The sequence below is a fragment of the Prionailurus bengalensis genome, chromosome B4 (assembly GCF_016509475.1).
Source record: "Prionailurus bengalensis isolate Pbe53 chromosome B4, Fcat_Pben_1.1_paternal_pri, whole genome shotgun sequence".
Taxonomy (NCBI): domain Eukaryota; kingdom Metazoa; phylum Chordata; class Mammalia; order Carnivora; family Felidae; genus Prionailurus; species Prionailurus bengalensis.
Genome location: NC_057358.1, coordinates 141,290,478 through 141,415,636, shown reverse-complemented (window position 1 = coordinate 141,415,636; position 125,159 = coordinate 141,290,478). Strand labels below are relative to the sequence as shown.

Genomic DNA, 125,159 nt, shown 5'->3' with positions numbered 1-125,159 from the left:
GGCTCAGTCGGTTTAGCATCTGACTCTCATTTTGGCTCAGGTGATGATCTCAGGGTCATGAGATCAAGCCCTGTGTTGGGTTCCACATTGCAGGTGAAGCCTGGTTGGAATTTTCTCTCTCTCTCTCTCTCTCTCTCTCTCTCTCTCTCTCTCTCCTCCCCCACTCACACTCTCTCTCTCAAGACAAATAAACTTAAAAAAGAAGACTACAGGGGCGCCTGGGTGGCTCAGTCGGTTAAGCATCTGACTTCAGCCTAGGTCACGATCTCGTGGTCCGTGAGTTCGAGCCCTGCGTCGGGCTCTGGGCTGATGGCTCGGAGCCTGGAGCCTACTTCCGATTCTGTGTCTCCCTCTCTCTCTGCCCCTCTCCCATTCATGCTCTGTCTCTCTCTGTCTCAAAAATAAATAAAAACATTAAAAAAATTAAAAAAAAGAAAACTACAGTTCAATACCCTTGTGAGTATAGGTGTCGAAATCCTCAACAAAATACCAGTAAACTGAATTCAGAAGCATCTTGAAAGGATTACACACCATGACCAATTGGGATTTACTCCTGGAACACAAGGGTGATTCAATATCCAGAAATCAATCAATGTAATACACCACATTTACAGAATGAAGGGGAAAAGAACACACACGATCATCTCAATTGGTGCAGAAAAAGCATCCTTCTTTCGTGATAAAAACTCTCAATGAACTAGGAATAGAAGGAACTTCCTTGACATGATAAAGGTCACCTATGACAAGTTCACAGCTAACATCACACTCAATGGTGAAGGGCTGGAAACTTTACTCTGGAACAAGACGAAGACACTCACTCTCAACATTCAACTCGGCACCAAGAGTGCTAGCCAGAGCAATTAAGCAAGAAATAGATATAAAAGTCATGGAAATTGGAGAATTAAATTATCTCTATTTGCAGATGACATGATCTGATATGTAGAAAACCCTAAAGATTCCCCCCAGAACACTTCTAGGACTGACAAATGAATTCAGCAAAATCGGACACAAAACCAACACACTAAAGTCAGTTGCAGCTTGGGACCTGGGTGGCTCAGTCGTTTGAGCATCCGACTTCGGCTCAGGTCATGATCTCATGGTTCATGAGTTCAAACCCCACGAAGGGCTCTCTGCTGTCTGCACTGAGCCTGCTTCAGATCCTCTGTCCCCCTCTTTCTCTCTGCCCCTCCCCCCCTCTCAAAAATAACTAAACACTTTTTAAAAAACTCAGTTGGATCTATATGCATTCGCAAAGAACACTGGCAAAAGGAAATTAAGGAAACAGTTCCATCTACGATAGCATCAGAAAAGAATACTTAGAAATAACTTCAACCAGGGAGGATGACGACTCCTACGATGTAAACTACAAGTGTGTTTCAGCCTCTGTGGAAAGGCATCTGTGGTCATGGATTGGAAGGTTTAATACTGTTACGATGTCAGTACTACCCTAAGTGATCTACAGATTCGAAGCAATGTCTTCCATGGTGTTTTTGAAGAAACAGAAAAATCTATCTTAAAATTCATATGGAGGGGCACCTGGCTGGTTCAGTTGGGAAAGCACGTGACTCTCGATCTCAGGGTTGCGAGTTCAAGCCCCATGCTGGGTGTAGAGACTACTTAAATAAAACAAATCTTTTATTTTTAATTTTTAATTTTTATTTTTTTTTCAACGTTTATTTATTTTTGGGACAGAGAGAGACAGAGCATGAATGGGGGAGGGGCAGAGAGAGAGGGAGACACAGAATCGGAAACAGGCTCCAGGCTCTGAGCCATCAGCCCAGAGCCTGACGCGGGGCTCGAACTCACGGACCGAGAGATTGTGACCTGGCTGAAGTCGGACGCTTAACCGACTGCGCCACCCAGGCGGCCCAAAAACAAATCTTTTAAAAATAATAATAATAATAAGAGGCGCCTGGGTGGCTCAGTTGGTTAGGCGTCCGACTAAGGCTCGGGTCATGATCTCCCGGTTCATGAGTTCGAGCCCCATGTCGATCTCTGTGCTGACGGCTCAGAGCCAGGAGCCTGCTTCGGGTTCTGCGTCTCGCTCTCTCTCTCTCTGCCCTCCCCTCACTTGAGCTTTGTCTCTCTCTGCCTCTCAAAAATAAATAAATATTTTAAGATAATAATAATAGATAAAATTCATATGGAATCACAAGGGAACTGAATAGACATATACTGAAAAAGAACAAAGTTGGTCTCACACGTCCTGATTTCAAAACTTACTACGAAGCTACAGCAATCAGGAGTGTGGTATTGGCTCAAGGACAGACACACAGACCACTGGGATAGAATCGAGTGTCCAGAAATAAACTCTCGTATATGTGGTCAACTGATTTTCAACAGGTGAAAAGACCATTTCAATGGAGAAAGGGTGTCTTTTGAACAAACGGTGCTGGGAAAACTGGATCTCCACATGCAAAGTAGTGAAGTCGTAAAGTTGTACCCTCCCCGTGTGCCCATCGACGGATGAACCAAATGTTGCGTATCCACAGTGGAATATTAGCATTGGAAGGAACGAGGTCCTGACACCTGCCTACAACTACAACAGGATGAGCCTCGAAAACACTACCCTCAGCGAAACAAACCAGACACAAACGGCCACAGGCTGTGATTCCACTCATAACAGCTGTACAGATAGGCACGTGAAGACCACAGGTCACCGTGGCCTGAGGGACGAGGGGTGGGGAGTTTCATAGGTACAGAGTTTTTGGGATGATTAAAAAGTTCTGGAAATAGGGGCGCCTGGGTGGCTCAGTCGGTTAAGTGTCCGACTCTTGATTTCAGCTCAGGTCATGATCCCGGGGTCGTGGGATAGAGCATCACGTTGGCTCTGCACTGAGCGGGCGCTCTGCTTGTGATTCTCTCTCTCCCCCCCCCCGCCCCTCCCCCACTCGGGCACACTCTCAAAACACAAATGGTGGTAATGGGTGCACAACAACGTGGGCGTACCTGGTGCTGCTGGATTGTACCACTTAAACATTGTTCAAATGGAAAACCTTTCCTTAGGTATATTTTACCCCAATAAGACTTTTTCCCCCCAAGGCTTGTTTTTTTAAGTGTTCTCTAAACCCAGCGTGGGCCTCCACCTTCCAACCCAGAGATCAAGAGTTGCGCGCTCTCCTGACCGAGAGCCATAAAGCCTTTCTTCAAAGGACTTGTCAGCGCCCTGTGCGGCACGGTTCACTGTAAGTTTACCCGGTGATTGGGCGGTCATTGCGGCGGCTGTCCCCTTTCATTCCAAGCAAATTTTAAATGACCCTATTTCTGTGACAGCTAGTATCCACTTGGGGCCAGGCTTCTAAGTCCCAAGGGGTAGGGGTATCTGCCCTGTTGTTTCCATTTCAAAGAGATCGCTCTGAGACTATCAAGAAAAACGTTCCTGGAAGGCAAAACTGGCCCGAGGCTTGTTTATAGCTTTTCAAAAAGTTGCATCCATCTCAAAGGGACAGACAGAACTTACTAGTTTTCTATAGGAAATGCTCTAAGAGAAGGGAGTGGGAAGTCTTTTTCCGTGTTAACAGCAAGGAAAATTCAAGTTTGATTTGTAATTCTGCTTACAACACGTAGAGGAAAAAGGTTAGGGGAGAGGGAAGAGTCAGTGCAAAGGCCCGGGGGTGGACACGGAAAGAGTCACAGGAACCGAAGGGAGGGAGGAGGAGGGGCAGAGCGGGCTTCCCACTGAGAAGCAGTGGGCTTTCTTCCCCCGTGAAGGGTGTGGGAGGGGCCTCGGACTCCGTGAGCAGGGGTGCGGGGCACGCAGAAGCGTGGAGAGCAGAGCCTACTCGAGCCGCTGCAACACCCAGAGCGAGAGGCCAGGCAGGGGGTCGCCCTGCAGGTGGGGAGGCACAAGGGGTTGGGGGCGGGGTCGAGGCAGGGGCGGGGCGTGTCCTCGGATCCGGGTCCGGGGGGCGGGGCGGACCCGGGGGAAGGGGGTGGGGGTGGGGCGGGGCGGGGGCGCGGCGTGTCCTCGGATCCGGGTCCGAGGGCGGGGCGGACCCGGGGGAGGGGGTAGGGGTGGGAGGGGGTGGGGTGGGAAGGGGCGGGGCGGGGGCGGGGCGTGTCCTGGATCCGGGTCCGGGGGGCGGGGCGGACCCGGGGAAGGGGGTGGGGGTGGGAAGGGGCGGGGGCGGGGCGTGTCCTCGGATCCGGGTCCGGGGGGCGGGGCGGACCCGGGGGAAGGGGGTGGGGGTGGGAGGGGGCGGGGGCGGGGCGTGTCCTCGGATCCGGGTCCGGGGGGCGGGGCGGACCCGGGGGAAGGGGGTGGGGGTGGGAAGGGGCGGGGGCGGGGCGTGTCCTCGGATCCGGGTCCGGGGGGCGGGGCGGACCCGGGGGAAGGGGGTGGGGGTGGGAAGGGGCGGGGGCGGGGCGTGTCCTCGGATCCGGGTCCGGGGGCGGGCGGACCCGGGGGAGGGGGTGGGGTGGGAGGGGGCGGGGGCGGGGCGTGTCCTCGGATCCGGGTCCGGGGGGCGGGGCGGACCCGGGGGAAGGGGGTGGGGGTGGGAAGGGGCGGGGGCGGGGCGTGTCCTCGGATCCAGGGCGGGGGGCAGGGCGGACCCGGGGGAGGGGGTGGAAGGGGGTGGAAGGGGGTGGGGGGGGGAGGGGGTGGGAAGGAGCGGGGCAGGGGCGGGGCGTGTCCTCGGATCCGGGTCCGGGACGAACCCGGGGGAGGGGGTGGGGTGGGAAGGGGCGGGGCGGGGGCGGGGCGTGTCCTAGGATCCAGGGCGGGGGGGCAGGGCGGACCCGGGGGAGGGGGGGGTGGGAAGGGGCGGGGCGGGGGCGGGGCGTGTCCTCGGATCCGGGTCCGGGGCGGGGCGGACCCGGGGGAGGGGGTGGGGGTGGGAAGGGGCGGGGGCGGGGCGTGTCCTCGGATCCGGGTCCGGGGGGCGGGGCGGACTTGGGGGTGGGGGTGGGAAGGGGCGGGGCGGGGGCGGGGCGTGTCCTCGGATGGGGGGCGGGGGCGGGGCGTGTGCTTGGAGCCGGAGGGCGGGGATGGGGTGGGGGAGGGGCGGGTAGCCTCAGATCCGGGGAAGGGGGTGGGGCGCGGGCTAGGGTCCCGGGGTCGGGGAAGTGGACGGAGCCAGGCGACCTCGTGGTCATCCCCCTCCCCCAACCCCCCCATCCCCCAAGGCGATTCCGAGGTCCGGTTTGAGCACGGGTCTCGGGGGCAGGCTGGGGTCTCGGGGGCAGGCTGGGGAGGGTCGGCAGCCGGCGCGGGCAGGGCGGGGCGGGGCGAGGGAGCAGCTGCGGGGTTGGGCCCGGCGACCTCGGACGCCCCCCGAGCGGCTCGGGGCGGGGAGGGAGCTGTCCCGGGGGAGGGGGCTGGGGCTCGGCTTCCGGCCCCGGAGGGCGAGAGTCCTGCGCCACGTCTGTCGCGGGGAGGGGGCGGCCCTGTGAGCCCTCCCGAGTCCTGTGGGGGCGGGCCTCGGGGGCCAGGGAGGTGGCTCCAGGTCCCCCCTGCTCCCCCAGCCCTGCTTTGGCCTTTCCCGGGGGAAACGTCTTTGAGGACGTCTCGCTTTTCTCGGCCCCTGCAAGTGGCTCTCTCGGCGCCCCGCCCCTCGCAGCGCCGGCCCTGACCCGCGAAGGGCACCCCCCCCCCAGGTACGGGCGCGCCCCGGAGCAGCTGCGGGGCGCAGGCGCACGGCTGCGCCCTGGTGGGATCCCCAGGAGGAGGGGCTCCCCGAGGAGGTGACCGCCCGTCCCCCTCTGGGAGAACTCGCTCCAAAGAGAAAGCCCGGCGCACGCAAACGAGGCCTGAAATGTATCTTTTAAAAATCTTTTGTGCGGCTGATTTTTAATTATCATACTGAAAAATTGCCACTTTTATTTGCGTGGACGGTTTCGTGGACTGTTTGGAGAGTCGTCGCTCGACCGGGTTCGGAGCAGTTCCGTCACCCCAAGGACCGCCTCCTGCTGTGGCTGGTAGACCCCCCCACCCCCCCACCGCCCCCACCCCCCCTCCACCCCCCTCACCCCCCCATCACCCCTCATCCCCCTTCACCTCCGCCTCACCCCCTTCACCCCCTCACCCCCTTCACACCCCTCTCTACCACCCTTCACCCCTTCTTCACTCCCCCTTCACCCCTCACCCCCTCATCCCTCCTTCACCTCTCCCTCACCCCTTTCACCCCCCTCACCCCCCACCCCCTTCGCCCTGAAGCCCTGCTCTGGTCCCCCCCCCCCTCCCGGCGGCGGCTTGGTCTGCCCTGGGCCCTGGCCCCGCCCTCCAAGCAGCGGCCGCAGCAGCAGGCCTCTCGGTGCCTCGGTGTCCCGCGGTGTAGACGGGTGGCCGTTCACGCACTGAAGAACGTTCGGTTGTTGCCTCCTATTGCACACAAAGCTTCCTACCACGTTCGTACCCGGTTGTTGGGTGAACGTGCATCCCGTGTCCGGGTGACCGGCCAGGGCTGGGATTGCCACATCCCGTGTCGGGTGGGAAGCGGGAGCCGGGACCGTCGTCCGGGGGCCGCTGCCCGCCTGCTCCCTCCACAGCTGCTCCCTGGCCTCCCGTAGGCCGTGGGGGCGCCTCGTCGGGGCTGGGGGATGGGGGGGCTCCCCGGCGTCTAATGACACCTAGGTCTTCTCGTGGCCTCTTGGTCGTCCCCGCATCCGCTTTGGATCAAGACCTTTCCTACGTGCAGGTAGTGCTGTCTCAGTGTGGACACTCTGCGTCCCTCCTCCCACACGGGGTTCGCGGCACCTGTTTCCTGTCGTTCTCTTGACAGTGTCTCTGGGGGAGCAAAAGTCTGCGTTGGGATGAAGTCCAGTTTATCAGTTTCTTCTCCGATGGCGTCTCTCCAAACTCCGAGCAAGCCCATGTGGTGAAGATCGCGTCCCGTGACCTTCTGCGTAAGTTGTGTATGCTGTGCACTTAAACCCGGGACTCCCTTTGAGCTTACCTTCGCCGAGGTGTGGACTGGAGGTACAGGCTCCCCCCTCGCGCGTGGGGGACACTGGCCCAGTTCCATTTGCTGAAATAGCTGCTTGTCCTATGCTGAGCCGCACTCACACGGCTGCCAGAGTTTTCCGTGGCTCTGTTTCTGGACCACCCGTCTGGTCGGCGCCCGGGCCCCTCTAACACCGGTCCCACCCTGTGTTGCTCACGCAGCTGTGTGGTCAGTGTTCCAATCAGGTGGCTTCCAGCAGTTTTGTTCTCTTTCCACTTGTTTTTCTTCTAGTTCCATTGCTGTTACATGTGCATTTTAGAATTTGCCCATCTCTGTCTACAAAAAAAATCTTGCTGGAATTTCGCCTCGTGATGTGTGAAGTCTATAGACCACTTTGAGGAGAACTGACATCTTCGCTACGCCGAGCCTTCACATTCGTGAACATGGTAAGCCTTTCTATTTATGTAGATCGTATCTGATTTCTTTCAACAGCATTTTGTCGTTTTCAGTACTCAGAACCTTTTCGTGCTTTGCTAGATTTGCACCTAGACGTTTTGGGAAGCTTTTGTAAAAAGCGATAGTCTTAAAATTTTGGTCTCCGATTATTCATTGCTTGTATCTATCTGGGCATACAGTTGATTTTCATGTGTCAATCTCTATCCTACAACCTTGCTTAAACTCACTTACTGGTTCTAAGAGTTTGGTTCTGTCTAAAAAACAGATTCCCTGGGATTTTCTACACAGATCGCTGCATTGGCTGCAAACTTCCCAAGCAACATGCCTTTTATTTCCTTTTCTTGCCCCATTGCACTGGCTGGAGTTTCTAGCACCGTGTGAGATAAGAGTGCTGAGGGAGGGCACCCTGGCCGTGACCCTAATCTCACGTGGAAGCATTCAGGCTTTCGCATGAAGTACGATTTAGCTGCAGGACTTTTATCGATGCCCTTCGTCAGGTTAAGGAAGTTTGCTGGATATAGAACTCTGAACAATGATTCTTTTCTTTCAGCACCAAAAGGATACTGTATTACCGATAAGAAACTCTGGCATTCAAGTCATCGTTCTTCTATAGGTTACACATCATTTTTCTCTGGCTGCTTTTAAGATTTGTTTTCTCTGTTTTTAGCAATTTGATTGTTTCAATTGTTTTCAGCAACTTGATTATAAAGTGTCTTCGTGTGGGGGCACCTGGGTGGCTCAATCAGGTAAGCGTCCGACTTCGGCTCAGGTCGTGATCTCACGGTTCGTGAGTTCGAGCCCCGCATCAGGCTCTGCGCTGACAGCTCGGAGTCCGGAGCCTGCTTCGGATTCTGTGTCTCCCTCTCTCTCTGCCCCTTCCTTGCTTGTTCTTTGATCCTCTCTCAAAAGTAAATAAACATAAAAAAATTTTTTTAAGTGACTTGGTGTGGATTTTTTTCAGTTTTTCCTGGGTGGGATTTGTTCTGTTTTTTTTTGTTTGTTTTTTTGTTTTTTTAATTTTTTTTTCAACGTTTTTTATTTATGTTTGGGACAGAGAGAGACAGAGCATGAACGGGGGAGGGGCAGAGAGAGAGGGAGACACAGGATCAGAAACAGGCTCCAGGCTCCGAGCCATCAGCCCAGAGCCCGACGCGGGGCTCGAACTCCCGGACCGCAAGATCGTGACCTGGCTGAAGTCGGACGCTTAACCGACTGCGCCACCCAGGCGCCCCTGTTCTGTTTTTTTAAATTATAAGTTTATGTCTTTCACCAAACTTGTGAAGCTTTCAGCCATAATCTCCTTAAATATTTTTTCGGTCTCACGGTCTTTCTCCTCTCTTTCTGGGACTCTAACGAAACAAACATTAGCTCTGTCGTCCCGTGGGTCCCTGAGACGGTTCATTTTTTTAAATCTCTCTTGCTCAGATGAATTTCTGTTGCTGTGTCTTCAAAGTTCGTCGACTCTCTCGTCGTCTCACTTCTGGTATTCGATCCCTCCGTGAGGGTCTTCTTACCTTTCGGTTATTCTACTTTTCAGTTCCAAAATTTCCATTTGCCTCTTTTTTTTTAATGTCTTTCCCTTTGCTGAGCCGTTCTATTTCAATTTGTGTCAAGACTTTTTGCAGTTTCTGGTTAAAGCATTCTAATAGCGCTTGAAAGTCCCTGTCAGATCATTCAGACATCGGTGGTATCACATCATCCGTGTCTGTGGTCTTTACCCACGTGAATTGAGATTTTCGTGTTTTTCCAAAACTTAATCTCATGGGCTAATTTCCCTAAGTTTCTTTCTCTCCATTGTTTTCCTGGTACTTTCCAGTTACCTGAGGTTCCTTTTTCCTCCACCAGAAACTGTCCACTTCTGCATTTGTGACGCACTTGGGGCCAAGTGGCAGGACTTAGAGGAAAAACTTCTGCTAATTATCAGGTTCAGCACGGTTCCAGGATCCAAGATCAATATACAAAAACCAGCCACACTTCTTGATGTTAGCAATGAGCAATCCAGCGATAAAACTGAGAAAAAATTCCATTCACAACAGCATTGAAAAGAAAGTAACTAGGAGTCAGTGTAACAAACGGAGTGTGAGACTTGAACACTATGCAGCATTTTTTTGTGTGTGTAATAATGATCTCTTTTTGAGAGACAGAGCGAGAGGAGAGGAGGGGCAGAGAGAGAGGGGGACCCAGAATCCGAAGCAGGCTCCAGGCTCCGAGCTGTCAGCACAGAGCCCGACGTGGAGCTCGAACCCACGAACCAGGAGATCATGACCTGATCCAAAGTCGGACGGTTGGCCGAGCCACTCAAGTGTCTCTCTTTTTTTGTTGCTTATTTTTGAGAGAGAGAGAGAGAGAGAGAGAGAAAGAGCACAATCGAGGGAGGGGCAACAAGAGGGAGGGAGACCCAGAATCCGCGGCAGCCTCCAGGCCCCAAGCTATCAGCATAGAGCCTGATGCAGGGCTCGAACGCACAGACCGTGAGATCACCACCTGAGCCGAAGTCGGACGGTTAACTGAGCCACCTAGGCGTCTCCACAGCATTTCTAAGTGATATTAAAGAAGATCTAGATAAATACGGAGACACCCACTGTTAATGGGCTGGAGAACTCAATATTGTTCAAGTGGCAATATTCCCCAAATTGATTAATAGATTGAATGCAATCCTTCTCAAAATGAGAGTATTTTGGGGTTTGGGGAGCAAAATTAGCAATCTGATCGTAAAACTTGCATGGACACGCAGAGGACACAGGACAGCCAAACAATTCTGAAAGGAAACAAAGTTGGAGAATTTATGCATTCCAATTTGAAAACTTACCACACAGTAAGTAACAGCAATAAACACAGCGTCTTCTGACATAAGGATTGACATATGGATCAATGGAACCGCACTGAGGGTCCAGAAATAGATTGACAGATTTATCGTCAATTGATTTTTGACAAAAGTGCCACGGCTTTCCAGGGGGGAACATGCTCTTTTCAGCAAGTGGCGCTATGACAATTGGAAACCCATGAAAAAACAGAATTTGGACCCCTCCCTACGCCGCACAAAAATTAACTCGAAGTCAACCATAAACCCGAGTGTAAGATCTAAAGCTGTAAGATTTTTGAAAGGACACATACGAGAAAATCTCTGTGACCTTGAGACAGGCAGTGTTCTTGGGTGCCACGCCAAAAGCGGGAATCCACGAAAGATGAATCCGAGTTGATCAATAGTGCAGATTCTGTGCTTCGAGTGACGATAAGATAACGAAACTGGGATAAAATGTTTGCAGGTCAGATGTAATAAGGGGTTTGTCTTTAGGACACTTGCAGCTCAAATACAAGACAAACGTACGCTTGAGATTATTAGGTGTATTTTACAACAATTAAAACCAGATATAAAATGTAAAACAGTAATCATAAGACAACCAAGCAAGTAAAAAAAATAGGCAAAAAAAAAGTTAGCCATTTCATCAAGGAAGGGGGAGGAACGCCGGGTATCTTCTTTGGCGAAACGTCTAATCCGATTTGCAAAGATGCTCGGCACCAGTAGTGACTAGGAAAATCCAAACTGAAAGCGAACGCGTCACCACCTCGCACACACCAGGGTGGCTGTACCACGAGGAAGGCCCGGCGCAAGTGTTGACCAAGGTACCGAAACACCGGAACCCTCCTACGTCGCGGGCGGGAAAGTAAAACGTGCAGCCAGTTTCTTCCAAAGTTGACCTAAACCTACCACGCGACCCAGGGGTCCACTCCCGGGTGTTTACCCAAGAGGAACAACAACGTGTGCGCCCAAGAGCTCGTACACGAAGGTGCACAGCAGCTACGTTCGTGATAGTCACACTGCGGAGACAGCCCGAATACCCGTCGACTGGTGAACAAACCACGTGTGCTGTGTCCGCACCACGAAGCATCATGACGGGAACCAACACGGGCGAACTTCGGGACGACTATGCTCGCTGAGAGCAGCCGGACAGCAAACACTCCACGGGGCGCAAGTCCGTGTGCGGGGAGCGTGTGCAAGAGGCAAGTCTGTGAGGACAGAGAGGGGGTGGCTGTGGATGGTCCGGGAGACCTTGGAGGTGAGGGCAGCGTTCTAAAGTTGGACTGTGGTGGTGGTTGCACAACTGGGTGAATTTACTAAAATCATTGGACGGTGGGTGGATCACTGAAACTGTTGAAAGTGGGTGGATTTTATGGTATGTAAATTACACCTCAACAAAGCTGTTTTAAAAATACTTCTCAGGGTTTTTCTTTTTTAGATTTCCATTTAATTCTCTGAGCAATCTTTAAAGTGGCTCAGAGCATGCGTTTAAGAAGTTTTTCATTAAAAATTTAGCTGAAAGCAAGAGCCTGACCTGGACCCTGCCCCTGGGGCCGTGCCCTGGTGGAGGTCTGCGCCACGACCGTCCCTCCCACCTTCCCCCCGCCCCCCGGCAGGGCGGCCACCCCAGCACCCCGTCCACCCCCCTGTGCACCGCGGGGCCACCAAGCGCTGAGCACTCCCCACCCGCCTTTCCCAGGACTGCGGGCCCTCCTGCCCCTCCCCACCCGCTTCAGGACCACCACCTCCTCCTCCGGGAGGCCCTCCTGGATCACAGCTCCAACACCACCTCTTCCCACTCCCCGTCCCGCCCCGCCCCGCCACACACACCACACTCACCGCACACCAGACACTGTACACACACACACACATGCACCCACATGGTGTGTCTACCGTCTTGCACACTGGGCCTCCTTCTGTAGGGACCTCGCAGAGCTTGGCCAGTTTGGAGGCTGCTGGGGGGGTGGGGGGAGAGGGGCGGAGGATGGGGCCCGGGCCGGCCTAGCTGGAGGGAGCAGAAGGCCCCAGGCCCAGGACGTGCCCGCCTTCAGAGACGTGGAGACCTGGACCGATGCTCCCTGCCTGCCTCCCCGTGTGGGACCAGAGGGGCGAGAGAGGTTGGGGGGCCCCCAGGTCGCAGCCGGTGGGCAGGGCCCGTGTGTCGTCACCTGGGCTCTGATGGCAGAGGAGGTCGGGGGCGTCTGACCGGGTCCTGCCGGCAGCTGCCCACCCGGACGGGCACAGCTGAGTGGCGGGCGTGAGGGGAGCAGAAACCGAGGGCCCGCGGGGAGTGGGGAGCAGGGCCCAGGGGGTGTGGCCCCAGGGAGGCGCCAGGCACATCGTCCACGGTGGGGCTGGGTGAGCAGCACAGGCCGCGGTGGACGGGGCCCCGAGGCCTGGGCCACAAGTGCCCCCACCCCCCCAGCTGCCTTGGGCTCTGCCCTCCCAGGACACCTGCCTCCAGGCCGGGGCTCACCCGCTCCCGCCCCGTGGCCTCCAGAGACGGGACTGCTGCGGTGGGCCGGGGAGCGAGGCGACAGACGCCCCGGCCACGTGGCCACGCGAACCTACTGTGCGCCGGCCCCTGCCTTCCTGGAACCTGGCGGGCCCCACCGGCCCCGGGGTTCCCCATCTCCAGCCCCTTTCTGCCCAGGCGGGAGTCAGGCGGGGGAACCCAGTGCACCCAGAACCAGGCTTTCTGTGGGTCGCGGGGCCAGGGAGGCCCTCGCGGGGGCTGGGTTCGTGGTCCCGGAGACGGTGTGCCAGCTGGTCCTCCTCCGACACCTGGCCTGCTTCCCCCCTCCCCCCACACCGGGGTGGTGGCCGGACCTCGGTTTCCCTGGGCTGCCGCTGTTGGTTCCAGCGCCCCGGCCGGCTCGGGGCGCCCACGACTAATCCGCCCATCAGCTCTTGATAGCTGCGGGCCGCAGCCAGGCATGGGGGTCAGGTGCTGGGCGGGGTGGCCGTGTGAGGTGAGAACGGGGACAGAATGTCCCAGAGACGAACTAGCACGGGGGTGGGGAGGTCAGTGGGGCATAGCTCTGAGTCCCCGATTGCCCCTGGGCCTCGAGTCCCTGCTCACCACGGGCAAGAGGCCCCCTCGGGCCGGGCCGGGTCTCTTGCACTGGCCTGAACCAGAGCGGGCCTTTGTGGGCTGGCGGGGGCTGCCTGGGTGCGCCGACGGGGTCCTCTCAGGCCTCCGTCCCTCCTTGGGTGTCACCGACCTTGTACCTTCCAAAGCACCCGAACCCACCCCATCTTGGTCTCCGAGGACACGCGGCCCGGCCGCTGAAGATCCCCCCCCCCCCCACCTCCGAGGGGACTTGGCCCGGTCTGCCCCATCCCCAAAGTCTGCACTTCCCACCTCCTCACCCTGCAGCTCCCCTCGGCCCCTAGACCCCACCTCCTCCTCAGATCTCAGCCCTCTGGGAACCCCTGCTTCCTATGACCCCAGTGCCCTCACGGTGGCTCCCTGGCCGTGAACTCTGTGAGAACCAGCAGGGGCCCAGGGATGTTCTTGAACACACTTCAGGGCTCCGGGAGGTCGATGAGCCTGGTTCACAGGTGACAGCACTGCCACCCAGAGCTGGGAGGGGGGGGAGGGCTGGGGGGCAAGGCCTGGCCCCTTGCTCTGTCTCCTCCCTTCCCCCGCCGCGTCCCCACCCCCACGTGCTGCCGCGCCTCTGAGGGGTGTGTGGGTCACTAGGGGTGGAGAGCGCCCCAAGTCTCGGCAGCAGGCTCCGCCTGGGTGCACACGCACGTGGACACACGTGTGCACAAACCGTGCCACATCACACACACGTGCACGTACAGACACACGGGCGCCCCCTCTCCACACCCACGCGCACACACACTTGGAACGTGCACGGGCACACACACCTATGAGCGCACTCACAGGTGCACACGGTAGGCACGTCGCACGCACCTCGTGGGCATACACGTACCCTTTTTGTGGCCCGATGGTTCTCCCGGCCCTTTCTAGAGGGGAGACTGAGGGGGCTGCCCCGAACTGGACTCGGGGACCCCGCAGCAGCCCCTGACCTGCTTCCGCATTAGCCCAGGTCAGCGGGCTAGCCGAGGGGCCTCCTCTGGGCCCCGGGTGTGGGATGCCCTCTCTGCCGTTCTGGGCCCTGGTGCCGGGGTCCTCGGCACCCCACGTGCGGGATTGCCACCCCTGCTCTGTGCCGGCGCCCGCCTCTCCGCGGGAGGAGTGAGGGGGGCAGAGCTGCGGCCGGAGGGCCAGCCGGCCCCGGACTCTGGTCCGGAGCTGGCCCCGCTGTAGCGGGTTGTTGGGGGGATGCAGGCTGCTGAGCAGGCGTGGGAAGGAGCCCTGAGCCGCGTGCGCCCCGAGGAAACTCTGCAGCCCCTCCCATGCCTGCCCTTCTGCTCCTTCGTGGAGCAAAACGGGTCTGGGCTCCTCTCTCTGCCTTTGGGCCTTTGCACCTGCTGTACCCGCTCCCAGAGCCCCTCTCCCTGATCTCTGCAGGGAAGCTGATGGTGACCCCTGAGAAACTCACTGCCCTGTCTGTCACATCCTAAACCTATCATGCCAACGTGCCTGGGTCACTGCCCCTCTGGCAGAGGTGAGCCCCCAGGAATCTGGACTGTCTGGTTCTCTCTGGAGTGAAAATGTCCCTTTGAGCTCATGTGGTGAGCAGAAACCAGACGACACGGGGAGGCCGGGAGCCCTGGGGTAGACCACACCTCTGGAGCGCACCTCGAGGTGAGGGTGTGGACCCTAGCACACGCGCTCCCTAGGATGTGGGGTGTCTGCTGGGCAGGCCGCGCCGTGGCCTAAGTGCTGATGTGTGCCTCCCGGGCTCCTGGCCCCCAGACAGTGGAGGATCACCCCCCCCCCCTGCCGGAGCAGCACCCAGGGACCCGGGATCCCTGACTCCTGGCTGGCCTGGCCCAGCAGGTGGGGCTTCCCAGCCCTTCCTGGACTCTGGGTCCCAGGACCAGGGGCATCTGCGACCCAGAGAGACCCTGCCACCTGCAAGACAGGCACCTTCTCATCCTCAAGGTCCAGCCCTGGGCCAGCAGCCCAGGCCCTGGCAGAGGCCCCAGGGGCCCCAGGAGCAGGAGAGCCAGGCCACTGGGCTGGGCCTGGCCGTGGGCACCGGCCCCTCTGCTTTCCACCCCTCCCCCCTGCCGAGGTGGCCAGTGGGGTGGGGGTCACTGAGCACAGCGTTTCTGGGTGAGGAGCTCAGGGCAGCATGGGTGGGCAAGGCAGGGAAACCTGAGGGTGCTTCCCGCCAGGTGGCCGGGGCCCCTGACATTGGCCTGAGCCTCAGATCAGGGCTGGCGGCTTCCTAGCAGGACAGCTGACAGGGCCAGAGGCCAGATCAGAGGGCGCTCGCCTCCGAGTCCCGTGCTGGGAAGACGAGGTTGTGCCCCAGGGTGACCTCTTCCTCCTTCCTGGACGAAATGGGTCCACTCGGCTGCTTGTGGCCTTTGGGGGGTTCCTGACCCCCCTGAGCCCCGGTTTCCTCCACCTGGCTCATTCGGTGTTGGGTACGGGTGACCCACCCCACAAGGAGGCCCCCCTTCATCGATCCAGGACTGGACCTCCCGTCCCTGCCCACCTTCTCCTGGCCACTATCTGGGGCCCAGCCTCCAGGGAAGAGATTTCCTGCAGGGAGCAGGCCAGGAGGAGGGCAGTGACCAGTGCTGGAGGGGCAGGCCCTGCCCCCACCCTGCCCGGCAGGCCTGACTGCCAGGAACTCCAGGGGTCAGTTGTGTAACCGAAGCCCGGGGTTTTGCCAAGGTTGCCTGGAAAGCCGGCCGGCCTGGAAGTCATGTGCCAGAGGCTAAGGCAGAGCCCCCCGGCCCCCCTAATCGGAGGCCTCCGGGGGGGAGAAGGGCCCACCGAGAAACCCCAGGGCTAGCACTTCCCCGTGCGTCCTGCACCCCCTCACCCACAGCCAGGCGTCAGGAAATGAATGGGGGCCCATCCCTTAGCTCCATGGAGAGGAGCCAGGCCTGGCCGACACCCTCCCTGCGGCTTGCCCAGGACCTCAGGCCTGCCCATGCCCAGCGCTGGGCCCCTCCAGAGGCCTTCTCCAGAGCGGCCAGGGCGCCTGCAGAGGGGGCGCGCGGCCCTGCCCCCTCCTCCGGGGCCCCGTGTGGTGCGGGCATCCCCTGATCTGGGTGTCCCTCCTGGCCACCGGGCCCCACGGCCCCTGGCCGTCCGGGCCTCCACCGCCGGCCCCAGGCCCAACTGCCCCCTTCACGTTTCCTCCTGGCACGGCTTCCGTTAGCATGGGGACTCCCACGTTAGCATGCCAGCTGGGGTCTGCATGCCCAGAAGGGGCAGGTGGGGCTCCGGGGCCCCTGCCAGGAATCACTTCCTTTTCTGTGAAGCTTTGGCACCAAAGCCACGCCAAGGTTTCGTTTTGGGGGGCTGCACCGGAGAAAAGAAACTTAACACGGCTCCGACCCGGGTCTGCGTCCCAGCCGCTCTCGTCCGGTCTCAGGCCAGTGGGTGAGGGGCCGGGAGGGGTGGCCTCCGACGCCTCCCCCCGACCCTGTGGGCACGGCCAGCACCCACCCAGCCGCCCTCAGAGGGCCTGGCCATGAGCAAACCAATCAAAGCCGCCCACAAATAGAGCACAGGGAGCACTCCAGGAGGGAAGGCCCGGAGGAGCGGACGGCAGAACCTGGTGGGCGGCCGCTCGGGGTTTCTGTTCCTTCCGTGAGGACTTCTGGGTTCCACGCCACCCCTAGCGGAGTCCCCGAAGGATGGAACCTGGGAACTCAACCAAGTGGCTCTAAAGAACCCTCCACGTTAAATGGACCCAAGATATGAAAAGACGGCGAGATGGGCACCAGCCCAGTACAGGACAGCCAAGCCCCTGGGCAGAGGGAACTGGCATTTCAGTTCACAGGGAACTGGCCACGCTTCCCTCTGCAGGGAGAGGCCAGGAGTGCAGGGCCCGGGGGGTGGAGGGGCAGGGGGCAGGCCGGCCCCTCGGGTCCTGACGAGCTCCAGGCTTGTGTCTAGGAGCAGGGAGGAGGGTGAGGGGCCCACACAGAGAGAGAGGTGGCAGGGTTGGGGCAGGGCAGGGCCTGCCTCAGCCGCAGCTCTGAGCTTCTGCCTGAGCCTCAGACCCGGAGCTCTGCCCGCGGCGGATTCTCGGAAATTTCGGGAAGGGGCTGGGAAAGCCCCTCAGACAGTGCTGCACCCTCCGCCTCTCCGGGGTCCTGGGGGCCCAGATGCAGCCAGGCCCACCATCCCCCTCCCCCACCCAGCCTCCAGCCTGGCTCTCAGCGGCGACTACGTGCAGGGACACGACAGTGGGGCCAGCTACTCCAGCACCTACAGGAGGTCCCTGCCACTCGGGCCTCAGTTTCTCCAGGCATCACCTGGCTGAGCCCTTGCCTGCTGGAGCTGGACACTGGGAGTACAGATAGCATCTAGCCCTGGACTGGGCGGGCCAGGTAGGGGGGAGGGTGCTTTAGGGGTGCCCGGGCTTGTTCAGTCAGCACTGAGGCAGAGGGGTGCAGGGCTGGGCCGAGGAAGTGGGGGTGGCCCCGCATGGGCGGCGTCAGCCCCCCAACTTCTGCCCACCCTCGGGCCCCAGACCGAGGCCACGTTCCCTATTGGCCTTGACGCACGCAGGCCAGCACCCTCTCCCTGCCTGCTCTCCCCTCCATCAGAGGGGCCTCCCCGCCACAGGCAGGGGGCCGCGTCCCATGTGGCCACACCCATGAACCCATCGATGGCCACCCTCCGGGCCGTCTGCCCAGCGCCAGCCTGAGCCTGCCACACCTTCAGAGGTGTCACTGGGCACACAGGCCGAAGGGCTGAGGAGCCTCGGGTGAGGCTGGCAGAGCCCCTGACCGCCAGGGACCCCAAGGAGGGCAGCGTTGCCCAAACTCGGCATGGCGCTGTGCCCTCTGTCCCAGGGGCAAACTCAGGGACACACTGTCCCCCAGGCCCCTCCTGAATGTCCTGGAGACTTGGGACGTTCAGGCCTTACAGATAAGTGGGCGGCGGCCTTGGGCCAGCGGCACGGCCTCACCACGTGGGATCGGGGACGTAGAACAGTGTGTCCCCCTGGCACGGGCCCGGCCTGCGGGGGCTTCCGCGCTCACCAAGCAGGGCGAGCCTCCCCCACTCACCTCCGGACTTTGCCCGTGCACGTGCCTCTGACCCCGTGCCCCTGAGCATCCTCACAAGGTGCCTCCTGTGGGCAGGATACCTGCTGTACCGGGGACCGGCCTTCCTCGGGCCGTCCAGACCTTACGCCTTCCCCACAGGCTGCACTCAGCGCCCCGGCCCTCTGCAAGCGCTCGACTCGGGGCCCCCCACAAGGATGAGCTCAGTGAAGGATTACTGGAGCTTTAGGTGGGTGGCCGGATGGACAGAGGAGGATGGGTGGACGAGGGGCGATGCCCCAGAGCGGCCCAGCATCCTCAGCTGGCAAGTGGGGGGCTGGGATCACAGGGACGCATGAGTCACCGTCACCAGAGTAGAGGGCGGAGGCCCAAATGCCGCAGAGACACCACGCTCAACTCTCCGAGTGTTCCCCCAACAAGCTCCAGCCCACACGGGCAAGGCTGTCTGAGGGGCCCTGTCCTCGCAGAGGGTGGGGGAAGCACGGAGAGCCCCAGCGAGTCAGGGGGTTGCCAGGGCCAGGGAACAGGTGCACTGTCTCCCCACGCAGCCCCACTGCCTCATGCAGCTGCTCGGGGGTCCCTGGGGACCCCTGAGCCTTAATGATTCCTCAGGAAAGGCCGGCCAGGCCCCAGCAGGCCCCAAGCACCCACTGAATCCCTGCAGGGCCCCACCACAGCCCCTTCCCCCCCCCACCCCACCCCACCCCCCCCCCCCCCCGCTTCACTTTCTCTAGCTCTGCTTTCTAAAACTTCCTGTCTGCTCTTGTCTGTGGTCTCAAGATGCTCCCTTTATCTCACTCTGTGCTCCCAGGGACGCACTGGCAGGCACACAACGGAGTGCGTGCTCTGAGCACAGGCACACGGCTGGCACCTGGGCTGTGGGACACAGGGACAGGCCTCCAGCTGTGTGCGGGGACCCGGGACACAAGACGGTCACCCAGCAGGTGCCCCGCTGTCCCATCACCAGGGGCTGCTGAGCAGATGGCCCCACAGAGGGCCCACAGAGGGGCGGGACGTGACCAGACCCCCGCTCAGCTTGCCCTGCGTGGGGTCTCGCCCGTGTTTCCGCATCTGAATCTGGCCGCGGCTTCTACCCTAACCGTTCAACCGTCAGGCCAAGGCCCGACCAGCCAGCACTTGCCCCCTGACCCCACCCACCCCTGCTCTCTGGGCTTGGAATGTCTTCTTACACCCTCCACCCAACAAACTTCTACTTGTCCTTCAGAACCCCTTCCCTCCACGTATGGAACAGCACGGACGCCTCTCCCTGGACGCTTCTGCCCACGTGGCCTGAGCAAGGGCCGTTTCCTCCTCCCACGGCTGACTAGGCATCCCCGGGAACAGAAACCGGAGGTCCCCTTGTGGCCACCCCCAGACACAGCCTCCAGACTAGCGGTGGCAACGTCATCCCAGGCCGGGGCTCCCTGCCCCCTCCCAGAAGACCCTGATAGCACAGCCTCCTGCCCTTGGGGAGTGGGGGGCGAGAACGGGGTGGCAAGGAGGCCAAGGAAAGAGCCTAGGTCCCCACCATGTGCTACCTCCCCACAGAACGAGGAGGGGGCTGCCCAGAGACCCCAGGCCCCTTCCTCCAAACCTCCCCGCAGCCTCCCTGCCTCATAAACACGGAGTAACTGTTATATACAAAAACGATTTAATTGAAATACCTGTATAAAAAATAGGATCTCCAGACATCTCACTTTTGAACCGAAAGAAACCCCATCCACGGTGCGCATGCACCTGGACTACAGAGACAGCTGCTACAATAAATTAAAGGCTTGAGACTCTGTCCCCCCACCCCCCCAGCCTCCAGAGCCAACAAGCGGACTGTACAAGGTCAATAATTTAAACCCCACCCCACCCCCCCCACGCCCAGGCGCAGAGCCACGAGGTGGGGGAGGCACCCTCTCCCCCCAAATTAGCCACTGTACAAGTCCACCTTCCGACAGACACAGGTAGGACCGGGACCTGGGGTCCACACACACACACGGCCACCACCCCCACCCCGGGGCCTGCAGAAGGTGGGGGCGCCGGGAGGAGGGAACGCCCGCAAATAAATTAAACAATAAATAGCCCTCCTCAGGGTCAGACCATAAATAGACGTGCGCGCGCACAGGCGGCGGAGGCCCCAACGTTGCATTGCTAGTGCACAGACGTGCCCGGACGAACACTGACAGACAGGCGGGCGCGGGAAGGGGAGGGTGGGGAGCGGGCACCAGAGGCCCGTGCCCCCCCCCCCCCCCCCCACCGTGAGCTGAGGCCACAGGACATGCTCCTGGTCCGACACAGTCCAACAGGCCTGCCTCCCGGAGCAGCACAAGAGAGGGACGGTCTCGGGGCCCCGCACCTGCCCAGGCCAGGCCGGACGGGACCCCGCCTGGACCGGAGCGTCTTTGGACAGACAGAGCTTGAAAAGACCAAGTCCCGCGAGAGCAGCGTTCGAAAAGGCACTCAAAGCGAAGGAAACAGCCCGGTGCCGAAGGCAAAGGTCACCAGGAGTCAGAGGTCACTGCCTGTGCAGGAAGCAGACAGCCCGGGTGGGGTGGGTCCCTCTGGCTCCACAAGCCAGGCCCGGGCCCCTCCTCACAAGCTCTCGCTGCTGGAGGTGGTGCTGGCCCCGTCGTCCACGTCCAGTGTGCGCAGCCGCAGGTCACAGCTCTCTGCGGGGCCACCCTCCGCCCCCAGCATCCAGGGGTGTGCGGAGATCTGGTCCAGCGACGGCCGCTCCGAGGGCCGCAGGGACAGACACCACTGAATGAGCTGTTGGCACTCTGCGGAGAGGAGGGGGGACGGTCAGGAGGGGGGGGGGCTCCTCGGGCTCCGGTGCTCCCCGCGCTCCCCGCAGCCGGCACGCACCTGGGGAGACCCTCCTCCGGAAGAAGAGGCGGCCCCGCAGGATCTCCTCGTCCTGCTCGAAGGGAATGTCCCCACACACCATGTCGTAGAGCAGCACGCCCAGGGACCACACCGTGGCCGAGCGCCCGTGGTAACGGTGGTAGCGGATCCACTCCGGGGGGCTGTACACCCGGGTGCCTGGGGGGACGCACGCGGGTTAGGACGTCCGCCCGGGGGTGGGGGGTAGGGGGGCCGGCGCCCCACCAAACGAGCACCGAGACCCTGCGCTCGACGCTCTACCGAGTCACCTCCGAGGCCCGGGCTGCGGGAGGCAGGGAGGCAGCCGGCCTCGAACGAAATCCTGCCCGTCATCACCCTGGAAAAACCCGGCGCGCGGCCTCCCCAGCCACCCCGCCCGGCCGGGGGAGGAGCGGGTCACATGAGCGAGGGCTCGGGTTTCACAACAAACAGATGCGAGCCGAGGCTCGGGAGGCGGGCGGGGCGGGCGGCCCCGGCTTCCCCGCGCTCCGCAATGCGGGGATTTCTGCGGCGCCGCCCCCGCCCCCGCGCGGCACGCACGCGGCCCCCGCCCCCGCGCAGGGGGAGGCCCCGGCACTCCCGCCGCACACCCGCGCGCGCCCCGCCCCCGCCCGCCCGCCCGCCGCGAGCCCGCTCCCGGCGCGCGCGGCCTCCAACAGTCACCGGCCCCTCCGGGCGCCCCCGCCCGCCGCCGGCGCGCTCACCGTCGAAGTCGGTGTAGACCGTGTCCTTGAGCAGCGCGCCCGAGCCGAAGTCGATGAGCTTCAGCTCGCCGGAGCGCAGGTCCACCAGCAGGTTCTCGTCCTTGATGTCGCGGTGCACGACCCCGCAGCCGTGGCAGTGGCGCACGGCGGCCAGCACCTGAGCGAAGAAGCGGCGCGCCAGGGGCTCGTCCAGGGCGCCGCGCTCCGTGATGAAGTCGAAGAGGTCCTGGGCCGGCTCGGGCCGCTCGAGCACCAGCAGGAAGCCGTCGGGCCGTTCGAACCAGTCCAGCAGGCGGATGACGCCGCGCGCGCCGCCCGCCGCGCCCACCTTGCGCAGCAGCACCACCTCGAGGGGCACGGCCGCGCCGCCCTGCGGGACACGGTGGTCAGCGCGCGCCGCGCCGCAGCGGCCCCGACCCCGGCCCGCCCCACGGCGCCCGCACTTACGATGGTGCCCCACTCGGTCACCCGCTCCTTCACCACGTGCTTCACGGCCACCTGGGGACGGGGGTGGGGGGAGGACGCGAGTGGTCAGGCCCGAAGACACGCGACGACGCGCGCGGTGGGCGAGAAACCCGGGTCCGCCCGGCGGCCCGACTCACCGGGAGTCCGTCGGCGATGCGGCTGCCCGCGTAGACTGTTCCGAAGCCTCCGCTGCCCAACACGGCGCCCACCTGGTACACCTTCTCGAAGCTCTCCTTGTCCGCCTTAACTGTGGGGACCGCGCGCGGGTGGGGTTGGTGGGGCCCGGCGCGTGCCGGTCCCCCTCCCCCGGCCCGGGCGCCCCGGCTCCTCCGCCCCCGGCGCCCCCCAGCCCCGCGCGCACCTGGCTGCAGGATCTTCACCGGAAGGTGGTCCACGCCGCCTGGCCCGCAGAGGTGCGCCAGGGAACCGAACTTGGAGAGCAGCATCGCGGGCGGCAGCGGGGCGCGGGCCCGCGGCCCCCGGGCTCTCCGCCGCCTCTCACCCGGCCCGGCTCCCCGCGCGGCAGCAGACGCGAGAGGGCGGCCTCCCGGCGCCGCGCGGAGCCCCGAGCCTCGGACGGAGGCGGCCGCGGCGGCGAGGCGGGAAGCGCGGGGACCCGCTCGGGCGAGGCAGTCCGCGCGGCGCAGGGGCCCCGGGCCGAGCCGCGCGTGGACCGCGTGCGCGCGCAGCAGCGACCGGCTCACACGCCCCGGCCGCCTCGCCCCGGGGTTTTGGGCCGCGGCGACCGTATCCCTCCGCGGGGGCGGGGCGATAGGAACCCCGCCCCCTTCCGCGGGGTCTGAGCACCGGGGGGCGCTCCCGGGGGCGCGCGCGGGCGGCCGAGACGACGGCCTGGCCGGGCCGGGCGCCTCCACCTGGGGTTGGCGAGGTCTGGTGGGCCAGGGGTGCGCGGAGAGACGCCCGGAACTAGCTCGCTATAGTGGAGCCGCGGAGGCGCACAGAGTGGCGTGGCGGTACACGTCACCCCCCTCCCGCGCGCGCGCGCTCGCTCGCACACACACCGCGCACGCGCAGCTCCTGCGCGGGCGGCGGCCAAGACGTGTGGGGCGGGGCCGCGGGAGCCAATAGAAGTCGGGGTTTTCAAAGGGCCCCGAAGCCCCGGCCAATGGTGGTGTGTGGGCGGAGCAGGGACTCACCAGCCCCGCCCCAGGCCTTGCCCGGGAAGGTCACCCGCAAAACGCGCGCCCCCCTCCGCCGCGTCCCCAGCGGACAGCTAGACCACGCGGGCTGCTGTAGGTTCAGGGTTCCGAGCAGAGGCGGGAGTCCTGGAGGCGACCCCCGTGGGCCCCGGACCGTGCGAATAGGTGTCCGGCATTCCGCGCCCAGCCCGAGGAGGCAGTGCCGCCCTCTCGGGGACCCCCGCTCAGCGGCTGCGCTCGGGAGATCGCAGCCCGTGCCGCGGGCGAAGCGCTGACCCTGTCTCCGGCGTCCCCGGTTCACCCCCCCCCCCCCGTCCCCGGTTCACCCCGGGGCCGTTGTTCTGACCGGGACTTGACCTCGAGCCCGCAGCCTGAGGTCCCTGACCACGCATCCCCTCCTTGGAACCTTTGCTCTGCTGTCCCCATGCCTAGAGCACCCTTTTCTGCCCTCCGCCCACCTGGCTGTTCTCCAGGTCCAGCTGCTGACCACCTTTCCGAGGGACTCCACCTTGACCACTACACATGGCTGTAGTCTGGACCCGAGCCTGTTCCCTGACCTCAGTACCACACAGAATCACTTGTGTGGAGTGGTCAAACCTTGAAGGTTGCTGACCTCGGCCCAAGGTCACCAGCCTGAGCTGCTCAGGACTCGAATGTGAGCCGCGGTCTGCCAGTTACAGTAGCAGTAGCGCAGTCTCCCCCCACCCCCACCCCCTCCCACCCCCCCACCCCGCTGTCTCCAAGGGGGTTGAGGGTTGGGGGAGCCAAGGGGCCGAGGCACTGGCATTGCAGGTGCTCTCTGTGGACCCTGCCGTCCAGCCTGGGGTCTAATCATTGCAGGCACATCCCTGGGCCCATTTGGGGTCCCCTTCAGGTGTGCCCCCCCAAGGATGCACACTCAAGGGCCTCAGGGGTCTGGGCTGGCCCGCTGGCTCCTGCAGCACACCCAACCTCCCCCAAGCCACCCCCCTTCACTGCCATTCGCTGCCACTGTTACTGCCCCAGGGCAGAAAGTAGGCCCTTCACTGATCCAGCTCTCAGATTCTTGCTACAGGAACTCTGTCCACAGTCCTCCTGCAGCATGGGCCTGTGAGGGCAGGGGGCCCCACAGGGTCAGATCCAAGGTAGAGGGCAGGAGCCCACCCCTTCAGCCAAATCCACACAGCACCTGTTGTGGGGCTATCGTCCACTTGTGGGTCCTCCCGAGGACCAGCAGAGGGGTCCAGGACCCGTCCGCCAGAGAGTAGTAAACCTCAGGTCAGGCTGTAATGGGTTCCTGGACCCGGCCTCCGCCTGCACTGGGCTGGGGAGGGTGGGAATGATGGAGGGTGTCCTGGGTGTAGGTGATAACCACGGCAAGGTGTGGTTCTGAGATGGGCCTGGTTCCACCGACAGGAGCTGATGTCTCCAGTGGCCTCTCTGGTGTGCCCCCAGTCCATCGTGTGAATCTCCAGGCCAGTCCTCCTCACGTGCCCTGGACCCGTGTGCCCTGTGGGTCCCTCATCTTGGGAGTTAGCCTTGGGAGGCCAGCATCCCAGGGGCGGAGCACCCCCCCACCCCCAGCTCCCGGGTCTTGGTCTGAAAACCTCGAGTCTCCCCAAACTCAGAGCAGGGTTCACTCATACTTCTTCAGAAAGCGGTGGAATGAATATGTGTCCTGTCTACAGTCCCTCAAGCTCTGAGGGTGGTCTGGGCCATCTGTGGAAGCCTCTGGAAGGCTCCAGGAGTGGGGAAGGGGTTGCTGGCCTCGTCTGGGAGGTAGCGGACGGGGCAGGAGGCAGCCTTTTTTCTGGCGTGGGGATTTTCTCAGAGCCCTTATCCGTTGTAGACACCGCCCTGTGTGTTGCCCGTGTGCCGTCGTGCGAGCCTGTGTGTGTGTGCACGTGTGGGCCAGTGTGTGCGTAGCCTTCCCCGACTGGGAGCTCTGCGAGGGATCGTGCTGGACCCGGACCCTCCACCAGGGCCTGTCCATGGCTGTCAAGGTCTCTTTCAGCCTCCCTCTGGCCTGAGGAGTGGGCAGGGGGCCGGTATTTCTGCCTGTGCAGCCACCCAGGGCCCCAGGTCCACTCTGGCAGGGTGCCGGGGACCTCTCCCCGCCCCTCCCTGCAGTGGGGCACCACCCACCCCTTTCTCAGCTTGGCAGACGGAGGCTCCGAGGGATTCCCCCAGTTGTGGAGTCTCTGTCCTCCTTGGTAGGGGTGGTGCAAAGCCGGATCAGAGTCAAGGAGCTTTTGCCCTTTGCCCTGGGTGTGGCTCTTGGAGATGACCCCAGGCCATCCCATCCCTGCAGGTCTGGTTGCCACCACACCACCAGCAATGTGGAATGCCAGTCCCCGCCGGTTTTTTTCTCCTGGTTTCTTGAAGGCCTACCCGGTGGGCCTTAAAAATAGCTCTGGAACCCACAGGCAGGGGTGGCCCAGGCGAGGACCTCCATGAGCAGCAGAGCTGGGGACAACTCTGCTCACAGACAGGAGAGGCCACCAGATGGTGGGCTCGACTGGGGTTGAGGTGCCGGGTCCTCAGCCTGCTGCCCCACCGACCACGGAGAGCCAGGCCCTGTCCCTTGGCCTCCCGTGGCCCTTGAAGGCGTCGGAGGTCAGGCCAGCGTGCTAAGGGTGTCTCCATCCCGGGACCATCCTGCCGAGAGTGGCAGCCGCAGCCGGCTTCCGTAGGGCAGACCCTGCGAGAGGGTCCCTGCCCCTGGTGCTGGAAACAGCCGGCCCGTGGGTCACCCTATCCTGCTGGCAGGAGGGCTGCACTGTTGCTATGGTGACTGGAGCCAGGCTCGTCTCCGGGACAACGAAGGGAGAGGGAAGTGGACAGAAGATGGCCTGGGTCACTCACACTCTGTGTCTCCTGCACACACACAAACCCCGCACAGACACATTTGTGCAAACATACATTCGCTCACACGCTTCTGAACATGCCCACAGAGCTGGAGAAGGGGGCGCGGGGAGGGAGGGCACACACAGGGGGCTGCCCTCCAAGCCTCCAGGCCCCCTCAGGCCTCCCCCGGGCCCTCTTCCCTGCTCTCTGGTGGTCTTGTCCACCCCAGTCCCCGTACCAACAACTAAGTCCTCCTCAATCTGCCCCTTTCCAGCTGTCCCTGACACCCCACAGGTTTGCTCGGCCCTGCCCTGGCCTCGAGATACCCCTCAACCTAGGCCATGCCTCTGTCCCATCTCCCTAGCCGCCCCCCACCAGCCCACCCGTGCTCCCCCTGGACCCCCTCCCTGCTTCCAGCCTCCAACAGCCCAGTCTCTACTTCCTCTGCAACCCGTCTTTCCAGCTCCTGCCTTTTGCCAGCATGCTGCCACCAGGACTGCCCTGGCCGGCAGGGTTACCCCCGGTGACTTGGCCCACGGTCACAGCCACCACCCTAAGCCACCTCTGGCCTCTGCTCTGACTGCAGGAACCCCTGGCCTTCCCGGGTCTGTCCTCTCCCGGGCCCACACACCTGGCTTGTTGGCTCCCAGACAACACCCAGCTCTGTACCAGCACCCGCTCCCACCCCAGCCCCCAGCTGGGCCCTGAGAACTCGGTGACACAGCCCGGCGCCCCCGCCCCTCCTCCAGCGCCTGCACGAGCCGCAGCAGGGGCGTCTGGGTGAGGCGGAAGGGCCTTCCCTCCGGCCTCCACTCGCCTCACCTCCGTTGTGGCCTCTCACCCGCTAGGGAGGGGAGCCAGCAGGACTGGGCCAGGGTTTTGTAACATTTCCCAAAGGCAACCGGGGCTAGGGCCTGGGCTGGGGTGGGGTGAAAATGCGTGGGAGCCAGTGGGCGGCAGTGGCCTGCGTGAACTCTGGCCTCTCTGCCCAGGGGGCCCCGGTCTGGCCTGACCCCCGGCCAAGGCCGGCCTGCGTTCGAGAACTGTCGCCGCCTCTTGATGGCACACCCACGCCACCGTGGACCCTTTAGCCAGCGAGCCCCCTCAGGCCTGGCAACGGCTGCCCCTGCTTCTGGTGGGCAGGGCCTGAAAGACCGAAGAAGCCGGGGGAGGGTCCAGGCCTAACCTGGGGAGGGGCCAGGTCCCCAGTAGAGCTGACCCGAGCACAGCTGGACTGGACACCCCAAGCCCAGCCTTGAGGGTGGCGGTGATGGGAACGGTGACCATCTGCCCACAGAAACCCTCTCCCCACAGAGACCCTCAGGCCAGCGACGGGGACCAGGCTGGCCCCGGACGGTGGGCATCAGCTCCCCGGCCACTTAGCTAGGGCCTATCTCCTCCCTCCCTTGGGACCGCCCTCTGACCCAAGCTGAGTAGCCTCAGCTGGTCCCCACCCACCCCTCAGGCCAAGTCCCTGCTCTGCCACCAGCCCATGCCAGGACCATGGGCACATCCCCAACCTCTCCTCACCTGGGCCTCCCCGTCTGCGGGGACTCTGATCACCCTCGTGTGGGTCCGGAAGGAGGACCCAGTGAGGTGCCTGTGAGGTGTTTCCCACGGCACGCAGGAGGCCTCTGATGGGCATGACTGCGGGGTCTCCGTCTGTTGTCCTGGGCACAGGCCCTGGATTTCATCGATAGAGTCAGGGGTTTCCCCGGGACCGGGAGACGTGGGACCGGGCCCAGTTCACCCGGGCAGCTCCACCCCCACCATGCTGAGAACCTCAAGGCGAAGGAGCCCTGGCTGGATTAGGGGAGGGCTGTCCCACATCCCTCCTGCTTGGCCTGGGGCCCCAGGGGCTAGGGTGGCCGTGTCACCTTCTGCAGGGACCCCACGCCCTGTCCCCCCAGGACCGGGTGCAGCCTCTGAGAACCTAGCCAGGGAAAGTCCTGCAGCCTCTGTGGATGACGTCCAGGCTGGACGGGACCGTCGCCCCACTGCACTCCAACCTCCAGCATGCAGACAAGGGTGAGGTGTGGCAGGGGCTATGAGGGTGATCCCCAAGGAGCCAGAAGCTGGCTCTGCCTGGGTTTGCCTCTGATTTGCATGAAGTTCCCACTGGCCAGGGTTCAGGATCCACGCAGGCAGTGGGTCCTATGTGGGATCTTCCTGGAGGAGGAGGCCCAACTCAGCCGGGTCTCCAAGGCTGACAGAGAACAGAGGGAGGGCGTGGGGGGCTCTCAGCACCTGTGACCTCCAGGGCCCAGGCTGGGGCAACAGCGGGGCCAAAGGTGTGGGGACCAGACTTGTGCCATTTGGAGCCAGTCAGGGAGTCTCTCTAGAGCGGACGGGGCTGGTGTCCTGAGTCCCAGAGGGATTCAGGGACCTTGGGGCCCCGGGGCCCAAGCAGTGATGACGTAGTCTTGGGCCAGTCCCGGGACTGGCCCAGGCCACTCAGACCACACTCGGGTCGTGGAGGAACTGTCCCCTGCAAATGGACCCCCAGAGTGTCCGGAGCACAGACCCCCTGAGGGCCTGGTCACAGCAAACATGAGCTCGGGACACAGTATGGCCTTGGATATGTGCGTTTAGTGAGCGCTTCCTGCATACCTGCTGTGCTCCGTCACTCACATACCCCCGCTGCAGCCCTTGTGGGGATATTGTTTTTATACTACAGCAGAGACAGCAGTGGTCTTCAGGGACACTGAGGGGGAAGCCTCAGGAAGGATGAGCCCACGGGTGGCCACTGGCCCAGCCGAGCGCACAGGAGAGTGTCACTGCGAGGGCAGGAGCTCCACCCAAGAACAGGTGAGGCTTGGGGAGAACTTCAGGTCAGGCCTCAGCCGGCCCCTCCCTGCCGGCCCCAGGCAGCACCCACACGGCTCTGAGCCGGTAAGCCGGGGAGCACTGTGGGTCTTCTCCTTTAATGGTTCGGAACTAGCCAGCCTGGAGCGAGTCCCCCGATGCCCAGGCGTGTCAGTGGTTCCAAGGAAGGTCCAGTGTGGCCCAAAGTTCTGCTCCTGGCTGAAGGACAAGACGGGCACCGGCCGAGGCCCGTGAGGTGCTCAGCACCCTGGAGGCCTGAGGTGGCGCACAAGCATCCGTGGACCCGAGATTCAGCCGGCCCCTGCTTTCCGTGCCCGCTGGGGGTGGACCCGGGCCGTGCGCAGGGGCCGGACCCCGGGGGGCGCAGGCTGGAGCAGGGCTGGGCAGGGCAGAGCACATCTGCCAGGTGAGCCCCAGGAGGCCCCATCTAGCCTTCCAGACCCTCCTCACTGCGGGTTTTGCCAGAGGGACCAGGTCTGGCTCCTAGAAGCGTCCCCAGTGCCGGCCGGGGTTGGGCACTGAGAGGCACGAGGACATTCGGATCCCAAGGTACGGCAGGAGTGTGGAGGCTCAGGATGTGGGCCCGCCGCGGGAGGTCAGTATTCAGGGGCTGCTGGCTACACCCGTGAGGGAGGAAGAGGACCGTCTGGTCACCCTGAGCCCCAAGCCTGGGCTAGAGGACTTTCCCGGCTTATCATGTTGTTCTGTGGGGAGGGGGAATGGAGAGCAGGTAAAGGAGAAAGGGTTTGGGGCTGCTGTGGCTCTGCCCCCCACCCTGAGTCTAAGCTCCAACCCAGACTGGGGGCGGCCAGAGAGCCCACCGAGGCCCTGTCTCTGTCCCCAGGCAGGAGGTGACCTGGACAGAGCATCTGGTTCAAAAGAAGTAGCTGGGCTGGCTTCCACCTCAAGGCCACTCCCCTGTTCCTGAAAGTGACAGTGGAAGGGGGGGCAGGGCCAGGGAGGACCCCAGCCAGCGCAGAAGCTGAACAGGCCTCTGGTGGGGAGATGCCCCCATCCCGCGTCCCCCTGCTCACTCCTGCTGACCCCCAAGTGGGACTGGGCCACCGCGGGGCTCCCCAGGTATTCTGGGGCCCGGGAGCTTAGAGGGACCCAGTCTGACTGGGAGGACAGCACAGAGCTCCCCAGCGGCTGGTCAGCCTGCACCAGGGTTCAGACGATAGGTAAAGCACTGTGAACAGGTGAGCACACGGGTCTGTGTGCGTGAGGCCAGCCAGCCCGTGTGGACCAGGCAGGTGGTGACCAGATGTCCGCGGTGGGCACTCCAGCACGGGGGCTCTTCATCACGTGTGCTCCCTGTCTTCCCAAGCCCCTTCCCAGCCAGCTCAGGCACCCTGGCAGGTGGAGCAGCCCCCTGGCTTGAAGCAGGACAACTGAGTCACGGTGGGGTTGCGGGCAGGGCCTCGCAGACCCTGTGTGGACCCTCCCCCCCCCCCCCCGCCGGCACTGGCACCCACGCTGGGATCCAGGGCCCAGCACCCTATAAAAGCCTGGAGGCTGGAGTCCAGGCTGGGTTGGAGATGGGTGTGGCCAGGGTGGGGGACCAGGACGGGGAGAGCAGCGCAGGGTGGAGGGTGGGGGCTGAGCTGGGCCAGGCCACACCTGACTGGGAAGAGAAGTTGGGCTGCAGCACAGCGGGGGGGGGGGGGGGGGGGGGGCGCTCACCCCACGCTAGAGGTCAGGCGCCTTCCGGGGGCTGACGCAGGCACCCGGGGTGGGGGGCGGTGGGGGGGGGGAGCAGCTACTGAGTCACCACAGAGAAATGGAAAGAATTCTGTGCTTTTACTCTCTGGCTAAGCTCCCCAACGCCCAAGAAATTCCCCATCCCAAGCCACCAGCGCCTCCCTGCCCAGACCCCCTTCCTGCTTCCTGTGGGCCTGACTCCCCCCCACTGCCCTGGGGGGGCAGTTTCCTCAGGGCACGGTGGGGGGGGCGGGGGGCAGCCCTGCGCAGGGGGCCGGAGGTGGGGGGGAACCAAGAGGTGCCTAAGAGCCAACCTGGCCCAGAGTGGACCCTGTGCCAGCCCCCTCTACCTCCTTTTGGGGCCCCCCCAGGGCCTGGCTGGGCTCCAGACGGGGGCCTTGTCTCTCCTTCATCAACAGCACAGCAGCGTCAGCCCCTTGGGGGTCTGGGCCCCCGGGGCTTCCGCGCTGAGCCTGTCATCACCCAGCACTGCCCGGGAGACCGATGGGGGCGTTGCAGGTGCCCCCCACTCGCAGCCAGGCCAGGCTCCTCCCTTCCGGCCCAGGCCCCACCCTGGGGACTCGGTCCTTCCCCTGAGGGCCCCAGGCAATATCCGACACTGACCCTCTGCCCTCTCACCCCCGTCTCTGTGCCGCACCCGGGGCGTTCCCAGAGTGGCTTTCCAGGCAGCGTCAGCGGGAGGGGAGCCGCTGACTTGTGGTTTCTGGGACGCGCTGCCAGTCCGGGGTTTCGACCCGGCCCTGGAGTCCCTCCCAGGCCGGCGAGGCAGCTCCTCTGGGACCCAGGGCCGAGCCCCCCCCCCCAACTACAGTGGCCCCGGTGTCCACCCCACCCCACCCCAGCCCTCCCCCAGCCCCAGCGCCCAGGCTCTGCTGCTCTCGACCCCCGCTGGCCCTCCTTCTCGGGACACCTCTGGAGCCTGCTTCCGAACACCACTCCCTGGCTGGAAACCTTCAGTGGCTCCCTCTCACCTGTGGAGGAAAGACAGAGCCACCGGGCCTCAGTTCTCTGAGCTGCAAGACGGGTCTCTTGGGAGCGCCGTCTGCCCCCACAGAGCCGCTAGGGGAAGGTGTGGGTGGGGAGGCGCCTGACGGGCTGGGTGGGTAGGGTGCCCATAGTGTCCTGCAGCCCGGTGTGACCCGCTTCTGTGTCTCCCGCCCCTTCCTAGCAGCCAGACCCTCTGCCGATGCCCCCTGACCTCTAGGCACTAAAACACACCATTCCCATCCCCCCATCCAGGCTTCACCTGGGCTTTGCCTCTTCCCAAGGCCCGGAGCCCCGGACCAGGGCAGGGCCGGCTGGGCAGGCTCGGGGTGCATGTCGGCCTGAAGTGGGGCGGGGGGGGGGCAGCTGCGGGAACTAGCTCAGGCCTGGGGGGCGTCCTTCGGGTCCTGGATTCCAGGTACCGGCATCCTTCCTGGGGCCGAAGCGTATCTGTTGGTGAGCAGGGGCAGGACAGGGAGGGGAGGCAGAGAGCCACTGCCACACCTCTGCGCAGGACCCGCCCATCACCCCTCTCCTCACGTGGGGCTCTCAGGGCAGAGATGGGGCACGCTGTCCTCCTCTTGCTCCCCATTTACATATTGGGAAACTGAGGCTCAGGAGCGCAAACAGCCAGCCAGGCCGCGGTTGCCACCCCATCACAGGCTAGACGCCTGAGGCTGGGGCTCACTGGGCCAGGAGCCAGGGGAGGGGAGGTACGGGAGCTGGGGCGGGTGGCCAGGCCTGGGCTCCGTGCGAGTCCCAGAGGCCGGGTAGGAGGGGCTGGCTGCGCCCCCGGCTGGCGTTCCCCATGTCCAGCACCACCAGGGCGCAGGTGGGGGGCGTCTCCCGTGGGGACGATCTAGGGTCCAGGAGGCCGGGAGAGGAGGTGGGGGCAGAGGGACGCCAGCCAGGCCAAGGGGAGATGTCTTAGCGAGGCCTGCGGGGACAGGGTGGCGGGAAGGAGCCCAGGATTGGGGCAGGAGGGGCGGGCTGGGCCGCGCCGGGCAGAGGGCCTCTGTGGACGGTCTGCGGTCCTGAAGTCTCCCTTCCAGGATTTGGTGACTCCAGCGCAGGCCGGGCTGTGGCGCTCTCAGGGAGGCGGGCGGGGGCCGGCGTCCGGGCAGCCTGGGCACCGTGGCCGCAGGCGTGCCGACGCAGGGCAGCGCGTCGACACTGACGCCGGCCTTCTCTCAGCGAGCACGGGGGTCTGGAGGGCACGGGCCGGGCTGACCTAGGACTGAGGGTGGGGTGGGCAGAGCCAGGGCAGGGCCGCAGAGGGCGTCTTGGCAACTACCCGGTGGCCAGGCCCCGGGCCACATGTGGCCTCCCGTGCGCCTGTCTCTGTGTCTCTGACCTGTGGAGGGGAGCAAAGCGGCTGCCTCCCAGCCCCTCCCCCACCCCCTCCCTTGGCCCGGCCTTCGGGGCTCTGCTGCCTGGTACCAGCCCTGCCATCTGCCGCTGGGCGGGGGCCCTGGGGTGCTGCCCGTGACGCACGCTGCGGCCTCTGTTCCGCCTGCCTCCTGGCAGGATCCCAGCGCACGTGCGCATGTGGACATGACCCCCCCACCACACACACACGGTCAGACCGGTTCTACATGGCTGGCTGTTGGCCTGTGTCGGACAAGCCTGCCCCACGGATGTCCGCCCCCTCCTTCACCTCTAGCCTTGGTTTCCCCACCTGAGACCTCACTGGGCCGGGCCCAGGAGGAGCCTCACAGCTGCAGGGGGAGGGGAGCAGGAAGAGGGCAGACCCGGGTCAGTGGGGGACCTTGGAGACCCCCAAATGCGGCTGAGTGGCGGGGGGGGTGTGATCATACACGTGTGCCCGCCCCCCTGAGTGGGTGGGTGCACCAGCTGGGTCCTCCCCTGGTGGGGCTGACCCACTGACCCCAAGTCGCTCCAGCAGGGTGCCCGCATCAGTTCATCCCTGTCGCTTAGGTAGCTGCTCCGATGACTCATTAACAACACACCTGCCCCATGGCTCACCCTGTCCCCTGGGCTCCCCTGTGGTGGATGGTGACACCTTTCCCCACCTGTCACTGGGACCATTTAGGTCATCCTGGCTTGTGGGTGCCCCCCTCAACCGCTTCTGGCCCCTGCACCGGAGGGGTGCAGGTGGCCCCCCCACGAGCCCCCCCGTCCACTGAGAAGCCCCGAGGCCCCGACGCCTGAGCCGCTGCAGCCCTCACAGCTCATGACCAGGCCTCACCACAGGCTTCCTCTCTGGGCCAGCGTAGCCAGCCCCGCCCCCCTCGCTGGGCAGCAGTGTGGCTCTCCCATGAAGGGACCCCAGCCCCGAGCCTGACAGAGGGCACCGAGGGCCTACACTTGTCCCCTGCCACCCCCAGGACCCTTGGACCCACCCAAGCAATTGCCACCTCTCGGGCCCCCTCCAGTGGGAAGCCCCTGCGGCCCGAGGGGCTCTGCTCTGCTCTTGCCCTGCCTGGGACAGTCGGTTAAGAGGGTCTCCCGCCCTGGGTGGGGCAGAGGGGAGGAGAGGGGGGCGGCCCCGGGGCACTTGGATGCACCACCAGGTGGTGTCTAGGCAGGGAGCGGCACCAGAGATCAGGATCCAGGAGGCCTGGGCCCAGCGGGCAGGCAGGGTGTGGGCTGTCAGGGGCGTCGGGGACTGGGATGAGGGACAGGCTAGGGGCATAGGCCAGGGCGTGCAGCGGGGAGACCGTGGGTGGTGCGGTCAGGAGGTGGGGGCGGAGTCGGGGGGGGATGGGGGACCCGGTGGGAGCCTTGTGGCCTGTGGCTGTGGGACAGGGGCAGCTGGGGACACAATGGGCCCTTGTCCGGCCTGCTGAGGCTCCTGGGTGCCGAGCAGGGACCCGTGGGGCGCCCTGAGCAAACACACGCCCTGTTCCGGCTGCACACGGTGTCCTGGGACAGGCGGCCGTGGCGCGGGGCCAGCAGAGAGGGTGAAGGCAGGGCCAGGGCACAGCCACCAGCCGGAGCTGCCCCTGCCAGACGCCCGGAGTCTCCCCCTCTGAGCGCGGCCTCGACCCCTGCCAGGCCCGGATGCTTCTGCAGCCACACGGACCCTGGCAGAAGCCCTCGCCTGGTGGCGGTGGGCCCTGTCACTTAGCGGGTCTCCCCAGGCCTGGCCACGCTGGACCCTCGTGGCGACTGGACCCGGAGGCTGCCCATCTCTGGCACCGGCTCACCTGGGTGGCCCAGTCTGTGCCCTGGACGGGCAGAGGACAGGGTGCGGCTAAGAGAAGACGCACCTTGTGGGGAGACACGCCCTGGCAGGCTCGGCTCTCAGGCCAGGCCGGGCACGAGGCTGCGGCGGGGCTGAGTCCCAGGCCAGCGTGGGTGTCCCACGGAGGCCCCGCTGCTTTGGGTGTCTGAGCTGTGCCGCCCGCCGTGGGGTGGGGGGGTGGGGGGAGGTGCGCAAGACCCAACGGATCCAGCAGGGGGCCTATCTCAAGCCCAGGACGCACCCCGGATGGGGGACATCTTTCCAACACTCTGGGGTGGCTGGTGGGGCCCCAAGAGGGGGCGGGGCGTCTACAAGACAGATGAGCTCCCTGGAAGGCTGCCCCGCTCAGGAGGCCCCAGCGTGTGCGTGTGAGTGTGTGCACGTGTCCGTGAGCGTGTGTGCGCGTGCCCGGGGGCACTGCAAGGGCAGACGGCACCCCACCTGCGTTCGGCCAGGCAGCCAGCCCCAGATCCTGAACTCGCAGCCAGCCCGAGCCCGGCCAGCCCCTCGCACACCCGGGTCCCTCGGGCCTGTGTCGCGGCGGAAGGTACCGGCTGCTCTCGGGAAAAGCCCCGCTCTGGGCCACGAAGCCGGAGTCATAGCCCAGCCGGCCTCAGAACATATCCTCGTCTGCTAGGATAAACCTCACTCAGGCCTAGAGCTGCTCGGTGCCCCCAGGGGCCTCCCCCTGGGTGGCGGTTTTCAGGCCAGGGGCACCCAAGTGTCTGCCATCTGGGACTGGGCCTCCTCTGTCTCCCCTGCCCCCGCGAGGCTTTGCCCCAGCCCAGATCCGAGGAACACGCGGGAGGGGTTCTGAGAGACCCCCAAGGCCTCCTCCCAGGTTCCCGGTCCCCAGCTTCTGGGGGAAGAGCTGGCCGGGTCGGGGGAGGGGAGCGGGAAGGTGGGGAGGACACTGCCTGGTTGGGGGGGTCGGGGGGGCCATCAGGGCTCGTCAGATGGGGCTGGGGGCCTGGCGCACCCCCCTCCCAAAGGCCCCTCTGGAGACATCAGGCGGAAAAAAGGAGCTGACCTACTTCACCGGTGGCAGAGGGTGGCCCTCTAGACTGGTGCCACCAGATGAAAAGTGAATGTGGGCCACTCGGGTAATTAAAAGTAGCGAGAAACGGGTGAAATTAATTTCAATCATTACTCTTGTTTAACCCGGTATCCACAGTCATTTCAACATGCAGCGCACACAGCCATGCGGTAACGAGAGCGCCCGCTCACAGCTGTTTCTCTGCGGAGGCCTCACCCCTGCACCCTGCGCACCACAGGCAGCTCTGGGTCCTTGCCGGGGCCCGGGGCCCGGGGCCTGAGAGAAACCCAGAACATTCCCTGATGGTCCCCGGGCACCCGGGTTCCCAAGTCCGGGAGGTAGGGGGGAGACCGGCCCAGGGAATGCCTTTTTTTTAAATATGCATATTGCAATATCCAAATTACTAAATGCAGCAGAAACGAACACAAGCGTTTGTGCCGTTTGGACGACAGAAATGGCAAGAAGGCTGTGCACCGGCCCGGGGTCACCCGGCGGGAGCTCGTGGGACCTCTGCCAGCCCTCCAGCCCCTCCGGCAGAAGTCTGCACGTGAGTCACCCCCAGACCGTCCTTATATTGACCACCTGTGCTGACGTGGCTCTCGCGTCAACGCGGTTCTGCGGGAGCCCCTCCCAGACCCCTTCCCGGCCTCTCTGCCCACAGGCAAGAGCAGCCTGGCAGCCTGGGGAGGCTTCTGGTGGGCGCCCCGCTCTCCCCCGGGCAGGCACCCCACCCCGGGAGGCACCCCGCTCCCCCCCTGCAGTGCCCGTAGAAGGGACACTGAAGGACCTAGAAAGGAAAACGTTTTCCTTTTTTCCGTGGTCTCTTTCTCAACTAGCCGTGGTTGTTTGTTATTTGTTATTTCACGTTCGGAGTAAAGCGACATTGAATTGTCAAATCGGTATCGTCAATGTTCTCCTTTTTACGTTGTGCCGGGCAGGTGTTTGGCCGTGAGCTGGTCGCAGACGTGGAAATCCCCGAGGTTTGCGTTTCGGGGCTGCTGCCCGCCGCTAACTCAGCAGCTTTTTCACCGGGTAAAATCTACACCACAGACGATTCGCCAGGTCAGCTAACAGTGTGTAAGTGCCTGGTTCAGGGGCACCAAGTACATTCACGTTGTTGTGCACCCACCCCACTACCCGTCTCCAGAACTTCTCCATCTTCCCAAACTGGAACTCCCTCCCCATCAGACGCTCACCACCCCCACCAGCACCATCCCCAGCACCACCGTCTCTACTCTCTGCTTCTGTGAATCTGACCACTCCAGATTCTGGTACCTCCTATAGACGTGAAACCACACAGGATTTGTCTTTCTGTGATGGCTTCTTTCACCGAACACAGTGCCCTCAGGGTTCACCCGCGGTGCAGCAGGGGTGAAGCGCCCTTTCTAGGGATGATCGCCTACACGGATGGACCGCGTCTTGCTCGTCCCTTCGTCCATCAGTGGACACTCAGGTCGCTTCCCCTTTGTGTGCACGGGGATAACGGCGTGTACGGGTGTGTGTGCAGGTGTGTGTGAGGCCCCGCCTTCCGCTCCTGTGGGCACGCGCCCGGGACGGAAGCCAGTGTCCCTGGCGGCTCCACGAGGGGCCTTCGGGCTGTCTCCCCAGTGGCTGCTCCCGTCAGCAGTGCGCAGCTAGTGGCCATCCTAGGGGGTGGTTTCGATTTGCAGCTCCCCCAGGGTTCGCTGCCCTCGCTGTCCTCTGCCCCTGCTGAGATCCCCAGCCACCACGGACCTGTCTCCCCTCAGCCCCTCTCGTGGCCACTCGCCCCTGACCGGGCAGCAGGGTGCAGCTGGGGACACCCATCCAGTGGCCTGCTCCGTCTGCTCTGTGTCCCTTCCTGTGCTCTCCACCCTCCCTCCTGCCCGCCCTGTCACACCTGTCCCCTTCCGGCCCCTCCTGCTCAGGGACCCCTCAGAGCTCCCCCGCCCCGTCATCGGTTTTCCCTGTGACCACGTCCAGCGGGCACATTCGGGGCATCGTCTCATCCTTACAAGACTCTCTGGACTCCCCACCCCCTGCCGCCGTGAGACTTTACCGCTGACCTCCTGCAAGGGGGGCCCCCCTCGCTGCCCCTCTCCCCTCCTGAGCTCAGGCCCACAGCTGGCTCTACCTTTGGGGGGGGGCTTTGACAGTGGGAGCAAATACCCCAAGCTTCACTGGCTCCCTCCAAGCCCGGCTGTGTGGCCTCGCGGTTTCCGGGGTCCGGCGTCCAGGTAGGGTGGGGCCGCGGTCTCATCCGAAGCTCACTCCTGGGGGCGCGGATTCGGGTCCTCGCCGATGGGACTTCCCGCGGCTGTGCAGCGCGTGGGCCTCTCCGTGCGGCGGCTTCCGGCACAGCCTTTCCGAGTCAGCCGCCGGGCCCGCGCTGGAGGGGAGGCCGCGACACAATACGCGAAACCAGGAGGCGGGATGCGGAATCCGCCCAGCGCTCACCACCCACCCTCGCCGCGATGACCCCGGTGCCCCTCCTCCCTGACCTCCCTCCTCCCCCCCTGCAGAGTGGCCAGAGGGCCTGGGACGACCTAGGTCCTGCCCCGCCACTGCTCTGTCCTCAGTCCTCCCAATGGCCTTCTCGCTGTCGTGGACACTGCCTCCAGCTGGGACCCCCAGCAGCTCCCGGCCAGTGACCGAGCAGAACGGCGGCGGACAGCCTGGCCGGCCAGCTGGGGAAGGGAGGACAGCCCTGCAGCACTGCTCACCCCATGATTCCCCGGCTGCTCTTACAGAGGCCCACGGCTTCACTCGGCAGCCGTCCCCCGGGGAGACGCCGTCTGCACCGGCGCGGGTGCCTGCAGAGCTGGGGCGCATGGGCCCGGATCATAAACCGGGTCCTGGGTAAGCTGAGCCGGTCCGCGGACCACAGTGCTCAGGACTCCAGTCCCCAAATGAGTAAGTGCGGTTGATGCACCCCGCCCAGGGGCGGGGCTCTGTTGGTGGGGACAGTCCAGCAGAAACTTCAGGAACTGCCCCCACCCGGCCAAGATGGTAAACAGCAGACTACCTTCCCGGGGTGGTGTGGCACAGGTGATACACTCTCACCACCCTGAGGGTGCAGGCCACGGCCTCGCCTCGCGCGTCAGCACCGCCTAACTCCCCGGGGCGGCCCCTGCAGAGCGCGGGCACCCTGGGGACAACGCAGGCCCCGGGCTCTGGTGCGCAGCCAGCCAAACGCAACGGGACGCGGGTGGTGCGGTGCCCGCGGACGGGGATGGGCGCAGCGGTGATCGTTGCCGTGACTGTGTGGGGACTCTGTGCTCCTGTCCCCGAAGCTCTGGGCTCCACGGTCAGCGGCCCCGGTGCCCATGAGACCCGGTTCCCCCAGGGAGCCCTGCAAGGAGCACAGGGTGAGCCGAGTAACATGCTGGGGGGGTAGTGGCTGGCCCGGCCAGCGGGAGGCCGCCGCTCGCAGCCACGCCCCGGCATGGCCACGGACGGACACGACCGCCAAGTCCGGGCCCGTCCAAGATGAGAGCTTGCATCAGGGAGGGCTCGCCAGCGGGGGACCCCAGGGGCAGGGGTCCTCATTAACGGAGGGACCCTCCCTTTTCGACATGACCGTAGGTCCCTTCCTGAAGACCCGAGGCCCTGGGGACCTGAGAGTCACAGACAGGAACACCCTCGAGAGCCAGGGTGGCTGTGGGCCACGTACCCCTCCAGCCACACGGCCCCCACCACCCACCAGCTCCCCCGCGGGTAGCTGCTGCTTCACGGGGTCCGCTCTGGGTGCGGAGGCTTGGGGACAAATACCTGAGGCGATCTGGGGGGAAAGTGACTTTCGGGTGCAGTGTTAAAAACTCCTGAGGTTGTTCACGGAGCTTCCCCTGCCCTGCACCCGCCCAGGCCTGAGGCACTAGCCTCCTAGTCCCCCGGGGCCGCCCCTTGACCTGCGCCTGGGCAGGCAGCAGAAGCCCAGGTCCCCATTTAGGGGACCCTGTCTCTTGCTGTCACAGTCAGCTCAGATGTGGGCGAGGCCGACTCCAGGTCTGGGGGCCCTCGTGGGTGACGATGGGACCCCCACCACGATCTGGGGGGTACCCCAGGCACTCTGGTGGCCAGCCTGGCCGTCTGACCGCCACCCAGCACCGGGCCTGCTGTGGCAGGGAACAGCTGTGGCTTTGTGTCCCCAACAGTCAGGAGGTGGCCTCAGCCACCCAGACGTCTCAGCGCTGCCACTGGCTTCTAGAAGCTTCATGCACAGCATTTTGGGCCATTCCTCCTGTTTGCCTGGAGCGTCAGACAGGCTCCGAATGTACAGGGTCAGCGGTGAGCAGACACCCACGTTGGGCGCCCCATCGGCCTGCCTCCTTCCTCCCCCAGTCATTCCTTCCTCCGTTCATTGTGTCCTTAATCCACCCACTTGTGGTTGCTCACGTGCGCCTCCCCCACTCGTCCCCTCCTTCCCTCATTCATTCGTTCACTTCCTCCCCCACTCATTCACTCCCTCCCTCTTTCATTCACTCCCTCACTCATTCACTCCCCCCTCATTCATTCATTCACTCCCTCCTTCATTCATTCACTTCTTCCCCCACTCATTCACTCCCTGCCTCATTCATTCATTCACTTCCTCCCTCATTCATTCACTTACTCACTCACTCTCCCCTCATTCATTCATTTCCTTTCTCCCTCTTTCATTCATTCACTCCCCCCTCATTAATTCACTCCCTCTGTCTTTCCTTCATTCATTCACTCCCTCCCTCCCTCCCTCCCTCCCTCACTCGTTCATTCACTCCTCCATGACCCAATAGGTAGTTCTTCCCTGGAGTCAGCTGGGAGCCAGGCCCACGTCGGGTCTCAGGAAGGGAGGGCAGAGGGATAGCTAGTTGTATTTTTGCATCTACTCACGATTAAACGAAACTTCCTGGTGAGCCTAGAGGTCTGCAGCACTGCAGACGGCTGGACAGATGGTCGGGTGGACAGACAGACACACAGATTCCCTGGCTGTGGGTTCTGGCCGAGGCGTCCCTGAAACAGTCACCTGAAGCCCCCGGTGCCCTCTCACTTTCTCAGACACAGGTGGCCATCTGGTCGGCTGAAGCGGACCCGGATGCAGGAACACAAACAACGGGCAGCACCCCCAGACTTTGCACCCTGCCCCGAACTTGGAGCGGTCCCCTCCCTCGTTCACTCCAGTCTACCAACAAATGCCCTCCGTGCCGCTGCGGCCCTCACTCCAGCCGGGAATTCCGTAGCCCCCCGGCCCCGTCCCCACCGTGCGGCAAGGGACTTCCTAGCCTCTGTCAGCTCATGGCCTCTCTGTGCAGAAGCCACCAGGCTCCCACCGGCAGCGCAGAGGCCAAGTCCCGCCCAGGTCTGCCCCCTTTTCCCCCCGAAGCCCCTCACACCAGCACCTGAAGACACTCTGCTCCCGCTCTCCCGGCCCCCACGCAGCATCCTGTAGCCCTGGGGCCCCCGCCTCACCCCCACCAGGCCCCCGTGGTACCCAGCACTCCCCAGAAACAGGCGGGAGGCAGAGGGAGAGCAGGTGAGGGGCAAGGGTCCTCTGGAGGCCCGGCTGTCTCCTGCGCTGAGCAATCCACGCGGCAGGGCCGGAGCCAACCGGGTCAGCCGGTCTCACCTCCCTGTGCTTCCCTGCAGGGGCCACTCCCGACGGTGCAGACCCAAGTGTTGGGGCCGCGGGAGTCACCGGTGTCCAGCTGCTGGGGAGCCTGGGAGGGTCACTCTCCAGCCGCAGCACCCCCAGCCCGGGGCCTGAACCGGCTCAGTGCACCTTTTCCTTTCCTCCTTTGGACCAGCTGGGGCGGGGGTTCAAACGCGGTCCCACCACCGGCCTGAGGAAGCTGCACTGTCAGGGTGGGAGGGGAGCAGGAGATCAGCTGTCCGGGCCTGGACACAGCCCGGCTTGGGGATCGAGTCCCCGGCCATCCCCCTCCAGACAGGAGGGACGAGGCTGGGTGCCGTGCAGACGGAGGAGAGGCAGCGGCCAGCGGGCCAGGACCCCGGGGCCCTCCCGCGTGCCCGGCTTCCTTTCTCCCCCGCTGTCCCCCTACACCCTACCCAGGCCTGCGGTGCGACACCCACAGCCCCCCCAAAGGGCCGAGGTCACCGCAGGACCACGGGATCCACTCTGGCCCGTGAGAGCCCAAGGGGGACACGCGTGTGGCAGGTGGGGCTGAGCCAGAGGAGCCCTGGGCAGCGGGCGAGGGGCGACCTGAGGCTGGGTGGGGGTGGGGACCGTCACCCTGCCGCGGGGCTGGCCCCGCTCCCTCCCAGTGCCAGGCACCCTGTGGTACCTCACAGCTGCCCACCGGCCTGGGGCCAGAACTTCACATGGGGGTGGGGAGCGGCCAACTCCCAGCAATGCCGGTGGGCGTGGGGGCGAGGGGTGCGGATGCTCGTGGCCTGGCCCCCGGGGCCGGGGCCGGGGCGACTGTGCTGACGATCGGGGCTTGGAGGCGGTGCGTGTGCGCCCGTGCACGTGTGTGAGGATGTCGGGCGTGTGTGCCGATGCGTGTGGACACCCTCACGTGCACACTTGCCCGCGCTGCGGCTGGTCCAGCTAGGGAGCAGCGAGCGGGCCACGGGCCGGATGCGCAGCAGTGACAGGGTGACCGCTGGGCCCGAGACGCTTGCGGCCCTGGGCGGAAGGGAGAAGCAGAGGGGCTGGGCTGTTCGGGGTGCCCGCTCCGCCGGGCCGTGTCCCTCTCTCCCCGTGCCTGACAACGCAAGGGCTCTGTGCTCCTTGGGCCTTAAGTCCAAGGCCACCCTCCCGGGCACCCCTGGTTGTTGTGACCTGACAGAGACCCTTCTCCACAGCGGGCAGTGTGGGGCTGTCCTCAGTGGGTTTCCACAAGGGTCTGGGACTCCAGGGGAGCCGGGCCTGCCGTGGTCCCAGTTCTGCCTGAAGCTGGGCACCCAGTGGGCACCTGTTAGGTGCTTGTCCCTGTGTGGCCTGGGGGCAGGAGACACTAGCATCCAGGTGACGTCCCTCCCCCCCCCCCCCCGTACTGTGGGACTGAGCACTGATTGCGGCTTCACCCCAAAGCTGGAGGCCTGGGTCTTGTGATCAGAGGGACTTACAGACAAGGGGATAGACAGACAGGCAGCTGGTGGCCATAGAAGCTGCTGAGAATCAGAGGAAGCTGGGGCGGGCGGCCGGCGGGTGGCCCGATGGGTCCTGGAAATCCTCTCTTCCTGTTTTCCCAACAAAGGGCCTCTGTCCCCCCAGGAAGGCCGCCGGCCAGTGGCAGCGGACGCGCCTTTTCCGTAAACAGAGTTGTTTTCCTTTTCTCCTTTTGGCACAGTAACAGCGGGCTCCAAGCCCCCCACCCTGGCCCTGGGTACCACCAGCCACGTGGCCCTCCGGAGGAGATTCTCCAGGGGTCACAGTTACCTGACACAAGGCCCCAGGAGGAGGCAGGGCACAGGAATTCACTGGTGCCCGTCCCATGGGCCAGGTGGGAGGCAGGACCAGCCTTGGGGCCCCCCAGGGTGGGTGGGGGCTGCGCTGAACTTGTGACTCCTTGGGGCTTGGCGGGACCCTATGGCTCTCAGGGCCCGCCTGGCAGCACCTGGGGCAGAGGGCCAGGGCTCAGGCCGTGCCGGAACCGGTTTCCTCTGGAGGGAACGGTAGGGTCCAGGGCCTCCCTCCAGGCTGGCCGGGCCGCCATGCTGGCTGAGCTGCTGCCCCTGGATGGTCAGGCGGGCGGACGCTACGGTGCCTGCCCCGCAGATGAAAAGCTTGAGGATCTGGGAGGGCCTCTGGGTGGGACCCCCGGGGGTAGACTGAGGAGGCCTGCGTTTGGGGAAGGGGGCCAGGCCAGACCAGGCAGAGGAGGAGGGGCTGGAACGCCTGCCCCGGGCCCCTTGGCCGCATGGCCTCAAGAGTGGACGACAGCTCAGCGTGCCAGCTCAGGCCGTGGGAGGACCCGGGAGGGTGTAGGGACCATCTCAGCTGACAGCAGCTGGGGCAGTGCGGGCCCCTCTGTGCGCCTGGCCGCAGAGCAGAGCAGGAGTGGGCTCCATGCCCGGGCTCGCGTGGCTCTGCGAGGGCTGGTGTGTGGGTGGCTGTGTGTGCCCAGCGGCTGAAGGGGCCTGTGTGAGGGGCTGGGGGGCTATTTATAACTTGGCTTCAGGGGAGGAGCTATTAATGGCGAGGGTGGAGGGTGAATGGACAATACGGCAGGGAGGGGGGCGGATGCCATGCTCCACCAGAGACACGCGGGGCTGGTACCCCAGCCCCCACCCAGGCGGCGGACAAGGGCCACTGTTATGTGGCCAGCAGCTGAGCTGGGCCCGCGGCTCACCTGGGAGAGCCCCAGGCTGGTGCCCACCGCCCTCCCCCCCGCATCTCCCTCAGGGGGTCATCGACCAGCCTCCCTTCACCCTAACCGGGGATGTGCTGATGGTGGGGTGAGAAAGGGCTCCTGCGGTCACAGGGGCACCTCAAGCCTTTGCTGCGACGTGTGTGCTCTCAGGGGAGCTGCCTGTTTCCAGTCTGAGACCAGAGTAGATTTGACACGGGGTCCTGGCTGGCTTTGCAGGTGGTCCCCTCCTCTGTCATCACAACTCGGTGTCTGAGCACTAGGCGGGGACAGCTGGGCCTCTGGGCTACGGCAAGGGATGACGATGGAGGGGAGGGACCGCTGCTCCATCCGACTGAGGGGAAAGGTCAGACCCAACTCCACTGCGGGGCAGCCGCCCCTGGTCTCCCTGAGCCTCCGAGGTGCGGGATGTGCCCAGGGGCGCTAGGGGCAGAGCCCTGCCTCCCGGGAGGCGGGGGGGGGGGGGGGGGGGGGGGAAGAGGAGCTGGGCCCCAGGAGGCTGTGGGGGCCCGGGCCCCGCGGAGACCGGCTCCCCAGACCCCTGCCCTCCGGAGACAGAGCCCGAGGTCCTGGAGGGCACGTGCGGCTGAGTGGGCACCTTCGGTCCCTGGCCTTGGAGGGCAACGCGGCGGGGCGGGGCTCCAGGGTCCCGTCTCCCGCGCTGGGGGCGCCCCCAGCCGGACATCGGGGTGGGGGCTGTCCTGGGGGCGCACACCCCGGCTGGAGGCAGCCAAACCCCCGGAGCCACGTCCTTCCCCGGCGGGGACACGGGGGCGGGCGCCCGCGCCCCCAAACTTGCGTCGCATTCGCCGGCCTGCTTCCGGGGGCCCGTTTCCCGCGGGAACACCCCCCGCAATGACGTAACGAGGAGTGCCAGCGTCCCGCCTGCGGCCACCTGTCGCCAGGCGCTTCCCAGAAGGTCGCGGCCGACCGCGCACGCGCCGCGCCTACGTCCCCGAAGCCTCGGGCTTTCCCGTCAGCGTCACCGCCCGCGTCCCCCCCCACCCCCGCCCTCGCCGGCTCCGGGAATGGGGGCGGGCCGGGAGGACCCCCCCCTCGGGCCCACCCCCGCCCCGCCCCGCCCCGCCCGCGGGGGGGAGCCCGACGACGCTTCCGGCACCGCCCCTTCCCGGCAGGGCCCCGCCCCGTTCCCGCCCGCAGCTCCAGCCCGCCCCGCGCGGACCGGAAGGGGGCGGTGGCCGGCTTGGGTCTGCGGGGGGGGGGGGGGGGGGCCCGGAGTGGGGGAGGGGAGCGGGGGCCCCGAGGGGAAGGGGGGCGTCTGCAGATGGGGCGGGGCCCCGGGGGAAAGGGGAGGGGGTGTCTGGTGGGGGCGCGGGGCCCGGAAGGGGGCAGGGCGGAGGCCTGGAGGAGAGCAGAGGGACCAGAGCGGGGCGAGGGACCCTGAATTTCTCTCTGCACGACGGGGTCTCCTGGGAGCCCCCCCCCCCCCCCCCCCGGGACAGGGCAGGAGGGAGAATGGGGAGGTGGCTGAGTGGCTGCTCTGTGGTCCTCAGGGCTGCGGGGGGCTGCCCTGGACCCCGCCATGAGCGCCCTGGGCCTGCAGAGTTGAGTGGCAGACCAGGTTGGATACCCTTTCCCTGCCCTTCCTCCATCCATTTCAGTGCAGCCCCCCGAAGACATCGCCACCCCCCACCCCCAGACCCTTCCCCGCTGCAGGTGGTGGCCCTGGCCCTGGCCCTGGCCAGCTGTTTGGTGGTGAGGGGTGGGGGTTGCCAGGCCGACAGGAGAGGAACCCGTGCTAGCTGCCCAGGCCCAGCGTGATGACGTCACCTGGAAACTTGGGTCCTGAAAAGGAGCCCACTGGGTCTGGGAGGAGGGGTTTCTGGAAGGCTAGGGGTCCCACAGTCCACACCGGCTCACCAGCACAAACCCGGCGGCTGCCCCTCACTGGTGTGGAGCCAGCCAGCCTGGCGTCTGGGATGATCCCAGCCACAATGGAGGCTTTGAGGGGCCCCTGGACTGGGAGGGGGACACGTGTCCCGAATGGCAGCCTGCCCTGAAGAGACTGGAGGCTGATCCCACCCAACTCCAAGCAGAGGCTTCTGCCGCCATCGCCCCCTGTAGGACTGAAGCCTCTGCCCTACGCCCTGCCCTAGGCTCCAGTGCCCCTCCCCATATCCCTGACGTGCTCCCACCCCAGGGAAGATGAATTTGGTGACCAGTAGAGCAAAGAGAATGACCACACCGGGTGCCCCCCCCCCCCGTCACCTGTCTCACAACCATCCTTCATCCAGCAGTGGCTTGAGGCCCCCCCACCGCCCAGGCCTGCCTGTCTCCGGGGCCCTGACACCCACAGCCCGAGTGAGGCCAGCAGTGCCGCAGGGGTCAGAGGGCAGACCCGGTGGGGTCTGGGAAGGCGGTGGGGGTGGGAGCATATATGAGCTGCGAGCAGTGCCTGGGGTGGGGTCCTCAGGAGTCCATCCTCGTCCGGGACCCGGGCAGGTAGCGAGGGGCTGGGGAGAGGATGACCCACAGAGGGTGGCCCTGGGCTGAGAGGGGGGGTGGGGTGTGGGGAGGGGCAGTCTTTGGTTGGGGGCTGCTGGGGGTGGTCCCTGCCCTTCTGCCAAGAGCCCACACAGAGAGTGGGCAGGAGGGGTGGGGCTGGGGACCGTGGGTGGGTGCAGTTGGGGATGGGGATGAGAGAGGCCAGGTGCTGCGGCACAGGAGGGGCAGGCGTGGGTGGGAGGTGGTCTGCACACGGGCGCGGGCAGGAGGCGCAGCGTCAGGCCGGTGCCGGGATTTGTGGCCGGCCACTGGGGAGTGGGAAGGAAGGGCCTGTCCTTGGCTGTTGGGGCCTCACCTTGGCCCCTGTGGGCATGACCATGGCCATGCTCTTCCCCAGCGAACAGTCCCTCCATTGGGGGTCCAAGGCTGGCCCCCGAGTCACAGCGCGGACACTTCCCAGGGGGTCAGCTGAGGACCGACTGCCCTTCTGGGAACAAGTGCAGGCGGACAGAGCCAGGGCAGTCCAGGACGGTCACCGCAGGGACAGGAGGACCCGGCTCGTTCCGCGCAGTGGGAACACCAGTGGTCACAACTGTCACCGTGGTGTGGGAGGGGGCCGCACGGCTGGGCAGAGTCCGGTGGTTGAGAGTATGGGTTAATGGTGTCGTCCCCTGTCACTCTGGGAAAGGGTCACATGTCGTGGGGGGTCTGGGGGGACCCAGTGGTCAGAGGATCTGGCTCTCATGAGGGTGGAACCCAGCCTGGCAGGTGTGCTGTGCTCCCTTGAAGGCGCTGGCTGGAGGGAATGGCGCACAGGGGGTGACCCCCAAACCCCCCGTCCTTGGGCCTATACAAGTGGCCCGTGCCTTTATGGGAAGACTTCCTTGAAGAAAACAGGAATATCACACCCCCAGGACCTGTCTGTATCCCTCCCGGAGCTAAGTAGTGACATAACCTATTGGGGACATGGTGGCCCAGTGCAGGGCAGAGGGGACTCGGGTCTCAGGACCCAGGACCTCATCCCGGGCAGGTTAAGGGGAGCTCATTGACTGTGGGGGCTTTCCTGAGGTCTGGGACTCGGACCCAGAAGGTGGTGCGGTCACGGCGCCGGGAAGACGGTTAGAAGCGTGAGAGGTGCTTTTGAAAAGGGCAGACCGTCACAAGGGCCACAGCGGATGTTGGGAAGGGGCCGGGCGGCAGGGGGTGGGTTCCTCAGGTGGCCTGGAGGATACACTGTGCAGCCCAGCCGTCAGGAGCACACTCGGAGAGGCACCGGCTCTGTGGGGAGGTCAGTGTGGGCTCCCGGCAGGGTCTGCTAACGGGGAGCGGCTGTCGCAGAATGGACAGTGACAGGGATGATGGCGCCCGGCCACCAGGGGCTAGGTGGACGCAGGTGGAGCTGGGCCGGGGCCTGAGGGGCCGAGGTTGTGGTGAACACAGCGTTCTTGGAGACTGGACAGGCGTCCAAAGAGAAGAGATCGAGGGTGCCCGGCCAGGAGGTCCCAGTGAAAGTTTCTTCGCCCAGTTTCCAGGCTTACGGCAGATTGCAGACCCAGAACCCAGAGAATAAAAGGGGGCCGGGTCCTCGGGAAGCAGACTTCGCAACATCAGGTAAGTCTGCGCCCTGGGGAGGGTGCCAGGCCTTCCCGTGACCCCATAACTGAACACAGGGGAGGGGACACGCCCGAGCATTTGAGGGCTGTGGACACGAGGTTCCAGCTGATGCCAGTAACCTGAGGCCCGAAGCGTCACCGTGGCTCCCCTGTTAGAGTCAGGGGCTCACAAATGTGATTGTGGCCAGGGTCTAGTCCCTGCCTTTGTCTACACGGGCACCCGATGGCCGTTTCCCCACGCCCAGAATGGACAGGTGGAGTGGACATACCTGGTGGCCGACCTCGTTCCCTTGGCCACTGTGAGGGACAAGCCCCACGGAAGCGTCCACAACTGCCCCCCACCCAGATAGTCAGAAACAGCAGGACTTCCCGGGCAGTGACGCGGTTAAAGACTGCCGGGTGCGGGCTGGTGCTGCCACACCTCTACACCCGCCAGTCTGACCGCGGCCAGAGGCCGGTGGTGGCGGCTCCGGGAGGACAGCTGGAAACACGGGGCCGCACCGCCCTCCGTCCCGATGAGGAAGAGAATCCAAGACCGTTTTCGGAGGGAACGTGTGGTCCCCCCCGCCACCGTGACTCTCCTGCCCAGGGTCCCCGGCCCGGCACACCTGTCCCCCGGATCGACAACCCTGTGAATCAGCACAGCGAGGCCTTCGCAGGACACGCGCTCTCCGGGGAGAGGTCAGGGGCCTGAGGCGCACGGGGCCCCCTCGGGCAGAGGACGGGGAGCGCAGACCTGGGGGCTTCGGGGTGCTGGAGCGGTGTGCACCCCTGAATTGTGCTCCAGTGCCAGTGCCACGGAAGGCCAGCGCTGCGCGGGGCCCGCTGCGTTGAGCTAAGGGGCTCCGGGGCGGCTGGTGTCTCCGGCAGAAGGGGCCTGGCTCCGGGCCTGTGAAAAGTGGCCCCCCTGGCACGGGGCCACGGCGGGCTGCCCGGCGCTGGCTTTCTCAGACCTGCCCTGTCAAGAGGTCGGGCACGTGGGGTGAGACGTGGCAAGGCCACAGGTCAGTGGCACGCTGCAGGCACGGGTGGTCCGGACCCGCGTGGGCTCCACCCGTGTGGCGCCCGCGGGCGGCCCCTGCCCCTTCGTCAGTCCCACCGCTCCCACGTGCGGCCTCCCAGGAACTCCTGTGACCAGCGGAGGAGGAGGAGGAGCTCCGTCACGGTCCAGGGACGGCCGGCACAGTATGTGGGCACACGTGGACGATGACAGTGGCGGAGGGGGCCCGTGGGCAAGCGGCCCAGCTGGCCAGTCTCGGCCGCGGGGGTCTGGGGAGACGCACACCGGGGACTCTGGGCGGGCACGGCGGTGAACATTTTAAATCCCGCGTCCACACCTGCCGGAACATACCCACCGTGCGGCAGGTGGACAGAGCCCCTTGGCCACGTGACAGCGGCCAGCCTGTCCTCAGCTTGGGTGGCAAGCCGTTGTCATCGGGTGGCACGGCCGCGTACAGACAGAACGGCCAGGACAGTGGAGGTGATGGCTCCTCACGTGTCTGTCCTGCGGCTGAGCCCGGCACGGCTACCCCTAGTCAGCGTCACGGGGACGGAGGCCCGGGCCTGAGGTCGGCATCCCCCCAGCGAGGTGGGCGGTGGGGCAGGAGCGTTCTCCGTGGGGGCATCCTGGGCACTGAGGGTGCTGAACGGCTTCCTGCCCCCCCCATCTTGAGCCAGTAGCACCCCCTCACCCAGTTGTGACCGATGTCCCCGGGGCCCCCAGTGGAGAACACTGGCTTACCAAACGTTTGCCCCTGTGGTGCAGGACCCCATGGAACGACACAGCAGACCGGGGGACCCCGGGGCAGGGTGGGCCGTGACCATGGGGCTCTCACACACCACACTTCTGGAAGCTCCTGGCCTGACAGGGTACATACAGGCCACGCCCTGCGGGGCTGGAAGCCACGCCAGGACCCGCATGCGGTGCTGTGTCCCCAGAGGAGGACACCTGTCCTCCGAGCCCCTCGTGCCCGGGGCCAGCAGGGGAGGCAGGCTGCCTGACGGTGGTCCTGAAGCCGGAGGAGGTGTCCCAGAGGCAAAGGGTGGGCTGGGTCGCTGCCCTGCAGGCCCCTCCACAGGGGGCGTCCAGGGTGGGAAGAGGGAGCAGAGGGTCATCCGGTTTGGGCTCCCTGCCGGGCGCTGAGGCCACAGCGCGGGGTCACGGTGGCTGTGTCGTGCTTGGCTTCCTTTCTCCCTGTTTCTTCCACAGGTTTGATCTCCGTCGGCGAAGGGGACTGGGGGGGGGGTACTGCCCACAGAATGTCCTGCCCTGGGACCTCAGCCCTCCTCAGGGTCACCCACCTCCGGCCCAGGCTCCAGTCGCGGCAGGGGAGCCCGGGGTGGTGCTGCAGCGCCACCTGCTGGCCGCGTCCCCACCAGCCGAGCCCGGCGGTGGCTCCGTCTGAGGGAGGGGTCTCCGCTGTCCATTCGCTATCCTTTCCGGCGGCCGACCTGGGGCCGGAGGGGGGTCCGCAGGGCCTCGGCAGGGGTCGCCACCAGGGATGGGGGGTTCCACAGTCACCCGGAGACCCGGCTGGGACCCTGACGTTCAGGCTCGCAGCCCCTGCGTCCCTGCACCTTGGCACCTGGCTCCTGCCTGCACCTGAGCCCCACGCTGGGCCTGGCAAGGTGCTGCTGGGCTCAAGTCCACCCTGCCCGCCCACGCCTCGCCCCAGTCACCCCCTACACACACCAGGGGCTGCGTGGGGCCCTCCGCCTCCATCTCCAGGTCCCTTGTCTGGGGACGTGCTCCTTTCACAGGCAAGGAGACTGAGGCTGGGGTGCTTGACCAGTGGCTCCAGACCGCAGCCTCAGAGCAGACAACCCCGCCCCCCCGCCAGGGAAGGGAAGTGGCTTGGGGAAGAGGCCACTCTGAGGGGTGACAGCCGAGCAGAGAGGAGCCAGACCCAGTGTCCCCAGCAGGACGAAGGCCCTGACCTGGACCCCGCTCGGCGATTCCAGGAGCCAGGTCAGCCTGGCGCTTCCAGTCTCCCCCTGGGAGAGAGGCAGCGAAGAGGCTGGGGGCCCTGAGCGGGACGAGAGGGGGGTCAATGGGGCACACACCCCGGGCCTGTGGCCACAGCTGCTGTCGGCACGGAGATGCCTACGCTGGCCCTATCCCTCCCCAGCGGCCCGGGCCGAGTGCCATGGTGGGGGTCCAGGGCGCGGCCTCGGTGGGGCAAAGGGCAGGGTTCAGACCCCACAGAGGACTCCACAGACGTCGGGGGGCCAACGTGGGGAGCCAGCTGCAGGGATGTCTTAGCATCCACAACGGCAGGGCCTGGCCCTTCCCACTGCCAGGAGACAGCCCCTCAGACACCTACCAAGGTCACCTGTGCAGCGGCGGGGAGGGGGCGCCACTGTCCACAGAACCCTGGGAGGGGTGGGCTGCTGCCCAGGTGACCCACCAGGCAGACTCAGGACCCTCTGGCTTCCAACTGGAAACTGGGATCGATTCCATGCCAGCCACGTGGACTGTGGCTTTGGCTACTCGGGCCTGGCCTGGGTCCCACATGCCCACCTGCTCTGGCCTGGCCCTCTGCTGGGGCTCGAGCTGTGGAGGGAGCCCCTCACCCACCGGGGGCCTCCCTTCTGGGCCTCCCCGTCCTTGCCCCCACCCGTGCGGGGCTCTGCCAGCCCCTGGCTCTCAGGTTTGTCCTCCCTCCCTCCACGAAGCCCCCAGCCCACAGGGTTCTCTGGAAGCCGCCCAAGTACAGGGCTGCGTCCTCCCTTCCCAGTTCATGTGGCCATCAGCTGTCTGGTGGTGACCTCTCCCACCACCGTGCTCCCACTGCCTGGACCTCCAGCTCGGTCCCCAGAGCGTGATGACAGGGCTGTCTCCCGTGTGAACTCCCCAACAGGTCTGGCCTGGACGAGAGCCGCAGGCTGGCCTTGCCCGGTCAACTCGGCCCTGTCTTCTAGGACTTCAGGGGTGCTTGGCCGGGGAGGGAATGCTCCCTGTCCCCCAGCACAGACATGGCAACAGAGCAAGGGAGGCCAGCCGAAGGGCACGGGGACCCGGGGAGAACCAGGGACAAGACTTGGGGCAGGGGTGTCCCCTGTGGCCACTGAGGTGCCCACCTTGGGCCCGCAGAGCAGGTACCACAGGATGTCGCGAGGATGCCGAGGTCCTCGGTGCCAGGACAGCGGGAGACAGGAGGCCGCCTCCCAGGGTGACCCCCCGTGTGGATGGCAGTGGGGCGGGGGTAACAGCAGTGGGGCAGGCAGGGTGCTCGGGGAACCGGGCGTTCACGTGGGTGGGGGGTTCCTGGGGCGGCCGTGCCGACTGGTGGGGGGGAGGGGGCCCTGGGAGGCCTCCCCGTGGAGCCACAGCCTGTATCACTCTCAGCTGCTTCATTCAAGGATGAGAAACTGGCCCTGGGGCTTGTGATGGACGCTTCTCTCCGGCTGTAGCCTGCCCGAGGGCCCGTCGGTGGCACAGCTGTCCCGATCCCGTTGTGCTGAAAGCCCGAAGCGGGCTGCCTCAGGGCGGGCAGGGCTGTGTCCTCTCTGTGCGGGGCGGTCAGGGGTGCCTTCCAGCCCCAGCGGGGGGGACAGCGACGGCGGACGGAGCTCACTCCGTCCCAAGTCGTTCGTGCTTTGCAGTGAGACAAACTCACACGTGTTCTGTGCCTGACTACCTCCAATGGTCAATTTTATTATAAAGAACGGTAGCAAAATATACAAATCTGCTCAAGAACAAGCAGGAACTGTGGTTTTTCCAGATGCCAGATGGGCACAAGTGTTTGAGGGGGAGCAGCTCGCCCTGGACCGTCCGTGGAGGAGCGCGGGTGTGGGGGCCGCCTTCCCCGGGCGTCAGTCTCAATAACTTAAAGGGCAGGTCCGGCTTCCGGCTCCGGACCCACGTCACAGATCTTCCCGCGCGGGCGGCTGCGTTGGGTCTTCTGCCAGGAAACAAACAGATCAGTTGGTAAAATCCCCGCACGAGGGCCCCGAGGCTGAGGCCGCAAGGTTTTCACGGGGCTGGGGCGGAGCGCGGGCACAAACGTCCCGACGGGGTGGCGCTGGCTCCTCCCGGACGCGGCGGCCCGCTGGCCCCACAGCGGGGGGGGGGGGGGCGGCCAGGCGCTCCGGAATCAGCTGGGCAGGACGGGGGCCCGGATGATGGGGAGGGGCGTGGGCGGGGAGGCCACGCCGAGGCAGAGGTGGCGTGTGGCTGCTGTCCCGTCCTCTGCTGTGTCCTCGCTCCCTTTGGCGTCTGGTGCGCTCCTGTCCTTGGTGCTCGGGGTGTCCTACGAGGCTGTGTGCTCGCTGGGCTTTACCCCGCTCGGGGCCGGGGGCTCCTGGATTCTGCGGCACAACCTACTCGTTGGGGAAGACGCGTCCCTTCCACTCCGTGCTGTCACAGCACTTCTAGGAGCCTCGTGGGAAGAGCCACATCCCCCGGGAGCCGTGGTGACCTCCTAACCCCAGGAGCTGTCAGCTGGGCCTAGTGTGCAAACGGGCTCTTCACAGATGATCAAGGTAAGGAGAGGTCACTGGGGCGGGTCCTTCTCCAGTCACCGGTGTCCATACGGGGAGAGGGAAGCGTGGACACGCACAGGCCACGGGAAGGCCACGTGGACAGGGGCAGAGACTGGAGGGATGGGGCCGTAAGCCCCGGGGATCCAAGACGCACAGCCACCGGAAGCCGGAGGAGGCCAGGGTCCCTGCCCACAGGCTCAGAGCGGGTCCTGGCCTCAGGCCTCCGGGAAGCTGGCGCATGGACCACGTGGGGACCGTCCGGTGGCTCCTCTGCCGTCAGCCCGCCTGCTGATTCTGGTGTCACTGACTCTGCTTCCCGCCCACACCTCAGTCTGTGCATGACCTCTGGGACTCCCCACGGGGACCGTCACCCTCTTGTCTTCCAGGAAGCCCAGCCATCACCCTCCCGGGGCCACTTTTTGTGTGTTTCCGAGCCGGCGGCTGTGGCCCGGTGGCCGGTGTCCCTGCCCGGGCTCCGCAGCCAGGCCACTCACCGTCCGCGGCGGTCTGCGTCCGCACACAGGCTGTTTCCGTCTCCTCGAAGCCCTCGGGACACACGCACACGTAGCTCCCAGGGGTGTTGTAACAGTTCTCGCTTTCTCTCGTGCACACTTTTTCCGCCAGCGAGCACTCGTCTACGTCTGCGGTAAAGACATCCCACTGTAACCACTGTAACGGATTCCTCTGTTCGGCAGACACACGTCGTGATCACGAGATTCTCATAACTCGCTCGCGCACAGGGAGCCGAAGATCGGAAACATCTCGTTGGAGAAGAGAGGAAGAGGGCGGAGTTTAACAGAGGCGTCGGGGGTCAGGCCACGCGCGGCCGGAAAGCAGAGAAGCACGGCGCAGGCGAGGAGGCGGGAGGCCCGGCGTAAGCTCGCCCAGCGAGGTCGGTGGATTCGCTGCCCTTTTCCAAGTGGGTTCCAGCCGGCCCCAGCTGTGGAGGGGACCACGGGGGCCGGGTCACCCCTGGCTGACGGGGAAACGGGGGTGGGGTGCGGGACCCCAGACCACAGGATCACCAGCACCACGCACATGGTGGGGGGGGGGGAGGCGTATGCTGCTCCCGTGTCACATGCTCTTGAAGCTGGAGGAACGGGGTCTGTGGAGAAGAGCCAGAGCCGGCGCCCCCCGCCCCCCAGCTCGTCACGGGACCGGTCACATCGTGGCCTCCCTGCAGCGCTCCATCCCAGTCCAGCACAGACACAACCTCACTGACCTGCACACTGGCCGCTCTCCTTGGTGTAGCCCGGGACGCACTCTTTGCACTGTTCTGGACCCTTCCCCGTGCAGCCCACACAGGTAGAATCACATTCTAGAAACAAGGGGGAAAGGCAATGAGAACATCAGACACCGTCCTGTGGGCACACGGGGTCTGGAGCCACGCCACGTGGGAACCCGGGTGCTCCGGCCTCTCCCACCCCACCCCCACCCCCAAGCACGGCTTCAGGCGGCAGGGCGGAGACTCAGTGACCGTGCACGGGAAGCCCACGGACAGGCACCCTCTGCACCCTCTTGTTGGAGCCGGTATCGGGGGTGGCCGCCTTCCTCATGACGGGCGGCTGGGAGCTCAGTACGAATAACCTTCCCAGGTGAGGCCCACGCGTCACAGAGAGGGGCACACGCGGCACGTGGGGAGGCCCCCAGCCTCCCGGGGACGGCGTGGCCCTACAACGCACACCCCCAGAGCAGTTTGGAACCAGTGCGAGAAAACGGTGACCAACACGAAAAGCTTTATCTACCAAGGAATTCAAAGTGCGTAACTGCGGGAGAACTGGTCTGACTCAAACGGCCAGCGATACAGATTGTCGAAGAAACTGGCGGAGTCAGGACGTGCTCTGCAATCGCACACACGCGTGTATGTGACGTACACGGCGTGACAGGACGGACGAAGACGGTCACGGCCTCGTTGAGTGAAAAAGGCAAGGAGACGCTGGGGAGCACATTAGGACTAGTAACAGAGGCTCCCTCTCCGTGGAATTGATGGCTTTTAAATATTACTTTCAACTCATTTGAATTTTCTGTAACAAATATCTATCACTTGGGTTGCCACCTTAAACTTTTTTTTTGGGAGAGAGAGAGAGAGAGAGAGAGAGAGAGAGCGCGCGGGAGCCCGTGCATAGGGACGTGCGTGTGGGGGAGGGGCAGAGAGAGAGGGAGAACAAATCCCAAGCAGGCTCCACGCTCGGTGCAGAGCCCGATGCGGGGCTCAGTCTCACCACCCTGAGATCATAACCTGAGCTGAAATCAAGAGTTGGACGCTTAACCGACTGAGCCACCCAGGCGCCCGTCACCTTCAACTTTCTAAAGTAGGTAGAGAGGCGCCTGGGTGGCTCAGTCGGTTGAGCGTCCGACTTCGGCTCAGGTCATGATCTCTCGGTCCGTGAGCTCGAGCCCCATGTCGGGCTCTGTGCTGACAGCTCAGAGCCTGGAGCCTGCTTCGGATTCTGAGTCTTCCTCTCTCTCTGCCCCTCCCCCACTCATGCTCTTTCTCCCTCGAAAATAATAAACAAACGTTAAAAAGAACTTAAAGTAGGTAGAACATAAGAAAGTCACGTGAACGCCTGAAAAGGGAGAATCGCCAGGGCCCAGGGCCCAGGGCCCAGGAGGTGCGTGCCCGCCCCGGAGGAGCCCATGCCCAGGCACCTTCGCACACGAACGAGCCGTTGACGTTCTCGCAGTACTGCTGGTCGCCGCACGGAGGCGTCTCGGCCGCGCACTCGTCCACGTCTGGAAGGCAGCGGCACAGCCGTGAGGGGCCGAGCCCGGACCACCTTCGTGATGATGCAACCTGGGGCTGGGGCCGGACAGGGAGGTGGCCTCCCACGTGCAGGGGTGACAACCAGGGACATTAAGTGGTCCCAGGGGAGGGGCCGCTGCGAGGGACCAATGGCTACCACGTGAGCACTCTGTGCTTCCGCGTGGACTCCGATGAGCTCCAGGTCGGTGTCGGGGCCCCTCCCTTCCCACTGGAGGCGTCAGGTACAAGCCTGACGCCCCTAACTGAGGGGCAAAACCAAAGCTGACGTATGAGGGGAGGAGGGCACCCCGTCCTCGACCCGCCCCTCCTCCCACCTGCCTGCCGGCATTCGGACCCGGGGAAGAGCCCCTCGGCCACTGCCAGACCCTCCCCGGGGCCTTCTGCGGGGCTGGGTTTGGAGCCAGTGCTCCGGGGCCCGCTGCAGCTCAGAAAAAGGATACAGGCAAAGCGGGCAGTGGCTACCAGGCTGGGTGGGGAGGGGATGGGTGGGGAGAGCCAAGGCCCGGGGCCTCAGGTCTGGAGCGTGTGTGTCAGAAGGCATGCCTCCTCTCTGTGGCTGTGAAGCACCTGTGTGTGGCTCTCCAGGCCAAAGGGAGGTCTGTGCCTCAGTTTCCCTGCCAGTGGCCGCACACCAGCAGGTCCTAGAGAAAGGAGAGGGAGGGAGGGAGGGAGGGAGGGGGGAGAGAAGTGGGAGGAAGGGGACGAGGGCTGGAGGAGAAGAGAAGGGGGAGGAGAGAGAAGGGGGAGGAGAGAAGAAGAGAAGAGGGAAGGAGGAGAGGGGAAGAGTCGGGGGGTAGGAGAGGGAGGAGGAGGAAGAGGGAGAGAAAAGAGGATGGAAAGGATGGAGGGAGAAGAAGAGAGAAAGAAGGGGAGAAAGAGAGGAGGAAGGAAAACAGGAGGAGGGGGTGGAGGGAAAGAGGAGGGGGAGGAGGATGAGGAGGGAGAGGAGGGGAAGAGGGGGGAGGGGGAGGGGGGAGGAGGGGGAGGGGAGGGGAGGGGGAAGGGGGAGGGGGAGGGGGAGGGGGAGGGGGGAAGAGGGGGGAGGGAGGAGGGGGAGGGGGGAGGGAGGAAGGGGAGGGGGGAGGGAGGAAGGGGAGGGGGAGGGGGAGGGGAAGGGGGAGGGAGGGGGGAGGGAAGAGGGAGGGAGGAGGGAGGGAGGAGGATGAGGAGGGGGAGGAGGGAGAGGAGGGAAGGAAGAGGGGGAGGAGGGGAAGAGGGAGGAGGAGGGAGGGGGGAGGGAAGAGGGGGGAGGGGGAGGACGGAGAGAGGAGGGAAGGAGGAGGGGGATGAGGGAAGGAGGAGGGAAGGCCAGGCCCCAGGAGCCCGCGCAGCCTCAGCCTCACCCACGCAGGCGCCGTCCTCCCGCACCCAGCCCGCTTGGCACTGGCCGCAGTCTCTGTTGGTGGGACCCGTGCACATCTTACACGACTCGTCACAGGCTGGAAAGCAGAGGCGGGACGGCCGCCAGTAAGCGTAAATCCCGCTCTGAGTAACAAGCCCGACACAGAGATCATCTCAGAAATTTACCTGCAGTGGAACGAAAACAAAACCCAGAAACAAATAAGGAAGAAACCCCCGAAAGCGGCTCTCAGTCAACGACAGAAAAAACCACTCTTGCGATTCGTGATCCGGACGTGACCGGAGAAAACAAACGGGGGGCTCTCTCCTCGACTCCAGGGAAATAGTTCAGGGCCTGAGCGCTCACCCGGAGCGCCCAGGACACCTCTGAAGACCCAGGTAGGAGAGCCCCCCGCACTCGATGCCGGGGTAGCCGAGACGGTGTGTCCTCTCAAGGGGACCTGGGGCCGGGAGGTCCCGCCACGTGACCTCAGCCCCCCGTTCCCGTGCGCGCCCCCCCCCCCCCCCACCTCCTGCAGCAACGCGGGCCGGGGCCCAGGGTGGCCTTCGCTCACTCCAGACGCTCCGCCTCGGTGACCGCGCGCTGACGACAGCCGCAGAGGGAGGGCAAGCCCGCGAGGGGACACTAAAGGCAGCAGGTCACCAGGAGCCCGATGAGCATGGCTGTGACACACCGTCCACCCTCCCCTCCTTCTCCAGAGGATGTCGGGAGAACGGGACTCACTTCCCTCCCGGGGGCTGTTTAGGGCTGGGAGGCAAGAGCACCGCGGCCCATCCTCCTCCTTCCCTTCCCGTGGCTCCTGCGTGCCCCCCGGGCTCCCGGGATGCGGGTAAGAGCCAAGGGATGCGTCTGTCGCGCCGAGGACCGTGGGCTGAAGCCCTGGCCGCCCGCGCTGCTGCGGTACCTGTGCAGATGCTGTGCGTCTCATTCCTCAGCGAGCTGAAGTAGCCGTCCACGCAGTCGGTGCACGTGGCCCCCTGGTACCCAGGGTGGCACTGGCAGGACCCGTCCCCCTGCCTGCTGCCGTCCCCGCTGCAGTGCCCGTTCCCGCTGCAGGGCCTCTGGGACCCGCCCTGGCACGCTGGGGGCGACACAGACCCACCGCTCAGAGCTCAGCCCCGGGGCGGGGGCTGGGCTCACACCCAGAGGACGCCCCCCACCCCTGCTCACAAAGTAGCTTTCTGGAAGTCCCGCTAAAATCCAAGCCACGCTTCAGCCCCAGAACAAGTGCCTGGGGTTGGGATTTACAGGAGCCTGCATGCGACCTGGGGGCCTGTGGGCATGTGGGTCACTGCCCGGGAGCCAGCCGGGGGCTCTGGGCAGCCTCACCTGAAACCTGGGGACAAGGATGCTCACACGTGGAGCGAATAGGACTGCTTGGGACCGTGACATCGGCCCGCTGCAGCCCCGTGGCAGCGGGACGGGAGGAAAGGTAGGCAGGAGGGGGCCGCGGCCAGGGAGACAGTCTGAACTTGGAAAATGTGCCACTTGATCCAGCTGATCAAGGTGAGTGACTTTGGTGGCTTCGGTTTCGAAGCCCATGTCTTGACGTAAGAGTGTGGCTTCCCTACTTAAGGCTGGCACGACGCATCCATCCCGACAGATGTGACTGTCCCTCCCCGCCCCAGACTTGTCTCTGCTCCTCCGTGGGCAGAGCTGGGCCGGGGGGCCACGCAAGCCACAGAGCCACCTCCTTGCACTCAGGGGGCGGCGCCCATGCGGGCAGGTTAAAACTGGCCCACGGGTGGACTATGGGAGGTCTGTAGAGACTGAATTAGAAGCCCAGTTGGGATCAGATGCTCAGAGCGGTGCGGCCCAAAGGAGAAGGTCCCTGGGGTGAGGGCAGCAGCGACACAGCAGCCCCAGGGCCAGGTGGAGGTGGCATGGACCGTCCCTTTGCCGACCCTGCTCCCGCCCGCCCGGGAATCACCACACGGGCACCGCCAATGACCTGGGGCACTTGAGAGTCCCCGAGAAAAACGTACCAAGGCAGTCTGGCCCGTACGTTCCTGGCGAACAGCAAACTTCCAGGGTTTTCACACAAAACCATTCAAATAAGTCAGGATACTCCTTCTTCCTGAGGAATCGAAAACGCGTTCGTTAAAGCTCACGTGACAGATTTCTTCAACACAAAATCATAGTTTATGACGACGTGTGCTCCAGCGTATCGTAACGTCAGGGAAACACCAGTGCGGGCGGGAAGGACTTCTCCAGTTACGGACCTCACCGGGATTATCGTGTTAAGGTAATAAGAGATGCTAACGTGCGGACAAGAGAGAAGACGAGCGTGTGGAAACTCTTGGAGGTCTGAAATTATCTCAAAATTATAAATTAAAAAGTAAGAAGCCACTCGTGTGTTTCCACGAACACCCAGGGAGAGCAGGGTTGGGGTGAGGGGGCTGGAGAGCCAGGCTGGGGCACGTGAGGTGGGCCTGGTAACGGGGCGGGGGGTGCGGGAGATGCACTGGGTGTAGGGGTGCAGGGCTGGGGGAATGGGGGGGCCCTGGGGCTGGGGAACAGGGTGGGGGGCGCAGGGGGTGTGGGACGCTCACAGTCTCAGCCACCAGGCCTCCAGGCGTTCCTCATGCTCCTCCAGCATGCTGTGACAGTCGAAGTCACTGCTGCCACACAGGCTCTCCATGATCTCCAGCAGCCGGACCTCGCTGAAACACAAGCCCATCAGCACCACAGAGTGAGAAGGCGAGTCGAGGTATCAGTGTCCATCCCACAGGACATCCCCACTTGGCGCGAGGCGGGAAAGACGGTGGCACTTCAGTAGGAAAAGACCCTCAGCAGACACATCAGGTGGGCTGGGTGCCCTGTGATGAATGAAACTCAGAGAACAGGTGGTCGTGTGGCAGGTGTGGGGCCCACCAGGGGAGCCTCTGAAGTTGGGGGCAGGGCCTGGAGTCCTGGGTGGAGGAGAGAGGGCTAACCCCACCAGCAGGGGAAGCCAGTGACATTTCACGTGGGGGGACTCACCGTCCAGGGTGCATCGTTAAGAGACCACCCAGTCCACTGTGTGCGGACTGGATACGGGGATAAGTGTGGAAGCCAAAAGGCCACGTAGGGGCCAGCAGACAGGTGACGCTATGGGAGGGACCCTTCCATGTATCTGTCATCAACGCGGGTGACAACGTTCACAGGAACATGTCAAGTACCGAAGCTGGGCTGCCCAGAGCAGGGGTGGTGGCACCCACCTGAATTCATACTTGGATAGCGCCTTTTCCTCCCAAGCCGTGTTCCCGCCGCCAAAGTTCTTCTTTGCGGTGTCCACCATTCCCTGCGGGGACACGGTGGAGACGGGGCTCAGTGCCGCTGCCCCCACCCACGTCCGTTGTGAGAGCAACCCTAGTCCGTCATGGTGACTTCCCAAGCCCCCTGACAGGTCGCCGCCATTCATTGCGTGGGTGATCCTGGGTCCATCACGAGGGTGATGTCCGTGTCAGGACTGACTCTGGCCCATCTCTGGGCTACCCTGGGTCCCTGACCCTGGTCCCTTGTGGGGTGACCTCAGGTCGATGGTGGAGTGACTCCGGCCCACTCAGGGTGACCCCGGCCCACGGAGGGGTTACCCTGGATCCTTGATCCTCGTCCGTTGTGGGTTGACCTCAGGTCCATGGTGGAGTGACTCCGGCCCATCTCGGGGTGACCCTCGACCGTTGTGGGCCGACCCCGATCCACCGCAGGCTTACCCTGGGTCCAGGACCCCGGTCCATCGCGGGACGACCCCGGCCCCGCCGCCCCCCAAGGCCGGTCCCGACCCCGACCCCGACCCCGCGTCTGCGTGGGGTGACCGGCCCACCTGGTTGAACTTGTCCACCAGCTCCCGGCAGCGCTTGCAGGGCGTCGCCTTCTTGGCGGTCTCACCAGGCGGCGGCGGCAGCAGCACAAGCAGCAGCAGCAGCCCCAGCGCGGCCGGGGTAGGGGGGCGCATGGCGGGCCGAGGCGGGCAGCGTTGCGCAGGACGCGGCCGCGCGGGCACTGGCCGAGGTCCGGCGGGAACCGGCGCAGCGCTCGGCCTCTGCGGCCGCCCACCGCTCCGCGGTGCCGGCCGTTCCCGGGGCTACTTGACGGTGCCGGGCGGGATCCCGCCCCGCGCCAGCCCTCGCGCCGCTATTGGTCGGAGGGACCCACCCCGTCCCCATGTGGCCCAATCCGGGCTCGCCACGAGAAGCGACCAATAAGAAGACCCCGGGTCAGCGTCCAGCGGGGAGGGGGTGGGGACGGGGGCGTGGAAATCGGAGCCTGCCCCTCGCGCGCACCGGCCGCGGCGGCCATCTTTACTCCGGGCAGGGAGGGCGTCCCGCTGCGGTGGTAGCGAGGTTTTGGTGGCCATGTTAGGTTTGGGCAAGGGCTTCGCGTCCGTCCTCCGCTTCCGCCACCCCGCTTCCGGCCGCGGGCTGCTTAGGGCGCCGCGCATCGAGGGACGCCGCCGACGGCAGGCGAGGTCAGCGCGCGGTACCGCGGCCGGGGCTCTCGGGACGGGCGGCGGGCGAGGGCAGGTTCTCGGTGCGGGCGGCGGGGACCCCGAACCGGCGCTCGCGTCGCGCTCCTCCGTCCTCAGCGCCGGTGCTCCTCGCCGGGAGCCTGGGGACAGCGTCCTGGGGCCCAGGTCCCGCGTTTCCCTGCCTGCCCGAGGCCGCTGGCTCGGGAACCGAGGTGGAAATAGAACTGAGACGAGCGCGATCTGGGTGCCAGCGACGAAGCGCCGGAGGAGGACGCGCACAGGGTGGCTACTGGTCTGCGGTGCACCGGGCCGCTTGTGTGCCCAGGGTGAGCGGAGCCCTCAGCGCCCGCAGTGGCAGGGGCCGGACGGCCTTCACGGGTCGCCTCCTCAGCGGAGACGAGCCGGGCCTGTCCACCTGTGCGCGCCCGGGCTGACCCGCGCGGCCGGACATGCGCTCACGCCCTCCGCCCGGCTTCTGTGCCCGCTGCCCGCCCGCCCGTCCTGGCCCGGCCAGCGTCCCGGCCCGGCCTCGGCAGTGCCGGCGTCCTCCGGGATCAGGGGCGCACCTGCTGCTTCTGCCCGTGGTCGGTCCTCAGCAGAGAACACACAGTCCTGGGGCTGAGACGCCCCTGTGGCGAGGGAGCCCGGAGTCCCGCACACTCGTGTGCCCCTCACAGCTTGTGAGAGGACAGTGTGGGGTTCCCTGCAGGGGAGCGTGCTCTGGGCCCCCCACACAGGGGGTCTGCGGGGCAGGCGGGTTCTTAGCTGACCTGGGGCCGCTGTGAGCCGGAGTCAGGTTCCCGCCAAGCAGCATTTCTCCTGCAGCCGTTTGCACAGCTTGGTGTGTAAATGCTTTCTGTTTCTTTAACCTTTTTTTTTTTTTTTTTTTCCATACCAGTAAGAGGAACAGAGAATAGTGTGTGAATATTCTGTGGTCTCCTTGGCTTTACTGGAAATTAAAACGTTAATGCTGTTTTTTTTTTTTTTTTTTTTTTTTTTTTAAATGTGGAGAGAGAGCACGCATGAGCAGGGGAGGGGCAGAGAGGGAGAGAGAGAATCCCAAGCGGGCTCACACTGTCAGCACAGACAGAGCCCCGCTCGGGGCTCGAACTCTGGAGCCGTGAGATCATGACCTGAGCCGAAATCAAGAGTCAGATGCTTAACCGGCTGAGCCACCCAGGTGCCCCAGCGATAATGTACTTTTAATGAAAACGTAAGCTGGCATGATGAGACCCACGTTGAAGAGTTTTACCGAATTTCTTCTCCAAGTAGTTTGTTGAGCATCTACTGTGCGCCAGGCTCTGCTGCTAGAACCGTGAATCAGCCACGCAGGCCCTGCCCCCAGGACATGAGCCCAGCAGGGAGACAGTCAGCCACATGTTTCATTCACATGTGGGCTCCTGTGATGACCAGAGTCCATCCTTGCTGAGGGTTCTGGGGGCGGGGGCGGGGGGTGGGGGGTGGACCAGAGAAATCCCATCAAGGAGCTTACACTTTAGAAAGAGGGAGACAAATTGGGGCGCCTGGGTGGCTCAGTCGGTTGAGCATCTGGCTTCAACGTAGGTCATGATCTCTCGGTTCGTGGGTTTGAGCCTCGCTGTGCTGACAGCTCAGAGCCTGGAGTCTTCTCTGGATTCTGCGTCTCCCTCTCTCTCTCTCTCTGTCCCCTCCCCTGCTCATGCTCTGTCTCTGTTAAAAGTAAATAAACATTTAAAAAAAGTTTAAAGAAAGAAGGAGACAAATTATAACACCCTTGTTCATCCATGGTTTTTATATCTGGGAAGAGAAAAAGTTGGGTTACTTTTAAGGGAACTGCTACTTTGGTCGTTCTTAATTATTAAAGCCCCTTTCCCCCCTTCCTGGCCCCACCTCACCACCGCCGGCATTGCCACATCAGGCAGGATTCCTGCTCCTTCCATTCCACGGATTGTCCTTCCCTTGTTGGTTCCCCCCCAGTTGCCATCTTTGGAGACTACAGACTTCTTTTTTTTTTAATTTTTAAAAATTGTTTCTTTATTTTGAGAGACAGAGACAGAGAGTGAGCAGGGGAAGGGCAGAGAGGGAGACGTAGAATCCGAAGCAGGGTCCGGGCTCTGTGCTGACAGCTCAGAGCTCAAACCCACGAATCGTGAGATCATGAGCTGAGCTGAAGTCAGACCCTTAATCGACCGAGCCACCCAGGCGCTCCTGGAGACTATAGACTTCCGAAATCTCTCTCTAATCACAAGGTAGTTTCAGGGGGGCCTCGGTAGGGTAGCTCAGTCGGTTAAGCGTTGACAGTTTCTGCTCATGGTTCCTGAGATCGAGCCCCGTGTTGGGCTCCACGTTTGGTGTGGAGCCTGCTTGGGATTCTCTCCCTCTCCCTCCCCCTCCCTCTGCCTCTACCCTGCATGCGTGTGTGCACACGTGTTCTCCCTCTTTCTCTCTCAAATGAAAAAATAAATTAAAAAAAAGTAGTTTTAGCAAAAAGTAAGCACTCTGTCCTTTCTCTTCTGGCCTTTCTGGTTCTGATCAAATAAAATCAAACCTGTTTTAAGAGTAGCCAGAAACACGAAGAAGAATTTGCCATCTTCCCCCCGCACAAGCGGGACAGTCTAGGTGTCTCCCGGGAAGCTTTGTGCTGTAGGCTCTTCCCCAAATCGTCCTGCTGTATTTGGGTGATTCGGGGATCCACTGTAGACACATCTGTCTGAACACCTCAGGGACACACTCATGCTCTTTGTCATCTGCATGTTCACGTTCGTGACCGGCGTGGTGCCTCTCAGGGGCTCCACACGGCTTCCGGCGGGCAGGCGTCCACAGCTCCTGTCCGGTTGTACCTGGACTGCGGGGGCTTCGTGGGCTGTCCTGGCCCTGTGTGCCACCTCCTGCCCTCCTGTGGGTGCCCCTCTGTCATCCCCCAGACGCATCCCTCCCATCCTACAGCTGCCTGTCCCGGGGTCTCTCAGCCCGTACCGTGGGGCCCTACTGTCCCGCCAGAGTTGAGCCTCTCAACTGCAGGGGCCGTCCCGCTGCCCTCCAGAGGCTGGGTCAGCCCGGGGCCCGGCCACGTGGAGGACTGACTCAGTTCTGCAAATAAAGTCTTCCTGGAAAAATACACGGCTTGAAGCCTGAGCCAGCCGGTTAAAGTGTGGAAGGGGCGCCTGGGTGGCTCAGGCTGTGTCCGACTCTTGATCTCAGCTCAGGTCTTGATCTCAGTCAGGGTCACGAGTTCACGCCCCGCGTGGGGCTCCGCGCTCGGTGTGAAGCTTGCTTTTAAAAAAATGTGAAAGGCGCTCAGGCGTGATTTTTCCTTGAATTCTCTAGTTGGAGGCCTTCTGATCTACAGAAGTTACAGCAGTAGTTCAAAGAGTTCACACTCCCCCTTCACCTGGATCCCCCGGGTGTTAACTCACGTGTGACTGTGGAAACTCAGCGATCTGCATTTTCGTTTTGTCCCAGTGCTCACAGGGCAGCAGCGTTGATGGTCGCTGAAGGCACGTGAAGCGGGACATCGCCATGGCGGGGAAGAGGCCGTCGGGCCCAGGCCGGCAGCGCTGGCTGCTGGGGCTGCTGGCGGCCGTGGGCGCCATCCACCTCTTCACCTGCCCCTACTCCAAAGTGGAGGAGAGCTTTAGTCTGCAGGCCGTGCACGACCTGCTCTACCACCGGCTGGACGTGGACAAGGTGAGCGCCCGCGTCCCGGGCCGTGCGGCACCCCTGCGAGACGTCCGCTGACACCCCTCTTCTCCCTGCAGTATGACCACCTCGAGTTCCCCGGCGTGGTCCCCAGGACGTTCCTCGGGCCGCTGGCCGTGGCGGTGCTGTCCAGCCCTGCGGTCTGTGTGCTGTCCCTGCTGCAAGCGCCCAAGTTCTATTCTCAGCTAGTAGGTAAGGGGGAGTCCGGACGAGGACAGGTGAGGAGCCGTGCGAAGTCAGGGCTTCGGTCGGCCGGGCTGAGGCCCCCCGCCTTCTGGGCCGTCCTTCCGTCAGAACCCAGGCTGCTTCGTGCGGTGGTCCAGAGCTCGGGTGGAGGCCCAAAGTCAGCCCTTTCTGGGCCGTGACCCGGGACAGGTAACTGGGCACCTGTCCACCTGTTCCCGAGACCATGAGGTGAGGGTGCCAGCCGGCCCTGCCCCGGCCGCGGTGGCCGGAGGGGAAGCAGGCGAGATGCACCTCTGGAGGTGGCCGCAGAGGGGCCGGCGGCCACACCTGGAGAGCCGTCCACCCAGGCGGTACGGCGCCTGCATTGGAGGCCTCACTTCCCCCACCTGGAGGCCACCGTCCACAGGGCTTTGTGCAAAGCGTTCTGGGGCTGTGTGCCCATGTATTTTTATTTTTTTTTAATTTTTTTTTTTCCAACGTTTTTTATTTATTTTTGGGACAGAGAGAGACAGAGCATGAACGGGGGAGGGGCAGAGAGAGAGGGAGACACAGAATCGGAAACAGGCTCCAGGCTCCGAGCCATCAGCCCAGAGCCTGACGCGGGGCTCGAACTCAGGACCGCGAGATCGTGACCTGGCTGAAGTTGGACGCTCAACCGACTGCACCACCCAGGCGCCCCCCATGTATTTTTTAAAACCAAATTCAGAACATTCTGTGTATCTCTCTCTGAAGTGTCATTTTTGGTCGATAGTCACCAGTTTTCCATTTCGGTGAATTTTTAAAAATTTATTTTAAGGAAAATTTTTTTAGACAGAGAGCGCAAGTTGGGGAGGGGCAGAGAGAGAGGGAGACACAGAATCAGAAGCAGGCTCCAGGGTCCGAGCTGTCAGCACACAGCCCGACGCGGGGCTCGAACCCACAACCTGTGAGATCATGACCTGAGCTGAAGTCGGATGCTCCACTGACTGAGCCACCCAGGCGCCCCATTTTGGTGAATTTTTATCGTGGCTGCACCCAGATATTTGGATCTTCCCCGCTAAGTCAGACACGCTCTCCAGCTAGTTTGTCGGCCTCACGGGCAGGACGTTAAAGACACAGATCCCCGGGGGAGAAGCAGGCCTGCTTCCTGAGAGAACAGATTAGGAAATGGAAATCCGCCGCCACGGGGGGCGGCTGCACAGGCTGTGCTGGTTCGGGGGTGTCGGGGAGCCCCGGACAGTCTCCCCGCCTGGGGAAGGGTGGCCCTGGACACATCCTGTCCCTGTGGTGTGGGCTGTGCTGATGATGCCACGCCTGTCACACGGTCCTGCAGACGCCCGGTGGCCGTGTCCCCCTGAGCCCCCTCCCCGGGCCGCATGGTCCCGGCAAAGCTTCAGGGTCCCCTCTTTCGAGGTGGTCTCACTGCTACTTGGTCGTCAACTTGCACTGCGAGCGGCACTGGCGGAGACCTGCTTTGCCGGCGTCCTGCACGCTGTGGGTCACTCACGGTGCCCTCTTTGTTTAGTCAGAGCCGTCCTGGGACTCGGCGTGATCTCGGGACTCTGGACTTTACAAAAAGAAGTGAGGCGGCAGTTTGGGGCCACGGTGGCCACCATGTTCTGCTGGGTGACGGCCACACAGTTCCACCTGATGTTCTACTGCACCCGGACGCTCCCCAACGTGCTGGCCCTGTCCGTGGGTAGGCGCTTGCCGAGCCGCACTCTCGCTGGGCACCACAGGGCGGGGCGTACCGGCCCGGCGAGGGTCAGGGTCAGAAATGCCCGGCGAGGGGAAGAGGGGGCCTCTTCTTGGTGCCGGATGGAGGCACGCTTCCCCGCACGTGGCCGGGGCCGCCTGCGAGGGTCTCCCTGGCCTGTGGACAGCTCTGTCCGAGCGTCCTGGGGGTGACCCAGGCAGACGGGGGGAGGCCAAGTGTGGGTAGGAGGGGGGGCCGTGGATGGCATGGGTTGGGGGGGGGGTCTGTGCCGATCGGGGCCGGGCGTGGCCCGGACGTCCGCGTGCCCGGGGAAGGTGGCAGGCAGGGTTCCCGTCCGAATGAACCCCGCGGGGGGCCAGCGGGACACGCCTCAGGCCCGGGTGCGCAGGAGAGGAGGGGAGGCGCTGGGCGCGTGGAGCCTGGGGGGTTTCAGGGCACGCGGGGGCCAGGTGCCGTCAGGCCTGAGAAGCGGCCCCAGGCTGTGTGGTGGCGCCGTGGCGCAGGAGCCGTGGCCGGCCCCGTGTCAGCAGATCTGGGTCTGAGCGGCGTGTGCCGTCCTCTGGCGGGTTCTGCGTGGCTTTTGCCGGGAGGAAGCAAGTCGGCCTGCTTCGGGCACCCCGTGTCTTGCAGTCCTGCCCGCCCTCACGGCCTGGCTGCAGCTGAAGTGGGCCCGCTTCATCCGGCTCTCGGCGTTCGCCATCCTGGTGTTCCGGGCGGAGCTGAGCCTGTTCCTGGGCCTCGTGCTGCTGCTGCTGTTGCGCTCGCGGAGGGTGACGGTGGCGCGGGCCTTGCGCTGCGCCCTGCCGGCCGGGGCTCTCTGCTTAGGTGAGTGGGAGCCGCCGCGGGCTGCTGTGACTGAAAGCGGGGCTCTCGGGAGAGCTGGCCTTCACGTCCAGCAGAGAGAAAATGTCTTAGCGCCTCCATCCGCGGGCCGCCCTCGTCCTGGCCGGGAGGGGCGGCTGGCCCCGTCGGGGGAGCCGAGGTCCCGACGCGCCATCCCCCTCTGGAGCAGGGGGCTCGTGGCCGACGCGGCTGCTTCACGGGACGTTGACCTGCGACCTGGGGCTCTGGGGCTGCTGTTCACGCCGCAGCGGCGACGTCCGAGTGGCTCAGGTGGCCGTGTTCTTTCCTGAGGGACTCCTTTATCTTACCAGGACTGACCGTCGCCGTGGACTCCTGTTTCTGGCGAAGTCTCGTGTGGCCGGAGGGAAAGGTGCTTTGGTACAACACCATCCTGAACAAAAGTTCCAACTGGGGAGTATCCTTCCCGTGTGTCTGCGGGGCAGCCTGCAGGGTGGGGCGGGGCGGTCGTCCCCCCTCCCCTCCTCTCCCCCCTCCCTCCCCCTCCCTTTCCCCCTCCGTCCCCCCTCCTCCCCCTCCCCCCTCCACCCCCCCTCCTCCCCCTCCCCCCTCCGTCCCCCCTCCCTCCCCCTCCCTCCCCCTCCTCCCCCCTCCCCCTCCCTCCCCCTCCTCCCCCCTCCCCCTCCCTCCCCCTCCTCCCCCCTCCCCCTCCCCCCCTCCTCCCCCGGCCTCACCCAGGCAGCCGCACCTGCCGAGACACCGCCCTGCTGTTGGGCGCCATTTCCCCTTTAGCCTTCGGGACGGTCTTTAGCAGGAGCCCGTAGCGTTTTGCTGCGGAACCCGACAGCGTACATATGGGCGGGAAGTACAGCGCGCGAGTCCCCGGCGCACCCGTCCCACCGGCACGAGCTGTTCTGCAGCCAGGGGGAGGGACAGGTGGCGGGGGGGGGGGGGGGGTCCCAGGTGCCGTGGGCAGGAGCGCCTGTCGGCCGTGGCTCGCTGGCGTGTGGCTCCTTGACCCTGCCCCCGCAGACCTCGCCGCTGCTGTGGTATTTCTACTCGGCCCTGCCCCGCGGCCTGGGCTGCAGCCTGCTGTTCGTGCCGCTGGGCGCCGCGGACAGGCGGGCCCTGGCGCTGCTGCTGCCCTCGCTGGGCTTCGTGGCCCTGTACTCGCTGCTGCCGCACAAGGAGCTGCGGTTCATCATCTACTCCTTCCCTGTGCTCAACATCGTGGCCGCCAGGGGCTGCGCCTGCCTGTGAGCGTCCCGCCGCCCCCGCTTCCGCAGCCGCGCCGCACGCGCCCGCTGTCACGTGGGGAGGTGTTGAAGGAGGAGGGCCCGGGGTTGGGACGGGCTGGCCTCCCACCCACCGTGTCGGTGGGGCTGTGGTCAGTCGGGCCGGTGTCCGCGCTCGGTCTCGGTCACTTGGGGGAGGACGTGCCCGGAGCGGCCCCTGCACGGGGTGGCCAAGCGGGCTTCGGCCGGGCGGATGGTCTCCAGGGCTGACTTCGCTGAAGGGCCGGGCCCCACCGAGCAGAGAGCGGCAGGGCGGATGACGGGGGAAGGGTCAGGGAAGCGCTCGACCCACGGGGCCTTGTGGGGCACAAGGTGGTGTGGCGGTTTCCGAGGGAGGGGGATGGCCCGGCGACAGAACGAAGGTGCCCCGAGCAGGGCGTCCGGGATAAGGCAGGTTGGTCGAGCGGGGCTGCCCTTCCCTGGAGCAAGGCGGTCACTGCCATGGTAGGAACAGGAGTGACGCGGCCGCTCGGCCGGGCCGAGGGCGCAGAGGGTGTGGCCGGGAGAGGAGGCCCCGCCGCACGGCCCCTGCAGGAGCCGGGAGCCAGGAGTAGGCCGTGCTCCCAAAGAACCAACGCCCGTGAAGGGCAGGAAGCGCCTTGTGCCCGCTCTGCTCCGGGCCGTGAGCCTCAGCCTCGGGCTCCATCTGGGTTCAGTGGCAGGCGTGGTGCTGGAGGGACGTGCACCCGGCCCGAGGCCACAGGGGGAGCTGCTCAGAGCGGCGGGCGGATTCCACCTCGAGGGCTGGGACGGGAGGGAGGAGGACTCCGTTCATGGAAAATCTGGGCGTCTCAGGTTAGCGAAGCTGGGGCGAACCATGGACAGACCGTTCAGGAGTCCGTGACTGTGCGGGAAGGGGGTTCAGTTCTTGAAATGAGGCCGCAGACTCCACCGGCTGGTGTTGCTGGGGGAGAGCAAGCCTTTCCGTGAGACGTGCTCTTTCCAGGCTGAACAACTACAGGAAGTCTTGGCTGTATAAAGTGGGTTCCGCCCTTGTGGTAGGACACCTGGTGGTGAACGCCATGTACTCGGCCACGGCCCTGTACGTGTCCCACTTCAACTATCCTGGCGGCGTCGCGATGCAGCGGCTGCACGAGCTGGTGGCCCCCGGGACAGGTGGGTGCTTGGGGCCGAGCTGGGCCAGCTGCGGCTCTGGCGGGGGGCAGGGGACCCCAGCTCGCCATGCTGACTGAACACGCGTGGTTGTCCACAGACGTCGTCGTGCACATCGACGTGGCCGCCGCACAGACCGGTGTGTCTCGGTTTCTAGAAGTCAACAGCGCCTGGAGGTACGTTCCCGCCAGTTGTGACTGCGGGCGGTGGCGCTCCTCGCAGAGGCCACGTGGGGGCTCCCTGGGGGCATCCGGGCACTGGCGTGGGGCCACAGGTGCACGGTCACGCTCTTCCCTCGCAGGTACGAGAAAAAGGAAGATGTGCAGCCTGGGTCGGGGCGTATGCTGGCCTACACGCACCTCCTCGTGGAGGCGGCCCCTGCGCAGCTGGCCCTCTACAGGGACACGCACCGGGTCCTGGCCAGCATCGCGGGCACCACCGGGGTGAGTCTGAACCTGACCCGACTGCCTCCGTTTGACGTCAACCTGCAGACAAAGCTGGTGCTCCTCGAGAGGCTCCGCCGGCATCCTGGCAAATGAGACGATACGAAGAGCCGAACCGGGGACGTGCCCCGGACGTACGCCTCAGGGAACAGGCCGGGGTCCTCCACGGCCAGCCCAGACCGAGCACGGCCAGCGGGGACTGCGGGCCTCACCCGGGGGCCTCTCGGAGCACCTGAAAAAGCGCCCCTTCGGGGGAGCTCGTGTGAGACTTGGTGTCGAGGCAGCACCGCTGGACGGCGGCCCCCGCCCACGCCCCGAGCCGCAGGGAGAATCCTTCGTGGGCACGGGCACGCCATGGCGTGGCAGCTCACGTGAAATTGTGGGAATTTAAAGAGGACGGAGAATAAAAATTTGAATGTTTCCTTATTAGAGATCTAACGATACGTGGTATTTCTAGAGACTGCCTCCGCGTGGGTTGTGTTTTATGTGGTAACTTCGGCATCTTTACGCTTCATCGCCCGAGAATTTATTCAGGACCCAAAACACATCTGACGCCACCAGACGCCGAAGACGATGCAGGGAGACGGGTGCGCTGCACACACACGCACACACCGCGTGTGCTCATGCCAAGTGCACACGCGTACCGTGCACACTCACCACGTGCACTCCTACCACGCACAGGCACACATCACACCACGTGTGCTCACACTTCATCCGCGTCACTCATACCACACACGTACCACGTGTGTACACACACCGTGCACACACACACCACATGTACTCATACTGCACGCACGCGCACACCGTGTGCTCATGCCGCACACGCGCACACGTCACGTGCGCCCTACCACATGCACTCGTGCCACACACACACACACGTGCTCACGTGCATAAAGAAAGGCCGCCTTTTCCGAGCCACTCGAGAGAGTAGCTCTCGGCATGGAGCACCTCCGCGTGTCCTAGGAGGGAGGCGACCGCCTCTCCCCCTGTGGCCGCTGGGTCTCCACCGCAGCCGACAGGCAGTGTGGGCACAGACGTGTCCGCTGGGCGCACCTGCTCCAGCCTCTCCCCGACTCGATGTCGTCCGACGATCCCTGAGGAGGCTGGCCTTTGCAGCACCTCCCGCCTCCGGCTGGTGCCCGACACTCTACGCGAGCCAGCTCCCGCCTTTCCCCTTTGGTCTGATTGTCCCAGCGTTTATTATGTACGTATTACCGGCATTTATCACTCATTTATAATTGGTCAGGGCTCAGATATGTGTCATCGGTTATCAGCATGCATCCGCGGATCGCTGCCGGGCCTCACGCTGTGCCGGGGTCGCACGGGGAGCTGTCATGTTGTGACGTGTCATTGCCTCCCTACTTTCCGGCACAAGGCTCTCGGGTCCCTCTGTCCCAGCCCAGAAATCAGCCATTTGTCCGAGGGGCCCTGTCTCCTCTTGGGGAATGGTCGTGCAGACAGGCCTGGGGGCAAAACCTGCGTGTTGCTTTCAAGATGTCTGTTTTTAGGCCGTGTCTGTGGACAGCGAGGGAGGACGGGCACACCCACACGCACACACCTATGTGCGCTTTTGAGAGACCGCGGCGCCATGCCGACACCTCCAGTTCCACCTCCGTGGGCTCGTTTGCCTGCCTTGTCTGTATCTACATCTGCCCTCCACGGTGAGAATTCTGTCCCCAGTGGCTTCAGGTTCGTGGTCAAATACCGGGTGTGCACGGTCCTCGGACGAACCCTCCTGCTTCACTGTGGTGGTTTTCATTTAAGATACGATTGGGCTGTCGTCTTTCCGTTTGCTTTCAGTCTCGGGATCTGACTTCCCACCCTCCTTATTGGTAGAACGTGATCGCGCTTCCAGAAGTCTGGACTCTCCCCAAAGGCACGCTCAGGGACACGGCTCCCTCCTGTCCCTCCTCCACGTTTTTGCAACTAGCGTCAGTTTTCTGGTTTGTCCTTTTTGTGAAGATGCCTGTGTGCTGACTGCACGTTGTTTCTTCTGGAAAGCACTCTTCTTCTACTCGGGGACGACTCCCTCTTGGAGCCACGTAGTGCTTCATCGTGTGGATGAACCGTGGCCGACTCAGCCAGCCTCCCGCATGCTGGCGTTTTCCTGGTTGCCAGGACTTCATGACTCCCAACAGAGCTGTTTGAATAGCCTCATGCACGTGTATTTTCATGCTGTTCGAGGTGCGTCTTTATGGCGAACTCCTACAAGTGGGAATGCGAGGTCACGGGGAAGCGTGGATCCATTCGGCTGGGTATTGCCACATTGCCCTGCCCTTCTCCCCTCGCTGGTCTGGCGGTGGGGCAATGGTGCCTCTGGACTTTGCTTCATCCTTTTTTTTCTTTTTAATGTTTATTTGAGGCAGAGAGAGAGCAAGGGGGGGAGGGGCAGGCAGAGGGGGAGAGAGAGATTCCCAAGCAGGCTTCGCGCTGTTAGCGCAGACAGAGCCTGATGCGGGGCTTGAACCTATGAACCGTGAGATCGTGACCTGAGCCGAAATCAAGAGTCGGACGCTTAGCTGACTGAGCCCCCCCAGACGCCCTTTGCTTCATTTCTTCACGCGTGAAGGCGAATATCTTCATAGGTTTGAGAACCATCTGTTTTTATAAGTTGTCTGTTCATATATTTTGTCCATTTCCCATTGGACTCGGGGCATATTCCTCTCACATTATGTGCACACGCTTGGGTGACTGCCCTTTATCTCCAGTATATGCTGCACAGCCTCCATCTGTCACTTTTCTTTCCATCTGTCACTTTTCTTTCCACTCCGAGTGGGAAGTACCTTCCCGTGTGGAAGTTTCCGGTTTCCTGTTTGCAGGTTTATTGCTCGTTTCGTGCCGAGTCCTGGTTGGGAAGCTTTTCCCACAGTCAGTTCCGCCGTGTTTTCTGTCCACGTTTGCTTAGTGTCTCTTCTGCATGTAGACTTCGGGTCCGTTTGGAGCTCACTTTTGTTTGTGTGAAGGTAGGCCTTATTTTCTCTTTCTCCAAGCGGCTGTCCGCTTACTGAAGGCCCATCATTGCCTCAGAGATTTGAAGTCACACACCGAACATGCACATTTCAAGTTTGGGCAACTATGAATAAAGCTGCTATAAACATCTGGGTGCAGCTGCTTTGAGGACCCATGATTCCAACTCCTTCGTGGAAGTACCAGGAAGCAGGAGTACTATAAAGTAAGAGAATGTTTGGTTTTGCAAGAAGCCGCCAAACTGCCTTCCACAGTGGCCGCACCATTTTGCATCCCGCCAGCAAGGAGTGCTTCACATCCTCCCAGCACTGGTGTTGTGTGTGCTCCGGATTTGGGCCATTCTGACATGTGTGGTGTCCCTCGTTTTAATGTGCATTTGCCGGATGCACATGATGTGATGCTTACGTGCCGTCTGTACATCTCTGGTGTCCGTTAATGTCTTTAAGCCTATTTTCCAACTGAACTCTTTCCTTATTGTTGAGTTTTAAGGGTTCTTTGTACATTTTGAATAGCAGCCCTTTATCAGATGTGTCTTTTGCACAGGGGTTCTCCCAGTCTGCGTGTCTTCTCGTCCTCTTGACATTGTCCATCACGGAACAGAGAATTTTAATTTTAACAAGTCTAGCTATCAATTCTCTCTTTCACGGATCATGCCTTTGGGGTTGTATCTGAAGACTCCTCTCCACACTCAAGGTTGTCCAGGCTTTCTCCTACGTTACCTTCTAGGAGTTTTATAGTTTTGCATTTACATTTAGGTATGTGATAAATTTTGTGTTGTGTTTATGGAGGGTGTAGGTCTGTGTCTATATTCTTGTGTGTGTGTGTGTGTGTGTGTGTGTATGAGTGTGTGTGAGTGTGTATCAGTGTGTGAGTGGATGTCCAGTGGTTCCCGTACTATTAGTTGAAGAGCCCATCTCTACTCCATTGTATTGCCTTTGGTTCTTCATCAAAGATCAGTTGACTGGATTTATGGAGATCTGTTTCTAGGCGATTTTGTTCCACTCATCAATTTGTATATTATTTTGTCAATACCACATTGTTCTGATTAACTGTAGCTTTATATAAGGCTTGAAGTGAGGTAGTGTCACTCTTCCAACTTTGTTCTCCTTCAATATTCTGTTGGCCATTCTGGGTCTTTTGCTTCTCCGTGTAAACTTCAGAATTTTTATCAATATCCACAAAATAACTTGCTGAGATTTGATCGAAATTGCATTGAATCTATAGATCAAGTTGGAAAGACTGACATCTTGACAATATTGAGTCTTATCTATGAACATAGAATGCCTCCCCAATTGTTTACTTGATTTTGATCATCAGAATTTTGTTCTTTTCTTCATATAAATGTTGTATATATTTTGTTAGATTTATGCCCAAATATTTCACTTTTTTGAGCACTAATTAACGTAAATGGTATTATGTTTTTAATTTCAAATTCCACTTGTTCATTGGCAGTATATAGGAAAGCTATTAACTTTTGTATATTAACCATGCAACCTGCAACCTTACTATAATTGCTTTATTCCAGAAGTCTTCTCGTCAATTCTTTTAGACTTTCTACTTCGATGATCATGTCACCTGTGAACAAAGACCATTTTATTTTTTCCGTACCAATCTGTATACCTTTTATTTCATTTTCTTGTCTTGTTGCAATAGCTAGCACTTCCAGTTCAGTGTTGAAAAGGATTGGTGAGAGAGGACATCCTTGGAGTGTAAGGGAAACTTCTGAGTTTTTCACCATTACATGTAACGATAGCTGTAGGCTTTTTGTAGATGTTCTTTATCAAGTTGAGGAAGTTCCCCTTTATCCCTAGGTTACTGAGAGCTTTGGTCATGAATGGCTATAGGATTTGTCAAATGCTTTTCCTGCATCTATTATGATCATGTAATTTTTCTCATTTTGCCTGTTGATCTGATGGAATACATTCTTGATTTTCAAATGTTCAACAAAACTTGCATACCCGGGGTAAATCCCATTTGGTCATGGTGTATATAATTCTGTTAATACATTGTTGGATTTAATATATTTTTTTAAGATTCCTGCATCTATGCTCATGAGTGATTTTGGTCTGTAGTTTTCTTACAGTGTCTTTCCCTGGTTTTGGTTTTAGGGAAATTCTGGCTTCATAAATGAAGTAGGAGGAATTCTCTCTGTTTCTATCTCCTGGAAGAGATTGTAGAGAATTGGTATCATTTCTCCTTAAATGTTTGGTAGAATTCAACAGTAAACTAATCTGGGCTTGGTGCTTTCTGTTTCAGGTTATTAATTGTTGATTCGATTTATTTAATAGATATAGGCCTATTCAGATTGTCTATTTCTTGTGTGACTTTTGGCAGACTGTGTCTTTCAAGAAATTGGTTAATTTCATCTAGGTTATCAAATTTGTGTGCATAGTTGTTCATACTATTCCTTTATTATCCTTTTAAGTCCATGGATCTGTAATGATGTCTCCTCTTCCATTTGTATTATTAGTAATTAGTGTCCTTTCTCTCTCTTTTCTTAGTTAGCCTGGCTACAGGCTTATCAATTTCATTAATCTTTTTAAAGAACCAGCTTTTGGTTTCATTGCTTTTCTCTATTGATTTCCTGTTTTCAATTTCATGAATTTCTTCTCTGATTCTTATTTCTTCTGCTTACTTTGGACATAAAACAGAAAAAAGAAAACAGAGGAGTTACAAAGCGTCGTTACAACAGGTGCCCGTGTGTTTACCTTTTGTGACTGTGCTTCTTCGTGCAGCTTCCAGCTCCAGCTCGTGTCCTTCTCTTCGCCGGCGTGACCCCCAGAGGAGGTGTGCTGTTCACGTGCTGCCTCGGCGTCTGGGTGCTGAGAACATCTTCATTTCTCCCTCGGTCTGGAAGGGCAGTTTTGCCGGATGCAGGATTCTCGATGGGCAGTGGTTTCTTGTAGCACTTTAATGGCAGCGGCCCGGTGCCTTCTGTCCCACAAAGATTCTGGGGGAGGTCTGCTGGTGAGCCTGTGGAGGATCTCATGTGTGAGGATGCTCGCTGCTCCAGGACTCGTGTCTTTGACAGTTCGGTCATATAATGTGTCTCCACGTGCATCTCCTTCAGTTCACTGCATGGGGAGTTCACCACGCTTCTTGGATGTTCATATTCGTGTTTTCCATCACATTTGGGAAGTTTTCCGCCATTCTGTTTTCCAATGTCTCTCTCTTTCCAGGACCCCCACGATGCGCACGGTGGCTGTCTTGACTGTGTCCCATGGGTCCCCAGGCTTTGTTCGCTGCCCCGGTCTCATTTCCTTCTGTTTCTCACACTCGCTAAACCCCACTGCCCTGTCTTCAAGTTCACACGTTCTTTCTTCTGCCTGAGTCTGTCCCGGTGACAGGGCGCTGCAGTCATGGCGCTTGCCAGCCCCTAATCTCCTTTTGCTTTCTTTTTAGGTCTGGTATTGTTTATTCCATCTTGTTCCCGTGTCACCTTCCTGGCTTTCTCCACATCCACATGTAGCTCCGTGAGGATCTTCGGCCATTAAGTCTTTGTCCAGTAGGTCCGCCATCAGGTCTTCACAAACAGCTGCTGTGGACTTATTTCCCCTTCGGGCAGTGATCTTCTCCTGTCTCTGTGCCTCGTGCAGGGACATTTTAGCCCACTGGTGCCGTAACTCTGAACTCAGAGTTCCCCTTACCCAGGGTTTGCTGTTTTTGGTTATTTTTAAATGTTTTGATGGTTGTAGGCTGTCTAGGGGCCAAGGAGCAGCCTGAGGGGTAAACTTAGTGCCTTCTCATGTCCTTTCAGAGCCTTTACCTGGAAGAGCAGGGTCACATTCTAACTCTCCCACACGTGTGGTTGCCTGTAACTGCACGTCTTTCGTGTCTGCCTCCTCTAATTGCCCTGCAGGTCGCTTCAGGAGAAGGGGCCCGCCGCATGGCCACCTGCCTCTGTGTCTCTGTCTGCACCTCCCTCATCAGGAGTAACCAGCCTTCAGAGCGCGGGCCTCTGGTACCTGGAGGCCGGGGCCCGTTTCCCAGCCCGGCTCCCACCAGCCGTGTGCGAGCCGCTCCGGGAACCGGCGTGCAGCTGCCTGCCGGGGGCCGGGTGGGGGTGGGGGGCTGCTCCTGTGCTCAGAGCAGACGCTGAGCAGAACGAACACAACCGTGCACGTCTTCGCTGGGAAGCGCAAACCTTCGATGCTCTCCTCAGCTCCAGAAGAGCCACCGCACACAGCTTCTGCCGCTGCCGTCCTGGCGCCCACGCCGCTGTCTCCGCGGGCCCCTCTCGCTCCGACGCCAGCTTCAGAAACGGGTGTCCAGACGTCCTGTCGACGGCGTCCTCCCGGCGTTGGACTCCCTGTGCTCCTTGTGGGCTGGAGATGAGGTCTAAGGGTTTGAATAAATTCGGGCTAAATCGTTTTGGCGCGAGGACCTCCCACGTGGACTTTAGTTGCTGCTGCATCGGGCACGCGTGAGGACGCCAAGCCCTGGTGCCCAGTGGCGGGGCGTTTGACCCCACGGTTACGATGGTTATTGGCAAATGCTGCCGTGGGGACAGAACCTGCAGCTCTTCCACTTCCCTTCCTGAAAACTCCAGAAGCCGTTAGGGATGGCCCAGCAAGACCGCCTGCCACAGAGGGGTGAGGGAGCCGCCAAGGCCCGCGCCGCCCCCACGGCGGGGTCGGTCCTCGCGAGCCGTCTGGCAACGCTGGGAGAGGCCCCAAGCCGTTTCTTTTTTAAAAAAATTAATGAATTAACTTGTTTATTTTTCATTTACATCCAAGGTAGTTTATGTAAAAATGACTTCAGGAGTAGAATCCAGGGATTCATCCCCTACATATAACACCCAGTGCTCATCCCAACCCATGTCCTCCTTAATGTCCCTTGCCCATCTGGCCCATCCCTCCACTCCCAACCTCTCCAGCAACCCTAAGTTTGTTCTCTGTATTTAAGAGTCTCTTGGGGCGCCTGGGTGGCGCAGTCGGTTAAGCGTCCGACTTCAGCCAGGTCACGATCTCACGGTCCATGAGTTCGAGCCCCGCGTCAGGCTCTGGGCTGATGATGGCCCAGAGCCTGGAGCCTGCTTCCGATTCTGTGTCTCCCTCTCTCTCTGCCCCTCCCCCGTTCATGCTCTGTCTCTCTCTGTCCCAAAAATAAATAAACATTGAAAAAAAAAATTAAAAAAAAAAAAAAAAAAAAAAAAAGAGTCTCTTATGTTTTGTCCCCCTCCCTGTTTTTATATTACTTTTGCTTGCCTTCCCTTCTGTTCCTCTGTTTTGTTTCCTAAAGGGCCCCAGTCCGTTTCTAAAGAGATCAGAAGTAAACAGTACAAAAAAGACGTCGTCTGAAGTATACCTATGACACAATTATGTGCCCCAAATTGATCTGTAAATTCAATTAAACAATCAAAATACTGTTGGGATCTTTCGTGGAACTTGGCAATCAACTTAGAACTTTTAGAGCATAAAGTACCACGGAAAATTGAAAAGCTGAGGGGGAGGCGTGGCACTCCAGAGATCAGGCCACGGTGCCGGGGGCAGGGGGACAAATGGGAAGAGACCGGCAGAGTGGACAAAAGCCGACCGGGGCGTGCAGGACAGTCGGTCTCTGGAGAAGCTTTCAACCCCAGAGACCACGTCTGAGTCTCGAGGGGAGCGGCAGCCTAGGTGTCCCCGCTCGGGACGCGAGCACGGAGGCACAACGCCTGGGTCTGTGGCAGCCGTCCGGAAATGGAGGAGGACAAGTGGAGGTCCGGGCCCGGGGCCCTGTGGCCTCAGAAGCCTGTGCTCGAGACCCGGGCCCGCCAACAGTGGTGGGGTGGCCTGTGCAGGACAAGCGTGTTCCTGGAGGGGGCGGCACGGGCGCCAGGGCCAGCCCGCCAGCAGCGGGGCCCGGCAGTGCCCACGGCAGGGGGCTGTGCCCCCGCACCCACCTCGCCCCGGCCCCCACCCAGCTGTCTGTCGCTCAGCGACTCACTTCCTGAGGTTAAAATTCAGGTTTATAGATACAAGAAACTCCTTTCACGGTTCTGAATTGGTGACCGTGACAGAGTGCTTACTGAACTGTAAACCCCCAGCGCCAAATGAGAACGTCACGGGAAAAATTCCCGGGTACAAGCCCAACCTACGTCACAAAGTATGCAAGCGAGGATGAGGCGCCACGACAGCGCGATGTGTCAGCCCCGAAGCACGGAGGGGGGACGGCCGTGCCGCCGGGAGGCCGCGCCATCGGAGCCTGGGCGCGACGGCCCGGAGATGGGCCCATGGGAGGAGCCGGATCTTTGACAGCGACAGGAAGACGGGGCCGCGACACTCGTGCGTGTGGACGCTCGCCTCCCTCCTCGACGCCCTCGGCCTTCACCCCACCTCTCCCTCCACCTCTCCCACCTCCGCTTCTCCTTGACCAGCCGGGCCCAGCAGTGCCTCTGTGCAGGGTGGAGGCCGACCCCTCGCTCCTCCTCTGCACCGTCCTCGTCCCCTGGGGGCCACGCAGCACTGCGAGTGCCCGGCCCGGGTGAGGGGTGGAAACTGAGGCAGCACAGGTTGGGGGGGGAGGGGGCGGGACCCGTTTCCACACTGAAGCCCACGGCCCATGCCGGCCGTGTTCTGGGGTTTGGGGGTCCGAGGACGGTGTCGTCCACCGAACGTGCAGCTCTCTGGAAGCGCTTCCTGCCTGGAGCCCGCTGACTGCTGTGCACAACCCAGCATGACCTGACGGGCTCTTCCCTAGCGGCCAAACTCCCCCCGTTCTGGGCCGAACCCGCCCCCGTTTACTGTTTGCTTCTTGCTATCTCATCTGTTCCTTCCTTTCCTTCTTTCGGATTAAAATGATTGTTAACTCTTTTTTTTTTTTTTTAACTTTATTTATTTGAGAGAGAAAGAGAATCCCAAGCAGGCTCTGCACTGAGCCCAACATGGGGCTCGATCCCATGACCCTGGGATCATGACCTGAGCCAAAACCAAGAGTTGGACACTCAATGGACCGAGCCTCCCAGGTGCCCCTGAAGTATTAATCCATTTTTCTCCTGGTCAGTTTCTTAAACATTTTTATTGCCTTTAGTGTCTGTCTTTGAGAGTACGTGCATCTGAGTCTTTAGAATTCGGGTTCCTGCCTTTACCGCCTCTGGGGCCGCAAGGGCCTCACACGGTCCCTTCTCTGCTGCTGCCTGTGTGACAAGCTTTTAAGTCTGGCTGTATTTCAACCCTGGAAAGATGTTCCTGTTTCGGAGTCATTTCGATCTCCCCACTTTTCACCCAGAAACGTTCTCCCTTCTGCCCTCTGTCTGGAGGGCTCCCTTTGGGGCATCTCAGGGAAGGGCTGGTGGTGACAGATTCTCTCAGGCTTGTTCTGTCTCAACGCCCGTATCCTGTCTCATCTTGAGGCCCCTTTCCAGGAGCATGAACTGGGCTGGCCGTTACTCCTGAGGACCCTTGGCAGACGCGCTCCACGGCGACAGCCCCCGCGGCTTCTGTTAGAAGTCTCTCTGAACGTGAAGGTGTCTTTTTTCTCTGCTTTTCAGATTTCCTCTTTGTCTTTGGTTCCTGGCACTCAGCTGTGATGTTTAGTTTTAGTTTATCCTGCTTGGGGCTCAAGGCACCTGACGCGGACGGCTGAGGTCTGGGTCAGCCGGGCACAGCCCCGGGCGTCCCCACCCTCGACGGCCTCTGCTGCGCTTCCTCCGGCACCCACTGGGTCCCTGACCTGTCCCGTTTCAGTTTAAGATGTCCCTGTGTTGACGGGGTGACACTGTGTCACTCGCTGGTGACAATCCCTACCCTTCCGTCAACTTTCCCAAGTGGATTAATCACAAAGTCTGAGTCTGAAAACTGGATTGGATCACCCGAGACTCTTATATTTTCTCAGCAAGAGTCCGAATGAATTACGTAAAGTCACAGAAGCTCTGGATCCTTCCACTGAAAGAAACAGAAACGTTCCTCTGGGCGGAAAGGTTACCTTGGTGCAGTCGAGCCCGCTACGTGCAGGCTGGCCTCCCGCTGGCCCCCCAGCTCCCGTGGGGACGCTGTGGCTGCAGGACCCACATTTGAGCTGGACTCTTCCCGCAGATCCTGGGTGCCTGCCCTCTGCAGTTCTCAAAAAGCCCTTTTTAAAGCCCTGCTTCCTCCGGCCTGGCTGGTTCTCAGGGAGCCCTGGTCTGCCACCAGCTGCTGCCTCAAAGCCAGAAGTGGAGGAGAAGGGAATTTTAACTTTAAAGAAGACCCAGTGTTTGTTTAACATACATTTATTCACTGAAATGAGATCCCGAGCTCATTTCATAAGGGCTTTCTCTTACGAGTGACTGGAGAAATCGAGCAGCATCTGAAATACGCAGCTCACGATCTGGGTTTGTGTGGAGAGCAAAGGCGGGAACACGGGAGGACAGACCCACTCTCCTGAAAAGTCTCGCCACGTCCCCCTCGCTCACTGCTGTCAACGTGGGCCGTTCCTTCCTGCAGGACCGTCAGCAGCTCAGGAACACACACGGTCTGCTGTTCCCACAGCGCCCGCGGCACCCAGTTCCATAAACACCTGCCGGCCCTGGCGCAGGACGAGCACACGTGCTCACGAGGCGGTGAACCTCCTTGCGGCCGGCACCCGGGGGGCCGAGCTCCGTCCCCCGGGATGAGCCCACGCTGTCCGCAGCCCCTCTGAACGCCCCCCGTGCACACGGTCACTCGGCCTCACCGGACAACAGCAGCCCGGCCCACGTGAGTTAAGGGCTGGACAGAAAGGCAGACCCGCTGAGAAGCAGGAGAACAAGTCTGTCCTGTGGACGCCGCGCTCTGTGGGCCAGCGGCTCTGCCATCGCAGCTCAGTGGCGGGGTGGACGGCCGGGCTGCGCTCCAAGAAAACCTCCCTGAGAAACAGCACAGACCGCCGGCGGGCTCCGAGGAGCAGGGACCACGACCCTTTAAGCACCGCCCCGTGTCAGCAGCCGGCCTGGGCCCCTCGGTCCCAGAGCGGACCGGTTACATCCTGCAGGTATGCTGTGCTCCCTTGATTTGGGGGCATAATCCACGATGCTCAGTGTCCCCCGATTCTCACGATGTTCCCTCTCAGGACAGAACCTTAAGAAAAGTAGGTCAGCGGGTCGCCCCCTCCTGCCCTCGGGCAGCCCCGCAGCCAGGACGGCTGGGCTCCAAGCGCCTCCAGGGTGCAGCCCTGCTCACCAAACTGGGAGGCTGTCCCAGCGGGGGCCGGGGACAACGGGGTCCACGGTCCTTGGGCGGACCCTCCCACATGCGGAGACCGGAGTCAATCCTGGAAGCGCGAACAGAGGAGGAGGAAAGTGCGCCAACACCTGTCCCAGATGCCCGCCTGCAGGCAGATGAGCACAGGGCGCCTGCCCTGGCCCCAACCCAGCCCCCCCGGCCACCCCCCACCCCCGCGCCCAGAACTCACTAGCAGCCGCGCGCTGCTCTCCGTGTCCCAAGTGGGGGGCGCGAGAACTCCTGCGGGGAGGGCCGGGGGCTCCAACTGAACTTGGTAGCATCTGTCCTAGCCTCCGGGACTCACTTGGTGGAGCTTGGTTAGACCCCGGGTGGGGAAGACTGGTGAAAGCCTTCCACGCGGCATCGCTCTCAACACCCGTGGGAGTTCTTGCGGAACCGATGGCAGCGCAATCCCCTGCTGTGTCCTTGGTTGGCGCTCCTTGGACATTGGCACAGAAGCTGCCATCAGGAGACGTGTGCACCGCCACACGGCGAAGACGCGTGGGACGGGCATGCACGCGTGCTCAGGCTACACAGCGGAGGCGACCGTGTGCTGCCCGCCAGGTTCTTCTCCCGCGCGCCAAATGCGTAACAGGGCTCGCTGTGGACACAAGACCCGGAGGTCTCGCCAGGTGGTTCCCGTTATCAGAAACGCCACTGTGAGAACTGTGTCTCCACCGCCCCCACCCCCCGCCGGCCCCCGCCGTCTGGGGCCAGGATGGAACCAATGTCAAAGGCTGCACGAGTGTGGTTCCCCACAGAGCAGGGCCCTTCTGTCACCCTAAGAATAAAAAGCCAGTGTCCTCCAGCAGAAAATTGCAAATAAAAAGTTTAATTTCAGAAACTGAGTTCGCCGTTTATAAATACACTAAAACATAGTCAATGCAAATCCAGATTAATAACAGGTACAGGTTTTTAACAAAACAATTTTTCTAAAAGGTCACAGGCAAACAAGTGACTTGCTTCATCCAGAACATTTAATTGGTTTGACATAGGAAAATGAACCCTTTTCTGGACGTTGCAGCAAAAACTCTGAAGACGTATCATTGTTCAAACAATCTGACAACTGACGCTTCATTCTGATGTCCTTGGGATTCTGAAACGCCCCCGTGATGGCTGACTCTTCCCTATTATATATAAAAAAATCTAAACACCTAAGGCTATTCTTACAACTGCGATATAACAATCTTCTTCCCTGTTAATAAGCCATCTCTTCTAAAAAGAATTTTATACATAATTTGATCAAAGTGGGGTCAGCGGGGTCAGTGCACAAATTTCAAAGGACAGCTTCGTGGTGTCGCGACACCAGGTCCGAGGCTCGGGGCGTCCCCGACAGGACCGCCGTGAACTGGCCACTGCGCGTGGCCCACGGCAGGCGTCCGGGGGCTCGTGATCAGCGGTCGGGGCATCTCTGAGCGAGCCGACCGTGTAAAACCTGAATGAAAAGCATGAACCGGAACCCTCTCTTTACCACATCACTACACAACCAACATCGCGGGACACATCTAAACTTAATTTTGTCTTCAAATGCCACACCTCTGTTGCAGTAAACAGGTATGTTCCAGAATATTCTCTGTACTCCTCGACATACTTTATAGAGCCTGCAGTTAAAAACTGCTCAGCCAGGATGGCTTGAACTCCACCTCCTATTTACAGATTTCATTAAACAGCCACAAAAGCTGTTTTGTTGAATTAAAGCAATTTTTTAACTAAAATACAGTACCTGATTTGTGGTTTTTACATAATTGAATAAAAAGCCTACAGGATAAAATCGTTTACATCTTCTCTGCCAGTCTAATAAAACAAATTACTAACCCCCAACTTTTAAAAAACTTTACAGTTATGAACGAAACCCTAGTCATCGTATTTCATGATCGGCAAGACAGGCTCTCTGTAGCGGGCCGAGAGCCCGCGGTGACACCCGGCCTGCGGTGCTGGGAGTAAGGCACACGGAGACATTACAGTGAAGCTGGACGGTGAGGCTCGTGCCACCTCAGGGTGCCGGCCGCGGCGTCCCACGCGCCCCCACCCCCACCCCCCGAGCGCGCCACCACCCGGGGACAAACAGCTGGTGCCTAATAACCAACAGTATTTTCCGTTCGGTGGCTCCGCGGTGAGTTTCAATACTGAAAGTATATTAAGGGAAGATTCACTTTCAAAAAGATGAGTTTTTCGAAGTGTTCCATCGTGAGCCTGGACTGGCCAAAGCCTCCGTTCTCGGTGGGTGTGCCGAACAGCCTTTCGGAAGGGACGATGCTCGGGGGGCAGCCCAGAAACCTGACGGCCAGAGCGGAGAGGCCTGGCCAGGCCGACCTCTTCAGGCTCCAGTAGGTGAGGGGGTCACAGCTGTGTTCGAGCACCTCCTCCTCCAGATACGCAAGCACCATGTCCTCGGGCACCTTCGTCTTCTCCTTGGGGCCCTTCCTGGTCATCTTGGCCACGAGCGACCACAGGTCTTCCTCCCCAACCGAGTCTCTGGAGGGGGAGCCTGGGTGGCACCCGTTGGAGACGGGCGCATCCTCTGAGGTAGAGTTGAGCTCCTCCAGTTCCCTGATTAGATCCTGCTTGTACTGCGTGGCCTCCTCTTCCGAGAACAGGGAGGCCTTGTAGCGGGGGTCCAGCAGCGTGGCAAAGACGTACCTGGGGTCGTGGAGCGTGGCGGCCAGCCGGCTCACCATGGCTTCCTTCAGAGACTTGAGCATGGTGTCGATGCCCATGGTCTCCTCGAAGAGCATCTCGATCTTCCTGTTGAGGATGTGGATCATGGGGATGACCTGGCCGAGCGTGGACGCGTGCGCACTCATCTCCCGGCTCGCGGCGTCGAAGGGCTTCAGCGCGTGGCACACGGACTGCATGACCTCCCACTGGTCGCAGCTGATCAGCTCTCTGAAGTTGCACTCGACGGACATCTCGTTGATCGCCCGCTTCTGCTCGATGAGCCGCTCGAGCATGTGGAAGGACGTGTTCCACCTGGACGGGACGTCCTGAATGAGGTGGCGCTGGGGCAGCGCGTACTCCTTCTGCAGCTCCGCCAGCTTCTCCTTCGCTTTGGGCGACCGATGGACCCGCTCACATATCTTCCGCGCGATGCTAAGCAGATTCTGGACCATCCGCTGGCTCTTGATGGCCTCGCCGACCACGAGGTCGACCGTGTGGCTGAAGCACTGCACGCTCGCTCGCTCCCCTTCGCTCAGCGTCTTCCCTATGCTCGGGTTGTCGGTGACCGTGATCCCGACCTGAAGGCCGGGGGACGTCACCCAGGCCTCCCACCAGCACTCGAGCTGCTTCCTGATGCCGTTGCCGCCGTAGTCACAGTCGACCTGCGACACGTCCAGCAGGGCCGAGCAGTGGCGGTCCTCACGGTACGGCCGGGCCGACGACGCGAAGGTGACCCAGTGCGCGGTGAGCGTCAGGTACTCGCGGGTCTGGTTACTCATCCATATTCCAGACGTGAAGTGGACCACGCCGCTCTCCGCCTCCTTCAGGTGGGACATAACTATCTGCTTCACATTATCGTACATGCCTGGGATGGCGGTCCTGGAGAAGTAGGAGGGCGAGGGCAGGGAGTACTGAGGTTTCAAGTATTCGAGCAGCCTGTTAAAGCCAACGTTGTCTACAAAAGAATATGGCTGGAGGTCAAGTGCAATCATTTCGGCTATGAGACTTGTGATTTTTTTGGCAACTGGGTGGGAATCATAGAACTTCTCGGCGGTGTCCTCCAAGGAAGAAGCTCCCGACAGCTCTGCGCCCAGGGGCCCGCGGAGGCCGGGTGAGGAGGGCCGCGCGGCCCTGGGCGCGTCCGCCTTCAGCGCGCTGCCGTGGAACCTCTGCAGGTGCCGCAGGAGGCAGCTGGTGCCCAGGTTGGTGGGCTTCTTCCCCCTGCTTATCGTGCGGCCGCAGTGCAAGCACACGACTTTCGTGGGGTCTGCGGAGCAGACGGAGAAGTGATTCCACAGCTTGGAGGTCTTTTTGCTGTGAATGGGAAACATAACTTGATTGTGTTTGGTAACCGTCGCTGGCAGGTCCGTCAACTTGGAGGAGGAACCCTCCGCGGAGGCCAAGGTCGCGTACGGAGAATCTGCCAAACCCGCACCCAGCAAGCCCTTCTGGCTCCCCACGACCTCGGGGTGGCGTCGGTAGAGGTGCCTCATCAGACAGCTGGTGCCCACGTCGCCCCTCTTCCCCCGGCTGATGACGCAGGTGCAGTGTCGGCACACCGCCTTGAGGCTGTCCGTGGGCGCCAGCGAGAAGTGATGCCAAACCTCCGACTTCAGCCTCTTCATGACCTTCTTGTTCTGCTGGAACACGGCGCCGGACTCCAACAGGCCGGGGCTCAGCCCGTCTCCCTGCGGCTTCTCGGGGGAGGACGCCAGCAAGGCCTCGCCCACGTCGTCAGAGGACAGGGCCGACGCGTCCTCCGGGAGCGCGTCCCCGGGGTTCAGACGCCCCTGCAAGTCCTCGGCCGGCCGGTCGGGGGACGCGGAGGGGGACTCCTGGGCCAGCGTCCCGGGCGAGGACGACACGGAGCCCGGGCCCCCCTCTGGGGGCGGCAGGGCGGGCAGCAGGGTGGGCGGCGCGGCGTACGGGGGCGGGATGCCCGGGCCGCCCCCGTTCTCCTGCAGCACGATGGAGCGGTGCGCCCGCCACATGTGCCTGATGAGGCAGCTGGTGCCCAGGTCCTTCCCGTTCTTCCCTCTGCTGAACTCGTTCATGCAGTGGATGCACACGGCCTTGGAGTTGTCCAGCGGCGACAGGTAGAAGTGCTTCCACACGGCAGACCGCCGCCGGGACCCGGACGCGCTCTTCGGGAGCGGGGGGTTTCTCTCCGGGCCGTTGTCCGAGGTCTCCTCGCAGTGGAGGGTGGGGAGGGGCGGCGGCCCCCCCGGGGCCTCCTCCCTGCCCACCTTCTCGGAGGCGGACGCGTCGGAGGGCACTTCCTCGGGGGAGACCGCGGACTCCTCCGCCACGTCGTCGCGGGAAGGGACCTTGGACGCCAGTCCGGGGGCGAGCTTGGCGGGCGAGAGCACGGCGCCCGGGTCCCCGGTGTCGGCGGGCGCCGGCGGCAGCCGCAGCGGAGGCGGCGAGAGGGAGGGCGGGGCCGGCACGCCGCCGTTCTCCGGGACGAGCACCGTGGGGTGCGCCCTCCTCACGTGCCTCATGAGGCAGCTGGTGCTCAAGTCCTTCTCGTTCTTCCCGCGGCTGAACTCCTTCATGCAGTACGTGCAGATGGCCTTCGTGCTGTCCCGGGGGGAGATGAAGAAATGCTTCCAGGCCGGAGACTTCTTCCGGGAGCTCGCGCCCCGGCCGGAGAGCAGGCTCTGCGTCACGGCCTCCATGGCCACGTCGTACAGCGTGCCGCTGTACTGGGAGAACAGGGACCCGTACTCCTCCTCCTGGTCGGCAGGGAGGCGCTGGCCGGGGGGCTCGCGGCCCCCGCCCGCCTCCCCGGCCTCCGCCCGCTCCCCGCCGCCGTCGGCCCGCTTCCTGTCCTGCTCGCTTTTAAACTCCACTCCTTCCAGACCGTGATTCGGGAGTCGGACATCTTCCCCTTCTATTTTAAAATTTCTTTTAGCAGAAACAAACTGGCCATCCCCTTTGGGACGAGGCTCCTGGTTATTCTCCATGACTGACCATAACTATTCTGGCTGCCTCGTCGCGTTACCTTAGGTGGGCGAAAACCTGATCCAAAGGCTCATCCGCACCCCCAGACGTACGTCGCCTTCAGCTTTTTCAAGACGATGCCGTCTTCCCGGACGCGCATGAGTGTGGCCGATCGTCAGTCTGACCGGAGAAGAGGGCCTGTGACCGGTGAGCGTGCCGTCTCATCTCAGGGCGCGGAGCACCGCCTGCCAGGGGCCCCAGCACGGCCCGCCGCTCGGCACAGACACCAGCTGACGCAGCGCAGACCCGCGTCCTGTCTCGGAGACCGGAGCGCCGTCATCCTGACAGCACGATGACCCTTGTGCATGATCTATCAAAGAAGACGAAACGAAGGTTAGCTCTGACCTGAATCATACATTTCAAATCTATACTGTTGTTGTGAACAGATCAGCAACGCGCAAAGAAAAGGTTCTATGATGGTGAATTAACATTAAAAAACTTGTTCCCTGACGTTTCACAACCCGCTTATACGAGGAAAATACCCTAAAACTGCAAAATAAGCACAAGATAAAGACATGAATTTAAATTCCAACTGCCTATTCATAAAGGGTTGCAGGACTGAAAACACGCTAAGATGGCATAAAAGGCCGCTGGGTCCCCGGTACAAGGAGCCGCCGGAGACCCTCCCTCTTGCCGCCCTGCCGTAAGAGCCAATAGGCAGAGCAGGGACTGAACCCTGCTAACCTGTCAGGTCATCAGGTCACAGACTCAACACCGAACAGAACAGAGAGAGCGGGGACTCCCAGCATCTAAGAGGGGAGCCAAGTCCACGAGGGCCGAGCAGCGTCCACCCCGAGAGCCGCGGTGCCGCACGGGCACCGGGCTGGGCACCGGGCACCAGGCGGGGGGGTGGGATCGGCCCCTGGGAACCCGAGCGCTGCGCAGACGTCAGGAGCCGGTCTGCAACCGCGAAGGCAGGCGCGTGGGCAGGATGGGTGGGAACAGGAGGTGGGGTCAGCACACAGGGACAAAGTGGACACGTGGGGTTCACGTGGGGGAGGGAGCAGCTAATGGGAACGTACAGGAAGGGGCACAAATACCAGCACCAGCGCGCTTACCATTGAAGAGCGGAGCCCGGCAAAGTACAAGAAGCTTACTTTTTTTGCTACAACAACCAGGGGTTTATTATAAATACAACCTGCACAAAAACTTATATACATAAATCAAAACCAGAATGGCCCACGGGAAGACAAAAGGCAGATTTCTGACGCTTTGGCTCAGCCAGCCCCCAAATAAAAACCAACAAGGAGAAATCAAGGAAGCGCGAAGCGAACAACCTGCGGGAAGAGAGGGGTGTGTGTCACACGGGGTGGCCACGGAGGCCCCGGGTCAGGGAGGACAGGCCCCCTCAGCGACACTCGGCCAAACCCGAGCCGCCCGGGGCGCTGGGGCCCTGCCTGGCTGGGAGGCCGTGCCAAGCCCAGAGCAGCGTTCGCGCGCCAGCCCCGTGGGGTCACTTGCTGGCTGCCCGGGCCTGCTGGGCTGGGGTCCGGCCCAGGTGCTGCCTCGGCATCCCAGCGGCCCGGGGAGGGGACGCGGTTACTGTCTGGCCCCAGACTTACTCCGTGGCCTCCAGCGTCTGTGCAGACACAGCGTCCTCGGCCACCACGGGCCCACCCGGCCCACCCGGGGCCAGCACGGCCTGGATGAGGCCGCCAAAGGGCACCGGGTGCCCAGGGCTGACCATCTGATGAGGTGCCAGCCGGCGGGGCCTGCGTCCCAACACATGGTGAGGAACACTTCGTCCTCGTCACAGCAGCTGCAGGACAGCCCGGGCCCTGGGGCTCCAGCTCAGGCCCGGCCAGGGCCAGCTGGCCATCTCGGGTCTGCCAGAGCCAGCGCCAGCCAGCCACTCCCCGCAGGGGCGGACGGCCCTCCTGCCGGGGCCTCTGGCCACGGGCGGTGGTGCTGGTGGGATGTGAGTGCCGAGAGCCACCCGGTCTGTACCCCTGCCCGTGCCCCTGCCTCGGCCAGCTGCCCGGCCCCTCCACCTCACCCGTCAACGTGTGGCCGGGCACACAGACACGGACGCCGGAGCGGGGGCTGAGCCGGGCCCTGCCGTGCAGACCGAGGCTGTCCACGGGCAGTGCCCACCGGCGGCCACACCGAGCAGGCGAGCCATCGCCGAGTGCAGGAGCCACAGCGGCGACGCCGGCCCAGAAGGCGTTCCGGACCAGCGCGCTTCTGAGAGAAGGAAGCACGGTCGAAGGTGATGCCGCAAGACCTGCTCACGTGAGCCTGCCGGGCAGAGCAGGGTGGACGGTCGCCCTGAGGCACTGCGCACGCTTTTCAAAACGGCTATTCTCACCAGAAGCAAACACGGGTTTTTCAGAAAGCATCCCAAAGAACGAACTCCACAAAGTTCGGCCAAACGGTCAGAATAAAAAATAAGCCTGTGAATCAGTATCAGTAAGCACACAGGAGCAGGCCACCGGGGGTGGGAGTCGGCAAAGAGTGCAAGAGAACTACACAAACTGCATTTCCAGGACACCGTATGTAATTACACGGTTCACACGTATAATTACACAGAAAACACAGAGAACGAAGAAAAATGAGCAAAAAGTATGACGCTATAAAAACGAAAACCCAGATTTGGAGGAGAGTTTTTAAGAATTAGAATTACGAGTATATATAAGATCAAAACATCAATGAGACACCCACCAGGACGGCTGAATTCAAAAAGACAGCCAGTGACAAGCACGGACACGGATGTGGAAAAACACTCATCCACCACCGGTGGGGACGAAGGCGGTGTGGCCCCTTCGAAAACCACTCCGGCAGCGTCTCAAACGTAAAGTCGCCCGTGACCCAGCAATCCCGCTTCTGTGTAAATACCGAGAAGTGAAGATGTGTGTTCACTCAAAAACCTGTACGTGGACAGCATCAGACAAAAAGCGGACACGACCGCCCCCCCCCCCCCAACACCCATGAGTAGATGAAAAACGTGACGTATTCCTCTAACAGCAAGACCGTGCTCACCACGACACAGACGAACCTCGACGAACCTCGAGGTCATCGAGCTACAGGAACCAGACATAGAAGACGGCACACCGTGTGCCCGGATTCATACGAAATGTTCAGAGAGAGACAGAGGAGGGGAGAGGAGGCCAGGGGGTGCGGGAGCACAACGGCAATACTGCTGACGGGCTGGGGGCTTCCTCCGGGGCGATTACAAATTCTGGGATCAGTTGCAACCTTACCAATATACCGCAGAAAGGTTTACCCTGTGGTGTGTGAATATCTCAATAGAAAGAAATTATAAATGCGTAACTATAGAATCAAAATAAAGGGAAACGGGTGATTAAAAGCAGCTGAAGGAAAAAATAATCAACTGAAGACGGATCCAAAGAAGTTCCCAAGAAGGCAGCGCTGCCACGGGAGCAGACGGGAGACACGGCGTGCCGGCTAGTCACACGGTTGAGAAGCAGGTGGGGACGGAGAGGTGGCATCTGATGGGCTCCCGACGGTGTCCAGAACGACGGACAGATGTGGAAATACATGCAAGCATAAAATACACCACACAGACCGAGTGGAGCAATTATCTGAATCTTGATCCAAACTGACACGTTAATGAAAGCGAAGAACCAAGAGGGTGGGAGAGAGACGTCATGCGGTGAAACTAGCTGGAATCCAAAAAACATAAATCTAAAAAATTACGAAGACGACTGGAGAAACCTGAACACTAAGTGAGCCTCTGAATCTATTAAGAAAGTATTTATGTGGAGAGTGAAAATGGTATTTGGTCTTTTATGTTCAAGTATTGACAGATGAAGCGATACGCTGCTGGGGTTTTGCCTCAGAATAATCCAGTTTGGGGTGGGGGCGGGCAGAAGCTACAGATGGAATGAGACTGACCGCGTATGGACGATCATGGAGCAGGCACAGGGTGGCGGTCACTGGGGGCACTTTACGGTTCTCTCTACTTGTGGATATGCTCGAATTTTCCATAATGAAAAAGATATTTTGTAATGTTTGAGAGAGAGCATAAGTGCAGGGGAGGGGCAGAGAGAGAGAGAGAGAGAGAGAGAGAATCCCAAGCAGGCTCCATGCTGTCAGCGCAGAGCCTGACGTGGGGCTTGAACCCACGAACCCTGAGATCATGACCCGAGTGGGTGATCAAGAACTGGATGTTTAACTGACTAAGCCACCCAGGCGCCCCCTTAAATAAAAAGATTTTAAAATTAAAGACCAACAACTCTCATAAAAGTAAATGAAAATTCCTTTTAAAATTTTAACAAATCAGATTCAGTAGTAAAAACGTGTCACACACCAGGACTAAACAGGGCTAATCCAGGACGACAAAGTTCATTTAACATTTGAAAATAAGTCAGTACGATTCACCACAGTAAGGAAAATGAACAAAAACCATACCATCGTTTCAGTAGACGCAGAAAAAACACTGGATATAATTCAACACCCAAGGGCGCCTGGGTGGCTCAGTCGGTTAAGTGTCTGACTTCAGCTCAGGTCATGGTCTCACGGTTCGTGGGTTCAAGCCCCGCGTCGGGCTCTGTGCTGACAGCTTAGAGCCTGGAGCCTACTTCTGATTCTGTGTGTGTGTGTGTGTGTGTGTGTGTGTGTGTGTGTGTGTGTCTCTGCCCCTCCCCTGTTCACTCTGTCTCTCAAAGGTGAATAAATGTTAAGAAAAACTTTTTTTAATTCCACACCCATTCATGATAAAAATTCTCAGCACATGAAAACCAAAAGAAAACTTTATCAACCTGATAAAGGACATACAAAAACAGCCTAGGGCCAATATCACGCATGCTACTGACAAAGGCGGAGCGCCACCCCCCCAAGATCAGCACGGGACAAGGGTGTTTGTTCTCCTTGCGTCCAGTTGGCACCACACTGGCAGCAGGAGCCAGGGTGGTGAGTCAAACAGAGGAAACAAAAGACGTACGAACTGAAAACGTAGATGTAAAACTGTCTTCATTCATATTAAACATGTTTGTGTGGGTAAAATCGTAAGGAATCTACTAAAAATAATGTCATTTAGAAAATTATGAGATACAAAGCAATTGTTTTCGTATAGAGAAATAATTGAAAGATAAAAAAATTTTAAATTCTACATTTAACATACAAAAATATAAAATGTGTACAGATAACGTGAAAATGTGTGTAAGACCGTAGGCTGAACGCTGAAACAATACTAAATAGACGGAGTTCACGATGTGGAAAATCCAATATTGGTAAGCCATCAGTGTTTCCTGAACTGACCTATAAATTCAGTACAATTCCAATCAAAATCCCCCAATTTCTTCTTTTTTTTGCCATAGCTGATTAAGCAGAGCTGACAATTTATATGGAAATATAAAGAACCAGGAATAAATAAAATAATAATTGACTCTTGTATAACACAGGCAGGTGCGGGGGGCCGAGCCCCAGTCAAAAATCTGCATGTAACTTCTGACTCCCCCAGAACAACTACAAATAGCCTACAGTGGACCGGAAAAACACAGTGACCCTGAACAACATGGGTTTGAGGACTACTTATACACACATCTGCTTCCCAGTAACCACAGTACAGCGCTGTGAGCGTATTTTCTCTTCCTTAAGATTTTCTTAACATCTTCCTTTCTCTAGCTCACCTTCCTGTAAGAACGTGGTGTATGATAAATGTAACACAAACAGCCGATTAACACACACTTTACAGGTTATATGTATCTTGAAGAAGAATGGAACTGGAGGACCTACAGGGAGTTCTGCTTCTGGCCACAAAGGAGGGGGGCTTACCCGCTCACATTCGACAACTAGCGCACCAGATAAAACACCCAAAACGATGTTTTCCAGACGTGGGACGAGAGGGAAATTGGAAGCATGGGACGGCGATCCAGGACGCGGAGAGCGACGGTCAAGCTCGCCGCCTTGAGCACAGCCTACCGTGCAGGGAGCGGGACCCGACGCGGCCCCGGTGCTCCCCCTGCGTAGTCTGGCCGGAACCTGCACGCAGAGCCCGGGAGATCCGTACAGGGTTCCCTTGTCGTCCTAGGCTGATGGATCTGCGTCGATTTAAGGAAACCGTTCTTGGAGGATCAGTGGGAAAAGCTGATGGAAGGACCACCTGGGCTCCCAAGAGGAAACAGCAAGCATGCTCTGTCTCCGTCTCAAAAATAAATAAATGTTAAAAAAAAAAAATAATAATAATAATAAAACAGGATGAAACAAAAAGAAAAAAACTGAGAAATTTAAAATTTGTGCATCAGGGGCACCCGGGTGGCTCAGTCAGTTGAGCATCCAACTCTTGTATCACCTCAGGTCGTGATCTCAAAGTCATGGGATCGAGCCCCACATCGGGCTCCATGCTGAGCAGAGCCTGCTTGGGATTCTCCCTCTCTCCCTCTCTCTCTGCTCTTCCCCTGCTCACGCTCTCTCTCACAAAATAAACTTAAAAAAAAAATCAAACAACTTTGTGTATTAAATGAGATTATTGGGTGAAAAAATGCAGAATGAGAGAAAATATTTGCAAATCATGTATTTGAGAAGGACTTAATACCCAGGAGAAACAAAGAATTCCTACAACTCAACAATGACCCAATTCAAAAATGGGCAGAGGGCTGGACTAGACTTTCTCCAAGGAAGATACACAAAGATGCTCCACACCATTAATCGTTATGGAAGTACAAACCAAACACACAGGGAGAGATCACTTTGTACCCACCAGGAGGGCTAGCACTAAAACATAATAGTAAGAAAGAGATAAAGAAAAAGTGTTAACAAACGTGCAGAAATCGAAGTGATGTTCCTCAAAGCCTGACAATGCTGAGTCTCTTACGTGGCTTTCTGCCGTCTGTGTCTTTGTGAAGTATTGCCTGAGCTTTTACTAGGCTGGGTGTTTTTTCTTTTTTTTTAATGTCTATTTATTTTTAATTCTTTTAAATGTTTATTTTTGAGAGGCAGAGCATGAGTGGGGAAGGGGCAGAGAGAGAGGGAGACACAGGATCCAAAGCAGGCTCCAGGTTCCGAGCTGTCGGCACCAAGCCTGACGCGGGGCTCAAACTCACGAATCGCGAGATCGTGACCGAGGCCGAAGTCGGACGCTTAACCGACCGAGCTACCCAGGCGCTCTAGAGTGTCTTCTGTTCTAATGAGGCGACTCTGGGTGGGCTCCCGGGTGGGCACTGGTCACCAGAAAGACCACGCCATGATTAGAAGCTGGGATTTTCACCCCTGCTCCCCATTCTCCAGAGAGGGGGACGGGCTGGGGGATCCAGTTAATAACTGATCACGCCGATGTGATAAAACCTCCATAAAAATCCCCAAAGTGTGGGCTCCAGGGAACTTGTCGGTTGGTGAGCACGTCCGTGTGCCGGGAGGGTGACACGCCCCAAGTCCACAAGGACAGAAGCTCCAGTGCGTGGGACCCTCCCCGCACGCACCCTGCACCTCTCTGTCTGCTGTTCGTCTGTATCCTTCGTCTAACCCTTCCCTACATGATCGACGGACGAATGGCACAAGCGTTCCCCTGAGTTCTGTGAGCTGCTCGAGCAGGTTATCAAACCCCAGAAGGGGCTCACGGGAATGTCATCTGGAGCCGAGTCGGACAGAAGTTGTGGGCAACCCGGGAACCTGCCAGTTGGGAATGGCGTCTGAAGAGGGGGGCAGTCTTGTGGGACTGAGCCGCTCCCTGGGGGATGGGACGCTGACTCCGGGCAGACGGTGTCAGAACGGAGTTCAGCTGTAGGACACCCCGTGGGGGCTGGAGAACTGGTCACTGCGGGGAAGAGCACCCACACATTTGGTGGCCAGAAGTGAAGTGTTCTGTGACCTCAGAATAAGAGTAAAGGAGAAACCAGAGAGCCTCCCTAGACACACAGATAAAAAGATGCTTTCTAAAAGGCAGGGGCTGCCAGATTGAATAAAAAGCAAGACTAACTCTGCCTACAAGAAACACACTTTTTTCCTTTTTTAACGTTTATACTTTTGAGGGAGAGAGACAGAGCATGAGCAGGCGAGGGGCAGAGAGAGAGGGAGACACAGAATCCAAAGCAGGCTCCAGGCTCTGAGCTGTCAGCACAGAGCCTGACGTGGGGCTCGAACCATGAGATCGTGATCTAGGCTGAAGTCGGATGCTTAACCGACTGAGCCACCCAGGCGCCCCAACAAGAAACACACTTTAAACATAAAGACACAAACAGGTTAGGAGCCAAAGATGGAAAAGGCATACCACACTGATACTGATTCACAGAAAGCTGCAGTGGCCACATCAGCCTCCGATGGAGACTGAGAGGGACGTGCCAGGGACAACAGGGATGCTACGTAAAGTGACAGAGGGCCAGCTCATCAGACGTGCACACCGGACGGAACTAAAGGGAGACTAGAGTGAGTGACAATTACAGAGATTTCAACACGTCTAATGCAACAGTTAGCTCAACGAGCAGTCAGTAAAGATAACAGGAGTTTTACGGACACTGTATCACATGCCCCGAGTGACATTTATTGAATGTCCAACCAACAAAAACAGAACACATGTTATGTACAGGTACACACAGAACATTCATCAAGATCAACTGTTCCAGGACAATAAAGCAAACGTCCGTAAATGTGAAAGGTCTCCGGTAAGAGGGGGACTGAACGAGAAACCAACAACAGAATGATATCTAGAAAAATCCAAAATATGTTCAAATCAATAACCCTTCTATATTAAGCCAAGGGTCAAAGACAAAAATCACAAGGACAGTGAAGCAAATTTAATCCCAAATGAAGCAGAGAGAGAAGAAAACAATAGAGAAAAGACATGAAATCAATGAAACCAAACACTGGTTCTTTGGAAAATCAATAAAATTGACAAACTTCTACACAGAGAAAGACAGACATCACCACCACCAGGAACGAAAGAGGGGTACCATCTTAGACCTCGCAGATGGTCAGGATGATAAGGGAATACACAAGCAACTGTATGACCATAAAATCAGCAACTTCTAGGAAACCGACAAACTCCTGGAAAGACACATTACCGAAACTCAATAGAGAGATGACCCGAATAGCCTTTAAGAAATTAAATTTGTGGGGCGCCTGGGTGACTCAGTTGGTTAAGCATCCGACTTCGGCTCAGGTCAAGATCTCACGGCTCGTGGGTTCGAGCCCCGCGTTGGGCTCTGTGCCGACAGCTCAGAGCCTGGAGCCTGCTTTGGCTCCCTCTCTCCCCGTGTCTCCCTCTCTCTCTGACCCTCCCCCACTCGTGCTGTCTCTGTCTCTCTCAAAATAAATAAATAAACTTAAAAAGTTTAAAAAACAAAACAAAAATACCAGAGTGATGAAATCAGCAAAACCCAGATTACAGGAAATTCTTCAGGAAACAACCCAGTTTCCTTAACAAACAAATTCCACTTGAATCCTGACCTGAACTAGCAAATCTATATAAAAATATTTTTTAGACAATGTGGGAAATTTGGATACCAGATATGTGATATAGAGATTACTGTTAGTTTTAAAGCTGTGATAAAGGTATTGCAGATACAACTTTTGAAAGAATGCTATCTTTTCAAGACACTTACTGAAACACGTCCAGGTAAAATACGGTTTCTGGTGTTTGCTTCAAAATAACGAGGGGGGGATACAGCTAAACGAATGGCCACGAGCGAGCAGCTGCTGCAGCTGGGTGACGGTGCGTCCTAATCTCTCACTTCCATAACAATTATTTTAAGAAGGAAAAAAAAAACCAATTAGACGGACTGCCGACTTTTCAAGAGAAGCAATGTGAACCAGGAGACAAAGGAATGGTACCTTCAAAGTTCTGAAAAAAGGCCAAACCAGAATTCAACACTCAGCAAAAATATTCCTGCAGAAACTGATCTAAAATAGAAACCGTCAGACAAGGCAAACACCGAATGTGCCTGTACCAAAGGAAAGGCGGACGGGGTTCCTTCAGGCAGGAATAACGCAGCCCCACAGGGAAGCTCAGTGACGCGGAGACGACGACAAGAATAATAAAAATAGTGGTGGGTGCTCGGTACGCCCCTCACACCTGGGGACCCGTGCTTCTCGAAACTGATCAATGGAATTAACTAAAGCCATCAAGACACCCGCAAACCTACGCGCATGTGCATCGTGAATAAAAACCGTAGTTCACCCTGATAGCTCCCACCTCAACCCAACACCACAGATCCTTCTAGCCTCCCCCTTTCTGCATCTGTGGCTTCTTTTTCTGGCTCCCACTATCCTTAAAGATTTTCCCATTTGCTCAATCCTACAACATCCACAAAGTAGTTTCAGAATACTAACGCGGACCACCGAGGAAAAACAAGCGTTTGAAGTCGAGACGGTGATTCATAAACGTTTGTGTCTGGGCTTGTGGGTTCAGCACTGGGTCCAAGAGTTTCTTGGGTCGGTCTTCCCTCTTAAACGTAGTTATTTTATTCCTTTGAAACACAATTAGGTTCACTCGTTTCTGTCGATAACACAGCACAGAACTAGAAGAGCAAAACCAAGATCTCGAGGAGGACGTCGCCAACGAGGCAAAACCAACAAGCAATTTCCTTCACTCCAAAACAGAAGCACAGAGAACAAACCAAAAACGTGTACAAGGCCTACGTGTACGAGGTAGCAGACCTGCACGGGACGGAGCCGCCTGGGGTCTGACACGATGGCAATCCCAAAGCAGCCGCAGGTATTCACCGGACGTCCGGAGGACGGCGTTTCCCGCCCCGCGACAAAGCCGATGTGTGTCGGCGGTCCGAGGTGAGGTCCAAAGAGGCTGGAGCGGAACAAGCAGCCAAAAACTTCCTTCCGGGGCAGAGAGCTGCGTGAAACTGCCGGGAACGGACTAAATGGAGCAGCTTGGGGAGAAAAGCAGCAAAGCGTCGAGAAGGGGCCTCCAAAAGCCAGCCGCTGCTCCAGAGCGTCAGGACGAGGCCTCTGGAATCCGCGTCATCCGCGTCAGACCAGCCAGCACTCCAGGGCGTGACCGGAGGCTCAGAACACAACTTGTGGCGTCAGAACTGCCACCCTCCTTCCCCGCGGGAGCCATGGAAGCACCGGCCCTGCAGAGTCCCACTCGGCAGCTCGACCGCTACCTGACCTCCGTCACGGGTCCCTCGAAAAGCCCCATTCACAGGGCACGGCTGTCACGTGAGCCGATTCAGAGCTCGCTTTGTGACAAAAACCCCTTCCCCGGGGAGTCTGTTGAAAACAGCTACCAAGGCCGCAGGGCCAGCTGGGGCCAGCAAGCGCCTGGTCACAGGTGTAAAGGGAAGATCCGGGGACCAAGAGGTCTACAGAGAGCTTTGAAAAACTCCGGCCAACTCCCAGGGATGCAGAGGACACGCATGTGCAGAACGGTGCATGAGCCCAGGAAAGATGTGAGCGGCCACCCCAACCCCTGCCCTCTGGCCGCAAGCAGAGGGTGAAGGTGATGACAGAGTGCTCCGGGACAGACGCGCACACACAGCCCCCGGCAGGGACGGCAGACACACCGGCTCGAGGCGTTTAAGGAGGTCTCGGACCAGGGGTAGGGGGTCGGGGGGAGGAAGTCTCGGACCAACCCTCAACTGACCACTAGGCTCACCAAGCAGAGACAGCAGTGGCCAAACACTACAAAGAACACAGACTTTCTAGAATTAGTTCAGGAAAGCCATGGAAGAAATACATTAAAACAAAACAAAACTCCAGCCACGAAAACAAACACGAGAGGGAGGAGGATCTGATGTCGTTTTCAACAAAATCAAAAGTATTACAAAACATGCAAAGAAGCAGGAAAGCATGGGCCAGACACAGAGGAAAACAGTCAAAAGAAACTGTCCCTGAGAGGACCCAGATGTTAGACTTACTAGACAAAGACTTTTTAAAAATGCTTTTTCTGAGAGATATGGAGAGATGGAATGTGAGGGGGGAGGAGAGGCAGAGAGGGAGGGAGACACAGAATCTGAAGCAGGCTCCAGGTTCCAACATGGGGCTCAAACTCACGATCTGCGATATCCTGACCTGAGCCAAAGTCGAATGCTTAACTGACTGAGCCACCTAGGCGCCCCGCTAGACAAAGACCTTAAATTGAGCATTATAAATGTGTGAGCAGAATTAAAGGAAACAATGTACACAGACGATGTATAAAACATAAAACATCTCATCAAATAAACGTCAACATACAGAGAAAAATCATAAAAGAGAACCAAGCAGGAATTACGGGATGTTGAACTGCAGGACAACGGACACATTCACTAGAGGAACCAGCACACTTGAAGGCAAGTCAGCGAGAACAGCCACGTGGAAAGCCAGCAGGGGAGCACGGCCCTCGACACACCTGCCCAACATGGCCCACGTGGCCAGAAAACACGGGTTACACGTCAAAGGGCTAAAACTATGCAAGTGTCCTTCACCCACAATGCAGTTAGGTTATAAAACACTAACAGAAGGGAATTTGAGAAATCAATAAATATTTGGAAATAAAAGCACATTTCTAAATGATCCGAGTGTCAGAAAGAAATTACAAGGGAAATTAGAAAGTATTTTCATCCAAATGAAAGTAACACACCAAAATTTGGATGTTGAAGGGCTCAGAGAGAAATTTATAGCTTTAAATACCTGTATTAGAAGAGGGGTGCCTGTGTGGCTCAGTCGGTTGAGTGTCCCACTCTTGACTTCAGCTCAGGTCACGATCCCACGGCTCGTGGGTTCGAGCTATGCTGACAGCATGGAACCTGCTTGGGATTCCCTCTCCCTCTCTCTCTCTGCTCCTCCCCCACTTGCCTACATACTTTCTCTCTCAAAAATAAACAAACATTAAAAAGAAAAAAAGAATAAAAACTAAGCTAGAGGGGCGCCTGGGTGGCGCAGTCGGTTAAGCGTCCGACTTCAGCCAGGTCACGATCTCGCGGTCCCTGAGTTCGAGCCCCGCGTCGGGCTCTGGGCTGATGGCTCAGAGCCTGGAGCCTGTTTCCGATTCTGTGTCTCCCTCTCTCTCTGCCCCTCCCCCGTTCATGCTCTGTCTCTCTCTGTCCCCAAAATAAATAAACGTTGAAAAAAAAATTAAAAAAAAAAAAAAAAAAAACTAAGCTAGAAGCACCATCAGAACAAGTAAACTCCACAAATGATCACTTAAGACAAACAGCAAAGAAAAATAATTTTTTTTAACAGAAAAAAAAAGAAGGACTAAAAAACACTAGAGAAACGGACTGAAAGGCTGATGAGAAGATCCAACAACACACACGTAATGAGAGCCCCTCTCCTCCCCGCAAAGTCGGAGGGGACAAAGCAAGGGAACAGAACACTGAAAACTTAAAAACCTTTCCTGAAGTAAAACTTGTGAACCTACATATTGACAGAGCAAGCCGTGTGGATGAGAATCCATGCCCAACAATTAACACTAAAAGAGAATTCCATTCCGGCCAAAAACAGAGTCACTTATATTGGAAAGAAAGTAAAATTATCATGCATCTGACAACAATGTTTTATGCTAGAAGAGAATAACATACTTAAGATATTCAAAGGAAGAAAATGTGAGCCGAGGACTTTATATCCAGTCAAACTGACTTTTTAAAAAAAATCTTTTAATGTTTATATTTATTTTTGAGAGAGAGAGAGAGAGAGAGAAAGAGAGAGAGAGAATGTGTGTGTGGGGGGGGGGGAGGGGCAGAGAGAGAGGGAGACACAGAATCCGAAGCAGGCTCCAGGCTCCGAGCTGTCAGCACAGAGCCCAACGTGGGGCTCAAACTCATGAACCGTGAGATCATGACCTGAGCCGAAGTCGGACGCTCAACCGACTGAGCCACCCAGGTGCCCCAGTCAAACTGACTTTCAATTGCAAAGGACACGTAAAAACTGTTATTGGGGCACCTGAGTTCAAGCCCCATGTTGGGTGTAGAGATTACTTAAAAACAAAATCTTTATTTTTATTTATTTATTTATTTACTTATTTATTTTTAACGTTTATTTATTTTTAAGACAGAGAGAGACAGAGCATGAACGGGGGAGGGGCAGAGAGAGAGGGAGACACAGAATCGGAAGGAGGTTCCAGGCTCTGAGCCATCAGCCCAGAGCCCGATGCAGGGCTCAAACTCACAGGCCGCGAGATCGTGACCTGAGCTGAAGTCGGACGCTTAACCGACTGAGCCACCCAGGCGCCCCAAAAATAAAATCTTTAAAACACATTTAATATGCTTAAATCTGAGTTCATGGGACGCCTGGGTGGCTCAGTCGGTTAAGCATCTGACTTCAGCTCAGGTCATGATCTCATGGTTTATGAGTTCAAGCCCCACATCGGGCTCTGTAATGACAGCGCAGAGCCTGCTTGGGATTCTCTGTCTCTCTGTCTCTCTCTCTCCGTACCTACCCAATTTGCATGCTCTCTCTCTCTCTCTCTCTCTCTCTCTCTCTCTCTCAAAAATAAAAAATAAATAAGTCAACAATAAAATCTTCAACTGGTCACCTTTGGAGGAAGATAGAAGATTGATTATTTTGAAACCTGGCAGAGAGAAGAATCAAGCATTTATCTCGGGTGTCCTAGGTGAACCCGAGCCCTAGATAACCAAATGACGATGACAGGTTTCTCTTACTGGAAGTCCGGCTCATACACGCAGCTGCAGTAACTCAGCAGGAGCATCACCGTTTTGTAACTTGTCTGGAATTAACGCATGTCGTCCGTGCGTCGTTGGCTGCCAACATCGAGAAAGAAAGACATTGCACGTTAGGTGTCTCCTGATGGACCACAACACCCCTGTGAAGGAGCCTTGCCGAGTCAAACCCGCGTCTGATCAAACCTCTATATCCAACTACCCCTTTCCAGGAAACCAGGGAGCGATGACACTACACGGGAGGACCGCCATCGGCGAAATCCAGACTGTGAGAACCACAGGCCAACCACAAAAAACTTCCACGGGAGGTGGGGGGTGAGCTCCAGATAATACTGAAATGCCATCTAAGTCAACAGGCAGAACTTAACTAGGACTTGGAGGTACGTGATTTGGTCACAGAACTACGAAGAAAAACAGGGACGGACTTGCCATAAAGGCCAGGCTGGCAGTTACTTCCGTCAGGACGGCGGGGGGCGGTGGGGGAGACACGGATGAGGGGTCTGGGGAGCCAGCAGAAGTCCGTTTCTTGACCCAAGTGATGGTCACAAAAGTGCCCACCTTATAACAACCCATCAAACCACACACTTACTTCCTGGTTTCTGCGTCTGCGCTATACTTTAAAAAGGCTTAAAAACCCAAACCGTATGAAACTATGTTGACGAGGGTGCTGTGGTGTTGGTTCCGGGGGCCAACAGACTGGCAGAGACTGGAGAGCCCGGGGACAGGCCCACGCACAAGGTCTGCACACAGCAGACTTTTGACGCTGGAGACGCTGGAGAGCAGCGAGCAAGGAGGATCTTTTAAATACATGGGGCCACGACAATTAGATCTCTGCGTGGAAAAAATGACACCTGACCCTAGTTCATGCCATCCCCCAAATCGACGGTCACGCTAAAGGCAAAACAATAAAGAACGTAAGATGGAAAAACATTCTTACGACCTTGACTTAGAGCAAAACAGAACTAACCAAGGGAAGATGGACAAACCAGGCCACATTAAAATTAAGAAACTTAAAAATCAAGGAAATACAAATGAAATCCAGAACACCATACACCCTGTAAAGCGGCCACACACACACACGCTGAGCCGACAGTGCCAGGGGCCGGACTAGGACACGCAAGCCCAGCCACCCTGGAACACACTGCAGCCCCCCACGCTATCGTGTGACCAGTCACAGGGTCACGCCCACAAGATGCCTGGAGACCTGCAACAAAGGACAAATCCAAAAACGTTCGTGGCAGTAATCACAGAGGTGTAAGTGGCTCCCGACCGCAGATAACATGTTGTGATAGATCCGTGCGTGGGATAGCCCACCGCCACGACAACGAAGAAACTGTCATAATATCCAGCAACCACGACAGTGAGCAGAACACGCACCGCATGACCCCCGTATATGAACGACAGTGGCACAGGCCGGGAAAACAAGGGACTTTGGGACTGGGGAGGACGGGGGTGGCGTCCATCTCTCGAGCTGGTGACGATTCACAGAGATGAGCACTGGTCCGCGTGTCTTATGCTTCACGACACAAGACTTACACTCTGGAAATCACCCACACAGCCCCGGCAGCCGCTCCCCCAGTGCCCACCACGGCTGCCTTCCTGGCGCACGGAGGTCGGCCAGGACCGTGCCAGGTGCAAGTGGGCGCCCACACAGACACACGTCTACGAGGGGATACGCGACTTAACTGCAGTCATCATGACGGGCTTTCACTTTCTGTTTTATACAGTCCTCTGTTGCTTGACTAATTTTGTGCATATTATTTCATAATCGGAAGTAGCAACGATATTGCCAATTTAAGAAAGCCACTGTCATCTGATCTAGCAGCTTTACTGCTAAAGAAAACCAGCTTTTCCTACTGTTTTGGTACAAATTAAAGGGGAAAAAAAGAAGCGTGTTATCTTTGGTTTTCAAACCACAAAAGGATTATGCTACTGTGGCAGTTTTGATCAGTCTGCATAGATAAAAAGGACCAGTAGGCTTTTGCCACCTACCCCTGGAGAGGATTTCTCTGGATGGTTCTGACCCTACTCTCCGGCAAACAGAAACAGGATGACCAATGACAACGTGTCAAACCCAGAATCCTTCTAGAACAAACTTCATCACCCTGTCCGCGGTTGGCTGCCGCCGCTTGCAGCCCGGGGCCCCCGGGGCCCCCGGGATAGGAGGCCGTCCCGGGTCTCTGCAGCCCCTGGGGCTACCTGATGCTGACTGAACATTGAGCAGTGAAGGAAGCGATGGCCCCCTCGGAAGGTGCGACAGCAATCTCAACTTCCAGAGCAATGGAAGGGCGGGGGGAGACAGAAAGAATGCACCCCAAAACCAAAGCTCCTTCAACTTACGGTACGTTTCTTAGGTTCAAAGACAAAAATACCAAAAAGGAAAAGGTAGCTTCAGAGGTTCCTTTCCACAGGCTAGAAAAAGTAAGGCGTAGGACGTGCTCGGACTCAGAGAAGTTGCTGTTCTTTTATCAACGGGACGAAAGAAACCACCTTCCACTTCCAACGGCGCTGAAGTCCAGAGCAGAGTCAGCGCCCGGGGGGCAGAGCTGCCCGGCTGTCACCCCGGGCCACTTGCTAACACAGCCGTCTGTTTACTGATCTCAGACACTCTGGGCGCCTAACAGCCATTTTAGTATTTTTCATTTCTCACAGCCACATCGAAGCATATTAAACGAACACCACTCCGAGAAACCGGGTCTCACTGGGTCGGACCGGCAAAGACTGGGTGCCGGACACACCCTCCGTCTGCGAGGCTGTGACAAGCCTTCAGGGGACCACACGCTTGGAGGGGAATCTGGGAACCCCTGCTACAGTGACATCCTTGGACACAGCAATCCCACCGCCAGGACCAGACCCCAAAGACAGCCCTCATCCAATACAAAATAACATCTGCCAAGGCTGGTGACTGTAGCGTCCTACCGAGGCCGGACCACCACTCAAACACCCGTCGGGAAGGACGGACACATTCACAGGTGCTGAATAAAACGGCGAGGCACACACACAGTGTAAGAGTACCTGCTACCTTTTATGAAAGACCAGCCGGGAGCTATACACAGACGTGTACATGCTTGGCTTTGCGGGATAAAGCAGACACAAAGATGACTGCCTGTAAACAGTAGAGGAAACAGGGACGGGGTGAAATTTCTGATATCTTCCATAGGATTTTGACTTTTGAGCCGTGTAATTATCTTGAACGTAAAAATAAAATCTAAAAATTCCTCATCTGAAACAAACAAACCGAATTTTTTGTATCAAACGAGCAACATGACAGACAAAAGAAGGCTTGTTTTAAAACGCACTGTTTTATTACTAATATGTACTAAGAACAAAAGGAAAACCCTCAAAAACAAAAGCACCTTATGGGCGCCTGGCTGGCTCAGCTGGAAGAACACGGGACTCTTGATCTCAGGGTTGTGAGTTCGAGCCCCACATTGGGTATAGAGATTACTTAAAACTAAAAATCTTAAACAAACGCGAAAGCACCTTAAACTCGGCTAAGTAGTGTCAGTAGTAACCCAGTATTGTAACATCACACCCTATTTTATGTATACTTGTCCATAAAACAAGTAATTATGCCAATGATATTAAGAATCAAGATTTTTGGGGCGCCTGGTTGGCGCAGTCGGTTAAGCGTCCGACTTCAGCCAGGTCACGATCTCGCGGTCCGTGAGTTCGAGCCCCACGTCAGGCTCTGGGCTGATGGCTCGGAGCCTGGAGCCTGTTTCCGATTCTGTGTCTCTCTCTCTCTCTGCCCCTCCCCCGTTCATGCTCTGTCTCTCTCTGTCCCAAAAATAAATAAAAACGTTGAAAAAAAAAATTTTTAAGAATCAAGATTTTTGTGGCGCCTGGGTAGCTCAGTCGGTTGAGTGTCCAACTCTTAATTTCGCCTCAGGTCACGATCCCAGGTTGTGGGACTGAGCCTCGCACTGGGCCCCAGGCTGCGCATGGAGTCTGCTTGGGATTCTCATTCTCTCTCTCTCTCTCTCTCTCTCTCTCCATCTGCCCCTCCCCACCCCACAAGCCTGTGCACGCACGCTCTAATTAAAAAAAAAAAAAAATGTATGTATATAAATCAAAGAAATTAAGTAAAACTTTAAAATAATTTCAAATCTGTACTGAAAAACTCAGGATGATCTTACAATGTTTTAAAAAACGTTTCAAAGTTCTGTCCACGAGACAGGTGCTTAGAGCAGCAATCGTGCACAAACACAGTGAACACATCCAACACCCAGGTCTCGGCTTCTAAACACTTTTCTGCACTAACAGGGAGCAAAGCACTTTGGAGCAGTGGCTGATGGCAGGTCGGGAGAGGGAAGGAAAGGGCCAGAGAGGTGCTCTCACAAAGATGCCGAGTGAGGGGCAGGCGCCACATCGCGGGGGCTCACAGCTGCTCAGCTATCACCGCGTGAACGCCGAAACACAGAAGACGTTAATCGCCTCTAATGCAATGAGTAAATAAAACTCCATCAGTCTGCACTGATACTCAAAACAGAAAAAGGAAAAACAAAAGCGTTTGCCACGGTGAAGGTATGACCGTCTGCCCCCCTGACGAGCGGTGATAAAGGGAGAGGGCCCGGCGTCTGTCCCCTCTTCCCAGGATGCCCGGGTGAGAGGGACACGGATAAAATACACAACATAAGGAAGCTGGCCTCGGTGGCAGGACGGCCTCCGAGAACGGCGCGGCAGGCGGCATCCCCCTTGGGAGAACGTGCTGCCCGACTCCCACCCTCTTCCCGCCAGATCACAGCACACGGGGAGCCCAGTTAAATGACACAGTGCAAAACAGATCCTGAACACGAGGCACTCACAAGACGACCGTCCTAGTCTCTTCAAAGAGTCAACGTCACAGAAAACAACTGGGGTGTGGGGGGTATTATTCCAGAAGAACAGACACTAAAGAGATGTGACAGCCAATGCAATGACACAGAGTAGACTCTGGTTTGGAGAAATCAGCTACTGGTTTCAGAGCGGCCGGCCCACGGGTGCGAAGAGACCACTGTTCCACGTTCTAGACGTGATCAGCGATGGTGCTGCTGGTCACACAGAAGAGTCTGCTTTTGCCTCTTCTTTGGAGAAAAGGGCATTTAGGGGCGAAGCGCTGGAAAACACGCAATTTCCTTTGCAGAAGCGCGGCCAGCGCCAGACGGGCCGAAGGTGGCGGTGATGGCGACACGCCGCCAAGCGCTGTCAGAAACTCCACACGTAACCTTGAAAACACTGAAGCATGTTTGCACCCAGCTCTCCGTGAGCCGTCCAGCACCCAGGGAATCAATGAGCCACAGCGACAGCCCGCCCGGTTCACACCGGACACGACCGTCTTCCCACAAGGTCATAAACCGGGACCAGGTGTACGTGGGCGAGTCACTTTACACACCCCGAGCGGGAGTAACCGTAACCGACACGTTCTAGGTAGGGCTGGACACAGCACCACGCGCCTCAAAGCCGGAAGTGCCACCAGGGCCGCTGTGCTCACACAAAGGAAAAGGATAATCCAGTACCAGCTCCACGGATCTGGGGGACAGATCCGAGAGCACGGACAGCTGCTAAGGGTTAACATCAGAAACCCAGAACCAGAGCCCTTCCCGTGAGACGCGGTCAGACACGGCGATAAGGCTACCTTGGAAACAAAGCACATTCCAAAGCAAGCAAACAGACTGTGCTAAGGTCAGCCGGTCCCCATGCTGTCCCTGAAACGTTCTGGGTCGCAGACCAGGGCTCCTTGGTCGGTTCTGCTCACTCGTCTCGTGGGTCCCCTTTACCCAACACCAGCACCCTCGCTCGCTGCCTCCCCCTTCCCGTGGGGTCCAGGGCGGTCCCGCGAGGGATAGGCTGAAGCTGCTACTGTGGCTGGAAGCTGCTAAGAGTCCTGAAAGCGTCCCTTTACCTACAGGATGTGGAACACGGCCTCTGTGACAGGGAGACCGGAGGCGTCCGGGAAGAGCTCCCTGCTCCCGACGCCGCTCCCCCGAGCGGAGAGCAAGCGAGCAGACCCCGAGGCGACGGTCAGTTTGCGGTGGCCGTGGATAAAACGCAGCCCCTCACGCTTCACCTCTGTGGGGGCGCCGAAGCAGGACAGAGCGCGTGCGGGGCCACCCAGACGGAGGAGCCATCGCATGGAGGGCACTGGGGTGGGCCAGCAGGGCGCAGCCCCCTCACCCTGCTCCCCAGCCCAGGAGCAGCGGTTTCCAGGGCACTCGGACCGCTGGGGAAGGGCCGGGTGCGGCTGCGGACAGGCCTTCACACGGCAGGTGCCCGCGAGGGGCGCAGCCTGCCGCACACCGGGCGGGACCCGCGGGACTTGGGCTCAAGCAGACGGGTCAGCCTCTCCACCACACTGCCCCTGCTTCCTTGGGGTCTCCGTCTGTAGCCCCCAGACCCCTGGGCTTGGACTCCGTCCAGGAAGGGGTCTTCCTGGAATGTACTTCTCAAGCAGAAACTGCCCTCACCTCTGCCTGCACCTGCCTGTATTTTCCTGGCCGGGCCTTCTTCTCTGGTGTAAGTCTAGGCCCAGCGTCACCGCTCAGGTCTCCTTTTCAAAACCACTACTGCCCCCCGCAGGTAGAACCCTGCTAGGCACAGCGTGAGAGGCCAGCATACCTCCCAGTCAAGCACCTGTCTCCCTCAGGAACCCCTGCCTCAGAAACACGGAGCACGAGAAGGCAAGGCTTTATTTTTCTCCCAGCTGCGCTTCCAGAATTTGAACTGCCCACAGCTCGTTGTCAAATAACGGGCAAGGAAGCGATGTGAGCTATTTCAGAATGAAGAAAAATCCGGGCGATGGAAAGTGGGGTGAGGGAGAAGGGCAGGAAAGACAGGGCTGTACCAAGGGGGAGCCCCTGGAAGGGGAGAGGACCGGAACCCTGTGGAGTCCAGACCCCGAGGCCGCAGGACGGTCGGGGCCGGCGGCGCACTGTGACATTTCCGCGCAGCTGAATTCAGTAAAACACAGAAGGTAAGTGAGGGCCACGGACTCCGACTGCTTCTGTTCTCAAGCCCTGAGATTCAAATAGTGTCTTCAACACCAAACAGTAATTACAAGAAAGGCAGCCCAGCCTCGAAACGGTGTGTTGTGTGCAGAGAATGCTGGTGAGGAGGAGTCCAAGGGGCCCCTCGCCACCGGTCCGCGCCACGCCCGGCGCCACGCACCTGCTTCCCTCCCCTCACCATGCGATCATCGCCGCGAGGGAGTCAGACCGCAGTCTGGAGACCACAGGAGCTGGCGCCAGGCGAGGAAAACCGCGACACGAGGTGCAGAGAGGCCTGCCCTGGCCACCCCCGCTCCCGGACCCCCCCTCCCCTGCCGCTCCGTCTCCAGACTCTGCGCCGTGGGGACAGGGTCTGGATGGCAGGTCCTCGCGCTGCCTCTGCTCCGTGAACCCTGCGCACCGCAGCGGAATGGGATTCAATCAACTGCTCCAATAACTTACTTTAAATCTCCCTCCGAGCTGTCAGGCCGTTCTTTCCGCAGCCTGTGTTTTGCACAAGCCTCCTTACTTGCACGAAGGGACATTAGAGAACAGTGTTTTCACACCCAAAATACCAGGAACAGCCAGAACGGTATCAGGAAGGGGTGGCTGTCAAGGAGACTACCTGTCAGGTAGACTGAGTCCAAGCTCCCTTCTGACACAGGAGGCTGACCGGGTCCCGTGGAACTTCCGAGGACGCCCAGAATTTCTCTTACCCCGTGCTAGGTCTTGCAGCGAGAAAACATAAGCAGATATGCCCCGAGCAAGGGTCAGGGAGGTGAGCACAGGGATGGGCGCCAACAGCCCACAGGAAGCCCTCCGAGGAGATAGAGTTCAGCTCCTGTGAGCACTTTCCTCTCAAAAGGAAACTGTTGAGTGACCAAAATTAATTCCTAAGTGAAATCTGACTTAGTCAAAGCACTTTTTTAAAAACGCCGACTAACTCCTTCCAAGCCTCCCAATTCTATCACCACAACACAGACAAAACAAACATTAATATTTCTAATAAAAAGCCACCAGGATGCCCTTGCCCTAACGAACTGGCCTCGTTAAAGCCTGAAAAGCATTTTTTTTTTAAACCATGCACTCGATTTAGTCAGAGTTAACTTCAAAACAAATAACTTCCCTTTTTTACAAAAAGAAGAATGCCAACAGAAGCTGGTCCTGATGCCTGGCGGAGACCTCTTCCAGACAGGCGCGCGGGGTCCCCGAATGTCACCCCAAACCCGCGGAGGGCGCCAGGGGGTCGCCAGGGCTGGGCTGGGGGAGCCCCCGCGCTGCAGGCGCTGCGCAGCGGGACAGAGACACAAATGCCCGGGTCCGGGTCCAGACCGACAACCACAATTGAAACCCGTGTGAAATTACGCTTTGCCATTTGATTCCTACCTTACTGATTAAATCTGAGCGGCGGTGCCCAGAGGCACGACGACCGAGGGCCCCGCAAGCATGCGCCTCCTAAGACACTAGGACGACGGGCCGTCTCTTCCTGGAAATACCCCTGAAGACGAGCTACACCGAGAAAAAAACCCAAATGCGATTTGCAGGGCAACTCGCTGTGGTGAAGGGGGCCAAGCGCTGGGAGAAGACGCGCCCAGGACCCCCGGCCCCCGGCCCCGCACCTCGGGGCTCCGCACCCCGTCCCGGCCGCACCAACTTTCTACCACTTGAGATATTTTGTCAACAAAATCCTGCCGTCCGGAAGACGCGTCTCGGGCGCAACCGGCGCGGCCCGCCACACGCCAGCTGTCAGCCGGGGGGCCGGGGGGCGCAGGGCGCGGGCCGGGGTCGCGGGGCCGGGGCCGGGGGTCCCGGGGGCGGGGGGCGGGGTCGGCGTCGACCCCAGCCCTCCGGGCACCGCGGCCGAGTCGGGGGCGCGGGCGGGGTCCAGGCCACCGCAGGCCGCGCCCCCAAAGCCGCCCCCGGCCCGGCGCAGACAATGTCGCGGCGCCCCCGGCCCCCCAGCCCCGCAGCCCGACCCCGACCCCACTTCGACCCTCGCCCCCTGCCCCCGTCCCCGTCCCGGACCCCGACCTCCGACGGCGCACCGGGACGGCCGGGCCCGGGACGGGAGCTCGCGGCCGAGGCACAGCCCGCTTCGGCCGCCCGCCGCGCACTCACCGCGGGCGCTGGGCTCGGGGCGGCGCGGCTCCCGCCCGGCTGCGGACGACGGCCGGCGCGGGCGGACGCTCCCATTCATTAGCCGCGGCTTTGTCTGCCCCCGCCGGCCCCTCCCGCCGCCGCCGCCGCCGCCCGCCCGCCGCCCGCGACGCCGCCGGACGCTGCGCCCCTCCCAGAGCCCCGCGCGGCGCGGGGCGGGGCCGGGGGCGGGGCCGGGCGGGCGGGCGGCACCAGGGAACCCAGGCGCGACTGTCGGGGCGAGCCCGAGCCGACCGCGCAGGCGCGGTCTCCGCCCCCGCGCCCGGCCGGAACGACCACGCAGGCGCGGCCCCGCCCCCAGGCCGGAGCGGGCCTGCCACGCAGGCGCAGTCCCCGCGCGCCGGCCCCGCCCCCGGGCTGCTGCGGACCGGCCTCTGAGGCGCCGATTCCGCACGCCGGCCTTGTGCCCGGGCCCGGCTGAGCCAACGGCGCAGGCGCAGTCCTGTCGCGGCGGCCCGGTCCCCGGGCCCGACTGGGCGACGGCGCAGGCGCAGTTTGGGCGTCCCGGCCCCGCCCCCGGGTCGGCTGGCGGGTGGGCGGCTGGAACGTCTGCGGGCGGTGGCGGGTCTGGCGGCCTGCGCCGCATTCCTGGGTCGCCTGTTGGCGGCGGCCCGCTCGCGGTGGCCCGGCGCCCAGCCCGTCCTGCAGCAGAGCCGCGGAGCCTCGGGGCGGGGACCCTCCCCCCCCACCTGCGGCGGACGCGGGGCCGACCTTCCCGCGGGGCCCACGGTCGCGGGACGGCCGCGCCGGGAGCCCGGCTTACCCTGAAGCCGCGCCGAGTGTCCTCCTTCGTGCATGGTGCTGCGAGGGCTGCCGCGGCTTCGTGCGCCGTGCGTCTAAGCCCTTAATTCTAAGACGATAAGGTGCTTCCATGCGCGGCCTCGCTCACTGCAGCACGGGGATTAAAACTTAAGCCCTGCGGGGGGCCGGGGAAAGACCCTCTGTGCAGCGCCCGGCGCCCCGGCGACCTCGTCCTGAGCAGCCCCTCGGGGGAAGGCCCGGCGCCAGCAGGTGCTGAGCGCGCGGGAACGCGGGCGGGCTTCGGGGTGTGTACGCCTCTGGACGTGTAATGTGCAGTTGCCGAATACAGACTTGTGTGCGGGCCACACAGATGGTGCACACTGAATTTACCTTGTGTTGTGCGAACGTGAGACAAGCGTGCACTTTACAAAGTCTGAACGATTAGGTGAGTAGGCTGTGCCCGCTCCCGCCCAGCGCCCGGCACGCCTCCACGACCCTCTCCTCCCGGGCTGCGCCCTCTTGGGCCGTTCCTTCCTCTGCAGCCTCGGCGGGTGGGGGCTTGACTTCCGTGACTGAGCGAGGCCGACTGGCCCTAGGACCTTCACAGACCCGCTGTAACGCGCTTGTCTGCTACCAAATCCCAATGGCAGCGACTGTTTTCTTCTGTTCTCGCTGATGGGTCCCACCTTCTAGAATGCTGCCTGGCACAGAGTCCTGGTGGACCCTTGTCATACAGCTCAGGGGGCAGCATACGTATTATGGCCACCGTCCAAATCCAGCCAGCCGTCTGGTTTGTTTGTTTTGTTTTGTTTTTATGGCCTCGGAGCTAAGAATATTTTCTCACTTTTCAACGGCTGGGGGAAAATCAAAATAAGAATAATATTTCGTGACGTGAAAATTACAGGAGATTGAAACGTCGCTGTCCTGATGGAGTTGTACTGGAAGGGGACCGAGCCCGCCCACTCACGTCCTGCCTACAGCAGCTTTCCCAAGGCACAGGCCAAGTTCAGGAGTGGAAAGAGACACGTGACTGCAACAGCTATGAATACCTGCTCTCTAGCCCTTTGCAGAAGTTGTGGACTCCTGCTCTGGATGAATGAACAGCCTCCTGCCTCATCCCTGCTGTGCTCACCTGTCTACCGACACCCTCAGGGGGCTCTCTGTTTCCCCCAAAGCCAGAGTTCTTACAGTCGAGGTGACCAGGCCCGCACTGCCCTCCCTCGCTGACCCGACTCCAGCCACCCTGTCCTCTGTGCCCCACCTCAGGGCCTTGGCTCTGGCTGTTCCCTCCAACCGGAAAGCTTTTCCTCAATCGTGGCTGCCTCACCCCTCACCTCTTCAGGTCTTTGCCCACACGTCACTGTACCGGGGAAGCTCTCTCTGACCACTCTGTGAGGCACGTCCCTCCCCTCACCCCCTCCCCCAGCTTCGTGGCCGGCCTCCCTGACTACAATCGATGCTCCGAGAGCGGAGGGCCTTGTTTGTCGTGTGCACTGACGTGTGCCACCCAGCACGAGAAGACCAAGCACGTCCTAAGTCGTGGCAGAAGATGTTGACTGAGTCCCCACGACTGCCAGGAGCCGAGCTAGGTGGGGACGGGAAAGGTTCCGCTGGCAGAACGGCAGCGACCCTTCCTCCCTCCTACAGGTCAGCCAGGTGTGGCCCGCGCCGACCCTTCGTAGGAATGGTTGAGTCCACATGGCGGTCGTGTAACTTAATGCCTGAACGGGACGCTCTGGGCACGAAGTGGAGTGCTACTTCTAGTGGCGAAGCCAGCACCAGCACAAACTGGAACTGTCCCGGCGAGTCGGGATGCACGGCGACTGCGTTGAACGGCCGTGTCCGTCCATCTAGTAAATCTTTGATGAGCGCCTTCCACCCTGTGCAAGGCCGGGGCAGGGTCGAGAGGTGAGGGGTGGCGGCAGGCGGACGCCAAGCCTGGCCTGGGGGGGGGAGCTGCGGCCGCCGGGGTGCAGTTGGACAGTGACAGCAGCCGAACCCCAAAGCTCTGTACTCCGGAATCGACGTGCTCTCAGTACTCCCCGTCTGGATACCGCGATACCCGCATCCGGGTGTCTCCATTGCTGCTCTCCCCGGGACCTCTCGGGCCTCCTGGGGTGGGGGCTGGAACGGAGGCTGCAGGGCCCCTGGGACCAGCGAGAGGAAGCGCCCCTGCGGCCACCACCTGTGAAGTGTTTGCACCTTCCCTTCGCTGTTAGAGGCAAGAGAACTCCAGACTACTGATGTAGATGTGTGAGGGTGTCCCCACAGTTTGCCTCCGGGGACTCTTGGCCAGGAGTGACCTTCCTTTTTGGGGGTAGATGAGCTTCCGGAAAGCCTGCCATGCAGCCCTGAAACCTCGGAGCTGTGCCAGATGGTTCTTGCCTTGGTGACGTTGATGTCATGGTGCCGCCAGCCTGGGGAGTGACGCGGCCAGAAACAGGAAGGCGCAGAGGCCCCTGGCACAGAGTAGGTGTGCCGTGAACACTGGCTGCCTATAGCTGACGTCAGGACAGGCGACCCAGTGTGCCCGGGGCCACCGCCCAGCCCCCAGCCTCCAGCCACAGCCCTGCCGCTGAGACCTCGGGGCTTCCCGTTCCCCACCTCTCAGGTGATGTAGTGAGGGGCATGAGGACGCTGTGAAGCAGGAGGGTAGGAGTTGTGCCCGCTGGAACCCCCGCACCTCCAGACCTGCCCCTCTGCTCCGAGGGTGGACGGGTCCTGTTCAGGTAGGGGCCCAAAGGGGGAGGCACCTGGCTGGCCGGGAAAGTGAGGACGAGGAAGCAGCTGGGAATAAGCCCTGGGAGACTCCATTGGGGCTTGGCCCCTTCCTGGGGTGTAGAAGAGGGGAGTGGAGGAGAACTGGGGATGACCGTGTCAGGTCGCTCATGGTGCGGGGAGGTGCTGAGGTGATGGTCCCGGGGGTGAACCGTGGCATGTTCACGTGCAGACCCTGCAGGGGCCTAAGGAGAGAAATGCCAGAATTGGCAAGGGACCCAGGCAGACAGGAGCTGCAGATGGGGCACCAGCAGCAGTGATGACCTCAGGGGAAATGGAGTGAAAGCCGGAAGCTTACAGCAGCGCCTACCTGGAGGGGCCTTGTGGCTGGGATGGGGTCCTAGGGAGCACACAGGGCATCGAGCACCAGGGCCCTGGGCCAGGAACCAGCTCCTGTGGTTCCTTACAGGAACCGGTAAGCCGAGCAGGAAGAGGCCAGATCAGGAAGGGGCTTGAGGGTCTTCCAAGGTTGGAGTGGGCAAGGGTCCAGGGAGGAGGACAGGCGGTAAAGCCAGACTGGATGGTGACATAACCCCGGGGGAGCAGCTGTGGCTGCTGCTGGAGGGAGCCGAGGGAACCCAAGAGGCGTCCTAGAGAAGAATTCAGAAGGGATGCGCCGGTGGGAGCAGACCCCGAGTGGTGCAGGGACTCGGGTGGACGCCCGCGCTGGCCCCGGCCTTCGCTCAGGAGGACACCAGCCTGCGGCAGCTGGCTCCGTTTTATCTTCCAAGGTGGAAATGGCTTTGCAGTTTATGGCCATTTCTAGGGTTGCCGGATGTAGCAAGTAAAAGTACACATGTTGTATGGGACATCTTCACACTAAAAAATTACTTATTTGAAATTTGAAGTTTATCTGGGTATACTGTATTTCCTCTAGCAACTGCAACCATAACAGGTATAAATAATCCAGCTAACACGAAAATAAAAAGTGAGAACTCTCTACAATCCCACCCCAAAAGGGTAATCTCGAAAGCAATTCGATGTGTATCTTGCCCAGGTGTTTTTTTTTTTTTTTTTTTTTTTTAATGTTTATTTTTGAGAGAGAGAGACAGGGCATGAGCAGGGGAGGGGCAGAAAGAGAGAGGGAGACAGAATCCGAAGCAGGCTCCAGGCTCCAAGCTGTCAGCACAGAGGCCGACGCAGGGCCCGAGCCCACGAACCGTGAGATCATGACCTGAGCCGAAGGCAGGCACTTAACCAACTGAGCCCCCCAGGTGTCCCTTGCCCAGGGTTTTCATACAAGCTTGCAGATCAAAAGAACAAAAAGGATTTTGCTGTATGTATTCTTCTCTAATCTGATTTCACTTAACGAAACACCTATTTCCATGTGAAATCAGCCCAGCTGTGTCCAGCTCCCTGTCTGGAACCGTTCTCGGAGAAGCCGGCCTGCTCTGACACCGCGGTGGGTCCCTCCGGTTATTTCATCAGAAAACATGCTTAGCAGTGGAATTTTTTTAATTGAAGATTTTATGGAGATAGTTACAGACTCCTACGCAATTCCAAGAAATAATGCTAAAGGGCCCCTGGTACAGGTGAGCTAGACTTACCCAATGGTAACTAACGTTCTTTAAAAGGATAGCGGGAGAATCACAGCCAGAATAGTGACGCTGATATGGTTCACTGACTTTGTTCCAATTCCCCCAGTTTTACTTGTCCTAATATATGCATCAAATTCTGTACGTTTATTTTTATTTTTTTTAATATTTATTTCTGAGAGACAGAGTGAGACAGAGCATGAGCAGGGAAGGGACAGAGAGCGAGGGAGACAGAATCTGAAGCCAGCTCCAGGCTCTGAGCTGTCAGCACAGAGCCCAACACGGGGCTCGAACTCATGAACCGTGAGATCATGACCTGAGCCGAAGTTGGACGCTCAACCGACTGAGCCACCCAGGCACCTCTTACTTCCCCGTTTTAGAAGTTGTATTTAGTTGGATGTACAGAGAGAGATGAGTCCACATCATCTACTCTTGAACCAGAAGTCCCTGGTGTTATTTTTTCGTTTTACTTATGTAAGTATTTCTTCAATGTATTTTTACAACAGCTTTCTTAAGATATAATTCACATACCATACAATTCACTCATTTAAAATGTACAATTTAATGGTTTGTAGTGTATGTGTGGGGTTGTGAAACCCTCACCACTCAATCTTAGAACACCATCATCCCCAAAGAAACCCCATACCCATTAAAGTCAGTCCCCATTTCTTCCTCCCCTGAGGCCTGACAACCACAGATATGCTTTCTGTGTCTATAGATTGGCCTATCATTGACATTTCACATAAATGGAATCATTCAATATGTGGCCTGTGGGCATCTTTCCTTTGCGTAATGTTTTCAAGATTCATCCGTGTAATTTCAGTACTCTGTTCCTTTGTTTGTGGACACATAACATTTTATCTGTCTATGCATCAGTTGATGGCCATTTGGTTTATTTTCACTTACTGACTATTGTGAATAACATTGCTGTGAATCTCCCTGTACAAGTTTCTGTGTGGACATGTGTTCTCATTTCTCTGGCGTGTATGGCCAGGAGTGGAATTTCTGGGTCATATGGTAACTCTCAGTTTAGCATTTTGAGAAACTGTGTCCAACTGTCTTCCAAAGCAGATGTACCTTTTTGCATTTCCTCCAGCAACAGTGATGGTTAGTTTCCCCATGTTCTCACCAACACTTGCTATTAGCTGACTTTCTTTTTTAAAATTTTTTACTTGGGAGAGAGAGAGAGAGAGAGAGAGAGAGAGCATGTGTGAGCGGGGGAGAGGAGCAGAGGGAGAGAAGAGAGAATCCCAAGCAGGCTCCACGCTCAGTGTGGAGCCCAACATGGGGCTCTATCCCACGGCCATGAAATCATGACCTGAGCTGAAACCAAGAGTTGGATGCTTAACCAATGGAGCAATCCAGGCGCCCCATTATCTGACTTTTTGATTCCAGCCATCCTAGTGGGTATGAAGTGGTTTCTCTTTGTGGTTTTGATTTGCATGTCCCAAAAGACCGATGATGCTGAACATTTTTTCATTTGCTTATCGGTCATTTGTGTATCTTCTTTGAAGAAGTGTCTATTCAAGTTCTTTACCCATTTTTAATCTGGTTGGTTTTTTTTTGTTTTTGTTTTGTTTTGGTTTTTTTGTTTGTTTTTGGTTGTTGAGGACTTTGGCTTTTATTTTGAGAGAGATGTGGAGCCGCTGGAAAGTTCTAAGCACAGAAGTGGCAGTATCACTTGTGCTGCTGTGTAGAGAAAAAGTACACAGTTTCACAGGTAAAACAGACACTAGTTAAGATACTGAGATAATCCAGGTGTGAGATAATAGTGACTGGCCCTGGCATAGTAACAGGAAGTCATGACACAGGGCCGGTTCCAGACACATTTTGAAGGGAGGGCCAACAAGATTTGCTAATGGATCAGATGTGCCCAGTAAGGCAATGCCTCTCACGCAGGGAACATGGGGTTACCCTTTACTGAGAAGGTGGATTAGTATCCTGTGGCTGCCATAACAAAGTGCCACAAACTGGGTGACTTAAAATAACAGAAATGTATTGTCTCATAGATTAGAAGCCAGCACTCCCTCTGAAACCTGCAGGGCGGGATCCTCCCCGGCCTCTTCCGGCTTCCAGTGACTGTGAGTCTTGGCGTTCCTTGGGCTTACAGCTCCATCTATCCAGTTTCTGCCTCTGTCTACGTGGCCTTCTCATGGCCTGTGTCCAAACTTCCCTCTTCCCATTTTGACACCAGTCATTGGATAAGGACCCACCCCAGTGACCTCACCCTCCCTTGATCATCTGTAAAGAGCCCATTGCCACAAGGCCCAATTCACAGCTACTGGGGTTAGGATGTCACCGTATCTTTTGGGTGACCCAATTCAACCCATGAGAGATGGGGAGGCAACAGAGGAGAAGTTTGGGGATGAAGGCCAGGAGCTGAGTATCAGGCGTCTTGAGTTTGAGATGCCTATTAGACATTGTAGGGGGATACTGAGGGGAAGCTAGATATAGGAGCCATCAAAGCATTAGTTTCAAAAAGTTAAAAATATGACTCCACAGCTCTAAAGTGAGAATGCGTCAAAGATTTATTTAAATCATTAATGAGGAACCCAGCGCGATGATAAGGCTAGTTTCAAATACTGAAGACGGAAGGAAGTATAGAGGCTGAAGACAAGCTTGCTTGAGTAAACCAGCTAATTTAGATTAAAAACTGGTTAATACTCTGTAGGGCTGTAAAACTGCAACCTCTTCTAGTTGTAATCATTTTCACCAGACAGAAATAATTTCTATCACTTACTACTGAGCAAAATTTATTTGCATTGTTCTCAGACAAGGATCATTTTACCGAGCTGTGTGTTTTCTACAAGGTAAAGTCTACCCTCAATGAGTTGTAAAAAAAAAAAAAAAAAAAAAAAAAAATCATCATCAATAGTAAATAGCAAGTTAAACAGGTGCACATTCTAGAGAATAAAAACAAATTTCCCTTGGCAGTTCTGCCAGACGACATTCAGCCTCCCACCAAGGGACCCACCACCGTCCTTACCCCTTCTTAAGTTTTGGAAAAGTTTTATTAGTCCCTACTTGTGATGATAAATTCTCTACCAGGTCAATTCTTGTGTGGTCAAGAATGATAAATTCTTGACCACACAAAGCTGGTCTTCCTGTGTTTGGCCTTGATTCACCTACACAGGTGCTGTAAGATGTGGTAATTAACATGTATGAGCCTCCTTTTTGGGCTGGCACATCTAAGTCATATGGTGCTACCCAAAGATCAAGGCCAGAAAATCAACTTGTTTGGAGATGTCATCATTAGGAATGTGAGGTTGAGCCTCTATTATGCCTGAGATTTTTCTCTCATTTGCCCTTCTATTCCTAGGTTAGGAAATGGAACCAAACTAATCTCCCTCTGATTTGCCTGCAATACCTGTGCAAATAGGGAAGTTCGTACCTTCTCAAAGACCACGGTGTCTGTCATAGCTCCCATTTGCCTTACCACTTGTACGACTAAGACATGATACACCATAGGACAGGCACCTGAGCAGTGCGGGGCAGAGGATTCTGTGGGCATTGACCCAACACAGATGCTACAACCTTGTGCCTAAGGTGGGTGGGTCATACTGAATGTATTCTCCAATGAGACACCCGCATAAAGCCTTGGTGTCAGTTTGTTTAACTATATCTTGGTAAAAAGGACTGATTTCTATTGAAACGATGCAAATAACTAAATGTTATTAAAAGAGTCAGTAGGAACTATTTTTCCTGAGTTCTGAAGCGAGACGTTCTGAGTATGTTGTGTTTGTTTACGGAAGCACAATCTACTAGAGAGATAGATCAAGCACAAAGAAAAAGGGTATTATCTGACTTCTGCCAGAAAACAGAACATGACAAAATAACACCAATGCCCTCTCCCTGCTTTTGTGGGGCTCAGGCTTTCAGCTGTAGATCTTTCGGAGGTGCATCTAACAGAGGTGGGGTGGGGGGTGGGGGTTGGTGTGTCTTGGGCCAACTTTCCGGCTGGTACAGCCTCAACACACAGTGGAGACAGCTATGAAGTGAATGCATAGGTTTTTCATCGTTGAAAGAGTTCGATAGAAAGAGGGGATGGAATGAAATCTGTTGGATTGGAAGCGGAGCTACCAGTGTGAACGCTAAGGTTTGTTAATAGGTATCAAAAAAGATACGGGGTTTGTGGGTACATACTTACCCACATATTTCCTAGCTCACTCTGTTAATTGTAAATGGAATCGCACTCTATATTATAGTCCTGAGCTACTCCCACTCGGCATCGTGTCTGAGATTCAGCCACTTGGCTCCAAGTGGTACAGTTCATTCATTGAAGCCATCGTGTGCTATTCCATTATATGGACATACATCACTTTGCCTTATTGTCCAGGGAGGGACATTTAAGGTATTTTCCCTCCCGGTATTTTTGCTACTAAAAACAATACTGTTTTGAACTTTGATGCACATCTCCCTATGAACAAGTGCAGGTTTCTTTGGCATACTTTCAGGCACGGAAGTACCTAGGAATATATCAGCTTAACCCTCGAGCTGGGAATTGGTGTGCACATGTGCACATGTATTCCTTCCTCTTAAAATAGGACTTTGACACTTCTATCCACAGGAAGCAGAGGTGTCTCATCTCTTGAATCCGGACAGGCTTGGCCAGAAGTGATGCTATGTGACTTCTGGGGCTATGGTATGAAGAGTGATAACAGGTCCTTACCAGTTCTCTTAGAATTCTTGCTCTTGGAACTTGGCCACCATCCGGCTCAGCCCATAGCCTGAACCAGCCTACTGGCCATGCATGCACCATCTTGGACATGGGCCCTCCAGTCCCCAGTAGGGATACCCTAGTACCCTAGGAGATCTGTGTGTAAAGGGAACAACTATTGTTTTGAGCTATGAAGTTTTGCAGGTGCTTTATTATGCAGCAATAGATAACTGATACACATGTCCAACTTTACTGGGTAATGCCTTATTTTTCACTAAGGTAATGGTACCACCTGACATTCCAGCCAGCAGGGTATGCATATTTCAGTTGATCTACCTTCCTGCCATCCCTGGGTTTAGTTTAACATTTGTGCTCATTTGGTGGTTTTAGTTTGCATTTTTGAAATTACTGGTGAGGTTATTGGCCCTTCCACATTCTTCTCTGCAAGGACCCTGATTATGGGTTTTCCCCGTCATTCGATTGGCTTGTCTTTTTCTTTAAAAAAAAAAAAAATTAATTTTTTAAAATTTTATTTCAAGTAGGCTCCTCACCCAACGGGGGGCTTGAACTCACAACCCTGAGATCAAGAGTCATACACTCCACTGACTGGGCCAGCCAGGAACCCCTGGCTTGTTTTTCTCTAATGGATTTGAAAGTATTCTTCATATACTCTGGACACTGAATAATTTGCAAGGTATATATGTTGCAAGTATCTTCTAGTTTTTGTTTTTGTCCATTCTCTTACGGTCTTTTGAGGAACAAGAGTTGTATGATACATACTTTCTATCCTTTTATTTTCAATCTGTGTGACTTTCTCAGATATATTTTTCTGTAAATAGTATTTAACGATATATGCCATTTCGAGAGTCTCTATCTTTTAATACATGAATTTAATGTAGTCATGTTTGTGATTACATGAATGCTTGAATTTCTTCTTGTCATCTCATATTATCTTCCTTTCTGATCATGCATTTATCTTCTCTTTTCTGATTTTTGTTGATACTGTCAGTCTTCATTTCAATTCCCCACCAACTCTGAAGTCTTCTAACAATACAAGAACTTTAGCGTGCTTTTTCCTTCCTGCTCTGACCTCCCCTTGCCATATGTCATGTTGGGCTCATCTGGGATTTTCTCTCCAGCTGTTATATGATTTTCTTTCAACCATTCCAACTGGTTTCTTTGCTGGCATCCATGTCTTACTCTTGGATACGCTTTTTGTTTTGCTAGAATCGATCTTCCAGCATTTTTTTTTTTTAATAGGCTTTGTGTATGGTGAACTTGGATGTTTAGACTGTGAAGACACCTTTATTTTGCGGTTTCACAAATGAGTTTCACTACTAGGAGTTCTAGGTTCAATTCTCTTACAATTTTGACAATTGTGCTCCCTTGCCAGTTGACAACCAGATTCAGTCTGATTAAAGAAGATCCTTCTTCTCTGCAGGTTTCTGAGCTACTCTCTTTACCCTTTGAATTCCAGAATGTCACTCTGACATGCCTCTGTGGGTGTTTTTTTCTCCACGTGTCCTGGGCATTACTTGTCATTTGAGAAGTTTCCTGTGACCATTCTCCGTGTCCTGTTCTGTGAGGTTCTCGTCGTCGTCTTCGTGAGCCTCTTACTTTTGTTCTGTGTTGTAAGATACTCCAGCCTGTCCATTTGCATCTGGGTCACGCCAGGTTGAGGACAGGGGATGCAGGCCAGGCTTGCTTGTCCTTCACTACTGGATGCCCTGGTGAGTTTGGATTGCGGTAAGCAGACATCTGTAGAGCAGAGGAGGTGTTCGTGGTGCCTGGGTGCACATGTGGTTGCGGCCCCCCTGGCAGGCCAGCCCCTTCTCCACCCAAGGGTGTGTCGGGAGGGGGCACTGGCTTCAAGGGGGGAACCTTGGCTGCAACCCTAAGCGACTCTCCAAGCCGTGGCCTCTCAACCTACAGGCTGGGTGCAGTGAAGCTCAAGCAGCAATCAGCAAGAGGACACGTGGGTGGTCAGGGCCAGCCCGCCCACTCTTGGTAAGGCCTCTGATGGACCCTGCCCTGTCTGCCCATATGAGGAGAAGACCGTATCAGCTCACAAGGACCCAGCCTTTTCCCCGGGGGGGGGTTGTCCCTCTCTTCCTGGAGGGCCTCCCCTGCAGCCACAAGCTGGGGGGCCCCTGCCAGGTCCTTTCCCCCAGCTCCCCAGCCCTCCTTCATGGTCACTGTGCTGACTGCCTAAGCTTCTCCCTGGACACCTCAAGCTCACCTCTGCCCAGACAGTGCCCCTCAGTCACCTCCACCTCAAAAATCCTCTCCCTCCCAGCCCAGGGTCCCCGCACCCCTCCGTCCGCTCACCCCTC

At 59.5% G+C, this 125,159-nt stretch overlaps 4 protein-coding genes and 1 long non-coding RNA gene across 14 annotated transcripts; 1 reads left to right on the top strand and 4 right to left on the bottom strand.

Annotated features, from left to right (window-relative positions):
* Positions 1–19,895: 19,895 nt before the first annotated feature.
* PIM3 (Pim-3 proto-oncogene, serine/threonine kinase) lies at positions 19,896–23,005 on the bottom strand. Its single transcript, XM_043563026.1, has 6 exons — positions 22,663–23,005; positions 22,439–22,548; positions 22,284–22,334; positions 21,837–22,206; positions 21,115–21,291; positions 19,896–21,029 (listed from the first exon to the last, which is right to left on the bottom strand). Exons 1-6 carry the CDS (start codon positions 22,745–22,747, stop codon positions 20,842–20,844), a joined length of 981 nt encoding a protein of 326 aa, XP_043418961.1. The 5' UTR covers positions 22,748–23,005; the 3' UTR covers positions 19,896–20,841.
* A 13,144-nt stretch (positions 23,006–36,149) lies between these two features.
* On the bottom strand, positions 36,150–40,508 carry LOC122472972. Its single transcript, XR_006294571.1, has 2 exons — positions 38,766–40,508; positions 36,150–38,431 (listed from the first exon to the last, which is right to left on the bottom strand). It is a non-coding gene; the product is annotated as an uncharacterized LOC122472972 (long non-coding RNA).
* A 12,559-nt stretch (positions 40,509–53,067) lies between these two features.
* Positions 53,068–62,113, bottom strand: CRELD2 (cysteine rich with EGF like domains 2). Of its 4 annotated transcripts, XM_043563024.1 has the most exons (10): positions 61,841–62,108; positions 61,236–61,318; positions 60,588–60,698; positions 60,021–60,112; positions 58,940–59,116; positions 58,019–58,114; positions 56,561–56,644; positions 55,134–55,229; positions 54,406–54,552; positions 53,068–53,331 (listed from the first exon to the last, which is right to left on the bottom strand). In XM_043563024.1, the coding sequence occupies exons 1-10, from the start codon at positions 61,970–61,972 to the stop codon at positions 53,294–53,296; spliced, it is 1,056 nt and encodes a 351-aa protein (XP_043418959.1). In that variant the 5' UTR covers positions 61,973–62,108; the 3' UTR covers positions 53,068–53,293. The 4 variants fall into 4 exon arrangements, with proteins under 4 accessions (XP_043418959.1, XP_043418956.1, XP_043418958.1 ...); XM_043563021.1 differs by lacking the exon at positions 53,068–53,331 and having other exon boundaries at positions 53,607–54,552; positions 61,841–62,110; XM_043563022.1 differs by lacking the exons at positions 53,068–53,331; positions 54,406–54,552 and adding an exon at positions 54,559–54,851 and having other exon boundaries at positions 61,841–62,113.
* Positions 60,730–72,123, top strand: ALG12 (ALG12 alpha-1,6-mannosyltransferase). Of its 6 annotated transcripts, XM_043563015.1 has the most exons (11): positions 62,427–62,485; positions 63,384–63,405; positions 65,927–66,151; positions 66,223–66,355; positions 67,854–68,027; positions 68,676–68,870; positions 69,200–69,303; positions 69,879–70,102; positions 71,088–71,257; positions 71,355–71,430; positions 71,556–72,123. In XM_043563015.1, the coding sequence occupies exons 3-11, from the start codon at positions 65,984–65,986 to the stop codon at positions 71,791–71,793; spliced, it is 1,482 nt and encodes a 493-aa protein (XP_043418950.1). In that variant the 5' UTR covers positions 62,427–62,485; positions 63,384–63,405; positions 65,927–65,983; the 3' UTR covers positions 71,794–72,123. The 6 variants fall into 6 exon arrangements, with proteins under 6 accessions (XP_043418954.1, XP_043418949.1, XP_043418955.1 ...); XM_043563019.1 differs by lacking the exons at positions 62,427–62,485; positions 63,384–63,405 and adding an exon at positions 60,730–60,840; XM_043563014.1 differs by lacking the exon at positions 63,384–63,405 and having other exon boundaries at positions 62,390–62,485.
* A 12,518-nt stretch (positions 72,124–84,641) lies between these two features.
* ZBED4 (zinc finger BED-type containing 4) lies at positions 84,642–113,235 on the bottom strand. 2 transcript variants are annotated; one of them, XM_043563012.1, is made up of 2 exons: positions 113,077–113,235; positions 84,642–89,796 (listed from the first exon to the last, which is right to left on the bottom strand). In XM_043563012.1, exon 2 carries the CDS (start codon positions 89,447–89,449, stop codon positions 85,946–85,948), a length of 3,504 nt encoding a protein of 1,167 aa, XP_043418947.1. In that variant the 5' UTR covers positions 89,450–89,796; positions 113,077–113,235; the 3' UTR covers positions 84,642–85,945. The 2 variants fall into 2 exon arrangements, with proteins under 2 accessions (XP_043418947.1, XP_043418948.1); XM_043563013.1 differs by lacking the exon at positions 113,077–113,235 and adding an exon at positions 103,976–107,278.
* Between the last annotated feature and the right edge of the window lie 11,924 nt (positions 113,236–125,159).

Excerpts from the sequence above, each read along its gene's own strand:
- PIM3 (XM_043563026.1), bottom strand. The coding sequence starts at position 22,747 with ATGCTGCTCTCCAAGTTCGGTTCCCTGGCGCACCTCTGCGGGCCAGGC. Across the intron at positions 21,292-21,836 it reads GGTCTACACCGACTTCGACG|GCACCCGGGTGTACAGCCCC; the intron begins GTGAGCGCGCCG and ends GCGTCCCCCCAG. Across the intron at positions 21,030-21,114 it reads CCGGAGGAGGGTCTCCCCAG|AGTGCCAACAGCTCATTCAG; the intron begins GTGCGTGCCGGC and ends TCCTCTCCGCAG.
- ZBED4 (XM_043563012.1), bottom strand. The coding sequence starts at position 89,449 with ATGGAGAATAACCAGGAGCCTCGTCCCAAAGGGGATGGCCAGTTTGTT.
- ALG12 (XM_043563019.1), top strand. The coding sequence starts at position 65,984 with ATGGCGGGGAAGAGGCCGTCGGGCCCAGGCCGGCAGCGCTGGCTGCTG. Across the intron at positions 68,871-69,199 it reads GGCCGGGGCTCTCTGCTTAG|GACTGACCGTCGCCGTGGAC; the intron begins GTGAGTGGGAGC and ends TTATCTTACCAG. Across the intron at positions 71,431-71,555 it reads GAAGTCAACAGCGCCTGGAG|GTACGAGAAAAAGGAAGATG; the intron begins GTACGTTCCCGC and ends CTTCCCTCGCAG.
- CRELD2 (XM_043563021.1), bottom strand. The coding sequence starts at position 61,972 with ATGCGCCCCCCTACCCCGGCCGCGCTGGGGCTGCTGCTGCTGCTTGTG. Across the intron at positions 60,113-60,587 it reads GAGGCCTGGTGGCTGAGACT|GAAGAAGGAGTATCCTGACT; the intron begins GTGAGCGTCCCA and ends TCGATTCCTCAG. Across the intron at positions 55,230-56,560 it reads CGGCTCGTTCGTGTGCGAAG|AATGTGATTCTACCTGTGTG; the intron begins GTGCCTGGGCAT and ends CCTTGTTTCTAG.